Genomic DNA, 144,179 nt, shown 5'->3' with positions numbered 1-144,179 from the left:
TTTATCTGAAACATGCACTAAAGCAAAGACTCTAGAATACACAAGACATGTCACTCGTATCTGTTTGAACGGGGAAGAGTGTAACTGTTAACATGGTGAATAAAGCTCCGCCTACTAGTACAGGAGCCAATCATCGATCGCTCTATAGTGAAAAAAGCCCACCTTCTAGTACAGGAGCCAATCATCGATCGCTATATGGTGATAAAAGCCCGCCTCCAGTACAGGAGCCAATCATCGATCACTATAGACTGACTATACTCTGAGAGAGGGGCTTGGACCTGATGGGAGCTTCTGCAGATTTTGTGTGATTCGAACCTTTAGAAATGAGACTAAAGAGACAGCTGTTGTTTTATTTTATTATTGATTCCTCATTTGAAATTTAATCATAAGCTTGGCAAGCAAGTTTGGAAAATGTGATGTTTCCCCATTCAAACATAATACCCGAGCAAACTGCCTGAGAGGTGTTTCAAAGATGGCCGCCAAATGACTTCCCTCAAAGGGACTTTGACTAAAGTTAGCAGTAGCATCTCATGTTATAACCTGTCAGAAGCGTAAACTCCTTGTACAACTCAGGTGTCAACCTAGATTTGACAAACGTTTTACTGCTCAAGATAATAAGTACAGATAAATAGACAGACAGCAGGTGTCCGAGCTGTGAGGGACAGACAGAGAGATAACATGCAGATCTCTTATCTTGGATAAGATTCCAATGTGTTTTTAGGTGAAAGTCAGTGTATTTCCCCAAGTATACCAGATGCATGAACGGTCTTTCATGCCTGGATCAAGGAAATTCACAAATTCTCCTACTCAAACTGTTACAGGTGCCTTAACCCATGCAAATGTAGATTAGTTGTTCAAAGCTAAGTCTTTAAGCAATGCAGTATTCCCATTCCTAGAATATTCAGATATGAATGCCAAAGGAGAAAAGTGCAGCCATGAAAAGGAGATCTTACATTGAGAATTTGAATGTGCAGAGAGCGCTTGTTCATGTATGTCTAATATTTACTATTATGAAGGTCATTCACCTGACCGAGACCCCCTAAACCCACCAGCATTGTTTTCAAATGATACCGCCCTTCATGCACCCAATTGGTTTAGTTTTTTTCTTCAACTTTAAAGACAACATTAGGATGCTGATACATAAAATAGACAGTTTCCTATATAATAAAGTAAGTACGTACATATTTTAATATGTTAAATGTATATTGACATTATAATGATACTGTTATTATGATTATTGTTGACATTACTGTATGGTAAATTTTACCCAGTAAGTTGTATCTCTGCACTGATATCTTATTAAAGCATATCAATCTTCTTTTGCTCTTCATTGTATTTATTTGAGCTCTTTTGATTCTCTGTTCCATGAATTTTTCTGCTTTAAATGTTTTTTGTCTTGTTTCCAGTTCAAATATCTAAAAAAATTTAAAACAAGAAGCATTTTCTAGACCAGGGGTCACCAAACTTGTTCCTGGAGGTCTGGTGTCCTGCAGATTTTAGCTCCAACTTTAATCAAACACACCTGAACAAGCTAATCAAAGTCGTATGCTTGAAACACCCAGGCAGGTGTGCTGAGGCAAGTTGGAGCTAAACCCTGCAGGGTGAAGGACCTCCAGGAATAAGATTGGTGACCCCTGTTCTAGATAATTGAAACATATTGTCTTATTTTAGGAAATAATATGTCAAAATTAATTGAGTGTTTCTTTAAAATAAGCTAAATATTCTGCCAATGAGGTAAGTAAATTTGCCTCATGTCAAAATGAAAAACAAGATTACTTAATTGACTTCGTGTTTATTTCTATAGCGCTTTTACAATGTAGATTGTGTCAAATCAGCTTAACATAGAAGTTGTAGTAAATTGAAACAGTGCCAGTTCAGTTTTCAGAGTTGTACTTCAGTTAAGTGTGGTTTAAATTTCATTCCTGAAAGTCCAAACTGAAGAGCAAATCCATCAATGCGCAGCTCCATAAGTCCCAAACCAAGCAAGCCAGTGGCGACAGTGTCGAGGAACAAACTTTACCAATTGACAAAAGTGAAGGAAAAAACCTTGAGAGTACCTGGCTCAGTTGGGCATGACCATCTCTTATCTGGCCAAACTTCTTGTGCAGAGCTGCAGTCTAGGTGCCGAGAAAGCTGGATGTTTATCGTGGAGAAGCTGTAGGTGTGAGTAGGTCACTGACGGGTGTTCAGGCTGGCCCACGGGATCAATGTGAAGAGTCGTCTGTCACAGAGTCTTTCAGGAATCAGTCTGATGCCCTCCACTCCTCCTTGACCGCCACAACATCTGCTTAGGATACGGCCTGGTCCAGGATTATAGATACCTTGGCATCATCTCTTCACAAGTCTTGGAAAAACATTAACGGCACAGCACAATCTATAGGGGCCTCGGGATGAGTATCCCTAGGTGGAAATAGAGAATAAAGAAAATAATTAAAAACAACAAAGCTGTTGTTCAAAGTGCATTTAAACAAGAAATACTAAATATCAATGCAAAAATAAAAGTATTGAACACATGAAGAAAGGAAGGTGTAAAAAGGCAGTGAAATCTCTCCGTCGTTATTCAGCAACACTCTGCACTTCGTCACTGTAAATTAATATTAGCTGCTCCAGTCCAACTTCTACATTAACAGAATGATGAAAATGAAACCAGATGGACATTTCGGCGAGACAATGATCCAAAACACAGCCAATGAAACGCTCAAATGCTTTCAGAGAAAGAAAATCAAGCTGTGGAATGGCCCAGCCAATCACCTGAATTTGAATCCAATAGACAATACAAAATAAAGAAAAGATTTGATAGACGAGAATCAAGATTCACACTCTGTTGAAGTCTGTGAAAAATCACGCATGTGACTTTTTTAAATGAGAACTGTCCTCAAGCTACCATCACCAAAAAAGCTTTTGATATAAAATATTAAATACATTTCAGTAGTTCAGCATTTTCTCCATTAAAAATGTTGTTTTGTTTGATTTTTAGGTTTGTTTTGTTTGGGTTTTTACAAGAATCTGGTTCAATTCCAATTCAATTCAACAGATCCGTTAGAAATATTTCTCTCAAGAAAAAAAAGATTTTCCCCACTGTATATGCATGTTGTTTTGTTTTTCCTTTTTGTGTACATGTATACAAAATGTATACAGTTGAAGTCAGAAATATTAGCCCCCTTTGAATTTTTTTTTTTATATTTGCCAAATTTTTTTTTTCAGAGGAAGGAAATCTTCACAGTATGTCTGATCATATTTTTTCTTCTAGGGCAGGGGTGCTCAATCTTGTTCCTGGAGATCTACCTTCCTGTACAGTTTAGCTCCTACCCTGATCAAACCCACCTGAACCAATTAATTAGGACCTGAAATCCACTTGATAATTACAGACAGGTGTGTTTGATAAGGGTAACAACTGAAATCTGCAGGAAGGTAGATCTCCAGGAACAGGATTGGCCACCCCTGTTCTAGAGAAAGTCTTATTTGTTTTATTTCGGCATGAATAAAAGCAATTTTTATTTTAATTTTAAACATTTTAAAGTCAAAATTATTAGCCCCTTTAAGCTCAATTTTATTTCAACAGTCTAGAAACAATAGTTAAACAACAACTTGCCTAATTACCTCAACCAAATTAACCTAGTTTAGCCATTAAATGCCACTTTAAGCTGTATAGAAATGTCTTGAAAAATATACAGTCAAATATTATTTACTGTCTGTCATCGTGGCAAAGATAAAATAAATCAGTTATTCGAAATGAATTATTAAAACTATGTTTAGAAATTTGTTGAGAAAATCTCTTCGTTAAACAGAAAATGGGGACAAAATTAAACAGGGAGGCTAATAATTTAGGGGGCTAATAATTCAGGAGGGCTAATAATTCTGACTTTATCTTTAGATGTTGATGTTTAATTTCTGTATAATACTTTTCAATCAATTTAATAAGCGGCCTTCAGCCTTAAACTGAAGCTCAGCTATTCTAGAACATATACAGCAAAGCTCCAGTATGTTATTTCTGTCATCTCAATGGTATGTCAAGGCTCTTGATTTCTGAAATAATGGCAGAAGGACACTCCTCCACTCCTCTCAGAAACATACCTCTATTAAAGTAACTGATAGAGGATGACAGACACATTTCACTAATGTGCTGAATGGACGAATATAATGTGCTTCAAATTGCTTCGGGCAACTAGGTAAACTACGTAACTGGAATCAGGGGGGCGACGGACAACCCCCCCTCAATGTCCCCACAAGCCATGCAGGAAAATGTCCTAACAGCTTTGCCAGTTCAGACATGCTAATTAAACTTTCCATTACCAAACATTGTCCTACGACATCGTCACTACCACAAAGAAGCCTTTTTGATGCCAAAGGGCATCGTGGAGGCCACAGACAGTTAGAGCGCAGATTAAAATGGAAAAAATGCACAAGTTTTGTAACAGCTGCTGTCAGTAATGATCCTGTCAACCATTACAGTATGCCAAAATGGGTCTAAAGACCAGCGCCAAACCAATCGGTGTCCCTGACTAACCCACAACTTCTCAAACATGCCAAAATGTCCTCCTCCCGTGGAGTTACTTCTGCACTGAGATGTTCCCCTAGCCATTATTTGTTATTGTCCTTGTTATTTCTGTTTGGAATATGACGCACATCCCTTCCTCGCTCTCCATCTTCCACAGACAAATGGGGGTTGATGCACACAGCTTCCCGTCTGTGGACAGGTACTGTCTGAGGCGTTTTATTAGCAAACACAAAGTGTGTCAGAAACAAGTCAACCTGAAACTCTTATTATGGCAAACCATTAACAACTCCTGCCTTTATGTCCATTGATCCATGACGCACGTGCTGAAGGCTGCCCGATTCTAAACACAGTGCTGCTTGTTTATTTTTCTAAGATTTCAAAACAAGTGTCAAACATTTACATGTTGTGGCACTTTATATTACTGTTAAAAGAAAATAAATGGCTACAGTTGAAGTCAGAATTATTAGCCCCCCGGTTTAAAGGCTTAACTAGGTTAATTAGATTAACAAGGCACGTTAGGATTATTAGGTTAGTTATTATATAATGATGAATTGCTCTGTTGACTATAGCTTAAACCAGGGGAAACCCAAGTGAGCACGGGGAGAATGTGTAAACTCCTCACAGAAACGTCGGCTGGCTTGGTAAGGACTAGAACCAGTGGCGTTCTTGGTGTGAGGCAACAGTGCTAACCACTGGGCCACCGGAAAGGAGGAGGAGTAGGGGTTAAAGGGGGGATTCTTCAAATTAAAATGACTGTCACTTAGCGTATTTATAGTGGCTCAAGATCGTCTGATTGACCAATCATAAATTGAATAATGCGGAACCAGTCACAAACAATCACAAGCATGTGATCCTCTCGAAATTAGTTTATAAATGAACTTCATAAAACAGCTTGCGTAACTCATAAAATTAAGTTAGAACATGCTTAACTTAGTTTAATAAGTTACAATGACCCAAAACATATGCTGTCAAAAATAATTGATCATATGATTTTTTACAGTGTAGGACTTCTGTTTCATTATTGTCTTTTGATCATTAACATGTAAGTTATTTCTAATGGATGGGTATTTGGCCATCATAGACATTAAAACATCCTTAAAATGTATTAATTGATTAAAATTGATTAAAATGTAATAAAATTGAAAACATTTATTTTAAATTGTGATTTTGTTTTCATTGATTTTCTTTTCAGTTTTGTCCCTTTTTTAATCAGGGGTCGCCACAGCGGAATGAACCGCCAACTCATCCAGCACATACTTTACACAGCGGATGCCCTTCCAGCTACAACCCATCACTGGTAAACATCCATACACACTCATTTACACACAAACAATTTTTTCAGCTAACCCAGTCCACCTGTACCGCATGTCTTTGGACTTGTCAGGGAAACCGGAGCACCCGGAGGAAACCCGCACAAACATGGGGAGAACATGCAAACTCTACACAGAATTACCAACTGACCCAGCCGGGGCTCGAACCAGCAATCTTCTTGATGTGAGGCAATTGTGCTACCCACTGCGCCACCGTGCAGCCCTTGATTTAATTTTAATAATCAAAAAAAATTATATATAAAAAACAAAAAAAACAACCATTTTGTGCATAAAAAACATGATTAATGAAAAAAGCATTACATAAAAAATACTGCAAACCTTTGACCACTAGTGCATTTTTAGGAAATACATTGTCAATACTATGTTAGGCGGTGTAATCTGTAGTAATTCGCTAGTTCTCTGCCATACTCTGTGATACTTGTTACCACAATTGTACATCCTTTAAGGTACACGTACATCTGGTATTACTTTGGAACAGTAAATATTAAAAGACACACATTGTAAACATATAGTTTGATGCAGTTTTGAAACAAATTGTGCATGTCAGGCTTTTGGTAAATCAGCTGAAGCTCTTGGACATTGGCTTCAATAAGACACAAACACTTGATAATAAAATAAAGCCATGCTTAATCAGTGTTTATACTGGGAGTAATTGAAAAGGAAAAACATTGGATTAAATTATAGAAAATAATCAATTTAGCGAAGAGAAACTATGATCTTCCTCTTGCATTTTCCCCCAGGCTCATGTTTTTCAGCAGTGCCACTGTTTAGAGGTCCAACGCAAGTCCAAACTTCACCCTCCTCCGGGGCAAACGCAAGCATCTCAACCATAACAATCCCCTCCTTGAGGCTTTGTGTCTCTTCCTTCCCATGGACACAGGACCAGACTCCTTACGAAAGCCAGACTTCCACTCTTTCCCCAACTACAAAGATTTCATTTTTAGATCAGTTGATACAGAGATTTCTGATCCTTCTAGTGTACAAGAAAACAAAGTGCAGGAAAATAGGAGGGTCTGCCAAATCAGGCCATGGGACTTCCTCTTTCTTTAACAGTCCAAAACAGCGGCTACCAATAGTATCGCACAATTGGCTGAGAAATAAGCCTTTTAAAAATAATGAAGATTTCCACATGCACACTCCCAACTGCACACACATTTCCAGTTACTGAGCCTCGGCTCAGTTGGCGTTTCTGTGTGGAGTTTGCATGTGCTCCCTGAGTTTGCATGGGTTTCCTCCGGGTGGTCCGGTTTCCTCCACGGTCTAAATACATGCGGTACAGGTGAATTGGGTAGGCTAAATTGTCCGTAGTGTATGAATGTGTGTGTATGTGTGTGTGGATGTTTTCCAGAGTTGGATTGCTTCTGGAAGGGCATCCGCTGCGTAAAAACTTGTTGGCGGTTCATTCCGCTGTGGCGACCTCGGATTAATAAAGGGACTAAGCCGACAAGAAAATGAATAAATAAATCTACATAATTGTAGAAGGTAAACATATCATATATATCAGATATCACAATATATGTAATGGAAATGTGTTCAACATGTCACCATTTTTCTCAGAAAACATATTTATGAAGCTGCTGTTGACTTACATCTTCACTTAAATTTTCACCAGGGCCCGGTTTTTCAAAAGTAATCCACTAGGATTTTGGATAAGGGATTGGATCAAATCTTGAAAATGGGTTTTTCAAAAGAAAAAACGGATTACCTAATCGGATTAGATCACGTAATCTAATCTTGGTTTTGATCCGGATCAAATCTTTACTTTGGGTTTTTCAGACCTTTTTTGTAGGATTTGGATCACTTTGATCCAAAAACATGGATTAAACTGATCTCATCAGAAGGGTGGATTTAGTGTGGATTCCATGCCCAAAATTTAATGAAAACTTAAAAAATGTATTAAATAATTGTATTTTTGGATCTTACGAGATAGACTATTTATTCATAAAGTTTTAATTTTATTTGTTCATCTGTCAGGCTATAGTGATTATTGGCTTTAACGTATTCAGCGTTTCAGTATAGGCCTTCAGCAAAGTAGAAATAGCTTGGCCTCATAAAACAATCCCCCAAACAGCTGTCAAAATTGACCAAAAACAATACATTTTATTCTGTCAATAATTGATATATACTGTATATATATATATATAAATATATAAATATATATATATATATATATATATATATATATATATATATATATATATATATATATATATATATATATATATATATATATATATATATTCATCACAATGGAAAATATTTTTGTTTTTAGAATATTTATTAGTGATGCATGCAATTACAGAATAACCAAAAAGAAAATGCAAAGAATGGCAATCACTGATTTTTGAAATCTCTTTCAACAATTGCAAAAAGAGACTGAAAGAGCAGAAGCACAGCTTCATCTGGTAGAGGAACAACTGACTCTGACCAAACTGCAGCAAACCAAGGCCAGACTTGAGATCTGCCTCCTAAAGGCTTTGCTCAGCAAGCTGGTCTCTCCACACCAGATGAGGAAGTCTGAACTTATTGTGGAGTTTTTGACATTAAGTCTTTTTTTATTTACATCTATATTTGAAACTTATTATAAAGATCCTCAATGTACAGTGTTTGTGTTGTAGGTCTCAGATGAGCGGACTGCTGGAAGAGGATGGGGTGGGGTTTTTATTGTTTTTAGTTTTTATTTTTATTTATTTTTTTAAATGTGCGTGTGTTTTCATCTCAAATAAAAATAAAGTTATAAAGAATTACATATTTGAAAAGAAAACAAACCGAATCTAATTAGTTTACAAATTAAATTGTGTAATAAAATAAAAAATGACACAAGAAAAAAGTATTGAACCCATGAAGAAAGGGAGGTGTAAAAAGGCAGTGAAAGCCCAGACAGCAGCTGAAATCTCTAAGTAGCTCTTCAGCAATCCTCTGCCTTTCATTCATTCATTTTCTTGTCGGCTTAGTCCCTTTATTAATCCGGGGTCGCCACAGCGGAATGAACCGCCAACTTATCCAGCAAGTTTTTACGCAGCGGATGCCCATCCAGCCGCAACCCATCTCTGGGAAACATACACATTCACACACACACACACACACACACACACACTCATACACTACGGACAATTTAGCCTACCTGATTCACCTGTACCGCGTGTCTTTGGACTGTGGGGGAAACCAGAGCACCCAGAGGAAACCCACACGAAGGCAGGGAGAACATGCAAACTCCACACAGAAACGCCAACTGAGACGAAGTTCAAACCAGCGACCTTCTTGCTGTGAGGCGACAGCACTACCTACTGCGCCACTGCTTCACCTCTCTGCCTTTCGTCATTGTAAATTAATATTAGCTGCTTCAGTCCAACATCAACATTAGGGAAACCAGGGTGGACATTTCAGAAAGACAATGATCCAAAACACAGCCAAAGAAACTCTGAAAATGGTTTCAGGAAATAAAATCAAGCTGTGGAATGGCCCAGCCAATCACCTGACATAGATCCAATAGAAAATACAAAATAAAGAAAAGATTTGGTAGACGAAACCCACAGAACCATCAAGATTTGTACACTCTGTTGAAGTCTGTGACAAAAATCACACCTGAGCAATGCGTGACTTCATTCTCCATATGAGAGGCGTCTTTAAGCTGCCACTGCTTCCCCCACTGTATATTCTATCATAGTACACATATCATATATAAATGCACATAAACATACATACATATACTGCATGAATTACTGTCTTTCTGTGGAACACAACATTAATTTTCAAAAACAATCCATTTTCTTGTTTATTTTTTTTGCAACTGAATAAAACTACATCATAAATGAGCATCTTAACAGATCAACAGACCACACTACACTGTTATTCACTAAAAATCAACTTGAGGTAGTTTACTGATTCATGACTGATGCAACTTTATTTTAAAGGAGTCATATAGTGCATTGATCTCATCTCATGTTTGTCCGCTTTTCTGGGGCTGGTCGTGGGGGCAGCAGTCTTGGGAGAGATCCCCAGACTTCCCTCTCCCCAGACACTTTCTCAAGCTCCTCCGGGGGGGATGCTGAGGCGTTCCTAGCCGAGAGACATAGTCCCTCCAGCCTGTCCTGGGTCTTCCCCCAGGCCTTCTCTCGGTGGAAAACGCCTGGAACACCTCCCTAGGTAGGCGTCCAAGAGGCATCCGAAACAGATGGCCGAGCAACATCAGCTGACTTTTCTTGATGTGGAGGAGCAGCGGCTCTACACGGAGCTCCTCCCAGGTGACAGAGCTCCTCACCTATAATGGTGCACACTGCCACCGTGCGAAGGAAACTCATTTCGGCTGCTTGAATTCGGGATCTTGTTTTTTTGGTCATGACCAAAACCTCATGACCATAGGTGAGAGTAGGAACGTAGATTGACCGGTACATCAAGAGTTTTGCCTTTCGAATTAGCTCCCTCTTTACACAACAGACCAATGCATCTACCGCATTACTGCTGCTGCTGCAAAAATCCACCTGTCAATCACCCGTTCCATCCTTCCCTCACTCATGAACAAAACCCCAAGATACTTGAACTCCACCTGGGATAAGGACTTTACTCCAACGTGGAGATGGCAAACGACCTTTTTTTGGTGGAGCACCATAGCCTCGGACTTGGAGGTGCTGATTTCCATCCCAACTGTGTCATAATAGGCAGCAAACTGCCCCATTGAGGTCCATGGTAGACAAAACAAAACAAAATCGATTTTGAACAGAACAAAACTGTGTGCGAATAACAGAGATGAAATCTTGTGGTTGCCGAACCGAACCCCCTACAGCCCAAGGCTATGCTTTAAAAAGTCTCTTCATAAAAGTTAGCTTTAAAAGTTTGAGAGGGGTCTGGCTGCAGACCTCGTGCAGTGCAATCTAGGCTGCATCCAATGCTTTTTAATGGGCTTACCTAACCCATTGTATCTGACATTGCATCGCTGAGTGATGCAGTCTTAGCTTGTATCATAAAGGCTGCATCCAGATACTATTGAAAAGTTCAGTTCATAACAGAATTGGTGACAAAGGGCTGCCCAAAAATACAAAAATAGAATTGGGCTTGGGTCTAAATGTACATGCTAATGTAACGTAGGCCACTTTTTGGTAGAAGGTTTTAATCCACCTAAAAAAATAATCCTCTTAGTTAGAAATACAGGCTAAATTATCATCATACTTAACAATAGGCAGAGATGTATTTAAAGTTGTATTTGAAGCCTAAACACATGAAAACACAGCTAGGAATTAAAGTGTAATTAATCATATAATCATTTATAGATTCACAACACACAAACTAATTTATTACGAGTGTTTTTTTCTTTTAATTGTGTTGATTATAGCTTACAGCTAATGAAAACAACATTTACAATCTCGGAAAATCAGAATATTCATTTTTAGAATATTCATATTAAGACCAATGAAAAAAAGGATTTGTAACACAGAAATGATGTGCTACTGAATATCCCATTGTAATTTTTGATTCTATTGAAAAAACAATTCTTGACTTTATTGCGTTTTACAAAAACAATCCCAAACTTTTTCAGAATTTTGGTTGTAAGTGATTAAAAATTGCTTGATTGTTTGATTGAATAAAATTGCATAGTATAATACGAATATTGTTATTAGCTGTCAAACAGTTAACAATTATTCACATTAAAATAAAATATTGTTTTGCATATTTTATGTTGGTACACGGTATATTTGTTAACTGTATACTATATAAATAATGAAAAAACTATACAAAACCAAAAATATTTATTTTAATATAATTTCTGTTACATAAAAATAAACAAGGCGAAGCAGTGGCGCAGTAGGTAGAGCTGTCGCCTCACAGCAAGAAGGTCGCTGGGTCGATGGTTTGAGCCTCGGCTCAGTTGCCGTTTCTGTGTGGAGTTTGCATGTTCTCCCTGCATTTGCATGGGTTTCCTCCGGGTGCTCCGGTTTCCCCTACAGTCCAAAGACATGCAGTACAGGTGAATTGGATAGGCTAAATTGACCTTAGTGTATGAGTTATTCCCAGAGATAGGTTGCGACTGGAAGGGCATCCGCTGCATAAATACTTGCTGGATAAGTTGGCGATTCATTCCGCTGTGGCAACCCCAGATTAATAAAGGGACTAAGCCGACAAGAAAATGAATGAATGAATGAAATATAAACAAATATAATGTGTGCATTTATAGACACATAATAAATATAAACAGAACACATATGTATGTTATTTTGAATGCAATAATAAGTAATCGTAATACAGTTTGAATTTGGAGTGGGTGTTTGTCAGGAAACCAATCTCAAAACTTAATTTTGCAATTGTGAAGTTAAGAATACCTTAAAATATTCAAAAATATCAAATGACACACAAAAAGTTCTCTAAATTCGCTGAACTCAAAATGCTTCATTTTTGTGAACTCAACAACCTTTTCACTATGGGACGGAGCTTTTTCTAAGCTGTCTGTCTTGTTGTAATTGGACCATTACAAATAGTGCAGTCAGTTGGAGCGACGTTTTAGGTGATTGCCAGCATGTTGGGACAATGATAATTAGCTTAAGCAAGACGGTGAATTCCCTGTGCTCATTTGTAATGCGGTATAATGGGTTGGATTTATATAGACCATTGTACTTAGTTCCACTTATTCCACCATCTGCCTATTTCGGCAGTGTTCAGAACACACTGTTGGATGATCAAATATGCCAGAGAAAGAACTGCTAAAATAACATATTTATTTTGTACCTTTGTACTTTTTTCAGGGCTCTATGCAGTGAACAAATTTAGATGATTTAGATTAGATTCAACTTTATTGTCATTACACATGTACAAGTACAATGCAACGAAATGCAGTTTAGTGGGTATGTACAGTTCAATAAGTAAACAGTGGTGCAGTGAATGTGCAAATTTTAAATGTGCAAATGTTAAACAGTGCAGTTATTGCGAGGAGTTTAAGTTAGAGAAGAGTGGGGGGTGTATTGGGGGGCAAAAGAGTCAGTGTGGGGCAGAGTTCAGGTAGGAGACAGCTCTGGGGAAAAAGCTGTTCCTCAGTCTGCTGGTTTTTGTCCGGGGGAGCCTGAAGCGCCTGCCGGAGGGCAGGAGAGAAAACAGTCTGTGAGCAGGGTGAAAGGTGTACTTCAGAATACTGCGTGCTCGGCGCAAACAGTGTTTCTTCTGGATGTCCTCTATTGCTGGCAGTGTGGTCCCTGTGATGCGTTGGGCAGTTTTCACCACCCGCTGCAGTGCCTTACACTCAGCAACAGAGCAGCTTCCATACCAGACTGTGACACAGTTTGTCAGGATGCTCTCTATTGTCCAGCGGTAGAAGTTCACCAAGACGGCTGATGAAAGCTGGTTCTTCTTCAGTTGCCTTAAGAAGAATAGGCGCTGGTGAGCCTTCTTGATCAGGCTGGAGGTGTTGGTGGTCCAGGAAAGGTCCTTTGAGATGTGGGTCCCCAGGAACTTAAAGGATGAGACAGGCTTAACGGCCATCCCATTGATGTGGATGGGATCATGTAAGCCTGTTCGTCCCTTTCTGAAGTCCACAATGAGCTCCTTGGTCTTGTTATGTACTTGCAAATGTGTTATATACTATGTATGTTATGTGTTATGTACTTGTTATGTACTTAAATGTACTTGCAAATGTGAAACCTTTTGATAACGTGAGGTAAAATTTCACAAGACCCCCGTACCCCCAACACTTGGTAGAAGGTAAACGTACAGGTCGTTTTTTAAATTGCTCGTTTTTTTAATTGTTGTCTAAGTCAGTAATTCTCAACTAGTGGGCCTCAGCAATCCTGCAGGTGGGCTGCGAGATTTACTCCAAATTAACTTAATTATTGTACTATAATTATTTGATTTCATTATTAAATATGTTTTAGATAAAAAAAGATTAGGCATTTCCCGTTTTCAGTCATTGATTCGAACTCGGTGCAAAAAGAGCCTCACTGTAAAATACGGACCTACCCGTGGCTGCACTTCCAAACGCTGCACGTCAACAAGAACTACTCAGCTGTATTAAACAAACCATTACGCAAATGTAAATGTAACGGTGATTAGAGTTACAACCAGTTCGCTCATGCCTCACGTCTGTGACTTGTATCAGAGTTGCACATCTACGTTGATTCACAAACTATGCGTGCCCTCTTTGTGTGAACTTTTTTAAACTTCAGCACAGTCCAAATTAGTGTTTTATAATGCGAGTGCTAGTGTTTTATAAAAGACACGCGCCCATACTGGAGGATCAAGCGAGACTTGGTGTTTTAGTGAACAGCATCGATCCCAGTTGTAAGAGCAACAAATAATAACATGACTTCTAGTTGCTCATTTGGAAAAGTGGCAGAAGGTAGACGAATCATCTGTTGAACTGCATGCCAATCATCACACAATACTGCAGAAGACATCAAAGTTCCTGAAAGCAAAGAAGATCAAGGTGCTCCAGTATTGGCAAGATCAGTCACCAGACAAGGTGAAAAGGGGGGCATTGAAGATGAATCCAAAAAATTCTGATGAACTCTGGGAGTCCTCAAGAACGCTTTCTTTGCCATTACAGATGACTTAATTGGTAGATTATTTGAGCCATTGCAGATATGGATGGATGCAGTCCTCCACGCTCATGGGAGTCATACACATTATTCATTCTGTTTCCACTGCAGCATGACTTTATATTCTATACTGTACATTATTTCTGTTAAGTGACAAGATTTTTTCTAAGCAAAGTCAGACCTTACTGTCCTAATTAAATCATTAAAAATCAAGGCATGATCATATTTTATTTAGGTAAAATAAACATAGCCTGTAGGCCTTTGCCTTTCATATAAGCCTGTTCTGATATCAAATGATCAACTAGAAGTCAAGTAATTATTTGTTGTTCCTAAAACTTGGATAGGGGACAAAATCTGGTCATACGAGTTTACATATTTTCTACACACTTTTTAGAGAATAAAAATTCTTCTTTAAAAAGCTTAAAGATAAATGGGATACAGTCAGCTTTCTCCATATATCACCTTAATGTCAACATCATGTCTGTATAGACAATTTCAATGTGGTCATGTCATCGGCCCATGAACATTTCCTGCTAGTTATCAAACTATTTCATAGCTTTAACAAGAGGAAATTTTAACTTAATGTTAAAAGAGCTATCAAAACAGATAATAATATAACACATAATATCAGTATGTGGCTCTTTTTGGTTTCTCAGAAGCTACAGAAATTAAAAATATAAAACAGGAAATACAGTGTAATGTAATGTGTATTTATATAGCGCATTTATTGTGTATGGCCATAAACCCAAAGCGCTTCACAATCATGAGAGGGGGGGGGGGGGGGGGTGATGCGACGGCTGCCACAGGACAACGGCGCCAGTGCGCTCACCACACACTAGCTATTGGTGGAATGAAGTGACAGTGATAGAGCCAATTCAATGGATGGGGATGATTGGGAGGCCATGATCGTAAGGACCGATAGAGGGACTTTGGCCAGGACACCGGGGTTACACCCCTGCTCTTTTACGAGAAGTGCCATGGGATTTTTAATGACCACAGAGAGTCAGGACCTCGGTTTTACGTCTCATCCGAAAGACGGCGCCCACTGACAGTGTAGTGTCCCCTTCACTTTTACTGGGGTATTAGGACTCATGCAGACCACAGGTTGAGCGCCCCCTGCTGGCCTCACTAACACCACTTCCAACTGCAACCTAGTGTTCCCTAGTGGTCTCCCATCCAGGTATTGACCAGGTTCAGCCCTGCTTAGCTTCAGTGAGTAACCGGTCTTGGGCTGCAGGGTGATATGGCTGTGGGGAGATCATTGAGATCATTGTTTTTGTTTACATCCCTCAAAATAGTCTACTGCAAAAAAAAGTGGCCATTAAAGTGTAGCAAATAATTTATTATGGTTGATTATAATGATATTTTACAGCTTTAAACAGGGTTCATACGGTCATTGAAAATCTGGAAAAGTCATTGAGTAAAATTGGAACATTTATTTATGTTCCAATTGCCAATTTAAACAAGCGTGACCTTGTTTTTATCAACCGAATGGGTTTAAATTAGCAGGACTTTGACATGGGCAAGAGTTGCTCTTGTCATAGTCAACAACTCTCCACTGTGTGACCACATGGCAACAGCCAATCAGAATGGCTGGCCTTGATCCTTTTCAGTCAAAATGAAGTTTAACTCTTGATGCTGTAAAATCTAGTAGTGCTATAGTATATCCACCTGCTGTGTTTGACAGGAATTGTGAGATTGCCTTATGTCCCCCAACATCACCTCGTCTCCTCTGAGGCCGTCCTGTCCCAGACCCACAGTGCTCATTGTCCCAGAAAACCCGGCAGCCTGTGGGCGACTCTGTCCTTACCCTCAATGAGAGCCAGTGTATCCAAGTGAGAGTTTTCCAGTTCAAAACAAGCGGGGCATCACTAATTTAATTGCTACTTATAATGATGGTGTGGAGGGGTGAAGCGTAGATGGAACATAGGGCTTTTGATTAATGTCAGCCTACAATGATGTCACAATTGATTTCCTCTCTGTGTTACAGGGGTGCGTCAGATAGGTCTTTCTTCCCATCTTCATTCAGATACAGCAGCTTCTTCCTCTGAAGATAACATACACTTGAGCGTGTGCTCTCCAAGAATCAGTTATTTGATCAAAAATACAGTAAACAACAACATTGTTTAAAATATTTGTGCAATTGTAAATAATATTTTAATATTTGGATGCATTATAAAATAATAATAATAATAATAATAATAATAATATTTCTCTGATGACAAAGATGAATTTTGAGCAGCTATTTCAGTCTTCAGTCTGATTTGGTGTTTAAGAATTATTGTTGTTAATTGCTAACACATTTGTGCCTAGGTTTTTAAAAATGGGTTCATGCATATGTCTTTGTTAATAGTGTCCTATATGAAAATGCATTTTTTTTCTCCAGGTTTTTTATTTTCTATTTTTTAAGAAAATCACATCTGAATATGCACCAATTATAGTTGCTGATGGGCAAATATGTTGTAAGCACCGTTCAATGTAAGATTGAATAGAAGGATATAACATTTGGCATCCTAACTTAAAACAACCGCTTTCAATTCATATTCATAAACACATTTATTATAAAAAAAAAAATACTGAAATAAACCCCCCAAAATTATCTGTTTTATTCATGAAAATACAAAGAAATAATCAGTTTGTCTTACAGCGTTAAAACGCATTAGTTTCCCCAGCAGACTATTGTGTGTCAAAAAAGCAAAATGTAAAAAGTCAATAATTATAATTTTTATTTTATAATTAATTTATAATTTGTAATAACTCTCTGCACATATATATATATATATATATATATATATATATATATATATAGTTAAAGACAGTTATTGCAGTATTGAAATGTATTTTTGTAAAGGGAAATGTTTTTTTCTTCATTTTCTATAAAACAGACCCTGGTGGTTTTGAACAACTTCACTCTGAAAAAAGTTTTCAAAATATTGGGTTTCAGTGTCCCGATACTTTGTTTGTGTGTGGACGAACAGCCAAACCATGTAGAAAAAGCAGCGATTTAGACAATACCCAAGTCTGTGTGGCCAGCTGGGCTTAAGGCCGAATTTGGTTGTAGTTGTGTGTTTTTCTTCAATGATTCTGCTTTTTAACAGCAGGTTATTTTAAAAATAGCTGTGTTATTTTAAATCTTTGAGAGAGAGAGAGAGACCAGTAGAAGAAGTTAATTTTTTTTCTCTGACGGTTTTGATGTATTAAAATGTGTATAAAAAAGTTTTCTTTAAAGTAAATATATAATTAAATGGGTAATTTTAAACGGGGCATTATAAAAGCAAAAAAAAAAAAAAAACATTAAACAGGGCCAATAACCTTAATTTATTAACTTATTAACACATTATTCCCTAATTCACTATTATTTATTTGCCCTCCGACAACACTGTAAAACCCTGCAGTCAGCTTTATCAAATGAAATGAGTGTAGTTAACTCAAAATAGACTGAAAGTTAATTCTACTCATTTGAAAAGAGTTTTGAACTCCGTGTTGAAGGTAATGAGTTAATTAAATATTTTATTACTTCAACTTAAATGGAGTAGGTTCACAGTACTCATATAGATAAGTTTTTTTTTACTCAAATGGTTTGAGTTGCCTTAACTTATTGGATTTTACAGTACTCAGTTGGTTTAAGTTCTCTTCATTTATTATGTTTCACTGTGCTCAAATTTATTGGTTTACTCAAATCAAGTTCACAATACTCATTAGGATTAGTTTTTGAACTTAAATTGTTTGCTGCAATCGGTTTCCTCAAACAGTTTGAGTTACCTTAACTTTTTGGGTTTAGTCTGACAGTTATAGTTGCTGCTTGAACATTTGACAAACTATACACAAAACTATAGTTCCTTGGAAAGGTTTGTTTTGTGTGGATGAATCTAGAGACCTTCGTGATTATGTTGATATGTTTTTGTAAATAAAAGTATTTTTATTAACATGAAAATTGCCTTTAATTGGGAGGGTTTGCCTCCATTTTGTATCCTGAAATTAGGGGTGGGAAATCACGTGACAAGAAATAAATCAATTTCTTTTTTTCTTTCTTGAAATCTTTTATTTGGTTGTTTGCTTGCATTTCATTAAGAAATAAACTTGGATGACATGTAAAAAAAATTAACTATAAAAGGAAAATGACAACTATGAACTTCTGGCTTAAATGGGTTAATAATTGCTGCAGCTTAATTTGAAATATATAAAAATATAATACATTATTTCTGTGATTCTCTGATAAATACATCATTCAAAATAAGACAGTGTCATTCTCTGTTAATTTCTCTCTAACTTTAGTTACTTAATTCTCTGTAACTTTAGATCAATTACTGAAAACATATAACACCACGCTTTTAATATTATTCCACACTTCAGGTCCACATTTTGCTGAAATACATCAGTCATAATTATGTGTATCCACTAATTGTTTTCACTAAGCAGCACAAAGAAATTACATAAGGTCGTCTACGCCCTTTGCCTTTTCTACAGGAAGAGTCAGGAAGAGGCCAAATAAAGTGACGAAAGCCCAAAGGTTACGGACTATCATTATAAAAACAGAACAACGCTTCGAGAGAGGATATCCGCAAGGGATGAAAACGAAATAGATAGCTCGAAATAAGGACTTGCAGATAGAAAAGAAAGACCTACAAAGATAAAATAAACTACGTTATTGGTTTAAATGTATGAGAAAATGGCTCCCTTCCCATTTTTTTTTTCTAGAGGCTGTTACATAAGCAGTTGTTCAGTTTATAGAACAGGCAGTGATACAATATCCTCTCTCTTTTACCGTATTTGTCCCCATTCACCACCCCCTCTTCCCCACACTTTAGCAGAATGTTCCGGATGCTAGTAAATTCATAATATTCAAAGTTCTCATCACATATAGTTCAATTCCACTGATTTCTCTAGTAAACAGATGCCATCGTGAACATCCCTTGTTCTGATTTAAATGCGCTATGTCTCTTTCACTACAGAGAAAAATAAATAAACAATGTTTACTATGAAGAAAATGGATGACATTAAAAACACTGAAGGCCTTTGGACATTCCACATACGTTTTCTGTTACTTTTCTGACGTACACAAAATCAATCACGACTTCCGTTCCAGAATCAGCACTTCCATGACCTGTACTTTTGACCTTGTCTCTTGACCCCAACTCACCACTACAGTTATCCTCACTGTTAAGTGGTCGTCATTCACAATACATGAACTTCCACACAGTTCTGACTCAACATGGCTATCTGTCATGTTTAAATACGTTTGGAATCACACATTTGTATGAATACAATTGCAATGTAGTACAGATTTAATGCATTAACTTTATTATGATATCAATTTATGTGCTACTGTCATAATTATAGTCGAATATTTAGATGTGCTTCGGGAGCACTCCTTGAAAATATTTTTTTTGGCACATGCTTGCATTGAATAATATACTGACACAACTCTGATAAATAGTAATAAGCAATTAAAATAATTATGATAGCCTATGGATAAAACGTCGACCAGGTGGTTATGATGCCTCCTAAATTTTATTAAAAAAAAACATATAATAAATAAAATTATACAAATATATACATAAAAATGCTGACTATACAAACTATTAGAATAAACAATGCTAATATTTGGTTACACTTTATTTTAAGGTGTCCTTGATTCAATGTAAATGAAGTTAAGTATGTCCCTTTTCCCCCCTAAGTTTGTCCTTTATTTCATGACATACTGTACATCCAATTGAAATGAATTGAATTGAAATTGATTGGTTTCTGAAATGAGACAAAAAATGCATATGGTGCTTCAATTTATTCTTTGGGAACTGATTGGATTTTTGGAAGACTGAATTAGCCCTGCCTTAAAGGTGTTCCATGTGTCAAGAAGCGAAGAAAAGTCTCTTCGAGGAGGGAAGGAAGGTTATGGTATTTGATTAAAGATTATGAGGGCAAATTAACTTGTACAAATTAATATGACAGATGCATAATAATTTATGACAAACATACATATAAAAATAAGCTATTTAGTTTTTTTTATTTCATGTTAACTTTAAATGTGTATTTGTGTTCAAAAGTACACAGAAAAGCCTTTTATTTCAGCAATATAATATAATATAATATAATTCAGGTGAGGCAGTGGTGCAGTAGGTAGTGCTGTCGCCACACAGCAAGAAGTTCGCTGGTTCGAACCTCATTTTTTGCATGTTCTCCCTGCATTCGCGTGGGTTTCCTCCGGGTGCTCCGGTTCCCCCCACGGTCCAAAGACATGCGGTACAGGTGAATTGGGTAGGTAGGCTAAATTGTCTGTAGTGTATGAGTGTGTGTGTTAATGTGCGTGTGGATGTTTCCCAGAGATGGGTTGCGGCTGGAAGGGCATCTGCTGCGTAAAAACTTCCTGGATAAATTGGCAGTTCATTCCGCTGTGGCGACCCCGGATTAATAAAGGGACTAAGCCGACAAGAAAATGAATGAATGAATGAATAAATTCATTCATTTTCTTTTCAGCTTAGTCCCCTTATTAATCCGGGGTCGCCACAGTGGAATGAACCACCAACTTATCCAGAACGTTTTTTTACGCAGCGGATGCCCTTCCAGCCACAACCCATCCCTGGGAAACATCCACATTCACACTCAAACACTATATGGACAATTTAGCCTTACTAATTTACCTGTACCACATGTCCTTGGACTGTGGGGGATACCGGAGCATCTGGAGAAAACCCACACAAACGCAGGGAGAACATGCAAACTCCAAACAGAAATGCCAACTTAGCCAGCCGAGGCTCAAACCAGCGATCTTCTTGCTGTGAGGCGACATATAATATAATATAATATAATATAATATAATATAATATAATATAATATAATATAATATAATATAATATAATATAATATAATATAATATAATATAATATAATATAATATAATTAATACAATATAATATAATATAATATAATATAATATAATATAATATAATATAATATAATATAATTAATACAATATAATATAATATAATATAATAAAATATAATATAATATAATATAATATAATATAATATAATATAATAAAATATAATATAATATAATATAATATAATATAATATAATATAATATAATATAATATAATATAATAAAATATAATATAATATAATATAATATAATATAATATAATATAATATAATATAATATAATATAATATAATATAATATAATATAATATAATATAATAGACCATAGTAATGGCTGCTAAAAAATGTTGGTAACACCAGTTTAAGTATCAAGTCTCACTATTAACTGGTGGCATAATACAAGCCTATTATTAAGATACAAGTTGTTTATTTATACTTAAAAACTGCATATTCTGCACGATTATATTCTACATCCCAATACCAAAACATAAACTTAACTACTCCCTTAAATTGGCTAAATTGGAGTTTGAATTAAAAGTTAGAGGTAATGATTTGGAAATGGCAAGAACTACACCTCAGATTAAATGACCAAAATTGAACTTCACCACATCACATGAATTGTAATCTACTAAGTCACAATACAGCATACAAAAGCATGTTTCCCTCCCACAATAATTATTTCCATGTGTCCCAAATAGCAGAATGACCTCTCTTAATGTACCACCAAAATAAGACTTTTAGCCTTTAAAACAAATATATATATATATATATATATATATATATATATATATATATATATATATATATATATATATATATATATATATATATATATATATATATATATATATATATATATATATACCTAATTAACCTAGTTAAGCATTTAAATGTCACTTTAAGCTGTATAGAAGTGTCTTGAAAAATATCTAGTGAAATATTATTTACTGTCATCATGGCGAAGATAAATTAAATCAGTTATTAGAAATGAGTTATTAAACTATTATGTTTAGAAATGTGTTTAAAAAAAAAATCTCTCTGTTGAACAGAAATTGAAGAAGAAGAAAAATAAACAGAGGGGCAAATAATTCAGGGGGGCTAATAATTCTGACTTCATCTATGTAGTGCTGTTAGTTCATCTGGTCTGGCATCAGTCAGCCAACCTCTTCTGGTTAACTAGCTCCCCCATCTGTCGACATGAAGGTTGTTCAAGTCTAAAACTGCTACCATCAAGCACCTGCAGACCATTATGATCAGTAAACTCAGAGTAAACATGAATTTAGTCATGTTATAGTTTCATATTTGATCTAAAACACACATTTTGCATTAGACTTGGGTCTGATGTACCTTGTTAGGCTATAAATGTGATCAGATTCAAAGTTCATAATATGGGAGAACTATTTAATATCAAAATTTGAGTCAAAATTACTGACGGTTTTGTATAATGTTTATATTAAGAAATTCAGAACATTTACACAACAGCAGAAGTCGTTCTGTAATGTAATAAACCTTTAAAGAAGTAATTTAAAGCTGTGAGCGTAGAAAATGAGCAGAGATTAAAAGACCCAGAATACTCAGAAATGACAAATGACTCACAAATAATTTGCTGGACTGAAAAGACTTGATTCTGTGAACTCAGCAACCTCTGAGAGAGCTTTTACTAAAGCTGTCTATCTAATGTAATTGGACCATTACGAATAGTGGAGTGCAGTGAGCTAGAGCAGTGCTAGCAGTGTTTGGCAGCATGTTGAGACACTAGGAAGAAAAAAAAACAGCTTTTATGCAAGACACTGAATTCCTTGCTCATATGTAACATGATGACACTTTTCTAGACGGCTGAACCTATATATTTTTAATGTTGTGAGTCCTCTATGATTGGGCTGTGCAATACAATACAGGCTATACATTTTACAGATGCAATTCAAAACTGCAGGACATTTTATTTGGGGCACTTAGTTATCCAAAAGGCCAGTGGTGGACGAAGCAACAATGTGCTTTTATGTTTTAAAGCATAATGATAATTCCTTACGCCAGACCCCACACCAGCTGATTGGTGGAGAGAAGACAGTCTAAGTGCTAAAGCCAATTATGATATGGGGAGGGTTAGGAGGCCATGATGGAGAGAGGCCAGTGGGCAGATTTGGCCAGGATGCCAGGGTGAAACCCCAACTCTTTTCAAAGGACATCCTGGGATTTTTAACGACCACAGAGAGTCGGGACCTCAGTTTAAAGTCTCATCCGAAAGACAGCGCTCACTGAGCAGTTTAGAGTCCCCGTCACTATACTGGGGCATTAGGACCCACACAGAGCAGGTTGAGCGCCCACTGCTGGCTTCACTAACCCTACTTCCAGCTGCAACCTAGCTTTCCCATGTGGTCTCCTATCCAGGTACTGACCAGGCGCAGACCTGCTTAGCTTCAGCGGGCGATCATGTGAGAGTTGCAGAGAGCTATAGCTGCCAGCAAGTATTACTTATTGATGTTCTTTTTTAGCAAGCTAATGATAATTCAAGAGTGGAAGTGACAAAATAGACTATTAAAAGAGTAGAAACGAAATAAATGTAGAGATAAATGTGTGATGCAAATATAACCAGAATATACAAATTGATCTTATAGTACGCTATATGCCTTAATTTATGACCAAATGCAATAGCCGCGAGGAAGCTGAATGACCTTTATGGCTATTTTTAAATACAACCCACCTAGTTCAGGTTCAGTCATTTCACATACAGCTCAACTTAACTGCTTAACATTGTATAGTCATGGCCTAAAAATAAGATTTACACTTAACTGTAAAAAAAAAAAAAAAAAAAAGTAAAACTATGGTAATGTAGAGGGTATAAGCTGGATGAAAATAGAGAAAACTCTGACTTTCCCATTCAGTGTTATTGATGCTCTATCTCAGAAATCTTTACAATTTATTATGGATGGGGAAGTTAACCCTATATTGGAACACTCACAGCAGGTCTGGAAAAAAGAACATAAGATATTTTATTTGTTCCATTAAAAACAAGGCTATTCTTCAATATAAAATAACCCTGCTATGAAGATAGGAAAGAAAACACTAGTATTTTCACATATATATATATGTGTGTGTAAATGATGTAATTTACATTAAAGATCCTGAGGTGTGGAATCTTTGAGTAAAGACTGTCATAAACATCTGACCATAATGCATCCACAAACATACATTGAAAAAACAAAAACAAATGATTTGTTGTGTAACATACATTAATAGACTCAAATTTAAATCTAATTCTTTTATTTTCACTTGACGGCAATATCCTTTTAATTTGAACTTCTTTAGTTTTTGAAGACAGAGGAAACTTTATATAGTTCTAAGTATGTGAATGGTATCTTTAGAGAATTTATGTGAAATTTCGGTTATTCATTTCAAAATACAGCAGCGAAGATAATTCAAAGACTTAAAGCTTTTATTTTGTAACAAAACACCTTTATTTTGAAAACGAAGCATGTTTCCTGTTGAAGCACTCCACTTGCTGCAAAATTCCACCTTTCATTTTCACAATCATACCAAAGTAGCTGTAACTGTACAGCAAGAGATTCGTGTATAACTTCAATTTGTTTTGTGAGTTGGGTTTCATTGTCAATTACCATTATAAGTTGAACTGCTGTTGTACTTGTAACGTTAGTCTGCCGGTAATGTACTAACGTGACCGTTTAAACGTCATCATAACTCATAACACGTTGAGTCACTGTGTTTTCACGTTTGAACATTTGTTTATGCTTGCAATCTTCATCAACATAAAATCAAGGCAGATAAGAAATTCAAATGAGAAACATATTCTTAATTGTTAAAAAGCTGCTTTTGTACATAATGTTTTTCAGGAAGTGCTTCAAAGCACTTGATTTATGTGATTCATGGATGCTCTAAAAGGTAGCTGAAGTCATGAGTGGAAGGAGAAGGAGCAAACCCAATCGGGGTGGAGGTCGGTTTAATAAACCCAGGGGAGGTAGAGGAGGAGGTGGTGGAGGTGGAGGCAAGAAATTTGCCAGTGGAGGCTGGGATGATGGAGATGATTTCAGCCTGGATTTTGGTCCCAGTCGCTCATTCAAGCCTCCCTCCTCTAGAGGTTCGAGAGGTGGAGGTGTCCGCGGGGCTCAGGGTGGAAGAGGCAGAGGAAGATCTCTGGGACTACCTAGAAAACACGATGATGACGAGGAGAAGAGATCCAGGTTTAGATCAGAACAAGTGCCTCTTCCCTTGCAGAAGATTCACATGACGTCAGAGAACAAACTACAGGTCAAAGAACTTCTTCGGGAACTTCAGAATCAGGAGTATCAAACCCCTAACAGGTGAACTTGTGTTTGCTTCTATAGAAACAGCAGTCACCATTTATTTAGTAGTTTTATGTTCATATAATTCATTCATTTTAAAACACAATGCGAACAACTAATTTCAAGATCTATCAAAACATTACAAAATTTGGTTTGAATAGAATCTATGATTGGCTATTACATTTTTGGTTTCGTCTATTTAGCCAACAAAGCATTCAAAATGTTCTAATCAAATTAAAAAAAACAATAGCAACATGTATTATTATCTAGTTACACTCAACTCCTCAAACAGACATTTATATTGGTTTACATAGTTTTTAATGCTGAATAATGTGTTCTTGTCATGTAGTGGCTCTGATTATGAAGGTGGAGAGGAGGAAGAGGATGAGGAGTATGATGAGCTGGACCATCGAGAGGAAGGTCAGTACTGGATAACCCATGATGATGGAGTAGAATATGCGGAGACTGATGACTGGATGGAAGACCCTGTTGAGGAAAAGCACAAAAAACCCGAACCGGTGATCTCCCTGTTTGCTCTTGGAACTCTGTGCAGGTATACTATTGCTAGAAGATTACCCTGTATAATTAGGTTCAGTATTATGTTTTTGAAAAGCAGCTATGCTTACTATTAATTCTACATTAAAATTAAGTGGCAGTGTTTTAGGGTTTAAAACTTAAAACTGTGTTTCATTGTGGGATATAACAATTATACAATACATCAGTATGCTTAAATGACCAACATCTGCTCTATTTAGACTACTTTAAAGTATTCTTGAAAGACACATGATAAAAAAAAGTTTCTGGTCAGTGTCCTTTTAATAAAACTTAATAAACTTAATAAAACCAATTTAAATATCATATACCATCAAATTATGTTAACAAATTATTAATATTGAGAATCATCAAGTGTATTTTAAGAATGATATTTTTCTTTTCGTAAATTACATGTTATTACATATTATAGTTTACTTTTAATATACAGTATGAGTAAACAATATACAAAATATATAGTATTGTACAGTAGAATTTTAACATGCATGTTAAATAATTTTTGAAGTATATTAAGGTAACTATTAATTAATTAATTATTTAGTTAATTAATTAATTTATTTATATATTTATTTATTTATTTATTAAAACATTAAGTCTTTCCCAAAGATGGGTTGCAGCTGGAAGGGCATCCGCTGCCTAAAACATGTGCTGGATAAGTTGGTAGTTCATTCCACTGCGACGACCCCGGATTAATTAAGAGACTAAGCCAAAAAGAAAATGAATGAACATTAAGCCTAATAAAAATGTTAATGACGGATTTATTGTATAATTATTATCATTAACAGAATTATGTGTGCAGATACTTTGTCTAGATTGTAAGATTTTAAATCAGTGGTTCTCAAGCTTTTTTCATCAAGTACCACTTCAGAAAAATAGTCTCTCCAAGTACCACCATAATGACGAGGCAGATTTTTCCTATTATTAGGAATATTTATAGTGTCAGCCATGGTTATTCACTGTATATATTAAGGAAACATACTGTTAACCAGGTCACAGATTTTTACTGTAGCATTTTTACAGTTTTTTACCGTTGAAATCACGGCCATTTTTTACAGTGTAACTTTAATTAAGCTATGCTTTAATTAAGCTATATTCTAGCTCCTATTCTTAGCATCTGATACCACGATGAACTAAAGTATACATTCTAAGCACACTGATGTGAGCACACGGGTCAGCCGGTGCTGATCACATCAGTGTAATTGTTTGTGTCAGAGGCTTAAAACTGTATTCATTTTTTTTCTTTCATTATTCAGTATTCCTCCGCGTACCACTGGAAGGAAGCCTACGTACCACTAGTGGTATGCGTACCACAGTTTGAGAACCACTGTTATAGATGATCAATGTTTTATAAATTACTAAAATAGTTTCAGTGTTGTAGGTTTACAGTTGATTTTTTTGGGAGGGGGTATTGGGGTTGTGGCGCGGCTGGTAAGACTGACACTGACACAAACACAAGGAGTCATGGTTAATTTGTGTTGATTTGTTAATTTTAAGGTTTTATTTGGTCATTGAATAGACTTACAATAATCACAATTTCCAGGATTAATTTTCTGCTATGCAAAAACTTACAAAAACAAACAAACAAAAACAAAACAAAGTCAAACATCCCAACCCCAACCTGTAAGTATACAATACAGTGATAATCAAAACAACCTTTTAGTTGTTATTTTATTTCTTTTAATGATTACAGTAAATAACTGAACAATTATTTGAACTGTACAACCATACAAGCTAAAAATGAACATTGAGGGCTCTATTTTGACGGTCCATGCGCAGAGCGCAAAACGCAGGCAGCAAACGCTTTCAGGGCATCTCAGAACGCGTTTTTGCTAATTTAAGGACGGGAAAACCTGCTTTGCGCCATGGCGCATGATCTAAAAGGGTTGAGTTTATTTTCTTAATGAGTTATGGGTGTGTTTTGAGAATAAACCAATTAGAGTCTCATCTCCCATTCCCTTTAAGAGTCAGCTGCGTCGCGCCAAGAGCGCATTCGCTATTTACAGGACGCAAAGTAAGTCTAAGTGGAAAAAAAATGAGCATTTCACTAGCAAACAGTTAACAGTTTTTTAACAGAAAACTGTTAAACAGAGCATCTACTGCGTGAGAATGAGAGATAATGGATCACTTTCACATTCGCTCTTGGATAGGGAAACCTTTACGCACAGACATCAATTAGTCTATAAATAAATACGTTTGTTAAGCGCAAATATTAGTTTCAAAACTATTTCTAAATTCAGTTCTAATTTCCAGCAAACGAATAAATGAACAATAATAACAAAATGAGCTCAAAAACCTGAGTTATACCCTAAAACACATGCTGTGCCCCATATGGTCTAAAACCTGACAGGTGGGCAAATCTAAGTTTGTTTTTAATAAAACAAATATAAATATGGATATAATAAATAATACTGCTAATAATAATAACATTATACAAAAGCAAATTGTTATGAATTAACTGAAAAAGCCTCCTGTGATGAAGAAGACATAAAAGCAGTGATTTTTCATATTTATGTAGAATAGAAAATAGTATGTTTTGTAATATTTTAATTCTTTATATTTATATTCTATATCTATTCTTATTATATCCTATATATATCCTTAATATTTAAACTTTTTCATATGTAAAGATATTTGGCTATTGCTCTCTTGTGCGTATTAAGCAGTGCATAAGCGAGGCGCAACTCTGCGCCGGAGTTTAGACCGGGTTAGTTTTGGTCTAATGAAAAATCTATTATAGTTTCTCAAAATAGCAACGCGCCAGCAGTGCGCCTCAGAACGCCTCCCTTTTTAAACCAGAACGCCTATGGGCGCAAAAATGAGCGCTAATGCATTTGCTATTTAAACAGCGTAGCGCAAAGCCGCAAAATGACTCTTGCGCCAAGCTGAAACTACCAAAAGACTATTGGGCCGCGACTTGCGCCACACTGCGCCGGGTGTATGATAGGGCCCTTATTGTTACATCATTTTAAAACAAAATGTAGCTTAAAGCAGCAAATGCTGTTATAAAAAGTATTAATTACCCTGTTCATGGTTGAGAAGTCCCTCTCACAGTTTACCCTGCTGACTGGGACTGTCAGGGCAATAGAAGTTATTTTAAACGTAAAATAGAAAACTATCCTTTTAAAAACTAGAGAGTGGGCCAGTTTGTCTCAAGCGCTATTAGTACACAAGTACACAACTAGAACATTGATATTTGTATACTTACTAAATAAATATACTTGCTTGTACCCTCCATATATTAGCAACTCAGTATTACCCATGTTGCAGGTATGGGTTTGACCGTGAGCGCAGCAGACAAGCTTTGGAAGCCGGAGAAGGAAGTGGATGCGGTGAGGTTGGAGCAACATTAGAGCTTCTTCTATCACAGATGTTCAAAGAACGATTTGGCTCTAGCGCCCTCAGCCCGCAAACATCTGATCCCCCTTCACAGGGGGAATGTGTAGCTTTGCGACAGGAAGAGGCCTTTGCTTTGACGGCAATCTACGGCGAAAGGTTCTGCGAGCGCATCAGTAATCGGGTTTGGACTATTCAGCTTGATTTGCTGTGGTTGGATGAAAGACGGATCAAACTTTCTGACTCTAAGCATTCTAAAAAGCAGTCAGAGTCCAATCAGATTTGCAAGTTTTACTTAAGGGGGGCAGGTTGTAAGTTTGGGAATCGCTGCAAGTTCAAGCACCAAGTTCACGAATCAAGCACTTCAAGAGATTTTTGTAAGGCAAGTCAACCGGGGTTTAGCAACGCAGATGCTCCAATTTACCAGCTGGAGATCCGTTTCCAACCAGGCAGTTTATATCCTTTTCAACCTCCACTTGTGGCCTTCAGTAGTACAGATGAATCACTCTCAGGGGCTGGACGTCTCAGTGTCACGGAGTATCTGTTCGGTCAGTCACTCAGTGCTGCAGAGGAAGGTGAGCCAGTGGTCTACACCCTTATTTCCAGCCTGGAAGAGGATGGTCCTGTCAGGGAGCTGCTGTCAGCTGCTCATCACAAGTATAGTGCCCCGCCTCCTGTGCTGGCTCCTCCCACTGTCACACCGGCAAAGAGTCGAAGCAATAAAAACAATGTAGACAATAGGACTTCAGCAACTAGAGATCAGTCAACCTCAACTAGCATCACCGAGATCACGAACCACAGAGTGAAACAAAAAGAAGGTAAGGAGCCGAACATCCTAAAGCCTCCATGATTTAATCATACTTGATATAATATTTCACTGTATAATGAAAGTTTTGTGTTTAATTAGTTGCACAAATCCTAAGTGAGGATATTGATGATGTACAAGATGAAGAGGATGATGAAGATGAAGAGGAATGTATCCCAGTAGAAAACGAGAGCTATGTTAACTTGAGGAAGAGGATGGTGAAGAAGACTGAAATCAGAACTGAGCAAATGCAGGAAGAGAACAAGAAGCTGTGCAGAGAGTTCAAAAGGAAACGGGTAACACAATTCTACACCCTACGAATGAATTATTGTTGTCTAAAACCAGGCATTTCAGTTTCATTGTCCAACACCTGCACGACCAGAGCTTTTACTTCATAATGTCAGCAAGTGCGCTGTTTTTTTCTTTTTGATTGGCCAACATGATTGGGTTCATACCAATGGTGAAAGATTCGAATGAGGCAAATTCTGCACCTTTGTGGCAAACGCATTGCAAATTCTGCATCGTTCGCACTGCACAATGCCCTGACTCAAATCCAAAAATACTTAATTCCCTGTTTGGTGTAAGTAATTTATTAATAATAGTTAATAAAAATTCCTTACATTTATATAGCGCTTTTCTGGGCACTCAAAGCGCTTTTACACAATGGGGGGGAATCTCCTCATCCACCACCAGTGTGCAGCATCCACCTGGATGACGCGATGGCAGCCATTTTGCGCCAGACCGCACACCACACACCAGCTGATTGGTGGAGAGGAGACAGCGATGAAGCCAATTGAAATATGGGGATGGTTAGGAGGCCATGATGGACAGAGACCAGTGGGCAGATTTGGCCAGGATGCCAGGGTTAAACCCCTCTTTTCGAAGGACATCCTGGGATTTTTTTAACGACCACAGAGAGTCGGGACCCCGGTTTAATGTCTCATCCGAAAGACGGCGCTCACTGAGCAGTATATCGTCCCCGTCACTATACTGGGGCATTAGGACCCATACAGACTGCAGGTTGGGCGCCCCCTGCTGGCCTCACTAACACCACTTCCGGCAGCAACCTAGCTTTCCCATGTGGTCTCCCATCCTGGTACTGACCGGGCGCAGCCCTGCTTAGCTTCAGTTAGCTTCATGTGAGAGTTGCAGAGAGCTAGCTGCCGGCAAGTAAGTAAGTAAGTAAAGGTTTATTTATATAGCACCTTTCCCAGACATTGAGTCACAAAGTGCTTAACAATAAGAAATAACAACTAAAAGAACACATGGCAATAAAAGAAGACATGTTAAAACATTAAAACTAATTAAAAGTCCAAATACAGAAACACTAATACTGTTAATTAAAAGCGTGACCCAAAAAGGTGTGTCTTTAAATGCTTTTTAAATAGTTCAACTGATCCCAGAGTTCTCAGTGCTAAAGGGAGAGAGTTCCAGAGCCATCGGGCCACCACACAGAAAGCACCTTGAGTCTTAAGATGAGTTCTGGGAAAGGCTAACAGGTCTTTGCCAGAAGACCTCAGAGACCGGCTACATGAGTGACTGCTTAAAAGATCTTGTATATACAGGGGTGCTTGACCATGCAGAGCTCTATATGTAATGGCCAAAATCTTAAAATTTACACTAAAACTAATAGGAAGCCAGTGAAGTGCCTTAAGCACAGGTGTAATGTGTGACCTCCTACTGGTGTTAGTTAAAAGCCTCGCTGCTGCATTCTGCACAACTTGCAATCGCTCCATAGAGGATTTGTTTAGACAAGTGAACAGAACATTACAAAAATCCAATCGAGAAGAGATGAAGGCATGGACAAGCCTCTCCATCTCTTCCTTTGACACAATGGGCTCTATTTTGACGGTCCATGCGCAAAGTGCAAAACGCAGGGCGCAAATGCTTTCAGGGCGTGTCAGGACGCGTTTTTGCTAATTTAAGGACGGGAAATATGCCTTGCGCTTCGTCGCATGGTCTAAAAGGGTTAAGTTTATTTTCTTAATGAGTTATGGGTGTGTTTTAAGAATAAACCAATTAGAGTCTCATCTCCCATTGCCTTTAAGAGTCAGCTGCGTCGTGCCAAGAGCGCATTCGCTATTTACAGGATGCAAAGTAAGTCTAAGTGGAAAAAATGAGCATTTCACTAGCAAACAGTTAACAGTTTTTTAACAGAAAACTGTTAAACAGAGCATCTACTGCGTGAGAATGAGAGTTAATGGATCACTTTCACATTCGCTCTTGGACAGGGAAACCTTTACGCACAGACATCAATTAGTCTATAAAAAAAATAAGTTTGTTTGTTAAGCGCAAATATTAGTTTCAAAACTATTTCTAATTTCAGTTCTAATTTCCAGCAAACGAATAAATGAACAATAATAACAAAATGAGCTCAAAAACCTGAATTATATCCTAAAACACATGCTGTGCCCCATATGGTCTAAAACCTGACAGGTGGGCAAATCTAAGCTTGTTTTTAATAAAAACAAATATACATATGGATATAATAAATAATACTGCTAATAATAATAACATTATACAAAAGCAAATTGTTATGAATGAACTGAAAAAGCCTCCCGAGATGAAGAAGACATAAAAGCAGTGATTTTTCATATTTATGTAGGCTAGAAAATAATATTTTTTGTAATATTTTAATCCTTTATATTTATATTCTATATCTATTCTTATTATATCCTATATATATCCTAAATATTTAAATTTTTTCATAAGTAAAGATATTTGTCTATTGTGTGTATTAAGCAATAAGTAAGCGAGGCGCAACTCTGTGCCGGAGTTTAGACCGGGTTAGTTTTGGTCTAATGAAAAATCTATTATAGCTTCTCAAAATAGCAATGCGCCAGCGGTCCACCTCAGAACGCCTCCCTTTTTAGACCAGAACGCCTATTGGCGCACAAATGAGCGCTAATGCATTTGCTATTTAAACAGCGTAGCACAACGCCTCAAAACGTCTCTTGCGCCAAGCTGAAACTACCAAAAGACTATTGGGCCGCGACTTGCGCCACACTGCGCCGGGTGTATGATAGGGCCCAATATCTCAGATTTTTCCTAAATGGTGTGAACCCATCATAAATGCATAAAAGCCCCCTTAACATGCAGCACACAGTTTTTTGCCTTTTCGCGTGGACAGACATTTATTTTTGTAAATGAATGCGGAAAATAAAAATAAAAAAAAACTCCTTTTGTAGAGTTTTCACAACTTTCAAAAAAAGGAAAAATCATTTTGGTTTGGCTTAACTGATCTTTATGTGTTTTTTCTTTCAGTCATCGAGGCGATACATATCAATGCAAGAGCAGAGGCAGAAACTCCCAGCATGGCAGAAGAGAGAGGCCATATTGGAGTGTTTGGTTAAGAACCAGGTTCTGGTTATCAGTGGAATGACCGGGTAGGTCTGTGATCCGCATAATTTAAAATCTATTAACCTGTCTTGTTTGCATATCATATATTATTTATATTAATGTAACTTCAGGTGTGGGAAAACTACTCAGATTCCTCAGTTTATCTTGGATAATTTCCTCCAGACTGGACGGCCGGATAGAGTAGCCAACATTATTTGCACTCAGCCACGCAGAATCTCTGCCATTGCTGTTGCAACTCGAGTGGCTCAGGAGCGGGCAGAGGCCCTGGGGCACTCCACAGGCTACCAGATCCGCCTGGAGACCGTCAGGGTAACACCACTTTACATACCAACTGCATGTCATAAGATTTTCATCATCTTTTATCATTCGTTGTTTTATTGTTAATATAAATAATAGTATAAATTTGATTTGTAGATGAATTTATTTATTGAAATTTGTCATTTTTGTGTTTTCATTCTTTTGTTCTGAAATGAATTGTTTTCAAGTCAGTTTTTTTTAAATAAAATAATTATTTTTAATAATAGTGATTTTTTTTTTCATGAAAACCATTTAAGGAAAATATATTCATAACAGATCCTCAAAAATCTTATTTAAAAGCTGGGGTTGGTACGATTTTTGTACTAGTTTAAGAGTCTTTTACTGTTTTTAAGAATGTTAAGTCTTGTAAGTCTTGCAAAAATGTAAAATATTTTTATTATCATAATTCAGTTCAATTCTTCTTTATTTCTGTACTGCTTTTTTACAATTTAGATTGTGTCAATGCGGCTTCACATAGATGAAGAAAAAATAATACAAATACATAAATATTTCTAACTGTGGAACATTCCAGCAGTTCAGGCAGGCAGGAGAGTAATAGTAGATTTCTGGTTTAGTTCTAGTAAATTAAAACTGATTCAGCAGGGCTCAACAATAAGGACTGCCCGGTGGCCCGGGGCCAGCGTGCGAGGCGCTCTGGACAGTAGACAGAATTGTTACTAGCCGGATTTGTAGTGCCTTGTCACAAGAGTTCAATTTGTCTGCGACTATTTGTCAATTGCATATAAATACAGTCTTAGAATCGAGAAACAGGTTGTGCTTTTAAGCCTTTAAATGCTGCCTTCTCAGTGATGTCGTAAACACCATGTTGCTTTTCGGTTCCTTCGATCTGATTGGATGTTGTGAGCATGACGTTTTTTTTGTAACCTGGTAAAAACCAGTATAGCGAAATGAATTTATGAGGCTAAAAGAATGTCTTGGAAGCAGACATTTACGTGGGTACAATGCGAAGATATGCTCATTATACATTTTTTAACATTTAAAAAAAATAAAAATTCTAGATTCAAAACACATTTTTGACACAATATTAAAAACATGTGGCTAAGGAATTTCAATTAACTTAACTTTTTTTTGGTGGGGTCAGTGAAAATATTCGCAGGGCAAGTAAAAATCTGAACCGCTGGCCCAATCGGGCCAGTAGAAAAAATCCTTAGCGTTGAACCCTATTCAGTTTAGTGTAGTATAAATGACAATCCCGAAGTTGGTTTTATTTTAATTCAGGCTAAAAAGCAACTCAACAGATTACTTCACTGTTTTCTTGCCGTTAAAAACAAATAGTATTCTAGAATTTAGTTTATTCATGTGATGGTGATTTTTTTCACCAGCCATCACCAACTGAATTATCATAGTTGAAATTAGTTCCTGTTATGAATGTTTTGTGTAAACCATGGACTTAAAAAAATTCAATTGAATGCAAGTTGAAAAAGTTTGTAAAACATTGTAATGTCTTTTTTCCTGTTCAGTTTAAAACATTATCGCTGAATAAAATATTTATTTTCTTTCCATTTAAAAAAATATATTTATTTTGTTGTATTATTTTTTTTCTCTCTGTCTGATTTTTGCATGGTAGTGTTATGCGGTAATACCTAGCCTTCTAATAGAAGTTTTTGTGTTTTGTTGCATCCAGTCCTCCATCACCAGGCTGATGTTCTGCACAACTGGTGTTCTTTTGAGGAGGTTAGAAGGTGATCCTGAGCTCAGCGGTGTCACACATGTGATCGTGGATGAGGTCCATGAACGAACAGAAGAGAGGTTTGTGGAAAGCTCAAATGCACATAAATAAACCGTCACATGAAGTGAATCTGACAGTAGCACAATACTTGTCTTGCAGTGACTTCCTGTTGCTGGTTTTGAAGGATCTGATTGTAAAAAGGACAGATCTGAAAGTAATTATGATGAGTGCAACCTTGAATGCTGAACTGTTCTCACAGTATTTCAACAACTGCCCCTGCATCCATATACCAGGTGAACCCCACATCATTTATCTTTCATTACACATTTATTTTTATGTACAGCTCTTGAAAAAAACAACATTTTGAAGTTATTAAAACTTGATTCTCTGGGATTTGCCATTAATGGGTGCTTGCCATTACTAAGAGTTATCATTTACATAATTTATTTGAATAGGATGATAGCAGAGTAAATAATAAATATACAAAAACATACTTATTATTATTTACTCTCCTAATGTCCTTTCAAAATAAACTAACAATAAAAAAAATACAATTTATATATACGTTATATTTATTATACATTATATATGAGCAATATCACACAAATAGAAGTGTTTATGGGCACTGGTGGGAGCCGTGCATTGGCTCGAGGCCACAGGCCGAGTGCCTTGGCATCCCCATATATGCAGACATATAAACAACAGTTTGACCGCATAATAACATCTATAAGTTGTTGCAAAACAGGTAATTTTTGCTCACATTTTAAGATTAAAAGGCTGAACGTCATGAAGTGCCATCAGTCTACAGAGATTTCCCCTAGTTGCAATGTAAACAACTACATTCTTGACTAAAAAAGCCACAAAAGTACAGTATGTTGTCCAACAGCAGCAATATTTGTCTGTAGAGTGTCCTCTGCTTGTTGCGCATGTGGGCGTAGCAAAAAAAAAAAAAAAAACTTGTGGGTGAAGAGGCTGTACCAGTGCTGTTATTTGCAGACTATCACAGCTATCAGCCAATCAGATTCAAGAACATACATACATACATACATACATACATACTTTTGTAATTATACAGTTGAAGTCAGAATTATTAGCCCCCTTGTTTATTTTTTTCCCAATTTCTGTTTAATGGAGAATAACTCATTTCTAATAACTGATTTATTTTATCTTTGCCATGATAACTAAATATTATTTTACTAGATCTTTTTCAATACACTTCTATTGACCTTATTCTTCAATGCGGAAGTGCGCTCGTTTTTGCGATTGTTTTAGAACTTCCGATTCAGCTCCCTATGGGAGAAATGACTAGAAATAATAGACGGCAGAAAACGGTCAAACTACTTGCTCAACAAACAAGTGCATCCATAACTATACAGACAAAACAGAATAATATAATAAGAAAATATCAGTTTGCAACATTAAGCAGCAAAACAAGCTGTTTTTAACTAAATGAATGGAAGTGAATGAGACTGGAAGTCTTGAGCCAAAAAAATTAAAATGTCTGCGCCCACTTGTGCGCAGAGAATAAGATAAATACAGCTTAAATCAAGTTAAATCACTTTTATTGTCACATCATCATCAGCAGCATGTGTGCTATGATGAGTGAAAAGCTTAGGTGCTGGCTCCAGACAGTACAAAATACAGTGCAAATAAAATGACAGTGTAAATACAGACAGTGCAAAATACAGACAGTGCAAATAAAATGACAGTGCAAATACAACAGCATACTACTCAAAAAAAAAAAAAAAAAAAAAGAAAGAAACAGGACAATGTAAAATTGACAGCGATATGTACAATGAATAGGTGCCCACATAGTTGTAGGCAGTATTGTTTCAAGTATGGATTGGTTAAAGTGCAGTGCATGCTACATATTGATGGTGTGCAGTGAGGGGTATGGAAGAGTCTGTGTGGGGTGTGTTAAGTGTTCATCAGCCTGATAATTTGAGGGAAGAAACTTTTCTTCAGCCGGCGAGTGCGTGACCGGATGCTGCGGAACCGTCTGCCTGAGGGTAGCAGAGAGAAAAGTCTACGGCTTGGGTGGCTAGAGTAGCTGATTATTCTCTTGGCTTCCCTCATGCACCGCCTGGTGTAGATGTCCTGGAGGGAGGGAGTGTAGATGTCCTTAAAGTCCTTAAAGTGACATATAAAGGCTTAACTAGGGTAATTAGGTTAATGAGGCAGGTTAGGGTAATTAGCTAAGTTATTGTATAACAGTGGTTTGTACTGTAGACTATCAAAAAAAATAAATAATAATAATGTTGACCTTAAAATGTTTATTAAAAAATTAATAACAGCTTTTATTCTAGCCTAAATAAAACAAATAACACTTTCTCCTGAAGTAAAAATATTATCAGACATACTGTGAAAATTTAATGTTAAAAAATTTCTGTTAAACATTATTTGGGAAATATTAAATAAATAAATCAAATAAAATCAAAGGGGGGCTAATAAATCTGACTTCAACTGTATATACATTTAATAAATATATAATTACCTATGTATGTAGCAAGAGAGATTGCCTCAATATTTAAGTTATTCTATGTTCTATTTATATCAGCATTTTGTCATTTTTGATGAATTAGCTCTAAATCACATCCTTTGTTGACAAATCCAGAGAAACAGTAATTATTAAGTTTCTCTTATTTTTTTCCAAAGCTGTAAAGCTTTTGCAATAATAAAAATAGATTTTAGTGCCTTAAAATAATGTAAACACTGTGTTTGATAATGGTGTAATGTACCACACATTTCTTACCTTATTATTACTTTAAGTTTTTTACACACATTTTAAAATTCCTTCCATCTTTAGGGCGTACTTTCCCAGTAGAGCAGTTCTTCCTTGAAGATGCCATTGCCAAGACCAGGTATTCACATCAAATGCATTTTATTTTAAACACAATTGTTTATTTTTTTACATGGATTCTTTTCAAAATGATACAAATCCGAAAATTTTTAAACTCAAGGTTTTTATTCTTTTGCAATAAAGGTATGTAATTGAAGATGGAAGTCCATACCGGCGCTCCACAAAGCTAAATCGTTCCTCCGGTCCGGGTGGTACAACTGGAAAGGGACGAGCTCTAGTTGAAGACTTTGATGATGATGGTGGCTGGTCCTTCACCTCCTTCAGAAATAAGGAGTCCGTCAAAGACTCAGTTCCTGATCAGCAGCTCAGTCAACAAGATCTCACTGTCCGATATTCCAGTAAGATTATTTTGAGTCACCAGTTGTTTGCTTGTGCTTGTTTTGTGGGGAGTTTTCTATGGATTGGTCTGTTATCACTGCTTACCTGTTTGGGCAATTTGTTAAGCTTTTTCTGTAAATAGTGTTTACAAAAAACTACTGCCTTCCTGTTTAATCGTTCCTATTATACTTTATACACTGTCAGCTTCCTTTAGTGTGTAATGTTACTGTTCATACAAGATCGGTAACATTTAAAGGTAATGCATTCTTTAGCATGAACTAACAATGATCAACAGTTAAGCATTACTTAATTTTTGTTAATTTTAACTAAACATGTAGTAACATGTTAGGTAAGGCATTAGTTAACATCAACTAATGATGAACAGTGACTGTAACTAATATTAATTGACACACATTCTATTCTAATCTCTTTACATCAACAGCTTAATAAGTTTGTTTACTTGCATACACTGAAGTATTTGTTCATGGATTACAAAACATGACCTAACAATAAACAACACATTTATTCAGCAATACTAAACCATAATTTTAACTAAACTTGTATTCATAAGTTAATTAATACATTAGTTAACACATTTGTTAAGTCATTAGCATGACTTTATGTTAGTAAAACAGTAGATAATGCAGGAATAATGTACACTAATAAGGTTGGTAATTCTCTCAATGATCTGAGCACCATTTTAACATCTAAACAATGATTGATCCCACTTTATATTACTTAGCCTAAATCATCAAAAAAATACAGTGTACTTGCTGTGTATTTAGAATTCTAGGACAACACAAAGGCTAATGAATGCTTTGTTAATGATAAATCATGTTAGTATACAAACATTAATAACACGCACATTGAAGCTAAGGTTTCTACATTTAGGCCCAATCCCAATTCTATTTTAGTACCCCTACCCCTTAAGTTAAGGGGTTCTTTAAAAAGAATATATTTTAGAGCAGTAATCACAATACCGTAATACCGTGAAACCATGATATTTTTATCCAATGTTATCATACGTGCAGAATCCTATACCAGCCCATGCCTAATGCTTTGTCATCCCTAACCATTTACATTCAAACTTTTTTGACATAACCTGAGTGTATTTGACAGCTTAATACTCAGTTGTCTCTTTTGTATTCAAAGAAAGTCGGTAACACTTTATAATAACTACACACTATGAATCATTTACTTAGCATTAGCATCTAGTCAATTCATTATCTGTTAAGCATTAACTCTACATTAATAAGCGTTAGTAAGCAGTTTATAACTGCAGCTACAAATGCTCTATTCTTGACTTATAAGCACCTATATAATGTGCTTAATAATTGTATTTTCATGCTTTGTTAATGGTTTATTTTTCATTACTAAACTAAGTATCACATTATTTAAAAACCAGTTGTATTAAAGAGTAGTTGATGGTTTTTATGATAATTCAGAATGAGTTAGTAAATGATTAATAAACTATTGAAATCAACATTTATATATCTTATTATTCAGGCATTTATTAATAGTTAAGTAATATGTTAATAAATGCTTTATTAACTCAACTTCATGCAGTTTTGTGACCTAATCTAAAGTGAGGACTATTTATGCTTTATAAATCACTTATAAATGACTATTAAAAGCTCAGAATCAAGTGAATAATAATCTTTGCAATCTTATCTAAAAAGTGAAATTAATGTAAAGTTTAAACATTGCCAAATAACAGGAGTGTCAAAATACAACAAAAACTGGATAAAACAGTTTAACTACAACTATAACTACAATATAACAATTTAACAATATAATAAGATGCAATGTTTAAACTCTACAGTGATGTTATTTTAGATCAGGTTGCAAAGATTTATTTTTCATTTGAAGTACAGTTTCATTTGTGTATCTTTAAATGAATAGGAATGAATAATGTCATTTTTCCTGTTTAGAATTTAACTGAGCCTTTATTTGTCATTTATAAAGGATTTATAAAGCATGAATAGTCCTCACTTTAGATTAGGTCACAAAACTGGAGTTGAGTTAATAAAGCATTTATTAACACACATAGTAACCATTAATATATGCCTGAATACTAAGACATTTAAATGTTGATTTCAATAATTTATTAATAATTTACTAACTCATTCTGAATGATCCTAAAAACCCTTAACTACTCTTAAATACAACTGGTTTGTAAATAATGCAATACTTAATTTAGTAATGAAAAATAAGTCATTAACAAAGTATGAAAATACAATTATTAAGCACACTAAATATGTTTGTAAGTCAAGAATAGAGCATTTGTTGCTGCAGTTATAAACTGCTTACTAACACTTATTAATGTAGAGTTAATGCTTAACAGATAATGAGTTCACTATTTGCTAATGCTTAATAAAGGATTTATAGTGTGTAGTTATTAGAAAATGTTACTAGAAAGGGTAATAAAAAATAGGTTTGACCCTAAAGGGGCATTTGTGATGTGGTGTAATAAATTATCTGTGGTGTAATTTTAAACTAAATCTTTATAAATGCATTGTGTGGACACCTGAGATTTATATCGTAACTTGCACTGTGGCATACCTATAAAGTCAGTCTTTATATTAGATCTGTGTGTGTTTGTATTTTGTTTGTACTCTGAACTCTAATAAATGACTAATCTTTGTTCATGTCTTGTTAAGATTATTCAAAGTCTGTGGTGAAAACATTGGCTGCTATGGATCTTGACAAAATCAACATGGACCTGGTGGAGAGTCTGTTGGAGTGGATTGTTGATGGAGATCACAGCTACCCTCCAGGTAAAAATGCATCATAAAACACAGCATTTTCTTTCCCAAATAATTACAGCTTTCTTGATGATCAATTGTTTTTTTCTATGTGTACAGGGGCTGTTTTGGTCTTTCTACCAGGCCTGGCTGAAATAAAGCAATTATATGAGCAGCTGCAGTCTAACAGGATGTTCAATAATAGAAGAACAAACAGGTACGTCAATCTAGTGGGGCCAGTAGATATTGTTACTTACAAATTTGCAGTTTTGAAAGCATAAAGCAAGTCAATACGGCAAAAAGCAAAACACATTTTATCTGAATTTAACTAAAGAAAGACGGTATTAGAAACTATTTGTTTCTAATCTAAACGCTTTTGTTTATCAATATTTTATCTTTATTTTAATAAGAAACCTCGTCCTCTTTCTCATTAGCATACATAAAAAATCTTTGTACTATGTCCCCAAAAAAGATTCTTTCAAGTATATGTCCAGAATGGGTGTACTGCTATGAACATATGGTAATAGTAAATGCTTAGTGGCAAAAGCTATTGGGAGTAATAGAAATTTAGCAGTGTACTATTTCATATCGGAAAGGAAATTAAATAATAAAAAAGGAATGTAGCAAAAGTAAAGCGCAATATATATAATACCTTTGTGTATCAAGTGCACAAACATTTTAAAGATCTTAAAACTCATCTTGATTTTCTATAAGTGATTATGTTGTACCTGATTTTCTAGAATCAAATTATGTTGTATCTATGTAATACTATGCCATACCATTCAAATGTTTGTACTAATTGTAGTATGTATTGAATGGTTCATAAAATCACCCGTTCCGTTTGATCATGGTTCTGTGGTCCCGGTTTTCAGATTAATTTGGTATGCATTGTAAGGCTGGGTGATAAAATCGGTATCGATATTTATTGACCAACACCACTGTCAATATCGATATAAAACATTCGGTATGTACAATAGTTTCCGTATAAAGTGCTAGAGGTTTATTAAAATGTGCCTTGGAAGCAGTGCCAATAAGCTTAGGGGGTAAGTTTGTCATTTCCAATGGAGGTGCATTGCTCCTATAAGCGCGCCGTGCAAGTTGTGCGCCTCAATTGGAACTGACAAACTTACACCCACCACAATATCATAGGTATGACCTAGTTATCTGGACTGTATATCAGCAGATCCTGAACTTTTTTTTATTTATTTTTTTTAGATTTTGTAAGATATTTTTTGCTCGCAATTTATAGTCTTTGCTTTTTTGCAGTGCTTTATATTTAGCAGATTGTTAGCCTATTTATCATAGTAAGTACGACAGTAAAACAAAGGCAGAATGTCATAACTCCAGGCTGCTCACAGTAGCCTCATATTGATGTGCATCTGAACAAAGGCAGAGAACCATAACTTAATTGAATCATATCAAAACCAATACAAGATGTGCAGCACCTGAAGTAGGGGTGTCAAAATTAATCGTTTCTTCGGTGCACCGCGATGCAGACGCGGACAATTCGGTATCGGTTCAGTAATAATCATAACCGGTTATTACTGACGTCATTTACCTCATATGCCCTCTGTCGCGAGGGAGGCGATCGCGAGTATTTACAACGCTCTAACTACTTAACTCAAAAACTGTGCACAATTTCACTGTGTGTGTTTGCTGGATCAGTCTTTCACTGACATATACAACAAAACCCCCTATTTCACTGAGATCGAGAGAATGAAAGTACTTAATTTCTCTCTCTCTCTCTTTCTCTGTCTCGCTCTCTCACTCTCTCTCTCTCACACACACACACACACACACACACACACACACACACAGTGGCCCATTGGACCTGCTGGCATGGCATTTCTTCTCCTCTTGGCTGTTTTACAGCATTACTTCTGGATAAAGAAACGAGCGCGTGTCTGCAGAGTATTCTCCACCGTGTCTATCATACATCAGCTGTGAGATCGCCGCTGCAGCCTGCTGCTTATCAGTGTCACTCATCTGTGAAGAGCGCAGCGCGCAAGAGCCAATCGCAACCGTTTTTGTTGAGGGTGTGACCAATCAAAGAGGTGTGAGAGAACTAGACAAGGATGAGAAATTGAGCTGGATATTTATATTTGTTTATATTATTTGCTTGATGCTCGTTTTGTTTAAAGTTACAGTTTATATATCTGATTGTTTGTATTAAATGACAAAATTGTATTACAAATAATATATAAATATAAATATATCCATACATTTTAATACAAAAACTGCTGCTGTGAAGAAAATATAAAACTGTGTATGAAAAGCACCGTCAATGCACCGAAATATCGAATTGAACCAAATCGATGGCATGATAATCGTAACCGAACCGAATTGTGAGACTAGTGTAGGTTCACAGCTCAAACCTGAAGCTTAGGATACTGGAAACCTGTGCTGGCACTTCTCCTGTGGTGTTGCTATCAGTGTGTGAAGAGTGGGAGAAGAGGGTTGCATTGACAATCCAACACAATGGGCGGCACATTGAACACATTTTATAAGTGGTCAGAAGCTTGTAAATAACTCACAAAAGAATAAAGTTACGTTAAAACCATCGTTTTTCTTGTGGAATTCCCAATAAGTTTTTATGTGTCAAATGACCCTCTTCCTATTAAGAAAACAAAAGTTGGATCCAAGATGGCCGACTTCAAAATGGCCACCATGGTCACCACCCATCTTGAAAAGTTTGCCCCCTCACATATACTAATGTGCCACAAACAGGACGTTAATATCACCAACCATTCGCATTTTATTAAGGTGTATCCATATAATTGGCCCACCCTGTATATATCAGGGGTTCTCTTCTCTATTGGTCCTGGATACATAACTGATTCAGATTCTCATTAGCAGAGAGCTCAATAAACAGTAACTTTAGAGAACTTTTTTTAGTTTTTAGAACGGTGTCACTGCAGAGAGACGAATGTGAGACAAGTGCACAGTGAAGCTGACAATCACTAGTACACCATACAAATAATATTCATAATAAAACAAAAAGTAACCAGACATATTTTTGTCAAATTCTCCTGTTAAAAGTTGATGGTGACGTCATGTTGGTGTGTAACATCTCCAGGTGTGTAGTTTATCCTCTCCACTCGTCCCTGTCCAATGAGGAGCAGCAGGCTGTGTTTACCCGCCCACAGAATGGTGTTACCAAAATCATCATTTCCACAAACATTGCTGAAACTTCTGTCACCATTGATGATGTGGTGTATGTCATAGACTCTGGACGGATGAAAGAGAAAAGGTTTGATAAACTTCATTTTGAGGCTTATGCTGATATTTCATGAGCCATGCAAAAGCATTTTGCTGAAATACACTACATTTTTAGGGTTTAATTTGTGCATGTTTGTGCTAGGTATGATGCCAGTCGCAGTATGGAGAGTCTAGAAGATGTGTGGGTGTCTCGTGCCAATGCTCTTCAGAGAAAAGGCCGTGCTGGTCGTGTGGCATCAGGGGTTTGCTTTCATCTGTTTACAAGCCATCGCTTTGAACACCATCTGAGCCAACAGCAGCTGCCGGAGATCCAGAGAGTTCCTCTGGAGCAGCTCTGTCTACGGTAAGCATCTTTAAAGGAAAACCTTCAATGCTAAACCTAAGTAAATCTATTGTAAGATCTTAAATAATACCTCTTTAAATTTGCATGGCTTTTAATACATTTTTACTTGATTAACTGGGGTTTAAGACGATTTGTATTCAGTGAAACTGTATTCAATAATTTCATTGAAATAACTGTATTTGGAGAAGAAAAACTTCAATGTCTTTTTAGTTGATTAATTATTGCAAAATTTTACATCTACACAGTTATAGTAAGGAATTATTGGCTTCAGGTTGATAAATTATTCGAATTTGCTATGAAGATGTTCTGATAATTCAGTGGCCCGAAGTCAATTATTCCACTTATTAAATCTTCTTGTGCATCTTTATTTATCTCATTCAGTGCAGACTCTGAGCCCGATCATACACCCGGTACAATAAGGCACAAGATGTGTATAGCGCGATTTGCTGCTATTTTTAGACCAGCGCAACCCTAATTGACCCTTCACTAAACCCCGCCCTCCTTAGTTACTGTTGCTACGCCTGTCAAGCTTTCGTGCCTGGCACGTCTATCACAATATGTATCCGCCGGTGTCAGACATTCCCAGGAATATAATTAGTTATTTTTGGCGAACAGGAAAGAGAACTGTGATTTCTCTTTATAAGCCAAAAACCAGATCAACTAATTGTTGTGCAATGAAATATAGTTACTCTCCGACAAGGAAACACGCATGGACAGTGCTTCTACATAATTCAGTCATAGAAAGAGCAACCAGAAAGGGGAAATTGATGCATTTGTGCCAAATATTAGCATCATTGACCCATAACAATGTACAGCACCTTTGACTGTCAGTATGTTTATACAGTTTCTATTCTAATTTGCAGTTAAGTGGAATAAATCAATCAATTGAAATGTAAATCAAAGTATAAATAGCAGAAGTGAACAAATAGATTTTCCCTACCAGCAAATATTAATCTGACACCAAATATAAAAGCAAACACTAACCCGCTTTAACGCCATCACCAATGACTAAATGTCCAAAAGAAAGATGAAAACATCAGTGAATAGCTCTGACATGGCCACAAGGGTTATGATGACTGAAAAGCAGCTGCTGGTAAAGTAAATTGATCGCAAGTGCTCAATTTGTGATCACATCTCGGTTTTGTTCTGTTGACACGTAATTTAAAATATTCGTAGCCTGAAATGAAAATATGACTGCTATTAGTATGACTTCTATGGCGAAGGCAAAATGGAGTAGTGGTCATAATAACGAGCCAAAAGAGAAAAAGACAGCTTGGAAACATAACCTGCTTTGTATTTTTGTAGGAAACACAGTTTAGGTCTTTCTGAATGTGTCAGGAATATATTTCCATCCTTAAAATAGCAAAAGTGGATTCGGACATGGCTTTAATGCTTTTGCAACCTTCGCTTTATACTTTGTGCCTAGATCGTTAAAATAGAGTCTGAAATCTCAAAAAAAGTTGGAGTTTGGCATTTTTTACCAGTTTGTAGATTGAGATATTATTAAAATTTTTTGTCTCATACTTATTAACTATGTCAAAGTTTATAATTAACTATAAAGAGCCCCTGCAGATCAGCTACTGGCATTTGAAATAGCCTATGAAGTTTTGTAGGTATCGCCACAGTAGGACTTTATGTTGTGTCTTATATTCCTCTCTTACGTTGACTTGCTCTTGAATCTACCCCTGCTGTTTGTCTGTTAGTTTCTTTATATGTAATGCATAATCTCCATCCATACTTTAAGCATTAATCAACTTCTTCAATATCAATCAACTTTGTAGTTTGATCTCAAGCCTTGGCCAAGAACTTAGAAAGCACCAATCAGAGGCCACATTTTTATTATGATATCATGTGGACCTCTTATAAAGTATTTTACAGTATTTTAAAAATACAAGACACTAGCGTATTTTGATACAAAATATTACCGCATTTTCATAAACCCTATCAAATACAACTGACTATGTTGTATTTAAAATATGTATTTGAAATACATGTATCATAAATGGTAATGTGGTAATGTGACTTTTCAATTTATTGCTGTTCCTTTTACAGAATGGATGTAATGTAATTAATATATATTCAGTTTAATAGACTTAAGCTTTCATTTATTTGTTCATTGTTTGTATAACGAGATGAAAACTGTTTAAACGCCATCAGGAGCAGCAGACGAGCACAGAAACTTCATTGAATATAGTGTGGTGTAATAAATTTCCATATTTTAAAGACATGGCATGAGACAATGGGATTTAATGCAGTCCTTCTTTTACAGTCTGAGACCCACTTTATATTGTGTATTAATTAAGCAGTGAAGATCATAGATTTTTAAAGAAAGCAGAAGTTAAACGTGGTGATATTGTAACTGCATACAGTTTACCGGAAGCGCTTAATCTGGGATACTGACCTGGCCTATACCCTATTACACTATGGCCCAGTTTCACAAACAGGGCTTAGATTAAGCCAGGACTAGGCCTTCGTTAAATTAGGCTATTTAAGCCCAATTTATAAAAATGGCCTTGGGAAAATATATTATTGGTGTGCACCTGGTGAAAAAAATGACACTGGTGTATGTTAAGACATCTCACCGCAAGTTATTTTGACTTGAGAAAGCTCAAACATGCAATTTAATATTGACTAGCCTTAAACCTTGTTTGTGAAACCGGAGGTATAAGTGTTATCTGGCTTTGCATGTTGATCAAGAGTTACTGAGAGTGCCAAGAGTGCCACTTTAAGTTGTAAACAGTTTTATTAAATGTGTCTCATATTTGAATATAACTATTGATAGCTTTATTCATGTTATTGTTGTTTTCCTGTTCATTTTAGTACTTATTTAAAAGGAATTGAACCCTCTCTCCCCCAGGGTTAAGGTGCTGGAGGTGTTTGCTGAGCGTCCTCTGGACTCTGTTTTCTCTCAGCTGATTGAGCCGCCCACAGAAGGCAGTCTGGAAGCAGCTAAACAGCGCCTGTGTGCCCTTGGTGCCCTGACAGATGAGGAGTCTTTAACTCCACTGGGCTGGCATTTGGCCTGTCTGCCAGTGGACGTGCGAATTGGTAAACTCATGCTGCTGGGAGCCATCTTCCGCTGCCTCGACCCTGCCCTCACCATTGCTGCCAGCCTGGCCTTCAAGAGTCCATTCGTAAGTCAATCAATATCTGATAAAAATCATCAGTCTAATGCAGTATTGTTTCCTGAGATGACTGTTTTCTTGATGACTCTACTCGAAGGTGTCTCCATGGGATAAACGAGAAGAAGCTAATGAGAAGAAGTTGGCTTTCTCTCTTGCGAACAGTGACCATCTAGCTTTGATGCAGGCGTACAAGGTCAGTATTTTCAATTTATGAAATAATTCTGATAAAAATGTTCCATTGTTTTACTTCAGAAATATTTAGCAGCATTACTGCTATCAAGATGAATGATTTGTGAAGGTTCTTGTGACATTAGCTGGTTTTCAATCCTAACATGAAGCAAATCTTTTCAAAATTCAGATTTTTCTTTTTAAAAGATCCCAATTGAGAATTAGGTGCAATTTTATCAAGCTGTCAGAGCGGCTGACTGCATTAACCTAGCAACAAACAGTAAACAAGGCAAACATAATAAGTCGCTTCGTCAGAGTTTATTTGGCAAATGCGTTTTCATCTCCCATTATTTGCATGAACCCCTTTCTCACAAATCAAAAATACCACCTCAAGTGAACGTGAAAACAGTTAAATTTGCTGTTTTTATCAGTAGTTTCTCATGGGATACTTCAAAATGCGCATTGACACAGGATGATGGAAACCCTAGTTACTGAAGGCTGAAGCAATGGCTGCTGCAAATACACATTAATCAATAGGCATGTATTTAATTGTGAATTCAAAAGGAAAATGAGTTAATTTAACCTGTAATCATTTTTCTCAGTTTTACTCCTTTTTTGTATTTTATGATAAAATAATTGCAATATCATAGCTTTATAATATATTTTATTAACTCATATTGCAGTTTAATAATAATAAATTCTATACATTGCTATGAAATTAAGTTATTTTACTCAATATTTATTCATAGACCACATGTGTATAGTATATTCTCTTTAAATATTGCTCATTTTCCATAAACCTGCTGTTGGTAGATAAGGGTTCATCTATTAGTCCAATGACAGAACTAACAACATGGGTGAAGGTTAAATTCACGTAAGCCTTGTTAGCACATGTGTAAAGAAATATTTTCATTTGTTAAAATTTATTTTAATTTGTTTCCAACTCCGAATTTAATCTGACTGCTTTTTTATAATAATTTAAATTTAGATTTATCCAATTCAAGCTGATTACCTTATACTGTAGGTTGTCATTTGGTGTAATTTAAATCGATTAACCTAATAAATCCTTATTTTTGTCGCTTAGAGTCAGTAAACTGGCCAGTTACATCTGCTTATGGACACAACTTCACCAGTTCTAGTTTTTAAATAGAGGATATAACCGTAAACTAATTTCCTTTAATTAATATTAGGCCGCCCCATGCTTGCTCATACATAAAGAAAGTTTGATTTAGCCACTAGATTATATCATACTAAGTCAGTGATTGTCAGAAATCAACAGGTCTCTAATGCTGTGCCTATGCTCCATCCATTATTCCTAGGCATATGAGCAATCCTGCGCAAACATCAGCATAAACAATCTACTAATTACAAAGATTTGAGGAGATATTTGAGTTAGACAAGAATTTGACATTTATTTGTCAGGCAAAGACTTTCCATTCCAATTCACATCATTAAACAAAATAAGCCAATTCAGAAATGCACAACATCTAGTACCCAAAGATACATTTAAGAGTTAGAGATTAATACCTAACCGTGTAGAATACATTGCACCTTGATGCAGAGTTTAGAGTCTCACACACTGCAACTTGGTATCCTGATCTCCCAGACGCTTTTGCACCTTTCCTTTAAAGGGCCACGAAACCCCCCTGTTTCAGCAGGGTGTTTTCACACCTCTAGTTTGGAAAAAGTCAGGAAAGTGGGAGTGTCCAGCTCTGTTTTGGGGGTAGTGTCGGAGGAGGGAAAGTGCATAAAAATTTGCATAAAAATGGGAGTTCCGGTTAAGGCACACACTGATTTTCACAGAGGCAAAATAAACACAGACACAGGGCAGAAGACCGTGAATGTGTTTACATGGATAACAGTAATCGAATTATTTGACAAAGTATTAAATGGTGGACTTTAACTGCAGTTTGGCACTTTCATTCAGGAATTTAATTTCTGCCCCTCTTGACAAACGGGATATTTGATCAGAGGAATTGCTGGAAGCGTGTATTTTTAAAGCAATGTTTGATACCGCATGGCGAATGAGAGAAAAAAACCTCTGCATTTCTCGAAAACTTATAAGCACTCAATAGGTAGCGTCAAAAGCTGTGTGTGTTATTCCTGTCACAAAATGTGGTGAAAATCCTACACGACGATAATAGTTTGATTGTGGTGCTTACACGTTTACACTCGGAGAGCAGCGTCTACAGCGGATCTTTCAATCTATGATATTATAGTGAAATTAACGTACGGTAAACTTTAGTAACTTAGAAATCAGTTGACTAACGTCCATCTTTCAACACTGAAAGAGTACTGATGACGATACAAACTACCACTGATCGCTTACCAAATCTGTAGAGACAGGACAATCAACACTGGAGCTGCGTCTTTATTAAAAGGAGACGAGCAGCAAATCCAGATTTCACCATTTCCAGATGAGAAAAGCTCTCGGGTTAACAATGTTCCTTACAAACGGGTTTTTGTCAAGCGTCGCGTGCACTGTAATCCACACGTGAGTCCAGCTGCCCTCTCATAGCTGGAAAATGAAAACAAAACCTTCGATACAGCAAATTATAAAAGCAACTCTGATGACTCGTATCTCCAAACTAATCTTCTTCTCCCACTTATTTTGGCAACACGACGTGGTGTCTCTCTCTGCCATCTGAACACTGTAACAGGTAAAACTTGTCTTCCAAGCTATCATGCATATTAATGAAGTTGCACTGCATACACAATGGAGCACGTTGATTGGTTTAAGCCAAGTCTTTCTCATGAATTAATACTGCACACTCAGAGACATCACAAAGTACTCCCAGGTACAGAAAGTCAGTCTACACGCTGGATTACACACAAGTACCTAATCGGCGTGACGCAGCTTCCAAAATTCGTTTTAAACCGGAAGAATGAATTTGCTCGAAATAACGCAAAAGCAACCAATTTTCACTTTTTTGTGAAATATATGTGTCCTAATAGTGTTTTTAGCAGCGTGGGACACAAATATGACTGTCAACAGCTCAAAAAAATGTGTTTCAGTGTTTCGTGACCCTTTAAATACTGAAATCACAACAAACCATCATAAATTCAAGTCAATAAAAGCTTCACAAGGACATTTGTCTGGTTATGAGTTGATGTGATGACCATTTTCCCTGGAGTGGGGCATTTGGCAAAGATCTTATCAAAGCCGAAACTCAAATCAACAGATATAAGAAAAATTGTAAAATATTAGAGAAATTAAGATCACTTTACCAATCACACAGAGACCTTTAAAATGACACCAAATATGAAGGTAGAGCCACAAGATACACCATATTAAAAACTTGGACATTCTATGTGGAATGTGTGTGATCTGCTCTGGTGGAGAAGGTAAAGTCAGGGGGCAGAGAGTGGGGCTCAGGATGCATGATCTTCTTCTTGGATTGGAAAGTTTATTGTTTTAGTGCCTGACAATTCTCGTGGTCTTGCCTCCTGGAATTTCATAACAATTCTCAGGGTTTATTATTATGGAGAGACTTAGCCATCCTTAAAATTTGGAAGATGAAACCAGAAACACTTCTGTTAATTAGATTGATAGACACTTTATCATCTGATTTTAACAATTATAAATGATCAGTCTTCCAAAATACATTGAATAAATAAATGGGTTCATATTGTTTTGGGGGTATATAATTTGAACCTAATCAGATGTAGTTTAGTGCATGTTTTTATTTATTAATTTTTGCAGTTCTCTCAATAGATTTTCATGAAATGTGCTGTTTTAGGTATGTTTTATACATCATGAAGTCTTGTACTGGTTTGTGTTTGTTCAGGGTTGGTGTAACGCAGCTCAGAGCGGCTTTAAGGCTGGATATCAGTATTGCAGAGAAAACTTCCTTTCAATCCGAGGATTACAGGTAATACTGTTCTCTGATTGGCTCAGCGTAGATGTCAGTCATACCAATATAACTTTTTTTGTTGTGCGTGTGCTTGTGTATTCTCTCTCAGGAAATAGCATGTCTTAAAAGGCAGTTTGCTGAGCTCCTGTCTGACATTGGCTTTGTGAAGGATGGACTAAAGGCCAGGGTCATTGAAAAAATGAGCTCAAAGGGAAGTGATGGGGTGCTGGAGGCTACAGGCTATGAGGTAATCGTGATTCTCGAGGGCTGGGGCAAAAAACAGACTTGAGAACTGGGATAAGTGTATGCACTAACATCATCGAAATATTAAAACAAGGTTTTCTATATAGTGTTTCTGAGTTATTTTGCCTCATTTAAATGTTTTCCTATATTTTGTGATGTGTTCAGTGTAAAATGACCATGTCATTAGATTTGATTTCTTAATTTATGATACCTTTAAATTGAAACCTATTTGAAGAAATGCATTTTTAATAGAGTTTGTCTTAAATGTTTATTTTAGTGGAATTCATCATATGATAAATAGCATAATTCTGTTAAATTAACAGAAAATGAAATGCTGCATTAGTGTCATTGTAATGATTCTAGTCTATACTGATTAGTTACGTTTACATTAAAAATCAAGCTATTTTTAAAATTAACAACAGACAAATTGTGCAAGATGATTTATATAAACTCAGATAATGAGAGCTTGTTGATAGTGGTAATATGTGCGTCTTGTGATGTCTATACATTCCAGACTTCAGACTGTAATTGATTGCAAAGGATTTGCAGCCAGGTATTCAAACGTTAAAGTTAAATTTATGATTATTATTCTGTCCAATTACTTTTGGACCCTTAACAAGTGGGAGACACATATGCAAACGTAAATGCAATTTCTACACCGTTCACCCGATTTGGATGCAAATTAAATTAAATGATTTTAGCATATGGCTGTAATATAACAAAGAGTGAAAATGTAAAGGAGTCTGAATACTTTCCATACCCACTGTATATAAACACAATGGCAAAAGCATATATTCAGTAAAAGATAATATGACATAAGTAACATGTCCACAAAATGTGACCTGTTAATATTCTGTTCTACTGTAGGCCAACCTGAACTCCGACAACACAAAGCTGATGTCAGCCATGCTGTGTGCAGCCCTCTACCCTAATGTAGTCCAGGTCAGTGTCACACATTTCTCTGGTAAATGTGAAAGATGTGAATGTTTGTTTAACAGGGCTCGAAATTGCGACCATTTTGGTCACATATGCGACCGAAATTTTACCTATGCGACTTCAAAATATATTTGGGAGCATTTGTGCGAGTGCAAAAAATTGTTGTGTGCGACCACCTTTTACTGCAAAATGGTCACCACATGCGCGGATTCGGAAGACATTCACGCAGAATGCATCTCTGCATTTGAAACGCCGCGCTCGGGAATGGTTTTAAACAGCTGCCATGTCAACCCGCCTTCGCGCTCTTCTTATTGGCTCACATCTCTAGCACTGAAACATCAGCTGTCAATCACTCAGTCAATGCCTTCTGGCTTGGGATGACAGAGAGAGCTACTCCCGCGAAAAATTGTAAATCGCTGAAGATGAGAATGAAGATAACACTGACAGATTTTGTTTTAGAAATCATGGCATCTAAAGTTACAAATAATGACACATCTTACTAGTGATCATGTGCTAAATGTTAATCCACCATCTACACTTTTCCAAGAGTGGATAAAAGACTTCCGTTGGCTTCAAGTCCGCTATGAAAAGTCTGTGGGATGAAATTTTCAGGTAACTGCGTGCCACATCTAGCACGAGAGCTTCTGTTTATTCCGTCATTTAATCGTCAGATGCTGTCCGCTGTGCAAGTGCCAGCTATATGTCAAATTTAACACCAAGTACACCATCGCAAACGGGCTTACACTGAGTAAACTAATATCGCTACTCATGAAAAGTATTGCTATTAACATGACGTATGCATATAATAAGGTACAGTATGTCAAAAACATCAGTGCAATATTAGACACCACCCGTGAGAACAGCACAGTTATATCGTTAACAGATTCATTCATGTCAAAGTAGTGCGTGCAGGGCCAGTGAGCGCTCCGTGTATCTTTTGGTCACTCAGTTATGTTAAAAAATGTATTTTCTTGTGATAACGGGATTTCGTTGAGACATATTTTCCTCACGCTTGCATATATATTTTTTTGCTTGTTAGTTTGATTAGTGTTGATTTCAAGTGCAATAAATATGTTTGTATAAAACTTGTAGTAACGGTGCTTATAAGTGCGACAAAATTTTGGCTGATGCGCCTAAATTTTTAAAGTTAGGAGCACCAGTGCTACCAAGCAAAAAGGTTAATTTCGAGCCCAGTTTAATAAAATGTATGTTTAGGTGAGATCTCCCCAGATGAAGTATAAGCTCACTAGCAAAGGAGCTATGAAGATGCAGCCCAAAGCAGAGGAGCAGCGCTTCATGACCAAGAGCGATGGAGCTGTCCACATTCATCCCTCATCTGTCAACTTCTCGGTAACTATTTCAGATTAATTATATTTGAGCTAAATGTAGCACCTACAAATGTTTTGATTAATCAGAAATGTTTAGGGCCGGACTTTCTACGGAGTTCTACCAGTCAAGTGCAGTTTCTGTAGTGTGTTTTTACAACTGAGATCTTACTCTTTGTAGGTGCGCCACTATGACAGTCCGTACCTTGTGTACCATGAAAAAGTGAAGACCAGTCGAGTGTTTATCCGTGACTGTAGCATGGTCTGTGTGTATCCCATGGTGCTGTTCGGTGGGGGACAAGTGAATGTGGAACTGCAGCGTGGACAGTTCATCATCTCTCTGGATGATGGCTGGATCAAATTTGCTGCTGCATCTCATGAGGTAAATAAATCATGTGTACACTAGGGACAGGGAAGTTGTTCAGAGTTGATGAATGGAGCCAAATACAGGGCAATCTTAGATGAATACCTGTTAATCCAGGGATACACCGAGCCAACGTCAAAGAACTAGCGGCAAAAATAACAAACTGTGTTGTCGCCCTATTTGGTCCTCTCTGGACCAAAAAGCTGCATGTGAACACAACAAACAGATGACAGCCAACTGAATGAGAGTGTACATTCTGAACCTGTGTGAGAGGATGCATTTTTCAATACACGCAGGCAGCAGTAGTCTGTATTGTCATTCCACAAAGGGAAACAGGAACTAATGCTGCACACATACAACTAAAGCAAACAGCATTCATTAAAAAAATCGATGCATTATGATTCTTTCTCTAATGATTCTGGATCAATTCTCAAAAGTTTCCAACCATAGATCATGTTAATGTGGGCCGGCTCAGGCACGAGATCTAATTTTGGACAGATTGATAATTATAGTTGTGGTGCTTCTAATGCGTTGTGCAGCCAGCTTCTGGTCACTGTTCGAATTCCTCACACACCCGAAAGTGAAATCAAAACCTTGAGTTGTCATTGATGTGGTGCCGCTCTGTACTACTCATCTGGTGTCCCAGCGGTTTTAGAATCACTAAAGGACATTACAGCACCTTTTGTGACAGACATTTCACAAGACATTTCATTACAGCACACTCCATTATGAGTGAAGACACGCAGCTTGTGTTTTGCAAACGTGGGTTGTGAATGAATGTAATCTTAGCCTACTGTACAGTGTTGCAAAACATAATGAAGCATTACTATGTTTTAAAGCTTGCTTGTTTAGGAAAGTAAATATTTATTGAATATTTAAACTTTTTAATTTTGAGACTTAAAGAGCACCTATGGTGAATAATCTACTTTTCAAGCTGTTTGGACAGTCGTGTGTAGTTATAGTTTATAGACTGTCATATTGGGGCGATATAAACACAACCAGTCCTTTTTTTTTTCAATTTACCAACAAAAAAACGGTGGACCAGTTGGAGCGGTTTTGTGACCAACCGCAACCTGACGTAGGAGTGCGGCCCCACCGCTCACCAATATTGGTTGACAGATGCGCATAACCACATTTTCAGTTTGTTGTTTTACGTCTGCCATTTTCAGCGTGATGTCACCAAAGAAAGACCCCTTGCATTGTTTTTGTATGTAAGGCTCATTGGGCCCAACACAAGAGCCTTCATCGTCTTCCCACGAATGAGCAACTGACATTGTACATTTAGCTGCCATTTGCGCTGAACATGCAGAGTGAATGCAATGTATCGAGATTCGGGCCATTAAAAACCACTGATCCACCGAGTCTTTCAGAGCTCTCTCTTAAAACATTTGATTGATCTCAGCTGGCGGATCAACATTCACCACATGATCGCTCTCATTGGTGCCATTGTTTGTAACTTTAGGCGGGTTTGCAAACGTGCACTTTTCATTGCGTCTTCCTTAAACTTCAGCCGTTTGTATTTCTCGCGGTCACTAAAGCTCCCTGTCATCTTAACTAGGTGCGGCTGAAAAGTGTGAGCGCGTTGCCTTGCGTGAGCTTCCCTCCATTGGAAATAACGAACTTGCCTTAGTTACAGCCTCAGTCAGTGTTGAGAAGCCTTTATGATTAATTAACTGTGACGAATTAAAGCATGGCTATTAGTGAAACCGGTTACATCCCTATAAGGAAGACGCATGCATCGTTACGTAGTGGCTGTCAAACTACAAAGACACAAATGATTTGGTAACTACCATTCTGACACATTTGGAATATTGATTCATCAACAGTGGCTTGTGTCTGAGTTGTACATGTACGGCTGAATGCTGGTCCTCTCACTCATGTTGCTCCTCTGTCTGCCTGTCTGTTGCCATACACAAAGCGGGGGAGCTCTTGGCTCCGCCCCCTTGTTAAGTTAGGCGGGAAGTCCAGTATTAAGACGTATAAGTGTAAACGGGTCCTTAGTGAGTATTTTTCGCGAGCGGGTTGCTTCTGCGTAGGGGGCAGGGTGGAGGCTTAGCATCGTGATGTCTATCGGCGATGGACGATGGCATTGTCTGTCGACCCAACTCTAACACACACTGACTACTCGACGCTGCTCAAAGGCTGGTGTATCAGCTTGGTGTATCCCTGCATTTAGAATAATAGAAGAAAAACTGGTAGTGTCTGCAAAAGACTTGATATTAGAGCACCTTCCAGCATGACAATGTCCCTAAACATACAACCAGAGCTGAAAATATTAATGTGTTAAAATTGCCCTGACCTAAAGTCCAGACCTAAACCAAATGGGGTATACTTACGACTTTATTTTTTAGCAAATGTTCAACGGATATGAATTGTTTTACAAGGCACTGTAGTATAGTCTGCTAAGGTGGTGTAACAGTGGTTTGATCGCTCTAAACATGAATATACTGTAGCCATAGATGCTGGAATGATGGTCAGAAGAAAACAATACAGTGTAAGCTTTTATTAATTTCAACCTGTTTATGCAGGTGGCTGAGCTGGTGAAAGAGCTGCGATGGGAGCTGGATCAGCTTTTAGAAGAGAAGATCAAAAATCCCAGTATGGATCTGATCAGCTGTCCTAGAGGATCTCGCATCATACACACGATTGTGTCACTTATTTCAACACAGTAACGGTTTGTCAACCAAATACAGACGGGATGTTCACCTGAATACCTTATAACACGAGTTCAAGATTTTGTTGACGTTCATTTTAGGTTCATTTTCTTTCACAGACTAGTTTGTAGAGTTTTGATATTGTGTGATTCCACACAAACAGTATTTGAATCAGAGTCCACATTGGACTGCTTTCAATAAATATCTATATTGAAAAAAATTCTAACAGAAAGCATGTGCATGAATCTTGAATGTATGGCTGAGAGGAATATGAACGCACTCATTGTTAAACATTATAAAAGGCAATGGTGTTTTGAATTCGTAACTTCTATGATGATGATGTGGGACTACTACTATAGCTTTGATAATGCATTATCAAAGGTATTGAACATAAAATGTCAAAATTTGTGTAATTATTTAAAAATAAACCATTTTACTCCAGTTTACTTAGTTTTTCTCGATTGCTAATAGTTTAGGTGCGTCCCAGATCGCATACTTATGCACTATTGTACACCATTTTGTAGTATAAATAGTGTAAGTGGTCCGTTAACACTGCACTTTAATTACCTGGATGATGCACTTATTCAACCACTAAAATAAAGTGTGGAATGTTGGACACCTCACACACTCACCTACCGCAGATTTGCTCATGTAGCGGAAGGGGCGGAGCTTTCGGGGGCTCATGTTGGATTATGGCAAAGAGCTTAAAATGACCAAGAGGCGATATTCAAAAGAACGTTCCATTGCAACAGCAACGATCGGCCATCCATTCGATCTTATTGCTGTCAATATGGCAAGCAGCTGCTTTATTTCTCATTCATTCATTCATTTTCTTGTCGGCTTAGTCCCTTTATTAATCCGGGGTCACCACAGCGGAGTGAACCGCCAACTTATCAAGCAAGTTTTTATGCAGCAGATGCCCTTCCAGCCGCAACCCATCTCTGGGAAACATCCACACACATTCACACACACACATTACGGACAATTTAGCCTACCCAATTCACCTGTACCACATGTCTTTGGACTGTGGGGGAAACCGGAGCACCCGGAGGAAACGCTGGGAGAACATGCAAACTCCTCACAGAAATGCCACAGAAAAGGCTCGAACCAACAACCAAGCAACCTTCTTGCTGTTAGGTGACAGCACTACCTACTGCGCCACTGCTTTGTCCTGCTTTGTTTTTAATTTATTTATTTAAAAAGCGCATTAAAGCTGAGATGCAACCTAAAAGACGACAATACAACACTTACTATCACAATCATCGGCACTTTTAATAGTTTATTTTACACACTTATAATATGCTGTTGTTCTATTGGAATTTTCATTCCAAAATGGCCTCTGCAAGACACCATTTTGGTGTCAGACATCTAGTGTCTGTTTCCCAAATCGCACTAGAGCACAGGTGTCAAACTCAGTTCCAAAAGGGCCGCAGCTCTGCACAGTTTAGTTCCAACCCTAATTAAACACACCTGATCAAACTAATTGAGTCCTTCAGGCTTGTTTGAAACCTACAGGTAAGTGTGTTGGAGCAGGGTTGGAGCTAAACTGTGCAGGGCTTTGGCCCTCCAGGGATTGAGTTTGACACCCATGCACTAGAGTGTCACCTCTTGGCGATTTTATGCTCTTTGATTACAGTAAAGTCAAGATCGGATACGTGGCAGGCCGGAAGTGCGATATGCACATTAATATAGCAGCATTTTTTATGACACTGTTAAAAGTATTTAATATTTTACATTAATGTGACCGTTAGGTTTAAGGTTGGGGTGGAGGTAGGAGTTAAAAATACAACTTATTGGGTAATTTAATAAAAAAATAATAATAATACTTGGTACAACTACTGTTTTTTACATTACTGTGATGGTTGGGTTTAGGGTTGGAGTGGGCGTAGATGTTAACAAAATACAATAAATGAGAAATTTATTAAATAAAATAAATAATTCTTGTTAACTTCCAGCCGTTATCTTATGCGATCTAGCAACAACCTTGGATTACTTTATTTATTTTGGATTCTGAAAGCAAAATTCTCCTTCGAGAGTGATTATAGCACCTCCTGATGGTGAAGGCCTCAAGGTCGCTGGTATGTGCCTCGGCTGAGTCAGTTGGCATTTCTGTGTGGAGTGTGCATGTTCTCCCCATGTTGGTGTGGGTTTCCTCTGGGTGCTCCGGTTTCCCTCATGGTCCAAAGATGTGGTATTGGTGAATTGGGTAAGCTACATTGGTCGTAGTGTATGTGTGTGAATGAGTGTGGATGGATGTTTCCCAGTGATGGGTTGCAGCTGGAAGGGCATCCGCTGCGTAAAACATGCTGAATAAGTTGGCGGTTCATTCCGCTCTGGCGATCTCAGATTAATATAGGGACAAATCCCAAAAGAAAATGAATGAATGATTAAGAATGTGTTAAGAGTTTTGCTGAAAAGTCCAAGTAAGATCTGCACATTGTGTTTAACCATGTCAACTGGTATTGACAACAGACTGCACAATTAGCTAAATGGGGTCAGGCAACTGAGAACTTAGTTCAGCCTATGGGTTTTTAGTGTTTTAGCAATTGAGGAAAAACTGCAAGTCACAAAACATTTATTAGATTCTATTATGGTGGTATAATTTGTGCAAATGTGTATTTAAATGTCTGCATGTTCGAGTAATTCCACAACAAATTCACCCAAATACTTCAAAAGTATTTTGTAATCAAATGACAGGATTTTAATATTGCACTAAAATCAATACAGAGTCATTACTGGAAACAGATTTTCTTGTTAAATCCATTTAGTTCCTATCAAACCATTTTAGAGTAGCAATCATGTTAGTGTAGAATATCTATGGTAGGAGGAACATACATGCCCTACTGAAACACAAATATTATGGGCAGTTATAGAAATACAATATCAAGTAGCAGTACACAATGGTCATGTAACGTTCTGCTTATTGCTGTATTAAGTTTGACCAATTTTATTTCACATCTTTCTGTAATTTCACACCACAGAGAATGTGAAGCGTGTTGTATGCGAGTATGTCTCTCCTGGCCTCAGCAGAGCATCTGGAAAATGGGGCTGAGGAAAGAAAGAGAACAACTATTCATTCCTTTTTTTCATGGACTAAAGCAAAATTACATACCGATAAACATGTACACAAATATGGTCTGTATACAATATATAGTGCACTATACAGAACAGTTCAAAATTGTGGAAGGAATCATTTTCCCAAAACTAAATAATGTTATTTACTCACCCTAACCCTTGTCACAAACCTGTTTGGGTTTCTTTTGACTATAATTTGAAAAATCTTAGGCAAGTGATAACCACTGACTTCCATCAAACTGACTACCAATATTAAGTTAAACCAAAGAGCATAGATTCACCAAGAGGCGACACTCTAGTGCGATTTGGGAAACAGCCACTAGATGACAGCCATTTTGGAATAATAATTCCAATAGAACAGAAGCATATTATAAGTGTGTAAAATAAACTATTACAAGTGCTGATGATTGTGATAGTGAGTGTTGTATTGGCGTCTTTCAGGTTGTATATCAGCTTTAATGCACTTTTTAAAATAAATAAATAAAAAAACAAAGCAGCTGCTTGCCATCGCGACAGCAATAAGATCCACTGGATGGCCGATTGCTTTCACCCCAAAATGGCGGAATTTGACGATGTTGCTGGGCGCTGCTGTTGCAATGGAACGTTCTATTGAGTGTCGCCTCTTGGTCATTCTAAGCTCTTAGTTAAACTCATAGATATATATACACTAGATGTCGCCTGGCCTATTGGACGGAATGCGTCAATAGCGCTGCCATCTTGCTACAGGGTAGCGCTCCTTTGAAATGAATGCGGGACCAAGGTACAGTGGAGGACTATGGCCATCCAAAGTCAGAGATATACACATATACACATATATCTATGATCGGGAGTTTTCCTGGATGTTAGTATGTAATTTTTTTTTTCTAATTACGAAAATTATAATTTTACATCACTTTTCTACATTGATGGATCAGTGACCGCACGGGCATTCCTGACAAAAAGCTTGTGTTTGTGTGTACAGAAATGTACTATCCACCCTCCCTGTTACATTTGATCCAATCATGTCCTGAAACACACCTCCTCTCCTGCTTTCACTTCTCATACTGACGGAGGGAGCGATTCGTTTGTGAATGAATCCCCCGAACGACTCTTTCACTAGCCGACAATAATGCAAGTTTCTGGCAGCGCAGCATCTTGTTGTCATATTTCTTTTGCATTGTTTGCTGATTTTATTCAACAAAACTAGCATAAGCCGAGTGTTTAGTGTGAGTTGGAGCTGCTTTGACATATGATAAATGCAGTAAGTGACTGTTATCATCAATAACGTTACCTGATTAGCACAAAAGTTCAGAACATACAAAAACAGAAAAAAATCTTAATATTATCTATGAAATGTTCTGCCTTTGTGCTTTGTTTTCTTTGTTTTCTCATTACTACACTCATAGACAGCGCTAAAAGCCAGCATCTTCACGTAATAACACTGTCTTGACTAGTGCGGTTGAATGACATTTGTCCTGGGAGCACTGTACCAATGTGGCAGCGCTATTGAAGCATGCTCAGGGTCCCTATGCGATATCTAGTGTATATATCTATGAGTTAAACCAAAGACTATAGAATACACAAGACATGTCACTCGTATACTTTTGAATAGGGAAAAGTGTAACTGTCAATATGGCAAATAAAGCTCCGCCTTCTAGTACAGGAGCCAATCAGCAATCACTATATGGCGAATAAAGCCCGCATTCTAGTACAGGAGCCAATCAGCAACCTCTATAGACCAGGGATCACCTAACTTGCTCCTGGAGGTCCGGTGTCCTGCAGATTTTAGTTTCAACCCTAATCAAACACACCTGAACAAGCTAATCAAGGACTCACTAGGTATACTTGTGTTAGGTGTGTTGAGGCAAGTTGGAGCTAAACCCTGCAGGGTCCGGACCTCCAGGAACGAGATTGGTGACCCAATCAGTTCAGACTGACATTTCTCCGGGGCAGGGGCTTGGACTAGATGTTGATTTCTGCATTTTTAGTGTGACTCAAACATTTAGAAATTAAACTATGGAGACAGTTGTTGCCTAATGTAATTGTTGTTTCATGATATGAAATTTAATCGTAAGCTTGGCAAGCAATTTTGGAGAATTTGATGTTTTCCCATTCAAACAGAATGCCCGAGAGGCATATCAAAGATGGCCGCCGCGTGAAATGACTCGCCTTAAAGGGACTTTGGTTAAACTTTGTATAACAAAAAAAAAAAAGTTGAAACATGATTAACGCATTAACATTATTTACAGTAACCAAAACGTTTATTTTCATGACTTTTCGTCATGTTTAGTGTAACTGTAATCATTTCTTTCAGGATAATTTGATCAATCTTTTCTTTTGTGACATTATAAATGTACTGTTGATACATATATTGCTTTGTTGCTGAATAAAAGTATTTTTAATATATAGTAATAGTAAACTATAAAACCTTATTAACCCCACACTTATCCAGTAATGCCACTTATAATGTATTTTTAATTAGATTACCTGGTTGACAGCATTAGGCCAGTTTTGGGTCTCCAAACAGAAGGCACTGTGCTTGGAGTAAGCAGCTCCACCTTTGCCTTTCACCGACCCATCCAGAAAGTTGGAGGTGTAGAACTGAACCCCAGGCTGGGTAGTGCTCACCTCCAGAACACGACCAGTCCCAGGATGCACCACTCTTCAGAGACCAACATGTGCAGTAAGAAACATACCAGAAGATTTACAAAACATGTGACTGCTGTCCCATAAATACATGCTTTGAGTGGAAAGTTATGTGGGTGACACAGCTGGTCACTTTCATAAATGACCAAGACAGTCAACTACAGCTGACAGCTACAGCTAACAGCACTGGTTTAAAATGGATTGCATAATGGTGCAAATACAAGTAGCTGACTACCACAAACAACAATAGTAAGTTAACCCACTAAATCAGGTGCTCGGCCCAACACCAGATAAGAACAATTTGTTTTTTTCTGAAGATGAACCAAGGCCTCAGGGTATTGAAACAATATGAGGGTGAATATTAATAACAGAATTTTCATTTTTAGGTGAACTAAACTTTTTAAGGGCCATGAAACCCCCCACTTTCGGTTCAGGTCAGAATTTTTTTCAAAAGATGCATCATAGTGGGCGTGGAGCTCCGATCAGAGGCAGGAGTGGGCGTGGCCAGCAGAGCAGGAGAGAAGGAGGGGAAGCGAACAACTGTTGTCAGTTAGCTCACAAAATGACACAAACTGTGAGGAGACGCATGACTTTATAGTTTACCAAGTTAAAATGCAAAGAAATAAACAGTGATTTAATGCCCTGCTTAGTTTGTTATTCGTTATTTAATATACAGACAACCACAATTTATATCATGATAAAGATAATCTTGTTCATATAAACATTATAAATGAGGACTCTTCCCTCAATCCCCGGGTATGAATGCAGACTCAGTGCTGCAGGTCTCCTGCCCAGCCTATTTCAACCATTAGCCCTACTGGTAATCTGGAGGATTTAGGCAAACACAGCAGCACGGCGATGTGTCTTAATGTGAACGAACTCCTGATAAAAGACAAGTCCGCCATTCTCCAATTCTCGTATTGCTCTCCCGACAAAAAAATGCTTGCTGCACACAAACAGCTTTGCTGTATCAACCCTGACAGCATCACAGGGAAAAACATGCAACAAACCCTGTGGATCATGGAAACAAACACATATGACCCTTCATGAACAGCTAAATACTATGTGCCATGGGTCCATGGACGCGGTTTCACCCAGTCATCAATGTAGGGTCTCACAGCTTGGCACTGGCAGGTCTGCCTTGCCTTCAGAAAGCTCGCGCAGTCATGAATAATTAAGAAGCCGGCTCTTCTCATAGGATAAGAAAACTCCGCTATGAATAATAATGAGAAACCGACAAGTCATCTTTGCACTTGCAGTTTTGCGCTACGTCACCGATTTTGATCCCGCCCCCAAAATCATTTTAAACCCGGAAGATGAAATTAGCTTACAAAAGCTCCAAATTATCCGGTTTACCCCTCAATTAAAGCTGACAGGTGCTAACATTGTCTTAACTGATGCTCAACACACAAATCTGTTAAAATCTCAAAAAAAGTACTCAAGGGTTTCTTGAACCTTTAAGAGCCATGAAGAGTAATCACATGACATGAGTTCAATTTTGCTAATCCAAGTAACATTACCGTGCACATTTTCGCTCCAGTGGAGGTTCACCAGGTAAATACAAACAGAAGTTGTGATCAAAGCCTGGACCAGACAGTTCTTTTAGTCTAGAGCCAAGAATGACAGGCTTTCTCAGGTCAAACGGAGTCTTCTCCACAGGTTTAACCTCCCCTGTACATAATAATGCAAACTTGTTCAGTTTCTGACATGGAGTGATTAAAGGGTATAAATAAAGTGATGGAAATACCTGTGGGTATCACTGTATCATCAACAGGCAGGTAGGACTCGGCTGAGATAGTCACCTCGTGATCATAAATATCTGGCGTCCCCTGTAGAAAGATGTAGTAAAAACATTTGATGACAGATATTCAAGTTGATTTATTTAAAGGGGTGGTCTACAACGATATCATATTTTAAACTTTAGTTGATGTGTATTGTAGCTATGTAAACATAAACAACATCTCGGAATGTAAGGGTGCTTTCACACCTGTGAATCGATTCAGTTGTTCCGAAACAGAGATTACAATTGTTACATTGTTGCTCTTTGCTCTTGGAGCGGTTCGCTTTCACACTGCAAAGTTTCTAAACGGACCAAAAGAGCTAAAACAAGTCACGTGCGAGTAAACTCTCCTTACATTGGTCAGAGTGTCAGGGTTTATTTTGCAGCGTCCCGCTCAGCTGTCAGGAGAAGTGGTGGTTTGATGGTGATTGACAGGGTGCGCGCGCGCGATGTGTCTGAGGAGAGATGCGGTGGGGAGGGGTGAGAAGGTGCGCGACGTAGCCTATTTGAGGACCGGGAGGGAGACGCGAGTTTACCGGGAGATCATCACTCGTTTGCGGGCATGTGGAGACTCGCGAAACTTCCCGCCCTACTCATAATTCTCTCTTCATATAGCCGTATGCCTATTACATATCCCTAAAACACTGTGATATAACCGCGCTCGGATCAGATCGCTTTCTCACTGTAATCAAACCACTCCAGGGTTCGTTTCAATCGAGCCGAGACCACCTCATTCAAGCGATCTCGGAGCGATTACTTTGGCGCGGAACAGAGCGCGATTGCCCTGTTCACATATGCCAAACGAACCGCGCTAACTGGGCCATCGAGACACGTTCCGAAACAAAAGTGTAGGTGTGAAAGCACTCTAAGATACAAGGAGAGAAATTGGCTTTTACAGAGTTAGCAAAGTCCACAGTGAGCGAATTTTGGGGACTACAAAAAAAATACATCCGTGGTAGTGAGATCACAAGGAATTCAGGTTACAAACATTACAAAGGTGAATTGAATTGAAAAAGAAGATGGAAAATCTACTTTTTAGCAAACATTTGCCATCTTGTTTCAAACTATTTGCCAGCTAACCTCCAGAAACATAATTTAACTCCTGTAAACTCGGTATGAAATCAAACTTTACCCTATTTATTTTGGTAGCATATTTTGCTAATTTTAGACTTAGCTTTTAGTATGAACAAATTCTGTTTGTCTGCACAATCTTTTGTCATCATCTGATGAGTTTACAACAAACCCTGTGTTGGCACCAGTAGCCTAGTGGTTAAGTGTGCTGACATTTAGCGCTGAGGTGCTCACGGTGACCTAAGATTGATTTACGACTCTAGATCCTACATTCCTGTTTCAATTCTACTGTTTTATACAGCAATGGTAAAAAACCCTAAAAAAATAGTAGTTTCTGAAGTCTGGAAAATTGGAAAACTGTTTAAACTACCTGAATCAATCAGTTATGCATTTACACAAGTTAGTAACTGTGTGTAATTGTGACTCAATGCAACGGCGTAAAATTGGCATGGACGGAGAGGACATGTCTCCACCAATTACTAAAAAGTCACTACCAATAATTTAATCGACTTCGAGATAAAATAATACTCCGTCAACCTTAAGGAGAGTGGAAGATCATTCCATAGTCTTGGAGCTGCTACTGAAAAAGCTCTATCACCTCGACATTTTAAGTGTGATCGTGGAACTGTCAAATAGAGACGATTCTCAGAGCGAAGAGATCTCACAGGTTGGTGTATGATAATTAGCTCAGAAATATACTCAGGGGCCAGGCCATGGAGGCATTTAAAAACATACAACAGAACTTTGTACTGAATTCTAAACTAAATTGGCAGCCAGTGTAGAGAAACCAGTACAAGTGTATTGTGTTCTCATTTTTTTTGGCAGCTGCGTTCTGGACTAGCTGTGCATAGAGCCCATTCTGTGGAGGAAATCTTTGTATCGGATATGAAAAAAGTTGTTTGTTCAAGACTAATTCCTTACAAAAAATTAGGGATGCTTTTGCTTTAAATAAAATAAAAAAAAAAAAGGTTTGTAGATAAAGGTTTTGGTTCACTAATCCTAGTTCAGTCCTAGTTCAGTCTTTTCAAGTTTGCTATGAGTTCACCATAATACTAATAACCAAGGCTGTGCAATCAATTGAAATTCGGTTTAGATTTTGTGATTACAAGAAACAATAATCGGGATTAAATTGCATCAAACACCTCTATAAATTTCTCTGTCTCTGCCTGACTGCAGTAAAATCATGTTCACTGACTTTTGCAGCATGGGACGTGATTGTTATATGTATTATTAAGTGTTTATTTTATATTATTAAGTACTTTATTCATCTTTTTAAAAGCGCAAAACAGTTTGTGCTTTTCAAATCTCTGCCCTTAACTCAATGTAAGTATTTCTGAGCAGGGCTTTACATTACATTTTTTTATCACCGGCCACTGTGGCTAGTAGTTTTCCAATGTTACTAGCCACTCTGCATTTTCACTAGCCACAATTTTGTTGTTGGTAAAATATATTTTATATGCTTAAATTTGACGTTGACATGCTAAAATTACTTGATTTAAATTTTGTGCTGTGTCCACATGCGTCGTCATTCATTTCACTTTTTGTGTGTCGAGTATGAGCTTGCTCAATGAACGTCCTCTCATTCGGTATTCATTTGCTTTCTTCTCCTCGCGTGATTACAAATTCACAATTATTTTACTTCTCGATTCTAAGATCACATTTGCACGCATATTGGGCCATCCTTATATTGTCGAACTCTGCCTTTAGGAAAACTACAATTTAAAAATTATTTTCAACCAGCCAAAGTGGCCAGTGGAGGTGTCTGTCTAACCCGCCAAAGTTGAAATCTACCTACATTTGGCGGGTGTTAATGTAAAGCCCTGTTTCTGAGGCCCCGTTTACACTAATGCGTTTTCGTTTTAAAACGCATAAGTTTTGCTACGGTTACGCCATCCGTCCACACTACGCCGGAGTTCTCGCGCGTCGAAAACGGAGCGTTTTGGAAACGCTGGAGAGGCCGTTTTCATTCTAAAACACTGCTGCTCTGTCTCAGTGTGGATGGGGAAAGACGGAGACATCTGAAAACGGAGGCGGGGTTGCCGACGTTCGCCTATCTGATTGGGGCTTTTCCTCAATATTAAGTAGCCCATAAACACAGCTCAGTCTCGAATCCTCTTCTTGTAAGTTCAGACTTCGCACAAAGATGACCCAATTTAAAGTCAATGAGAGTCTATTGCAGTGGAAGTCTATGGGACAGTTTCTAGGGTCCCAAAAGTGGTTGCTAGGGTGTGGCCAGAAAGTTAAAAGCTCATCAGTTATTGGCAGTTAGGTAGTCTGAGTTAAATGAGCCCAGCTAGAAGTCTGTTGGACAGTCTGATGCAGAGTTATGAGGTCAAAAAGTTTGGTGCAATGTTAAGTCAATGGGATTTTTCCGACGGTCCCAGGACGTTTTTCGGAAAAACGAAAGTCGGATCAGACCAAAAAGATATAGCAACCCGAGTCAGACCAGTTTGGAGGTCTGGTGTGAGTTTGGTGGTCATAGCTCGAAAGCTCTAGGAGGAGATAGAGTTTAATTTTTAGTCTCAGAAGAAAAATAGTATAACAATAGTCTGGCTTGCTACACAAGCCAGCCTAATTACTTAAGCTTATGATAAATTCAAGTGTCTACTCTTGCTGCTTGTCTATGATTAAAGTAAAATTTATAGCAGTAGTATGAAACACAAGGACAAAGACAAACCAACTGTCTTCTGATTTATGTATTTTTTAAAAAAAATTTGATGTATTATGTTGTTTTGTGACTTTCCGACCTGAATAGTTATAAAACTAAGCAGTGCAGATGAATTTTTTAAACTTTTTTATGAGCATGGGTTTAAAGAAAATGTTACCAAAACGTTTTAAAAACTTTTTCACTTTACCTCTCCAGCCAGGTTGAAGTATGAATGGTTGGTGAGGTTGATTGGTGTGGTATGGTCAGTCTGTGCATGGTACAGCACGCTCAGTGTGCTCTTCTCTAGCGTGTAGGTGACAGAAACCTTTAAGTTTCCAGGATAGCCTTCATCACCATCTGGACTACTGTGACTCAGTTTCACTCCATTATCCACTGCCTCTGTGCTCCACACAGCCTACAACACACACATTCACTTAATCTGCAAGAAAATGCATAAGCAACATTTTACCACATACGTACATTTTCACTAATAAAAATGTGACAGGGCCTGACCTAAGCTTGTCGTCCTAAAAAAATCATACAAAACAAGCATTATACAATTCAATGATAGAACGTATCCTTCATTGCCAGCTTCCTCTCAGTCAAATGATGTCACTTCCGAATCGTGTATTGCACACATTTTATGATAAATTTAATGCAAATGTGACAGGACTGACAGAAACACAAAGAAAATTGTAAATTTATTTGTATTATATAATTATTCATTCATTCATTTGCTTTTTGGCTTAGTCCGGGTCGCCACAGCCGAATTAACCGCCAATTTATCCAGCACATGTTTTTTTTTACGCAGCGGATGCCCTTCCAGCTGCAACCGTGTAAGTCGCATACACACTTACTCACACTCATACACTACGGACAATTTAGCTACCCCATTTTACCTGTACCGAATGTCTTTGGACTGTGGGGGAAACCGGAGCACCCGGAGGAAACCCACAAGAATAAAGGGAGAACATGCAAACTCCACACAGAAACGCTAACTGACCCAGCCGAGGCTCGAACCAGCGACCTTCTTGCTGTGAGGCGACAGCCCTACCTACTGCGTCACCACGTATTATGTATTTGTAGTATTAATTTGTAGAATTTATTTATAATTTCATGTTTTTATCATCAGTTGATGTGAATGATAACAACTTAAACTTGCTATTTTTTATTTTTTTGCTAGCTTGTTTTTTTCTAAATAACAGTTAATATTAAACTATTTTTACTATTCAAGCTGTAGGTTCAATTGGAACCTACAATTGGAACAATGGCAGGGTTTGTAAATTTGTAAAGTGTTTTTAATAAAGAAAGAACAATTGAGATGCAAATGAATGACATATTCCTTTACAACTCACAGAAATCAACCATCAGTCCATTTTAGAAATTTTTGGGATGAAATACTTTTTACTCACTGTATTTTTGTTTTTATTTCAGGGACAGATAATGTACGTTTGTGGTAGAACGTCTTATACATTATTTTGAAAAATGGTTTCATAGCATGCTTTGTTTGTTTACCTTGTCAAAGCCCTTCAGTCCTCCATGGAGAGCATTGGGTCCATTGTTTATAGCTAGTTTATATTCCTTCTCATCGATCACAAAACAGCCCTTGGATATGCGGTTTGCAACCCGGCCTACAACAGCTCCAAAGTAGCGAGGATTAGAGAAATAACCTAGCTTAGGGGAAAAAAGGAAACTAATAAATATTTTATTTCAATAAAGTTAGATTTAGAAATACATCAGCCAGGCAAATCATCTCTTTAGTTGAACACTGCAGTGATGTTTTTACTTAAAGCCCCTCATTGTCCACAAAACAAATTCAAAGGCCCAAACTCTCCGGTAAATTAACTTTGACGTTTCCATTATTTTAAAGAACTGCACTTTCTTTAGGTTTTTCGAATTTTAAGCAATAATTTACCTGATTTTTCTTGATTGATTTGTTTGTTTACTTGGTGAGGAATTTTACAAATATTTTAACTTTGAATTTCCACCCAATCTTTTGAGATGTATACAAGAATTTCCTAATTTCAATGTTTTTTTTCAGAATATTTAAAAATTATATTTTAAAACAAACTGAACTGTTTTATCTTAAGTTTATGCATTTAAATAATTGTAAGCTTGCTTTGTTTTCTTTCAAATTGCTTTAGGTGATTCCGAGACCCAACCGGATGTTTTCTGCTGTCCCAATGGTTAGCATCCCACATCCCACTGGTTTATAAAATACACTGGATTACAGGAATCTTAATTCCCCTAATATCCCAAAACAAAGATTTTAATAGTGTTCAGGTAATTCAATCAATTTTGTAGACATTTTTTTTAAATGTCTCATTTGCTATATGTTATTTTATATAATTTTATAAATATTTTGTTAATTGTGATGATAATAATACACATCAAACCATGCTGAGTAACTTGGAGTTGTTGTTTTTTTAAATCAACATTATGATAACAATGTTTGTAAAAATATATTTACATAGTATAATTGAAGTAACACAAATAAGATGTTTTTAGGTTTGTTTTACATATTTTAACATTTTATTACTTACAGGTTTTCTTTAAAAACTAAATAATAAATTTGTTCTCCAATAAAACTCATTAATGTTTTAGAGAACCAGCTGAGATAATAATTAGAGAAACATTTTTTAATACTTCAATTTTTTCAGTGCATCTAAAAAAATCCAATCATAAAATCAGGTCTTTATTTTTAGACCTTGTTATTTCAAATCCTTCTTCTATTTCTTATTGGAACAACCTCTTTGATGATATTAAATGGTTGTATGTCTGGTCACTCCCCAAGACATTTTTTTTTTACAAATAAAATTGAAGAAAAATCTTTTACATTTATTCACAGGTTTTATCCAGTTAAACAATTTTTACAAGAATTAAAAAATGACACCAACATCTCTTGCTCTTACTGTGAAACTTCTGAATCTGTTGCTCACTTGTTTTGGGAGTGTCCCTTTGTTAAACCGTTCTGGTCTGATGTAAACTCTCTAATTGTCCAAAAGGTTAGTGGTGATTTTTCTTTAAGCTATAGACATGTTATTTTGGGGTTTTATATTAAAGGCAAACAATTCCTTAATTAAACTTTTTGCATAAACCTCATTTTATTTATTGGAATGTTTTTATACACAAATGCAAATACACTTAATGTAAGCCATTTTTTATTTTTTAAACGAGAACTAGATCTTTATTTAAAAACCATCACAGACTCTCACAACAAGAAAGCTTTTAAAACTTATAAAACATGTGCTTTATTTAAATATTCTGCAATAATTTGTTTTATTTTTATCATACCTGATTTCTTTCTTTCTCTCTATCGTTGTCTTTCTTTTGTTTTACCTATATTATATTTGTTTTAAAATTGCTACATTTCTCTTGTTTCAAAAAAGTAATATTTCTATTGATTGTACTATAACGTTCCTCCTTTCAGTTTTGTATCAGTATTTGTTGTAATGTACTGTTGTTATTGCAATAAAAAAATCCTGTACAGACATGTGACAGGAAGCAGAAGAGAGAAACTAGTCCAAAAATCATTTGAACGGTCAAAAATACCTGCCATTCACAGTAAACAAACGCTTCTCATCTGTTATTTCGATGCATTGAACTGTAGAACTTGCCTTCTATATCATCGAATCCTAACACTATATCCGCACTTTGACCGCTGCGGTCTGCTGTTTTGATGGACTTTATCACGCAGCCCAGAGAAATGATCTCCACACTGACACTCGCTGACCGCAGGATCCATCTCTCCACTGGACCCAGAGCAGTGCCGAACTCCTCTTTATGCACTTCGGTCATTATAAACCAAGCCGTTGGCTCTAAACAGGAGTTACAGGTCCACTGTTGCAAGAGAAGTTCCAACACTACTGACTACACTTGGTTAATAAACTACAAAGTACCGCCCACTCTTTCAAAATCTCTTCTGCAACAGAGGAAGAGTTCGAGGATGTCGTACTGCCACCGTCTGGATTTGGAGAGCACTTCGCGTGTATAAATAGCCATGGTATTTTGTGGTGCTTCTTTAATTTTGAAATGCGACTGCAATTTTTCAACCCTAAACTGTTGAAGTAAATCATAAAACTCTGCACATGGCTAAAAACAAACATTGGAAAACAGCGCTACACACAGACATATTTAAAAACTAATGTGATTCAATTACTTTAAGATAAGTTCAAGTTCAAATTGACAACACACAAAAACAACAAAGCAATTCCAAGTGTCTAGACCAGTGATTCTCAAACTGTGGTACGTGTAGCACTAGTGGTACGCGGGCTTCCTTCCAGTGGTACACGGAGGAATGAAATATGTTGTGCACATGCTACATATATTTTAAAATTTATTTAAAATTATGTATATAATATGCCATATATGACATATAGCCTATATTTCTGAGGTAATCTGCCACGTTTATTTAAAATGTGCAGAGTTGTAGCTGCTTTACTGGGCCTACTACGCTACTGTCTTTCAATACTGCTCATTTTGGTGGTACTTGGAGAGACAATTTTTTTCCGAGGTGGTACTTGATGAAAAAAGTTTAAGAACCACTGGTCTAGACAAATATTTGCATTAATGACACATATTTTGTGACATTCTGACCTGGATAGTTCTAAAAATAATTGCAGATAGACTTTAAATGTGTCAGTCTAAAAGTAGAAAAGTCCTAGATATGCTGTGCCTCTAGTGACTTTGAATCTTTACTCCTCTTTTACTCCTCTTCACTGAGACAAATTGCTATATTTGATGACTAATGAAAATGCTTATATATTTATATATGCTGAGCACTACACACACACACGTGTATGTATATATATATATATATATATATATATATATATATATATATATATATATATATATATATATATATATTAATTCATTCATTCATTTTCTTGTCGGCTTAGTCCCTTTATTAATCCGGGGTCGCCACAGCGGAATGAACCGCCAACTGATCCAGCAAGTTTTTACGCAGCGGATGCCCTTCCAGCCACAACCCATCTCTGGGAAACATCCACACTCACATTCACACACACACACACACACACACACACTCATACACTACATTTTCATCTGTACCGCATGTTTTTTGGACTGTGGGGGGAAACTGGAGCACCCGGAGGAAACCTATGCGAACGCAGGGAGAACATGCAAACTCCACACAGAAACGCCAACTAAGCCGAGGATCGAACCAGCGACCTTCTTGCTGTGGGGAGACAGCACTAACTACTGCGCCACTGCTTCACCTATATATATATATATATATATATATATATATATATATATATATATATATATATATATATATATATTTTTTTTTTTTTTTTTTTCAATAGGATGATAAACAATATTATATTTGTGCATATACATTAGATAAGTCAGTACTGAAGCCAAATCTGGCTTTCTTTTTGTTTTCTTTTTAAATATTTCCCAAATGATGTTTAACAGAGCAAGGAAATTTTCACAGGATGTCTGATCATTTTTTTCATCTGGTGAAAGTCTTATTTGTTTTATTTCGGCTACAATAAAATCAGTTTTTATAAAAAAGAAAAAAACATAAGCCGCTTTAAGCTAATTTTATTTTCAATAGTCTACAGAACAAACCATCAAAGTAAAGCCTTTAAATGTTACTTTGGGCTGTATAGAATTGTCTTGAATCTAGTAAAATATTATGTTCTGTCATCATGGCAAAGATAAAATAAATCAGTTATTAAAAATGAGTTATTAAAACTATTATGTTTAGAAATGTGTGGGAGAAATCTTCTCTCTGTTAAACTGAATAAACAGTGGAGCTAATAACTCAAGGGGGCTAATAATTCTGACTTCACCCTTATATATATATATATATATATATATATATATATATATATATATATATATATATATATATATATATATATATATTTTTTTTTTTTTTTATGGTAAAAAAACAGCATGTTAACCAGCATATTTTTTAAAAGCTTGATTTGAGGAAATCACACCATTTTTAAGTCGCATGGTCAGTGTTACAAAAATAATTTCATTTATTATTGATGCAGACATTACAGAGAGTCTATTTTTGTTTTATTAAAGAAACATATATATCATAAACAATTATTGGAACAAATTTCTCTTTGCCAAACACAGTAATAGAACCACCTTCCTTTGTGTACAAAACATTTTTGAATGAGTGCATGACGTTGATATGTACAGTATGTGAGAAACTGGGGCTGTGCGACGTCACGCAACAAAGTTTCAAGAGAACCAAGATGGCGGAAGACAGCGGACCGAGGAATCGGCAGTTCTCTGCGACGAAACATAAATTAAACAACTTTGATGAAGGTGACAACCTTATTTCATACACGTATACTTGTAACGTCGGTTTTTCACCATGCCATATTTGCTTTTACCGGTAACTCTTTGCTAGTTTGCGCTTTGTTGACACGTTGAAAGTTGAAAACGGCACTTGAACTCGTGTTATTTCTGTTCACGTTGCTTTTCAACCAGTTGTGGATCAATCCGGAGCACAAAGCGCATGGCCTCGTGCACTTAAAGCTGAAATTGATGGTTTATAAAACGTTTAACGTTAGTCCTTGTTTACTTGCGGTAACATCGAGCCTCGTGAGACGCGCTTCAGCGAGTTCAGATACCTGTCATTGACACCACAACGTTAACGGTTTTAAGCGTGATACAAACAGTCTCAACACATGTTTTTTGTTTGACGCAAGCGATCCCGGTGACTTCTTAAGTTATTTTTGTGCTTGCTATTATTAGATTGCTTAATTGGCAACCTTGCAAACTTTGAAGCGAGTCTTTCCTAATGTTTTGATTTGTCCTACATTATGGGTTTGTATTTGAGCCCAACAATGTGAATATTTCATTTTAAATGTGTACATTAACCACATTAAGTTATTTTACTGTATCGCTGAATTCAGCTGCTGCTTTATGGTCGTGCGCGCGCAATGATTTTACACGCGGCCACAGATCTTCAAAGATCTCGCGCGCCACAGAACACTCACGCGCATTTAATGAATGCATGTACAAGTTTCTCACTTCAATATCACTGTTTCTTTGAACTTGAGTATTTGAGTTTGTGTTTCATGAGTTCTTCATGCTTTTTGTTTGTTCTCGTAAGCTTTAGGGTGGTGGATGTCCTGTATCCCTGTGTATTTAGTCTTGAATTAACCAGGGTAATTTGCCATGTAAATTTACTTTGACTTAGGGTTTGGCTGTTGTGTCCAGAAGATCAACACGTACTGATGTTGAAGTGTGCAGACCAATTATTCTAAGTTACTTTTTATCTGTGCAAACATATCAGTCGTTTATGAACTGATAAGACATAAGCAGATGGTTGTTGTGTTTGATGTGTTGTCTGTCTCAAGTTAGTGGTCTAATAATATTTGTCCTTTAAACGGCTGGGTTCTACTGTATCTGTTATTGGTTATAATTTAAAGCAAACATAAAGAAACATTTGTGTCTTGTGTCATTTTACAACGAGGTTTCATTTGTTACTTATAAAAAGGTTTAAATGATTTCTTAGCAACTTTGAATTGCATTTAGAGAATGTATTGCTAGAAATAGTAGGGCTGGACGATATCGCAAAAAAACAAAACAAAAAAAACTTGACAATATCATGTTTCATATCATTCAATATCGATGAATATTTTTTAAAAATACATTTAGGAATATTAGGATTTTTGTTATTTAACCACTTTATTTTAATTTACCCACATAACTAAAGCAAATAGTTTTAATAGTCAAAAACCAAAATATTTAAACAAAATATCTGATCTCTTAATAATAAATAAACAAAAGTGTTCAAGAGACTCCTAAAATTGATTAATAAAATGTTACAAAGTTTGTGTCAATGGTAAAAGTAGATCGACATCTGTAAGGTGTCAATAATAATGATACAGTAAACCTAAAACTCTGTAAACAAAACAAATTATAATCAAATCTGAGCTTTCAAGTAAAGGAACTAATCATCATTATTCAAATACATGCTGCAACATTACAAATTGTGAAGTTAAATGACTAAATCTTTCAGTTGGGGAGCTAGTGGCTGTGATGCACATTAAAAGAAACCAAAAAGCCACTCTGGCCACATCCTTTTTCATTTACAATCTCCTCACTGCTGCTATACTGCACTCATTTTTGCGTGTGTTGTTATTCTGACCTGAATTGACCAGTGCAAGTGCGTCTTTTCTTCACCATTTTTCTACAGCATCTCTCATAACTAGGTGACCGTTTCCTCAGAGGATAACAAACAGACAGATTATTGCTGCAGCTCCGACGCAAGTTTATGGACAAAAAGTAAAAAGCACTGCTGTGTTTGGATGCAGTTTGTCTCAGGTCAGGGGCGTAGTGGACATTTTAAAAGTGGGGGCACCGCTGTATGAAATCCAAAAGTTTACTTTCTTAATTACCTGTTTCTAATTGGTCTCTCTCTATAAGTGAAGGGGATGGATCCCTGCTCGCGGCATTCATAAAAGTTCAGGGGTCTCATGTTCAAAGACTTGCATTGAATTCATACTAAAACATTGTATACGGACAAAGCTGTAAATGTGCGTACGCAGTAAAAAATTCAGATGTATGAAACACTACGTGAAATCCCATGCATATTCTCTTTGTACATCCGAATTAACGTGAAACTGAGCGCATGTGCGCAAGCTCAAAACCCCTCCCTGCCTCCTCCCCCTATGAATATGGTAATGAATCCACTTCGGCAAACCCAAATGAAAAAGCAATGGCAAAAGCAAGCAAGAAGAGAAACTTCACAGAATTTGATTTGGAGGTGCTCCTATCGGAGGTAGACCGGAGAAAAACTTTGTTATTTGCAAGTTTGTCCTCCGCAATTAATAACAAAAGAAACAAAATAGAGTGGGAGAGATTAGCTGAAGCGGTTAACGCAGTTGGGTATAAACAGAAAAGAAATGGTCCGATGTAAAGGTGTAAAATTTTGGTGTGTCTATTTAGGCTAAGTGCAAATAGCGCACCTCATTGGAATGTGCTAGTTGAGTGATGCCCGCCGATCACCGTTTGACTGACAGAGACAACATAACTAAAGAGAGCGGCGTTCGAGCGTAGCTCGTAAAGCACATGGCAACATGTTTTGACGCGATCAATCATGAACCTGGTTCGAATCCAGCGTCTGATGAACTCATTCTTCTTCTTTCCCCCACTACATATCAGATTTTGCCTACTCTTCATCACGAGGAAGACAAGTAGGAATCATTAATATGTGTTTGTGTTATGTTAAGCGCATTTGAGCATCATGTATTATTTGCACACTTATTGAATGGAAATGTTTTCGATTCACGTAAGCAAACTCATCTTCAGATGACGTCTTTAAAGCAATGTGCGTGCAGTCGATCGCTCCTATCAGATTGGAAAAACCGGCGATCGCTGCAAATTGCGCTTTAATGTTTGGCTGGTCATCTGCATGATATGGAAACCTTATATACCTGCTAGACATGCGGATGATCCCATCCCATACAGCTGCCATTGCTCAGCTCAAAGATACTTTGTAGTGTGCAATTTAACACAACTGCCTCTAGGAGTCGCCAATGGAAATAAAACAAACGCACAAGAAATGCATGAGTTGGCGTGGACCAACACACATACTCACGTTCATTTCATCGTTTGTAAATCCAATTGTGCGCGTGAAATCTGGCGTACGCTAAGTTTTTGTGCAAACACAGCGTTGATACATGAGGCCCCAGATGTTTTTTAACTAGCAGTACCTAAAAAAATGCCTGCGTCATGTGTCCGCTGCTTGCACACCATGTGCACGTCACTCCCAACTGTGTCGCTTCTCGTGCCTCATTTGGAAATGACAAACTTACACCCTAAGCTTATTGCCATTGCTTCCACGACACATTCTCAGCAGCCACATTTTAATAAAACTAGTCTTGATATTGAAACTTCGTTGCAAACTTTTTTTTATTATCGGTCAATAAATACTGAAATCAATTTTATTATTAAGAAATTGTTTTTTTTTTGAATATTTGAAAGATTTATGGAAGTATTATTTTAAACATTATAGTGTTCACTGGTTTCCAAAACTTGTTGTCTTTTTTGTTTAGAAACTGAAATAGGTTTTGAACGAGTGGATGATGAGCAGGCCCATATGATTTCTGGCTGATATATAATTATATTGCAGTACTAGAAGTGTGATATTGCATTTACACAAATGTTTGATGACACGTGTGTAAATAAAAACAACCATAATGCGACTTTTTTGCATGAGGAACTACTTCTTTCATTCATTTTCTTTCGGCTTAGTTCCTTTATTCATCAGGCGTCACCACAGTGGAATGAACCACTATATGTTTTATGCAGCTGCAACCCGTTACTGGGAAACATCCATAAACACTCATTCACACACATACACTACAGCCAGTTTAGTTTATTCACTTTGCATGTCTTTGCTGTGAGGCAACAGTGCTAACCACTGGGCCATTGTGTTCCCCATGGAACTACTTTCTTCTCATCTGAATATCTGAAGGCTGCAATAAACAGCTTTTGAAAGATGTTGCTAATTCAAAAATGTAACATTATACAAACAATATTTGAAATAGTTAAATGTTTTATTTTATAATGTAAAGTTCTGCCTGTTACTCTATTACACCAAATAACTTAATGCTGTAATTACATATACAATATACAAAAGTAAGAGAGTAAATTTCTGCATTGGTTGAGCATCGCTTAAAAATATACACCGAGGAAAGTGTGTTCCCGTTCAACAAATGAGGGGAATTCCCAGGTTTGTCCCATTTCAAAATGAAAGGCTCTATGGCCAGATTTGTCATTTAACCTTTTTCCTAAATTGTTTTTTGATCAGTCAGAATTAATTAATGATTATTAATGAACAACGCAGCCAGCGGAGTGATACAATGATGATGAAGAGGCTGAAACAGTGCTGTTTTCACTGGAATATTGCACTGCTCTGTAATAATGTAAATTGTTATTGAATAAAGCAATTATTGACTTTACTTTTACCGCTTGGTTACCTTTTTTTTTCTCTAAAGTAAGTGTAACCCAAAATTCCAAAGGTTAAAGCAGTTTTGACTGAAGTGTCCTGTCCACTGTGTCCTTCACACCAGTTGACTGTGTTTCAGGGGCTCTGTTCAGCTGGCCATGAGCCTGAGGAGACTGGTGCGAAGGGGAGAGGGTGTTTGTTTTGTTACACGTGTCTTAACTTGAGGACAAAAATTACCAAATTTAGCCCTGTGGCCAAAGAGATCCAGGCTTATCGCAGCTCATGGGTAAAGTGCATGGGGTTAGAACAGAGACCCACACTCCTGGAATAGAAAGTGAGCACAGTAATGAGCTGCTAGTGAAGTGCTGAAAAATCAAAGCTGTAAACAGTAAAAAAAGTCATGATGAGTTGCTTCTTAGTAAATGGATTTATCTTGATTAGTTTTTTTACCCAGTGTTACCCACAAGCCTTTGCACCTGCAAAAATAGCATGTATGATAATGTATGACCTTTTGAATAGTCATGCCTTTATCACCAAATCTGCTATAAAATGCATATTGTTGTGTAGAAAGGATATTTTAAGTAACCTTTATGTACTCTTTAAGTATTTATTGATGCTTGGAATTAGCTTTTGACTATTTTGTTTTTGTTACTTTAAATACAGTTCTGTCTTTTTATCTTTTTAAAAACACTACTCTCAAAAACTTAAGTATATTTGGATTTTGGGTGAAATTTATGGAAAATGTGAAACTCATGCTACAGTGATATTATATCAAGAAAGTAGAGCATTTACAGGGCTTGAAATTAACTTTTTTACTTGGTAGCACCAGTGCTCCCAACTTCAAAAATTTAGAAGCACCAGAAGTAATTTAGGATCACCAGAAATAATTTAGGAGCACCAGAAATAATTTAGGAGCACCAGGAATAATTTAGGAGCACCCACCAAAAATGAATGAACACCGCTGCAAATTGAATTTTAAGGGATTTATTGTATTTTAAAACAACATCAATTAGGACTAACAAAAACCAGAAACAACTATCTAACTAATGCTGAGATGACATTGATATTTGTGTGCTATAATTCCAAAATGAATGTCGAATAAGTATAAAATATTAATGATGATGAAAACAACAATAATAGTATGAATTATATTTCTCATCATCATGCTGCCTTAAATGTGCTTGAATGTAGGTTATCTGCTATAAAAAGTCTGTTATTTATGAAAAATAAATGTATAGTTTGCATCAAACAAAAATGAAGCGCTGCAGTAATAAATATTTATTTTGTACTGCTGTTTATATATGCATGTCAGTTTAATAAATAATATTTCTGCTACAAAACAAACAAAAGATTGTAATAAATAATTTAATTCAATGATGAAAGCTGCAAAACAGTCAGTAAATAAATAAAAAAATAATACACACCTCAAGAAAGAATAGACAAAAGAAAGTAAAGTCTCACTTCTATCACTCTTTAAAAATTTTGGTTTCAGTTTGTGTCAATTTAAATGTTCAGTCTGAGCTGATCTTCATTTTTCTGTGTTAGTGGAACAGCAGGGCGAGTCAGCCGACCCAATTTATGAGCAGGTTGAGCAGGATTCTTGCGATGACCACCAGCGCAAAACCGCTGTTTGTTATGAGCTGCAGTTTCAGTGTAAACTTAGTAAAGGTGAGCTTCTTTGGCGATGATATATACAGTATTAGATTTGTCTTTTAGCAGACATTTGTGCTGAACACGCAGTGAACGCAACGCATCGAGATTCAGGCGACTTCTCCGAAAAGCACGTGCTCGATTGATCTCAGCTGGCGGATCAATATTCACCACATGTCATGATTGCTCTCATCTGCGCCTCAACTTTAGATGAGATTTGCAAACCTGTGTGCTTTAAGTTTTCACTTTTCAGCCGTTTGCATATCCCGTGGTCATAAAAGCTCCTTCCCTGTCATCTGACAGCGGAATACCTTGAGTGATTGACAGCTAATATGAACCAATATAGCGGCAGGGAAGAGCGATTCAGCACGTTTTTAGAAAAAAATCAAAACAGGTCGCACTACAACTATTATCTGCAGTCGCACTAATGCTCCCATATATATTATGAGGTCACATAAATTAATTTTCGGGCGCATATGCGACCAAAACGGTCGCAATTTCGAGCCCTGATTTAGGTAGAAGCACGAAAAATCGGTGGGTATACCACAATGAAAAATGTCAATGTCTCAATAATTTGTGATGTGGCCTTCATCATCAATTGCATCTTGTGAACAGCATGAGATGTCATTGTCAAGTCTGCTGAGGCATGGTATTGTATCCATTGGGCCATTGAGGTTCTGTGGTTCAGGATTACGAGTCTCAACATGATGACACCATGGCTGATTCCATAGATTCTCTGTGGGATTCAAGTCTGGGGAAAGTGGGTTGTTGTGATTTCAAGTAGGACATGTTCCTGGATCAACTTCTATGCTGATCCTGGAATAACATTCCATTCAGAATTAAGGGATAAGTTTACAGTTTATGTTAGTTTACTGTTAAGCAGGTCGCACACCAGAAGTGCCGCTCGGCGGCGCGCCGCGCAGCGCCATGTATTTTAGAATTCTGAACATAGATTTCTATCAGGATACACACACCGGCGCCGCAAGTCGGCGGCGCCCGGGGACGGCTCAGGACGCAGTTCATTTTTCAGCCGCGCCACAGAGCGCCATCTGATTAGTTTCATGTTAAATATCATTCGAATGTGCGCGTCTGGTGTGCGATACTTTAAACTGTCATGTACGCGCCGTGTCGCGGCGCCGAGCAGCGCTTCTGGTGTGCGACCTGCTTTAGGGTTATGTACTTGTACATGATTGCTGTCGTTTATTATTTATTACCTCTTATTTTGGGAATAACTCATAGTAGGGTGATTAACATGGGTGCCCGAGAAGGTGCAGGCAACTCCATTTGAAGTACCCATGCCTCCAGCAATCTTTCTCTAATGATGCGACCTTGATAAGCTGGAGCATTGTTTTACATGAAAATGAAATTAGGCCTGTGTTGTTTATTGTCGTCTGGGCCTCATGATGTCAAAATGTGATTATGATGAAGAGGGCTGTTTTAATACCAATTCTGTTTTATTAGAGAACAGCATTTAATGCAAATCTACTGAAACACTGAACAGTTCGACATGTGCATTCAAAAGTGAAGCTCACTTTTTAAGGGAAATGAAGTGGACCGGTAAAGTTTATAGTGCATTTTAGGTGGATCATTTCATTTGAAAGCCAAATATTCGTAACTATTTTGTGCGTAGTTTACGTGTCATTTTTTGATTTTTTTTTTCCACTACAGATATGACTGGTGTGCAAGATGTTTCAATCTGGAGCCCAGCTGAGGCGTTGAGTACATTGGAGGAGTTTAGCTCTGATACTAACGGTGTGGCCCCATGTGCTGTAGCTGAAGAGCTCGAGTTAGAGGAGGACCCGGTTCCAGAAGGAGCTCGACCCATCCAAATTGTTATTACTAATGAAAACGATCATAAGTTTGAGTTGGATGCTGCTGCGTTGGAAAAAATCCTGTTGCAGGAACATGTTAAGGATCTCAACGTGGTTGTGGTGTCTGTTGCTGGCGCCTTCCGCAAGGGCAAATCTTTTCTGCTGGACTTCATGCTGCGTTACATGCATGATCAGGTTCGAATGAATCTCCTTTTATTAATTTAAGAGTATGGCTTGTTGACAAATGAGCATAATTTAATGAGATGATTCACCCTAAAATAAATGTTCTGTTTTCATTTACTCTTCCCTAAAGCCAGTTTGAGTTTCCTCTGTCGAGCACAAAAACAAATATTTCAAAACATTTTTGGAAACCGATCATTTAATTTATTTTTATGTCTTATTTTGTGGATGTTACTGGCTACCATTTTTCAACATTGTTAAAAATATCTTATTTTGTCCTAAAGAAACCCATAAAGACATGGAGCCATTTGAAGGGCAGTACACTTTTCATTTTTCTGTTTATTATACATGTATGTGTTTTTACATTTTTCCACTTCAAGGTTTATTTTGTTTTGTACTACAACCACACACAAAACACAGAGAATTTAGTTTTCATTTTATAACGTTAGTGCGTTTCTTTTATGCTAAAGCTTTACTACACACTGCTACAAAAACAGTAAAGGTCTACATACTGTGTACTTAAATTCAATTTTAAAAGTTAAAACGTCACTTTCTTATATTTGTCCTTTTTTATAAGCTAAACTATGTCTTCAGATTATTTATCAAGGGACCTCAAATCTCTTCTGTTGTTTTTTAAAGTGTAAATTTACTCCCTAATTAGATCATTTGTCAATCCACATCTAGTGATTTGGTTCATAATTCATGATAATTAGAACTTTTCGTAATTATTTGCCACTTTCTTATAAATCCCTTGTGTCCCTCATTTGTAAGTCACTCTGGATTAAAGCATCTGCGAAATGAATAAGTATAAAGTCCCTCAAACCTCTTTTATTAGATTGAACGTTTAACTCTAAAATAATGGTCCATTAGTTAATACTAGTTAATAGGGATGTCCCAATCAGATATTTTTGCCCTCGAGTCAGAGTCCGAGTCATTTGATTTTTTTAGTATCTACAGCTACCGAAACCTCATCCAATTAATCTATAATACATAAAAGAAAAGAGCGAAGAAATATTTTTTTTAATTCACCTTATTTTAACATTCAACAACTCTGTTAACAAACAGAGCACTTCTGTGAGGTAGCTTGAACAATCAAGTTATCAATAACATCAATTATTCACTTTACTACAACAGTAAATATAAAAAAAATCTAATAAAAAAACCAAACAGCACCTCAACTTAAAATACCCAAGTTTACATATCTCACAGTTTGCTATGGCAATGTTGTCGTCATCAACTTCATAATACCTTCAGACCACAGACATACTCACGCTTTCCGCTTTAAGCTGCTTCCGTGTTCTACTTTCCCGCCATTTAACCAATAGTGTCTCTGCAACAAAGTGATGTCATGCCGCACACGTTGCTGTTTTCGTGTGAAGTTAAGAAAGGGGTCAAACTTTGTGCCACTGCATAACCTATAGACGTGTTAAAAAATAATAAGAATATAGATATATATTCCGATATAGATTCCGATCAACTCTTAAAACATATGATCAGGCCCGATTTCCGATCATGTGAATGGATATGAACATCCCTACTAGTTAATATATTTACTAACACGAACAAACAACAAACAATACGTTGATTATAGTGTTTATTCATCTTTGCTAATGTTAGTTCATGGGAATAAGGTTGTTTATTATTAGTTTATGTTAACTTTCTGTGCAATAACTAATGCTGACAACCTTTAGGTTTTAATAATTTGCATTAGTAAATTATAAACTGATTATTAATTGCTGTAAAAGGTTGTTCATACTTAGTTCATGTTAGTAAATGCAATAACTAATGAACCATTATTTAAAATGTTATCCATTTATTGTTAATGTTATTCACGCATTTGTATCGTAATAATCACTAGAAGGAGAAAAAACATGTATTGGCCTTTTTGTGAGGACTGTAAAATCACTTGTCGGCTACCATTTTCCATTATGATGTTTCCTCCAACACATCAGTTAAGAATAAGTCTATCTGATTTACCATTCCTGAGAACAGGTTTCTGATGACTCCAATCTTTCACATGCCTTAACTTGCGGGTTGCATCCTGCATCTTGAAAACCAGCTAGGTCACATGAATGTGAGCATACATGTTTTATTACATTCATTTAGAGCAATCACATGAACTGTCTCTTTTGTCCCTTTGTAGTCAGCTGAGTCATGGATAGGAGGAGATGATGAGCCATTGACCGGTTTCTCCTGGAGGGGAGGCTGTGAGAGAGAGACCACAGGAATCCAGGCTTGGAGCGAAGTATTTGTTGTGGAAAAGAAAGATGGAACTAAGGTGGATGGGCATTCATTTAAAGTATTATGTTGCCGTGAGGTTATGTTGACTGTGTGATTACACAGATCTCTGTGATGTTAGGTGGCTGTGCTGCTGGTGGACACTCAGGGAGCCTTTGACAGTCAGTCCACTATCAAAGACTGTGCCACTGTTTTTGCTTTAAGCACCATGACCAGCTCTGTGCAGGTGCGTTAAAACATATCAGGGATGTTCAAGGACATAATAATTTATGGCATTCAAATGACTTCTTGATCTTGTTTGTTTTAGGTTTATAATCTTTCTCAGAATATCCAAGAAGATGATTTGCAGCATCTCCAGGTAGCAACTTTATTAGTGTACATTTTTAGTTAGTAGTGTGTTAGTATTGTGTGTATATAGGACTGTAATATCATGTCTTTTATAGCTTTTCACAGAATATGGTCGACTTGCAATGGAGGAGATCTACGAGAAGCCATTTCAGGTAGAAAAGCTGATCATTTCCATTTTGAGTACCTGTTGAGGGCCACATATTAACATGTGCTCAGGACAAAAAATGACACGCATACTCCAGTGTTTCGCAATTGTAGCAATGTTTGAATAATCTAATCATTTGTTTTAAAGGATTAAATGGGTATTTGAATGTATTTGTGTCTTAAAGGGCCATGAAACCCCCTTTGTCTCTGCAAGGTGTTTGGTCACACTTTATTTTTGTCTGTTAGTTGAATTTAAGTTGCATCGCATCTACATGCCAACTAATTTTCATTAGATTATAAGTAGACTAATTAAAGATAAGTTAGGTTGGGGTTTGGGTTAAGGTTAGTGTAAGTTGACATGTACTTGCATAATTTCTTATAGTCAGTTAAATGTCTGTTAAAGGAGCATATCAACAGATGTTAAGCAGAAAGTCTACTAATACTCAAATGGACCATACAAATAAAGTGTTACCGGGTGTTCTCACACCTCTAGTATCTCCAGCTTTGTTTAGGTGGGAGTGTCGAATGGCAAAAGAGGGAAAGGTTTGCATGAGAAGATTTCAGATTTCAAGATTTCAGTATGTGCATACGCTAATTTGTCAACTTTTCATGACCCTGTAAATGGTTAAAAAAAGAAGCTATCCCCGTGAGGGAGAAAGGAAATAAAGGGAAATCATATTCATATTTCTTTTCAGTACCAGAACTATTTCCAAGCAAGCAATTTTTTGTGTGTGTTTAAAATTAGTCTGAGTCTAAACATAGGTAGACTTAAACAAGGCTAAATTTGGGCTGTCATTGAAAATCTAATAGACGTCTAAGAATAGTCCAAAACAAGACTAGTCACCAGGAATGAATGATGGCCCTTGAAGTCTTTCTAATCTGTTTATTTAATGACTAGTTTTAGTAAATTCTTAGATGTATGGTTGTTATTGTTGTTGTTGTTGTTGTTTTTCTCTTTAACAACTTCGTTTTAGCCAAGTCAATGTTGATGTCTTTTAAACACAAAATTTCTCGGTGGGTTACTACAGAATCTGATAGGATAGTTGGTTGAATAATTAGACTAATTCTTTGTAATAGTAACTTTCTTTTTTATCAGATTCATTTTAATTTATCTGATTTAACTGGGCATATCATCTTCTCACTAATAGACCTTTAGTTTCTTATACATCTTTAATTCCCTGTGTTCCAGAAACTGTTGTTTCTGATCAGAGACTGGTGTTACCCCTATGAACATGACTATGGGCTCAAAGGAGGGAATAGTTTTTTGGAGAGAAGACTGCAGGTAAGATGAAGCTAAGAATAGATGAGCACTGCAGCTGCATGTTCAGCAGAGTTTGAATTGTTTTATTTGTATTCTGAAGGTGAAGCAGAACCAACACGAAGAGCTGCAGAATGTGAGGAAGCACATCCACAGCTGTTTCTCCAGCATAGGCTGCTTTCTTCTGCCACATCCAGGTCTGAAGGTGGCCACCAACCCTCACTTTGATGGCAGACTGAGAGGTACAAAATACATTTCTTTTAGACACCGATTTGACCATGGATATCTCAACTCTGGGCTGATTTTATTTTTCTATTTACAGGCTTCGCAAAAGGTGCTTAAAATGCTTAGTGCTTGGATTTGGCTTTTAGAAATTAAAGTCCTACATGGAAAATAGCACTGCTTTGACAAAAAACACATTTTAAATACCTCAAGTAAACTGAAGTCATTTGTTTTATTATTGTATGACTGACAGCATACTTGTCTTTTTTGTCATTTCAGTTTAATATCAAGTGTAAAATAAAATGTCCCTGTGCTTTAAAGCTATTTAAGCAACAAGTTTGCCATTTTGTAAAGACAGACAGGCTAAATTTCAACCTTTTCATCATATACTTTAATTAAACCTTTCAAAGCGTGGAAATATAGTTTAAAATATGGACAAAAAGTGTCTCTATGTATGTGGTAGTTATGCCAGTGGTCTTATCATACAGTGCATCCGAAAAGTATTCAAAGCGCTTCAATTTTTCCACATTTTTAAAATGTTTTTTTTATGCCGTATTCTAAAATGGATTAAATTCTTTTATTTTCTCAAATTTCTACACACAATACCCCATAATGACAATGTGTAAAAAGATTTCTTGAAATTATTGCAAATTTATTAATTAATTAATAAAAAAAAAAACTTAAAAATCACTTGTTCAGAAGTATTCACAGCATTTGCTCAAAACTTTGTTGAGACACCTTTGGCAGCAAATACAGCCTCAAGTCCTTTTGAATTTGATTGGACAAGCTTGGCACACCTGTCTTTGGGAATTTTTGCCAATTTCTCTTTGCAATACATCTCAAGCTCTATCAGGTTGGATGGGAAGCGATGATGTACAGCCATTTTCAGATCTCTCCAGAGACTATTAATAGGATTTTGGTCTGGGCACTCTGAAGCAGGTTTTCATTCAGGATATATCTGTACATTGCTGCATTCATCTTTTCCTCTATCCTGACTAGTCTTCCAGTTTCTGCTGCTGAAAAACATCCCAATGGGATGATGCTACCACCACTGTGCTTCACTGTAGGGATGGTATTAGCCTGGTGATGAACGGTGCCTGATTTTCTCCAAACGTAACACCTGACATTCACTTTAAAGAGCTAAATTTTAGTCTCATCAGATCAGAGAATTTTATTTCTTATGATCTGAGAGTTCTTCAGACGCCTTTTGGCAAATTCCAGACAGGGAGTGGCTTTCGTCTGGCCACTCTACCATACAGGCCTGATTGGTGAATTGCTGCACAGATGGTTGTCCTTCTGTAAGTTTCTCCAATGAGGAATGCTGGAGCTCCAAAAGAGTGACCATCGGGTTATTGATCACCTTCCTGACTAAGGCCCTTCTCTCCAGATCACTCAGCTTAGATGGCCGGCCAGCTCTAGGAAGAGTCTTGGTGGTTCCAAACATCTTCCACTTATGGTTGATGGAGGCCACTGTGCTCATTGGAACTTTCAGAGCAGCAGAACATTTTCTGTAACCTTCCCTAGCCTTGTGCCTCGAGACAATCCTGTTTGGAGGTCTACGGACAATTCCTTTGTCTTCATGCTTGGTTTGTGCTTTGACATGCTTAACCCTGAGATATAGACAGGTGTATGCCTTTTTAAATGATTCATCAACTGAATTGACCACAGGTGAACTCCAATTAAGCAGCAGAAACATCTCAAGAATGATCAGTGGAAACATAATGTACCTGATCTCAATTTAGAGCTTCATGGCAAAGGCTGTAAATACTTATGTGCATGTGATTTTTCAGTTTGTTTGTTTTTTTTAAATAAAATTGCAACAATTAAAAAAAACAACTTTTTTTCACATTGTCATTGTGGGGTGTTGAGTGTAGAATGTTGAGGAAATAAATTAATTTAATCCAGTTAAGGCTGTAACAAAAAAACAAAAAAAAAAAAATGGAAAAAGTGAAGCGCTATGAATACTTTCCAGATGCACTGTACTTTCTTTGTCAGTGCGAATATTTATATATGTAGCCTTGTAATTTAAACAATTAAACCATTCAAACAAGTTTACACTTAAAAAAAAGGGCCGTAATAAAAATTAGTATTTTTTTAAAACTATTTACTTAATATTGGTATTATTTTACTTACTTTACTTACTATTATTTAGTTTTATTTTAGCAATATAATAGTATATATAATAGTATTTTTACTTAAGTACAAATATTCAGTTCTCTTTCCATCTGTAAGAGAACATCAACAATAAAAAAAAGAAAAACATTTCAAGAGCACATTTAATGCAGGTTTATTATATTACTAATTATTAATATTGTATTAATTATTATGTCATTATTATTAGTAATGTTTTTTTTTTTTTTTTTTTTGCATAAATAGCACTTCCTCAGCAATGGTTTCATGGATTGTTGAGAATGCATTTTAGGTGTTCAATATGTTGCGTGTCAGTCATGAAATAATAATAGGGGCTGAAAAAAAAGTGCTTTAAATTCCTTGATTTTCATTAAGTTGTGCCTGTATTAATCCTGGATTTACATTATTATGCTTTTTTTTTGTTAATTTTATTCATTTATTTTTGCAGAGATTGATGATGAGTTCAAGAGGGAGCTGCAGAATCTAGTTCCTTTACTGCTGGCACCAGAGAACTTGGTAGAGAAAGAAATCGGTGGAGCTAAAGTCACATGCAGAGATCTGGTGGAGTACTTCAAGGTCAGATTTCATTACTTTAGCCGCAGCAGCTGTAAACACAAACCAGATTAGCTGTTAATTGTGTTAAGCTTTAAACAGAAGAGACTCTGTTCAGGTGTTTTTGTAGAGTTTATGATGTGATGAACGTCTTTTGGTGATAATAAATGAAATTAACATTCATTTAGTTATTAATCATAGACAATTCTTAAGGCAAAATATATGGTGCATGTAGAAACTGACAGTGGCCTATTAACTGATACCAAGCTGCATGAAATGTTCTCGACACTACCTGTTTTAGCTCTGGTTTGTTATCGCAACAGTTTATTAAAAATTATTCTGCCAAAGCAGGCCTGTTAAAGCTGAATAGTGGCTGAGGGAAAGCTGGATATCTTCAGATTAAGACATTTTAATTTTTCTCTCATTGAGATAAAACACCACCAAAGCTTTCTACAAAGGCATGCTACAAATCAGTTACACACAGCAAAATAGATGCATAATCTACGTGGATTTGTCAGTGCACCATACACATACATCCTTTGATTGCTACTGTATAATGGAATGCACATAAATCCAGCTTATAAAATGCTTTGTTGCATCTTAAATACACGTTGCAAAATAAGATTTAAAGTAAGCTTTAAAGTTTAAACAAGCTTGTTGATGCAATGCAAATTTTAAATGTAAAATAACAAAAAACAAAGCTAAGAATGGTTAAATCCTAACATTTCTTTATGTTGTGTGCAAGAGTGCAATGTTAAAATGTCAGAAAATGTAATTTTGTGTTTTATTTTATTTTAAGCTTTTATAGAGTTGTTGTGAGGTCAGACATTTGCTTTTTGCAGTGCCTCAGAACATTCAGTAAGGACCCATGTTTATTCCAGTATTTATTCCTTTTTTTGTAGGCATATATCAAAATCTACCAAGGGGAGGAGCTTCCACATCCTAAATCCATGTTGCAGGTATGCTGCTCTGCATCATGAAGTGTATATATAAATGCTTATAATTTATTACTATATAATAAAGATGGATTTTCAACAACCATCACTTAAGCCTTCAGTGTCAAATTAAATCTCAACTATTTAGTCTCCACTTCACTTCCTAATCTGCAATTGCCTCTCTGAATATCACACTAACTGTACCCAAAAAAAAAAAAGTACTAATACTTTCCTTCTTAGACTTTACAGACCTGAAACTTGCCTATAGCACTTATTCATTGTTGCTCTTATAGTTGTGTAAGTTGCTTCCTTGTCCTCATTTGTAAGTCGCTTTGGATAAAAGCGTCTGCTAAATGACTAAATGTAAATGTCAAATGATCCATCAGAGATTGTTTGATAATGTACTGATTTAGTGCTCAAGAAATGTTGAAAACAGTTGTTTAAGTGCTGTTTAATATACAGTTGAAGTCAGAATTATTAGCCCCCCGTTTATATTTTTCCCCAATTTCTGTTTTTCAACACAGTTCTAAACATAATAGTTTTCTAATAACTGATTTATTTTATCTTTGCCATGATGACAGCACATAATATTTGACTAGATATTTTTCAAGACACTTCTATAGAGCTAAAAGTGACATTTAAAGGCTTAACTTGGTTAATTAGGTTAACTAGGCAGGTTAGGGTAATTAGGCAATTTATTGTATAACGATGGTTTGTTCTGTAGACTATCGAAAAAGTATAGCTTAAAGTAGCTACTAATTTTGACCTTTAAAATGTTTTTTAAAAAATATAAATAATATGTTTTATTCTTGTCGAAATAAAACAAATAAAACTTTCTCTAGAAGAAAAAAATATTATCAGACATACTGTGAAAATTTCCTTGCTCTGTTAAACATCATTTGGAAAATATTTTAAAAAGAAAAAAAAAATCAAAGGGGGGCTAATAATTCCGACTTTAACTGTATACATTAATGGTATGCATGTTTCTTTTAAAAATATTACTAATAATAGTGATATTAAATATTATCTAATAATATTACTATAAATTCTTATGATAAATTCCAACTGTCTTTGTATAATGTTTATATGTTCTAATTGAAAATGTATTTATTTGAATGAATCTTGCTGTGTCTGTATGTTTGAACTGTTTGAACTCTATTACTCAGGCAACTGCTGAAGCGAACAATCTGACAGCTGTCGCTGGAGCAAAAGACACTTATAACAGAACCATGGAGCAGGTAGAGTTACTGCTGCTGCTGTTTCTTCTAATTGTTTCTTCTCAGAAGCATGAATGTAAACAAAGGAAATATGAGAAAATACATCACTGTATCAAGGATATGCCTTGAGTCAAGGTTATTCAGTTTAAAGGATTGTCGATGCAGAGGGACCTCATTTCTATTTAAATATAGCAGACGCCTGACGTGAGATGAGCTAGCCTATATAACTGAAAATAACTTGAGGCCAATGCACTAAAATAGTAGGTTTGGCCTGGATAACTTAAAATAAGCAGTGTGCCTGTTTTGGTTAATTATATCTGCAATATATGTTTTATTTAATCAGGAAATAAACTTGTTGTTTGTATGTCACAGGTGTGTGGAGGAAACAAACCATACATTGCCCCAGTTGACCTTCAGCGCTATCATGATGAGTTTAAGAAAACCTCAGTCGATCAGTTTCGCGGGGTGAAGAAAATGGGCGGTGTAGAGTTCTGTCATCGCTATCAGGAGCAGTTAGAGACAGAGCTCGATGAAGTGTACACAAATTTCGTGAAACACAATGAAAGCAAGAACATTTTCTATGCAGCAAGAACTCCGGCCACCCTGTTTGCAGTCATGTTTGTCACCTACATGGTCTCCACCGTAACTGGATTTATTGGCTTATCATTCATCGCTGCTCTGGCCAGTGTGGTGATGGGGGTAACTCTGCTGTCGCTGTGTGCCTGGTCATATGTCAGATACTCAGGAGAGTATCGAGAAGTGGGAGTGACTATAGACCTAATAGCAGAGGCCCTGTGGGTACAGGTGAGTTATAGCTCTTGGTTGTGTTTCCACATGTTGGTTGGGCCATCCCATGTTCTCTCCTTTTCCCCACACGTTGTTGTTTCAGTTGTTTTCTGTCTTTTATGTCCATTTCTTTCCATAAACCAGTGGTTCCAATCCTTGCCCTGGATTTCCCTGGGGTTTTTATAAGTTAGCAAGGGTAACAACCCAAACTCAAATATGTGTAAATAAATTTGGGTGAATGATTAATGTCTGGCTCCAGGTTTCTGTGCCCGACGATCGGGTTTTCTTGGGCCTAACCTTCGACCACCACTTGTTCCACAGTGTACCGGCCCCTTACAACTCACCCCTGTAGGTGGAGTTCAAGTATCTTTGTTCACGAGTGAGGGAAGGATGGAGCGTAAGATTGAGCAGCGGCAGCAGTAATGTGGTCGATGTACCAGTCCGTTGTGGTAAAGAAGGAGCTGAGCTGAAAGGCAAAGCTCTCGATTTACCGGTCAATCTATGTTCCTAATCTCACCTATAGTCATGAGATTTGGGTCATTATGGAAAGGACAAAGTTTCAGATACAAGGGGCTGAAATGAGTTTCCTTCGCAGGGTGGCAGGGCGCACCCTTATAGACAGAGTGAGCTCTGTCACCCGGGAGGAGCTCGGAGGAGAGCCGCTGCTCCTCCACATCGAGAGAAGTCAGCTGAGGTGGCTCGGGCATCTGTATCGGATGCCTCCTGGATGCCTCTCTAGGGAGGTGTTTCAGCCATGTCCCACTGGGAGGAGGCCCAGGACACGCTGAAGAGACTATGTCACTCGGCTTGCTTAGGAACACCTCGGGAGTGTGTATACACTCACTTTTTATTAGGTATTTTAGTAGGCCATTTTACTAGCTACACCTGTCCAACTGTTTGTTAATGCAAATTTCTAACTAGCCAATCAAATGGCTGCAACTCGATGCATTTAGGCATGTAGACATGGTCAAGACAATCTGCTGCAGTCCAGACTGAGCATCAGAATAGGGAAGAAATGCGATTTAAGTGACTTTGAACGCGGTATGGTTGTTGGTGCCAGACGGGCTGGTCAGAGTATTTCAGAAACTGCTGATCCACTGGGATTTTCTTGCACAACCATCTCTAGGGTTTACAGAGAATGGTCTGAAAAAGAGAAAATATTAAGCGAGCGGCAGATCTGAAGGCACAAAAGTCTTGTTGATGCCAGAAGTCAGAGGAGAATGGCCAGACTGGTTCAAGCTTATAGAAAGGCAACAGTAACTCAAATAACCACTTGTTATAATCGAGATATGCAGAAGAGCATCTCTGAACACACAACACAACCAACCTTGAGGCGGATGGGCTACAGCAGCAGAAGACCACACCGGTTGCGGTTGAGGCTACAGTTCAAATAGGCTCACTAAAATTGAGCAATAGAAGACTGGGGAAAAAGTTGCCTGGTCTGATGAGTCTCGATTTCTGCTGCGACATTCGGATGGTGGGGTCAGAATTTGACGTCAACAACTTGAAAGCATGGATCCATCCTGCTTTATATCAACGGTTCAGGCTAGTGGAGGTGGTGTAATGGGGTGTGGGGGATATTTTCTTGGCACCCTTTAGGCTCATTACCATTTGAGCAACAAGTCAACACCACAGCCTACCTGAGTATTGTTGCTGACCATGTCCATCCCTTTATGACCACAGTGTACCCCTCTTCTGATGACTACTTCCAGCAGGATAACGCACTATGTCATAAAGCGGGAATCATCTCATACTGGTTGCTTGAACATGACAATGAGTTCACTGTACTCAAATGGCCTCCACAGTCACCAGATCTCAATCCAATAGAGGATCTTTGGGATGCCTTGGAACGGGAGATTTGCATCATGGATGTGCATCTGAAAAATCTGCAGCAATTGCATGATGCTATCATATCAATATGGACCAAAATCTGTGAGGAATATCCAGTACCTTGTTGAATCTATGCCACGAAGGATTAAGGCAGTTCTGAAGGCAAAAGCGGGTACAACCCAGTACTAGTAAGGTGTACATAATAAAGTGCATATGTGTGTGTCTGTGTGTATATGTATATATTTATCAAGTTCAAGTTGTACCAATGTAGTTGCTATCAACAAAAATTTTCATGACACCATTATAATGGCCTCGTGACAGTCATGTTTATGACAGATATTTGATGATAAGTAATATTGTCTTGGTAATGTCAAGCTGTCATGACAAATACAGGTTGAGATTGTATTTGTTTATGTACAGTTGTCATAGGAAATACACCTCATACAATGTCATGTTTGAGTTATAAAAATAACAAAATTGAGCTAATGGCACTTCATGATGGTTGTCATAAACATTTATTGTCATGTCACAATTATAAATGTTTCTTAAAAGTCTTATGGACAACATGTTCAGGTAAAGTATTACCCTGAAAGGCTTTAATTCATTTAAAGGATGAATTTATGATGGGTCTTATGCAACACAATCTCACGGCAATTCGTAACTTTTTCATTTAGTGGCTAATTCGTACGAATTCGTACAATCTAATTCGTACATTTTAGAAAGATTTGCTTATCCCCCAATGACGGTTGGGTTTAGGGGTGGGGTTAGGTTAAAATCGTACAATTTCTTACGTCTGAACTCGTACGAATTTGTACGAATTAGCCACTAAACTGCCAAAACGTAAAATACTTACGTTTTCTCGTGAGATCAGGCTGGTCTTATGGGTTTGGAATGACAGTGTTTAAGCAAAATCCTAACTTTTGAGTTCTCCTGTTTGCTGAAAACTTAGAAATTATGTCATGGACTGTTTGTTTGTTTATTATAAAATCCACTGCACTTTAACAGGTGTAACAAGGGCCAAGGGGAGTATTTAAAAGACTTTTTTATATTTTTAACCTGTTAACATCCACCCAAAATGTCTAACAACCCCTCGAAAACAGATTAAAATGGTTCAGAAAAAAAGCGTCATTCAAATTTGAAGCGTTTATTCATTCATAAATAATGAACTATTTGTTTTCTTTGATCGTTCTAGGTGCTGAAGCCACTTACTGAGCAATACATGGAAGAAAATGTCCGACAGACTGTTGTGAACTCGATAAGAGCCTCGCTAACAGATCAGGTGACACAAGCTACAAAGTTGAAGACCAACTGACAGTTTGCTCTGCCTTATCTGCCCAGTGTTTGAACAATCACTGCTTTTATATTGTGTAGTTTTTGTGATGTTTGGTCATGTAGACTCTAACCAAAGTTTACAGCGTTATTTACCCTGACCAATACACACAACAACAAACAGACTTGCATTATAATCTCAACGGACATCATTACAAATGTTTCTAAATTCAGGTTTAAGTGATCAGGTATATGTGCAGCTTTGAATTTCCCTTGGCTAGAGGGATTATTCAGGACAGCACCGCAAATGTTTTACAATCTGTAAGTTAATTCGGACACTGTATTTCCTTTTGTTGAACAGTTGAATTCCAGTTCTCTGTTGATAATTTGGTTAGCATTTTCCATTTAGACTTCTACCGCATAGTTACTTGGTGTAAAAACCTAATAGCCTATTTGCTGGATTTCTTGTGAGGTATTTTTAGAGCCTTTAAGGAATGCTGAAGTTGTAAATCCATCCAAGACACCCCTCTGCTGGGCCTCTTTCTGTACAGTGTTGTTGTAGACTGTATAATAGCCTCATGCATGTAAATGAGTGTACAAATATCAGCTGTAGATCATACGAGGATTTCATTTACAGACAATGTTTGGAGATGATTATGAATGTGTCTCCCCAGTTGCCTTTTGTTGTGCTTCTCCAAGTTCAGAGCACCTTCCACTGAGCAGTTTTCTGACGCAGGAAGAGTGCTCATGAGATGACTTGATTGTCAATCTTTTAAAGGTTATGCCATTTAATTTATTTTTTAAACAATTAAAATATGTCAAATGTGTTTCTGGCTAGTTTGGAATTTTTGTGGGATTGCTTGATTTTGGTGTTTTTTTTTTATATTTTATTTTATTTGATTTTTTTATAGTAGCAATAAATACAGTACAATGATTCGAATTAAGAGAGTGTACATTTCCCATTGCTAAACATTTTTCAGTAACAAATAACAGTAACAATAAAATGGTAACAAATAATATCAATACTAAATATACAGTTGAAATATACAGAATTATTAGCCCCCCTGTTTATTATTTCCCCAATTTCTTTTTACGAAGAAAAGATTTTTATCAGCATATTTCTAATCATAATAGTTTTAATAACTCATTTCTAATAACTGATTAATTTTATCTTTGTCATGATGACAGTAAATAATATTTGACTAGATATTTTTCAAGACACTTTTATACAGCTTAAAGTGACATTTAAAGGCTTAACTGGGTTAATTAGGTTAACTAGGCAGGTAAGGGTAATTAGGCAAGTTATTTTATAAAGATGATTTGTTCTGTAGACAGTCGGAAATAAAATAGCTTAAAGGGGCTAATCATTTTGACCTTAAAATGGTGTTTAAAAAATTAAAAACTGCTTTTATTCTGGCAGAAAAAAAAAAACAAAAGACTTTCTCCAGAAGAAAAAATATTGTCAGCCATACTATGAAAATTTTCTTGCTCTGTTAATCATCATTTAGGAAATAAATCAAAGGAGGGCTAATAATTTTGACTTCAACTGTACATAGGTCAGAGAGGGTCAAATCTTTTTTTATTAACTTAACTTTAGGTTATCATCATCTGTTAATTCCTAATCTAAAGAGATTATTAAGATGGGGAAGTGCAATGGGTTGTAAATTGAAAAATGTTTGTTCTGTGGATGGGAATTAGATAGATAGTAATATTTTTATATTTCCATGTAGAACAGATGGAGCAATCTAATGTAATCAGTCCACTTGGACCAGATTTTTCAAAATGCATTGATTTGAAGTCGAAGGGAGAATGTAATTTTTTCCATCACATAAATATTATATACTATTTCTAGCCATTCTTGAGTTTTGGGGATTCAGGAAGTAACCAGTGTCTTGTAATCGCTTTTTTGTGTTTTATTTAAAGATAGAAAAAAAATTATTCTTATATCAACTGGGCTTGAAAATTAAATCAACTATTTAATTTAAGTTCTGTTGGCCCAGAGAATATCAGTCTATATATCAGTTAAAAATTATTATTATTTTTCAATCATAAATGAGAAATTGAAAAAAATACAATTGAAGTCATTTCTAAACATAATAGTTTTAATAACTCATTTCTAATAACTGATTTATTTTATCTCTGCCATGATGCCAGTACATTATATTTGACTAGATATTTTTAAGACACTTCTATACAGCTTAAATCGGCATTTAAAGGCTTAACTAGGTTAATTAGGTTAACTAGGCAGGTTAGGATAATTAGGCAAGTTATTTTATAGTGATGGTTTGTTCTGTAGACAGTCGAGAAAAATAGCTTAAAGGGGCTAATAATTTAACCATAAAATGGTTTTAAAAAATTTTTAAACTGCTTTTATTCTAGCCGAAATAAAACAAATAAGGCTTTCTCCAGAAGAAAAAACATTTTCAGAAATACTGTGAAAGATGCCTTGCTCTGTTAAACATCATTTGGGAAATATTTAAAAAAGAAACAAGTTAGAGTATTGCAAATACTTTGTCTCATAATCCAAAGAAATGCTGAACTAAAGTATTCAGTGAGATGATGGATGCTTTTGTTCATTTGACACTAACCAGGCGGAACTGGTTTAGTTCAAAACCATTTTTATAACGTCTTTTTCCAAGTGCTTAGCGTTGCCAGCATTAGTCCTGTTGCCATGGTGACAGACATTTTAAAACATTTTAAACAATGAAGACTGAGTTGCACAGTAGGCTTCTGTTGCAGTCCGTTTGGAGAGACGTAATGCAAGTAAGGTAAGAACTCTGGAAGAAAGTTTCATTTTATCTTATTTAAAGTGCCTGTTGTTTCAAGTAAATCTCGGACGGCATTGTTTGAATGTTTGGCTAACTGACTTGCCTGAATACCTTACAGTACAAAGAAATTGACTTAAAATGGACTCTGATGTCAAGAAGATGAGAAAGTCTGTGCACAAGTGTAAACTTGATGGCATTCAAGACACCCAGCAGGACATAAACGGAGCAATTCCTGATCATTTGGACTCCCTTCAGCCAGAAACCACCAACAGTGAAATGCAGTCAGATGATAAAGAGCTTTTTAGACAGTGGAAGAAAGGACGACAGCTCCCATCTACTAAATCACAGCGTGCTGCAGGGGACGCTAGTCTTGAAAACAGGGTTTTCAAAATCCGCCAGGGTTTACTTCAAAAATCGAATGGAAATGTCACTCAAGATTTAAATGAGCAGGCAATTGAGTCCTTGCACAGAATTCTAGCAGGAGCAGATCTGATGAAGAAGGAAGAGGCTACGATGAGCATCCTTAAGTCGAAATATGATTTTCAGATGGATCATAAATCTGTACATCTGCCCTTTGGTTACCTGGTTAGGTCCAATTCAACAAGGTCTGTTGAATGCTCCTCAAATCCACCCAAAGTTATTTTAAAAGAAATGTCAAAGGGCAGAGAAAAAGGGAGAGCAGACAAAAGTTCATCATTCAAGGGTAAACATTTCGACTTCTTCGAAGTTGTGAAGGAACAACTCCAACAGAAGGATTTGGAAAATCAACAAGTTGTCCGTATGTTTTTGGTGAAGCAACAAGAACTTAAAGATATGAAAGAAATGTTAAAGCGCAATGACAAAGAAACCCAACTTCTAGCTGAAAAGCTGAAATGCGAAGAGCAGAAAAACACAGAGGTCACCACCAGGTTCGACCACATTTGTGAAGACATGAAGAAGGAACTTGATGAAGCTAAGAGTAACAACAAAACCTCAATGAAGCAGCTGAAGGCACTGATGGAAAAATACGAGCGCCTCAAAACACGTGCCAAGACATTGAAGGACCAACTCAGCGAGGAGCTCGTCGAGAAAAAGAACTGTCAGAAATCCTTAAAGAAGCTTCAGCAGATGTCTCAAGAGCTGCTAACCAAGCAGAAACTTCTAGAGGAGCAAAGGGATGTAGCAGGACGAGATCTTGCCTTGTGTAATGAGACCCTGCAGATGATGGACGCCGAGCACAAGAAGAACATCAGCGTCATTCAGAGACTTGAGGAGGAGGTGTCAGCCTTGAGAAGAGAATCTGCAAACTTCAGAGATCATTTACGCAAAGCTCAGGAGAAGAACAAGGAGCTCATTCAGTCAAGCCGCTCTAGAGAGTCTGACCACGAGAAGAATGTTAAACAGCTTCAGGACAGGATTGAAAATCTGAACGTTGAATTGGAGAAGTGCCAAACTGAACGAGACGTGACGCATCAGCAGATGGAGACTATGAAATATGAATCGAAGTTGATTCACAACAAGCAGAGAGTCGAGATACTTCAACTGCACGAGCAGCAAAAAGCCTATCTGCAGCAAAATGAAGCTTTGAGAAGAGAGGCTGAGAGTTTGATGGAGATGGTCAACAAACTCAAGACAGACAAGCAAGTCCTGGCGGAGAATATGGAGGCGATTCATAAAGATAAGATGGTGTCGGAGATGGCAAGCACCAAGGAAGGTGAACGACTCAAAGAGGCCATTGGTTTGCTGGAGCGAGAGAGAGAAGTGCTGTTAGCAGAGATGGAAGACTTGCGTAAGGATTACCTTGGGATCAGTGACAGGATCACGCAGAAAATGGGCCACATTGATGCAGCTGATCCTCCGATGACCATGACTGACATCACTACAAGTCGTCAAAGAAATGCACTTAAGTTCTCTCCAACTGATGATGGTATGTTTCTGTTTCCTAAAATATGCGTAGGTTAATCTCACACCTTGGGGCTGTTTCAGTAAGGAGGTTCAACCGACTCAGAGTTTAAACTTGATTTATCGCGAGATTAAAAACTCAGAGTTAGCATCCGAGTTAGGTCAATCAATTTTGAGAAGGCCAACTCGGAGTTAAGCGCACACACCGCGACTATAAAAATCTATCGAGCGCATATATTCTGAGTTAACATGGCAATATTTTAAAAACAGTGGTGTAAAGTACTTAAGTAAATGGACTTCGTTACTGTACTTAAGTATTTTTGGCCTACTTTGTACTTGTACTGAGTATTAAAAATATAAGCAATTTTTACTCTACTTGACTACATTTTTGATTGAATATATGTACTCTTTACTCCACTTCATTTGAACGGACGCTTACCGTTACTCGTGCTATTTATGGATGCTATTCATGAGCTACATCTTATGAACATGAATTAGCAGCTTGCCTAATACCAGGTGTTTAATTAGCGACATGGCTGCAGCCAGTGATGAAGCCGAAGCCGGCACATCAAGCAGTGCCTGCACTGATGACCATCCATGGCTGTATCTGAAAGATTTGAGTTTGAGACTTTTTTTTTTTTATCTATTTTGAAACATTGAGGTGTTCTTCAATTTAATGTCTATATTCGGAGATAAAACCTTTCTTGGTGTTCTTTGAGCCTACATTCACTATGAGTAAAATACTCAAGTACTTGTAAAATCGGATACTTTAATACTTTTACTCAAGTCTTATTAGAATTGGTGACTTGTAACGTGTAATGGACTAATTTTTACAGTAAGGTATCTGTACTTTTACTCAAGTATGGATTTCAGGTACTCTTTACACCTCTGCTTAAAAAAGAGATCAGCATTTCTTTCTCCAGATGAACTTGATGTGCTCATGCACAGTAGAGCTGCTCGATTCTGTCTAAAAGGAGAATTAAAAAAAAAAAAATTATTTTGCCTAAAATAAAGATCACGATTTTTTCAGGATTCTGTAGATGTGAAATAAAGGTTAATATCAAGCGGCAACCTCCCGCTCTCTCTCAGGAAGCCAATACGGAAGTAACTAAAACTGCAATTCATCCGAAATTCCGCTAGTCTTGGCCGCTCCTGGCTCCAAAACAGAGCAATTCAATCAATTGAGCTCACTGTTAGAATGGCCAACTTTACAGCAGAAAAAAAGGTGTTTACAGCCTGGTACAAAAAAAGATTTTGGTTAATACAGCTAATATTACCCTTCATGACAACTGTGAGGGGGGTGAATTTTTTTAGAACTCATCCGATTCGTTTATATTAAGTTTGCATAATTAAGGGAGTGGCCACTTGATTGACAGCTAGGTCTCGTTGGTCGCCGTCACGTCACCTCAGCTGAATCCTGCAGATTAGCCACTGAACTCGGCATATTTATCGTATTTCTGTGTTGTTTTATGTGGCTTTACACAGTCAACTGCCTTTTGGACTTGTTTCCTACAATTATTAGATGGCATGGCATGCTGAGTGAACTTAATTGTGCTCACAAACCATTCACGTGGCCTCCGTTTCCCATGTGAGTAAAGTTATATGCTTATATACCATCTCTATACATGTTTTTGTTTTATTTAAGATCATTTATCATTTATATTTAGAGCTGTAATGCACTCCAGAATATGTCAGATTGATTAGCTGTAGGCTCTAGAACAGTCATCTGAAGCGTTGTCATACAGTATTATGCTGGATTTCATCAATAGTCTTACATTAACTAACACAGACTATATCTGAAGTGTTTGGAAGTAATTCGCGTTTTCCTCCTGTTGAAAAACGTCATAAAATTCTAAACACTTTATTGATATAGTGTACAACCAAGCACAAGTGGTCAGAACACAAACGAGTCACAGGTGATAAAGTATTAAGCATTTCTCCCAAAGTAAAGTGTGTCTGAACCAGCTCCAAGCTAAATGCCAGCAGGTGTCTGTAGCTCCGCTCACTCTCCGCCTCTTTGCCCTTGTTTGGTATCCCGCCGTGGGTGTGATGACGCGCGAACAAAATGGCGACGGTTGGCCGCGCTTACTTGTGGCTTCTTTTGCGTTTTTTAGAAACCTATGGGTGACGTCATGGATACTACGTCCATATATTTTACAGTCTATGGTTAATATGAGTGGGCTATTATTATCGTTAGTCTCAAACATGTGGTAAAACAGCATTAGGCTTTGTGTAGCTGTACTGTTGGTTAAAATGCTAAATTTTGTATAGACTTGGTGGACTTGAACAGACTTTACATTTGTCCTGGTCATTAATGCTGATGTTAATTCTGATGTTGAATTATTGTGTTTGAGACATTTGCTCACAATCTGTGATTTTCTGCTTAAAATCTCACTGACGTGATTTTCGTGAATACAGAAGACTAGGTGGGTATTTTTTTTATTTTTTATATTTCGACGTGTTTTGGATACCTTTTGGGCTGGAATCAGTCGGCTACATCTGGCAACACTGTGCGCTTTCAGTTTCATTTGCACTGCTAAGAGCGGTTCACTTCCCGCTCGCCTCCCAAACGATCACTCTGTGCCACAAACTGAATGTTATTTACATTTTTATTACCTGTTATTCACAGCCCATGCAGGTTCTGTTCACTAAAGTAAACTTCATTTAGAGGTGCCCGCCCTCCCTGTGGTAAAAGCTCACGGTCAGCTCACATCACGTGTGATTTTTGTGGTCGCAAATACATTACGTGAAGACAGAAATGACATTTTTGGGGTGAATTATATCTTATAAATACAGCATGTGACTCTTTTAACACTTTTTGGAGGTGTCCACATTGCTGAATAACGTATGTAAAACAATGTGAAGGCTTGTGGGGCCACCATTGCTTCTCTCCTGAACTTGAAAATATGATTGACAGAATCGTAGAAATGCTGGATTAAGATCGTCTAGGGGGTTGCAATCTTTTTACGATTAATTGTTCAGCTCTAATGCACAGTTATAGCAAATATGACCATTTATTTTAAAAAATATAACCACTGCATCAGTGAAACTGACAGTTAGCGTGGGAAAACAGCTGCTCAAGTTAATGAATAATTTAATTTTACATCTAAAGTATTTAACTAAGTATAATAAAAAAGTAATGTAATGTGACGTTTTTTTTTTACATTTTAACTTGGAAAAAGTGGGGAATTGGCCGTAGTTTTGAAGTTATTTCAGATGTAATTGCATTAAATGACAAAATAGGCTACTGCATAGTTTCTACTACAAAATTGATAAAACAAAAATGCAAATAACCTTAACTCAACATTCAGTGGAAATGTTTAACTGAAGGTTCCCACTTTTACACACGTTTATCAGTTTTAATAGATTATAAAAGGGCACTAGTGTGTAGCTGCGTCCCAAATCACATACTTATGCACTATTCTACGCCTTTTTGTAGTATAAATAGTGTAAGTAGTGTGTTCACACTGAAAACTTTAAAAATAATAAGTGCACTTTAATTACCCGGATGATGCACTCATTCAGCTGCTAAAGTGAAGTGTGGAATGATGGACACTTCACGCACTCAACGAACGCAGGTTTGCTTACGTAGCGGAAGGGGCGGAACTATCGGACGCACATGTTGGATAACTTTATTTATTTTGGATGGTAAAAGTAAAATTGTCCTACGAGATTGATTATAGCGCCTCCCGATGGTGAATGCGGCAATACTCACGGCAGGTATTATTTAATAATTCGGTCGTTTATTTCACTGATTTGGCAACCGTCATCAGGGAAACAGTTTGAATTTCCGCTTAGTAAAAAATAATTAGTGTGCCATTTGGGACGACAATACATACATATACTATCCTGTTGAGTGTGTAAGTGCATAAGTACATAGTGCATAGTGTATAGTGTGCCATTTGGGACGCAGCTATAGTTTTTACAACGAGTAATAATCCTATTAATCTAGTTACAGCACATGTCTCTGTCGAAGGTCAGTGAATTTAAGATAATTATTAAAAAGGACCAGCCATTCTCCTACTGGCTTTGTTCTTTGTGTGACTAAAATGTAGGTAATAGCTGTTTCCATCCAAAAATGCGAATTAAAATTGTGCAAAACTGGAATATCACATGCAAGACGTGCAAATAAAGCAGCGTTTCCATTCAATAAATCAAAGAGAACACAATCATCTCTTCCTGATTAACTGGCGCCAAATATCAACAGTAAAATCAGAATTTACGGCAGTAGAAGAAGCTGCGTCAATCTTATTCTTTATTTAATAAATGACAATGAGAAGAATGCTGACACACATTGAATGCGTGATGGCGTTTGAAGCTTTAGACGCAAAGAACAGACGCTCTTAACACGCTCCAGACGCACTGGAGGTCTAATAAAGGGTGGGCCATTTATATGGATACACCTTAATAAACCTTTTGGGAACTTCACAAGGAAACAATGGGGTGCTTGGTTTTAAACGTAACTTTACTCTTTCATGAGTCATTTACAAGCCCCCTCACACATACTAATGATTTTATTAAGGTGTATCCATATAAATGGCCCACCCTGTATAATAACACTAATACTGAAACGGTTCAGGCGTTTTAAAATGACCAAAACAACATTTCAGATGTGCTACAGTGTGCTCAGCCTGCTGGTTTATCCATTCACACACATTGTCATCATCAACTTATGATGATCTTATGACGAACCTTTTTTAATTCACATACTGGGATTTGTTCAGTAAAACTGTTTTCATCGCAGTTTATGTGCATCATTTCTTATTGAATAAAAAAAGTTAACCTACTCGGTTATGCGCATGTTTTTTTATAGCCTATTTTCAAAAGTTCTGTGCATCATGACATTTCCATCAATTGTTTTTATGCGCGTATCCAACATGCACAATAAAAATAGGTGGGTGGAAATGTAAGGCTAATGCGAGAAATACCGCTTCGTCTTTAAAAAAGGGGAGGAGACTGACAGAAACTTCGAGTTTAGAGAGTAAAACCTGCTCCTGACCAGGTTAGGTTCACGGAGTAAGTTACCACGGAGTTAAAGTTACCTCTCTTTCAGAAACAGGCTTGACTTACCCTGCTTTCTCAAGTTTAACAAACCTGCCATTTTGAAATGGAAAACCCAGAGTTTCTCTCATTTCAGGGTTAAAATACTCTGAGTTTTCACTTAACCTCCTTTCTGAAACGGGGCCCTTGTCTGATATAGTTTTTATTTCTACTTTAATGCCAAATTTGTTCCAGCAGAACTCAAATCTAATAAAGTCTGACCCCGTATCACTTAATTTCAGCTATGTTCTTTGGTTTTGGGTGTCGAGGTGAGGAGATTTTTCAAATGTGGGAGATAAATCATCCCAGATGAATACTTGCATTCTAACATTTGCGGTACAAATGATGAATACATTAAATGGATCCAAAGTAACACTGACAATGCTTAAAATTTTACAAAAGATTTGATTTTTAGGTGCAAATCCTGAAACGTATCAGTTTCCACACATAAGCAGCAGAATGCTTCTGAAATTAAGCTAGAGCTGGAGTTAAATCAGGAATAATAGGGACTAAATGTTCAGTCAGCTTTTACATCACAGTAACGTTTAGTTATTTATATATTTATTCAGCCCAGTTTTGCACACAGCAATATCTACAGTAGTTAACATCTGAAATGTATCAAAAACTATTAAACACTTCAAATATTTACTTCTGTATTTTGTATATGGCAACTTTTCTTTATATGTAAAACTAGTAAAAGCTTTCAGTAAAGATATTGATGAAACCATCTGTATTTAAATGAAAATGGTCATACAAAGTTTGGTAACTTTGACATTTCTAAAGTTGCTTATTTTTCCCAACAGTGATTCAAGATATAAGAAGAAAACTGGAAGAGGAGATTCAGCAAAAATGATTTTTTTTTTTAAGAACATTTCAGGCACTTGTCATTTGTTAAGACAAAGTCCCTTCCTAAGGCACTCAATGAAATACCCATAATACACAAACAAACAATAAAAAAAGACTTGTGGTTCATTCTTAGTAGTTCCTACATGGAATAGGTAATCTGGTTGGTTTGGTTATTGATGATTTGACATGATCCAGGATCGTTTCGTTCTTCAAAACTCCTTTGAGAGTTGTTGTCATAACCTGCTTGGGAGCAGGTTTATTTCATATAAATAGGACTGGATTGGACCATTTCAAGCAAAGGTGATACTGAAAGTGTGTAGCAAATGCTGATTTGCTTACAGTACTAACCTACAGGTTCTAAACACTGGGAAAAATATTAATATAGTTAAAACATATAAATATATTCTTATAAATAAAGCTGTTATGCAATCTACACTCTCAAATAAAAGTACAAAAACTATTATGGAGTGTTCTTACCCCAAGTACTTCAAAGAGAACATTAACTTTTTAGATACAAAAGTGTACTATTTTAAGGTTGTAGCTGTTTGTGTAATAATAGACATGGCCAATATATATATATATATATACACACACACACACACACATATACATTTTATTTTTTTAAAGTAATAATTCATGCAGTCACACACATGTTTTGACAGCTAACATGTCGGTGAATTGATGCTTCGCAAAAGTTTTTACCAATATCAAAATGCTTTTTTTGATGCAAAATTATATAAACTGCCATTTATTAAGATACTTGAATGGGCCTACTATAATAAAGAAAATCTGCTCTTAACTGTAAAAGTAAATAAATTGCTAAATACTCTCACCACATGAAAGTGTAAAGCCTGCAGCCCACAACAAACGTGGAAAGTTATTGCGTATCTTACTCTAGCTATTTAACACCATTTATGACAAATGTTATGTGTCATAAATGGTGTTAAATATGATTGAATATTAATCAGATGATGTCATCATGCTGCTGTGCTGATCATAATTTCAAGGATCGATAGATCTGTCCTTCAGAAGACCCGCAGCAATCTCAGATCAGTTCCTTAAAATATTTTAATCTGATTCATGAACTTGTTTGAAGAACCAGTTTAGCCAGAGATCAGTAACCAAGATTAAAAGAGCCAGAATCTGTTTAATCATCTTAGATCATTTAAGCAAAGTATGAAGAGCAGACCCCTAGGGGTCCTATTGGGGATTATTAAAGCCTTTTGAACTAATCAGTGTTAATGAAGTAACCATATGAGTTCCATTGTCCAATTAAGGATTACCAACTGATGTTAGTTAATTAAGCTGCAGCCTTCACCTGCCCTATAAAATCAGACTATTATCTATAATTGGAAATGTTTTTTTTCTTTCTACATGTTATACAGCACATCAATTCCTGTAACATTCAACAGTAAACGCAAAAAGAAATACAAAAAAAGGCAGAATACAAAAAAAACCCCAAAATGGCAGAATACAAAATATTTATTTTGAAAACATGAAAAACAAAACGATATATTTGCTCTACAGTATTCTAGGTCAAGGTGCTTAGAAGCAGTTTACATGTGTGAATCCTGTCCAGTCAACTACACATGACATATACAACAGTATTTACAAAGAGGCCAAAGTGTGGGAATGTGTTTTAGTGCTAATTCCTCCCAGAAAAGTTGGCATGAGAAATATTAAAACTGCTAAAAAAATAAACTCAAACCAAGGATGAACTGACTAAAAGCAGCAGTGCTTGACAATTGTCTAAAATGGAGAAGGTCTTAATCTTTCAGTATTCAGGCAGTGGACTTTGCCAAAACTGATCAAGCAGTGTTAACCCTTCTTCAGTGGTAATAACTCAACTTTGACCTAAAGGCAAGCGTTAACGCTTTCAGGACAGACTGATCTCACCATTGTCATCCTTGGCCTCAATAACTTTAAACACCCCATCTTTCTCCTGTTTACCACGCTTCTTGGCTTGATCTGAAAAAGGAGATTACAACATTAAACACTATGCAGTGCATAATACACACGGATATTGCTATCTTAATGACATCGATACACTTACCCATTAAATCACTGCGGTCCAGCAAGATCTGCAGATCTTTGTCGCTGATGACCTTTCCTTTAGTGCCTTTCACTGCCCTGCAATAATTTACAGTTGCGTCAGGACCGTCTGTACAGTGACACAATTTACAGTGCAGAAAAACACCATACTCTGGATTACAACACTGCAGAAATATATCAAAGAATAAATAACTGTACCCGTCGTAGTCTCTGGACTTCAGTAGTTCTACAAGCTCATCAACATCCAAGCAGCTCTTGCTTTGTTTTAGTTCTGCTTTAGAGCCTTTAAACTTGTCTAAAAAGACAAACATAAGATGCAAAACATCAACAGATAATAAAAACACAACAACAACAAATGGAGCTCTTACATTTCCAGGTTTCAAGATAGGCAAGTTTACTTATGAGTAGGGCCAAACGGAATCTGCGGACGTTTTTTGCTATATCTGCTGAGGATTTTGTTAAAAATCTGTGGATTTCAGCAGAATTATTTTGAGTATCATAACTAAAACCTTAATATGTGAAAAATAAAAATTATTTTAACTTTTAATGTTTAAAATGCAAATCCAATTAGATTCACTTTATTTGGTAAACAAAGCAAGTCTCTCATATAATAGATCTAAGAAAATATTACTGTACAAACTGCATTGTACATAAATCAGATGAACATTTTCACATTAGACAATATTACTGTAATTAATTGAAATAAATAAACTGTAAATAAAGAAGTAAACTGTAAATAAACTGAATAAATATAGATTTACACACATTGTGAATAAGCAGATTTAACGATGGGCTAAAAATCTGCAGAATTCTGCACGCACAGTTTCCTGTGTGGGCCTACTTATGAGCAGAGAATGGGAGAGTACCACAAATATTTTTCTTAAATGGCAAAAATCTGAGTTTATTAAGTTTTCAAAAATAATGAGAAGAGAATGATGTCAGAAAGTGCATTAGAAACATCCCTGCATTAGCATTAACTAGCTTTTTGTAATGTGTTGCAAAGCTGAAATATTAGTGATGTAACAGATCACAAATCTCACGGTTCGAATCACACTACAGTTTGAGTCACGGATCTGATTATTTTTTTGAACAGCAAAAGAAAAAGACGAAAAATGTCAATTGCTTTCTATTTATGCAAAAATATTACTGCAAAAACCATTGGTTTTAACAAACAGAACTTAGAACCTGTCATTTTAATGAAAAAAAGAAACAGCTGAAAAAAAAAAAAGAGAAAAATATTCAACACCAAAAATGATCTCTGCCACTGTTGCTGATAATGCTAAATATAGAAATCTAACATGTTGTACAACATATCATATTTATTTTCAATTAATGATTCAACTATTCAGACTTAAAACGTCACGTTTCATCATAGGTGGATCATTTTTGAAATTCTATTCAGTGACATCATTTTAATGGTTGTTTGTCGCCACCTATTGGTTAATGTAATTGCTACAACACCAGCGTCAAGTTCCATTAAATGGTAATTTTTAATCTTTACCATAAACATCAGTGTTTATATCTGAACTATAAACTATTTTCCTGTACTTCTGTTATTTATTTGTTTGTTAGTAACTAACTGAAAAAGTGTAAAACTGAATCCCTCTCGATCAAACATATATTTGGATGCAGCGCTTCGAAGGATTAATATATGCACATCGTTATCATTTCTTGTTTATGTTGTGTGGGTTTGAATTGAGATCACGACCTTTTAAATGTTTAATTGTGCAGCTTTACACTGAATGCATTAATGTAGGCTAAACAAACAGTGACAGAAAACACCTTTAATTAATAACCTAAGGAAGCATTTAGGTCCCACTGCAACTTTCCGTCATCATTATATTTTACAGGGAAGCCAAAATGCTTTCATACACTTTATTTGAATGTTGCGGGAGGCGATCTCTCTGCAACTGTTATAAATGTTGGATTAACCTACAAGTTCAAAAAAAGAAATTAATCTGTGCATCACGTGCGTTCCGAACTGTGGGTTGTGATCCGTACAAATCAGATAAACCGTGATTAGTTACAACCCTAGTTAGTTCGAATGCAACTTTCATTCATTCATCTTCAGCCTAGTTCTTTATTTATCAGGGGTCACAGGGATCCGTTACATCCTTATGAAAAAGAGTAGTTTAATAAATGTTGAAAATATATTGTATTTCGTTATAATACTTAAGATGCTGATAACTGCTGAAATCAGTTTTTTTAAAGGGTGCAGTAAATGCTTTTTTTTAGCAGTTGCTGCATACTTTTGTGAATGACCATCTTTTCTAGCTTTCTCTTGGCAGAAGCTCTCTCCAGAATCTTCTCATCAATGGTGTTGGCCGTAATGAGACGGTAGACCACCACAGGCTTTGTTTGCCCAATACGGTGACAGCGATCCTGTGCCTGCAAATCTGCCTGAGGATTCTGAAGATAAAAGAGAGAGAGAAAAAAAAAAAGCTAGTTAGAGGCTTTCCACTCACAAAAAAATAAATCTATCTATATATATATATATATATATATATATATATATATATATATATATATATATATATATATATATATATATATATATATATATATATATATATATATATATATATATATATATATAAATCAAGAAAGTGCTTGTGAACATCTACAATTACCCAATCACTGTCAAATATGATGACCGTGTCAGCAGATGTCAGGTTGATTCCAAGGCCACCAGCTCGAGTGCTCAGGAGAAAAAGAAACACCTCTGGATCTGAAGAAAACTTCTTCATCTGCAAAGAAAAAGGAAAAAAAGGTAAAAATAACACATTTAAAATAACTGACACTAACTATACTGTAATTGCAACTTCTGTTAAACAACAAAACACTACTTACATTCTCATCACGGTCAGCGTAACTCATTGACCCATCCAGTCTGCTGTATTCGTAACCCCTGAGATAACAGTAATCCATCAGAATATCCAATATGGAGGTCATCTGGCTAAAAATCAGCACCTATTTTCAAAAACATGTATGCTATTAAACAAATCAAGTTTGTACATCACTTTTCACAATAATTGTTCTAAAGTAGCTTTATAAAACATGCACGTTATTGCATTTAAGCATGCTCAAAATAACCGTTTTAACTGAAAGGGTGCGTTTTTAACTGAATATTATTAGTTAAATGGCTTAAAAAAAAAAGATTATTCTATATATTTTTAATATTTGGCTGCATAAGGTGTGGATCATAGTAAACATGCTCTTTGCATTAAGAAGAGCATTTTTTGAATGGTTTACTAACGTCCGCAAGTTTTGTTTTGCATGCTGCTAATGCACCCTGCACACCTTGCATTTTTGCCATTGCGCGCTGTGCTCACAGTTGAAAAAAAAAATAAAAAATCAACCCCGAGCAGAAAAAGTGTGTTACGTTAGTACACTAGTCTCTCCTCCAAGTTATCCAGAGCTGTGACTTTACAAATCTTGAATATCACAATATTATTAAATATTACAATTATAGCAAAATCGACAGCAACACTCGCACACAATACGCAGCTGAATCAGTAATTTCGTAATGACTTGTGCGTGCGTGTGTGTGTTTGTATATGTGTATGTGTATGTGTATATATATATATATATATATATATATATATATATATATATATATATATATATATATATATATATATATATATATATATATATATATATATATAAATAAATAAATAAATAAAGAAAGAGGCAGTGCGGTGCGCCTTGTGTTTTTGGAACGGAAAGACATGTTCTGTGTGAACGGACCCTACATGTGCAACATCTTAACTCGCAGGACAGTAACATGTGCAACCACACACTCATACAGATGTATTTTTTCAAAGAATTAAAATGGAAAAAGGATATCGCTGGTCACTGTTTGACAGACGAGTTGATGCTAAACAACAAAATTATATGTTATAGTAGCCTATATTTTACAAAAAAAAAAAAAAAAAAAAAAAACAAACATAAGAGCCTCGTCATAGTCTTTTATCACATGCAGCGCGCACACAATTGAGTGAGAGGAAATAAAATCAAAGAAGCTCGAAGGTAAAATCTGATGCTCAAGACAATCTTTAATGACTAATATTAAAAATGTTGACAGAGGCTCGTGATATAAGAATTAGAGCGGTGCACTAATTAAATGCATAGGCCTGCAGAAGAAAAAAAAATACATACAGGACAAACACTATATGCTGGTTCTTAAAAAGGATTCAGTGTTTTTGTTTTCTAATCTAAATTTGTCCTTTAAGTGAAAAATATCTAGAATAGGCCTATTTATTTTATTCTTTTTATTGGTTTTTTTCTATGCTGTAGGAAACACTGCAGTTGCGTGAAGATGTTAAAATAAATCAGTATTTTAAAATGCAGTATTTAATGTGAATAGACATCCATTTATTTATTTTTATTAAATAATATTTCAATATTTATGAGTATCTGATGAATTAACCATTAACATTCGGTTAACAAGCTGTGGTTGTTGGCTGGCAAAATTAACCCAAATGAGCATCCCTAATTACATTCAAAATCTGAAAAAAGTTAAAAAAGTGGACAACACAGCTGTCGAGCACATGCATAGTTAATCAGCAGTTGTTTATTGAAGCATACTTTTTTAAAAAGTGTTATTTGTGTATTAAACAAGGCAAAAATTACCATGACTTGAATAACTAGCACATTTAATCAGCAAGTATGGATTAAAAATGAAATCTGTCTTTTGATCAGCATATTAGAATGATTTCTGAAGGAATTTGACACTTTTGTAAACAATAATATAAAGCCTACAATTTTTGTTAACTTCAGAAACAAAACATGCTGCATTGAGTGGATCATTGAGTATGCAATGTATCATTCAGAAAAAAACTTTATAAAAGGCAATTAAATGTGCACATGATTAGCTTACAACCACAATGGAGTTTGACACTAACTGATACAGTTGTTAATCATTAAAATGCATGCATGTATGTATGAGGAATTGTTGTGACCTTTACCTTGTGTCCTCTTTTTTTCAGTTCAGGAAGCATTCTGTCCAGAATAAGAAATTTCCCTGAGGCTTCCACTAACTGTTCATCAATCTGTAACAGAAGATTACTGCCAGTGTTATCATTTCAATGTAGATGTGATCATTTCAAATGTAAAAAAAAGTATGTAAAATTCTCTGCAAGATACCTTAAAGTCTCCAGTTGTGGGGTCCAGAGGATACTCTATGAGGTACGCATGATTGCAACATCTCTTCAGCAGCATCAGGATGTTCTGCAGTTTCAAGTTGACTTGAGCATCAACTGGCATAAACACATTCACCACAGGAGTAGAGCTAAAGAGAAAGTAACCATCATGTCAAGAACTTTAATGCAGAGTTAAAACTTGCAATTGCCATATAATTGACTATTCATGACAAAAACAGAATTTCTGAAGAAAAAAAATAAATGAATCGCAATAGCATACAGTGATAACTGAATAAAAACCCTGCCAGAGGTAAAACAAAAACAGGAGGCAGACCTTGCCTGACTGTCCAACTCCTGCTGAACCTTCTCTAGGTAGTTCTCAAGGTCTTTCATAGAGTCAGTGTTTGGCTCAGTATAGTTCACCACCTTCCTGCTCCTGCGTTTTGGTCGGCCACTGGGTGTTAGGGGAGCAGGCGCCGATTCATCCTTGTAGTTATATAAGGCATTATGAATCAAACAAACAATAATTACTTGTTATGGCATGTAGAGTAAATCGTCGTCTAGCAATACCTTTATTGTGCATTATCCTCTTAACATTACTCTTAACACCCATTGACACTCACCTTCTCCTGACCCAGCAGTTTGGCAATAGTCTTGTTAACAATGGCCATGTAAAAAGCCTCTTGTTTGTTGGTTAGGGGTGCATACACAACAATCTCTTTCTTAGGTGGAACCTCCAGTGTGACATCTGATTTTAATCTTCTCAGAAGGAAGGGCGTGAGGATCTGAAAACATTAACAAATGGCATTATTTTAATAAGCAATGATTATAATTGTAAGTACACTTAAATATAGATTTTATCCAATAGTGACAATTTGCTCCGTCTCAAGTGCTTCCAAACCTTTACAAGTTTAATTTTGTTGGTGGGAATGAGGAGCCACTGACATCCATAGTAGGGCTGCAACAACGAATCGATTAAATTGCTAAAAATCGATTATTAAAAACGTTGGCAACGAATTTCATTATTGATTTTTTGTGTCGCGTGACATGGGGACGAGATCGGTGCGGAGCGAACACGGTCTCTCTCGTGCACTGATACAGAGTTCGGCGCCTCACAGACAGGGATGAGGAAAGAAGTTTAACAGCAGGGTCCTACTTTGGTTCCAATTGAAGTGAGGACCGTAAAGTAACTGGTGCTGATGTTTTACTCGTTATCCAGCTTGACAAGCATGACAAGTTAGTGTTAGCTCATTTACCTTTAGAGTGGCAAATAAATAAAAATTTCAAACTGAGCTTTGGCGCGGTATCTGGTGCGGAGCCAGAGAAAGCTCGCACTGATCAGAGATCTCAGTAAGGAACCACCGGAAAAGTGCTTCTTTTTTCGTTTTATTATTTTTTTTTTCCCCCAAAAAAAAAAACCAACTTAACCTCGCTGAGAAAGATGTGTCATATCACAATTATGCAGCGTTTTAACTGCCTAATGCCAAATGTATGGTTTTTAACATTTTAAACATTTAGAGTTTGTAAAACACACAAGAAAGTCTAACAATCCATTCAAATAAAAATTTTCGATGTGTTTTATTGATATTAGATACACATTACACATAGTGAAAGTAACTATAAAGTTGAATCTACTCTTCTCTAAGTTCACCAGCCACTTACTTGAATCCTGTGTGCAGTGTTTCCTCTGAGATTTTTTTCCAGCTGTGGCGGCATGTCTTACACAAATCTACCAAATACCTATGGCGTTATTTAAATGACATTTGGAGAAATGTGGCGAGCGCCGCATTACACGGGATCGCATTTATGTAATGTTAATACGAGCATGCCAATCTCTGCTTGCGCGCTGATTTCCTCTGTTCGTGCACAAAACTTCTTGCATGCCCTCAAACATGCTGCTCAATCGCAGATTTACCAGTGCTCTCATATAAATACTGCTGATTGGCGATTTAGTGCGTTTTTGTTGCGAGTATGTCTCCAACATTTATTAGATTTGCTAGGAATATTTATGAATGTTTCCAATAGATCTACAAATCAGTATTAATGCGTCCTGGAGAAAAGTGAAACAGCAATAAACTCAAGCAAGATACCAGTAAAGTCATTGTATGCAGAATCACAGACCTTTATTCATAAATAAAGTATAATTATGAAACTGTGTTCATCTTAACTGAAAGTTATGTCGTGTTTGCTGGCCTCACGCATTGCGCACCTGTCAATAAGTCAGTCAGTCAGTTAGTCAGCACATCACCTTAAAGTGTTAAACGAATAGCGCACAGCCCTACTAACTTACGGTAACAGAAAAGTTCATGCTGTTATAATTCACTTACCTTTTAATGCATTGTGGTGCGATTATAACCCGCTATTAAAAACAACAACAATGAATAAATGTTTTGAATTAATAAGAAGCTGTAGCCGTGTCGGGATAAATTTTGGTGTGCGTTTAAGTGAACTGGTAAAACTTTTGTTTAAGATTATATTTCATTATAAATATTTTTCTTACCCAATTTGCAAATAATTTAACTTGTTTTAAGCAAACAATCACTTAATTTTAAGATGTTTTTTTTTTCAGAAAACAAGACAATTTCTTATGCTATTTCATGTGTCTAGGATATATCTTAATTTAAAAATATTTCGATATTAGAATTAAAAACAGGACAAAACTACTTAGTTTTTAATTTTATTATTATTATTATTATTATTATTATTATAACAGCTCAGGGATGAGCTTTTTTGAATAAACGGTTGGAAATTAATGTTTTTTTTTAGCCGATTCATTGATTATTCAAAAAAAATTATCGAAAGTTTAATCAATTATTAAAAAAATTGTTAGTTGCAGCCGTAATCCATAGTAGGATATTTTTATAAAAGTCAATTTTTAACACTTTAAAAAATATGTTCTTTTGTGTTCAGGAGAAAAAACAAAACTCAAAAAGGTTTAGAAAAAAGGGAGAATGTGTAAACGATGTTAAATTGTTGGTACATTCAATAATACTAAATACTCTAGCTGTAAACTATAAGGTTTAGAGGAAATTATAGAGAATTAAAAAAAAAAAAAATCTTAACGTGAAGATACCTGATGAAGCATGTGAAGAATATTCTGCTCTCGCTCGTTAGCCACAATATTTTCAGCATCTGAAGTGATGGTGCTGATGTCAAACCAGGATTCAAAACTGAGGGGAAATAATTATCAAATGTTTAATCTGGTGTATTAAAACTCTCAATCTTAAATCAAGAAAATGTTTCACTCCTAAAAAGAATCAGAATGGTGGACAACAATATCCCGAGTTCCCTTTGCATTTCTCTTCTTAGTTCGTACCTCTTCAGGTCATCAAACACATCAGGAAGGAGGAAATTGAGGAGTGACCACAGCTCAGACAGGTTATTCTGGAGGGGGGTTCCTGTCAGGAGGAGTTTGTTGTCAGTCGGCAGCATCTTCAGTTCTTGCACCAGACGACAGTTCAAGTTTTTAATCCTGTGACCCTCATCCACAATCAGATAGTTCCAGTGGAAACGCTGAGAAGACAAACATGAGAACAATAAAACCTAGTCTGCCAAAAAAAAGGAGTTGGTAAAAGGATAATCGTACTTTTTCAATTAAAAAATAAACCTATGTTTTTATTTAGGAGACCTTAAAATTAATAACCATCCAACCATGACCAATACAAGTAGTCTATGAAACCAGTTGACAATTAATAACAGATTAGTTTCTGTACCAGATAAAAGGCTGTCTCCGTTTACCTGAAGAAACTTCCGGTCTCTCATGGCTATTTCAAAGGACGTAACAACAACAGGGCACATTCTGAGGGATCCCTGGTGCTGACGGATCTTTTTTACCAGGTCCAACCTCTCTTTTTGAGGTCCATGATACAGCAGGACAGACACCTTAAAAAAAAAAAAAAAAAAAAAAAAAAGAACAAACGTGAGATAGATGAAACCTTTCAAACTGTTAGCTGTTGACATCTTAAAGCATCGATTTAAATGAGAAGAGCTACAGTTACTGTTCAATACCTCTGGAGTGAAACGCTTGAATTCTGAAATCCAGTTTGGAAGAGTGGACAAAGGAGCCACCACTAGGAAAGGCCCAAGGACCTTTTTCTCAACCATCATTGCAATATGTGCGATGCACTGGATGGTTTTTCCAAGACCCATCTCATCAGCCAGGATGCCGTTGATGCCATTCTCCCACAGCATCTAACAGACAAGAGTAGTGAATAAGGAAACTAGAACATCTTTTTCGTGTGACTTGCAAGTATGAGTGAAGTTAAAGGAGTTTAGTTAGAAATAAACATGAAGCAGAGGTATTCAAACCTGCTCCTGGGAACCCACTGTATTGCAAAGTTTATTTCCAATCTGCTTCAGCACCTGTGTATTTTCAAATTGACCTCAAGAGCTTGTACAGCTGCTTTTGGTGCGTGCGCCATTAGGGTTGGAGCTAAAATCTATTGTATAGTGGGTCTCTAGAAGCAGAGTTGAAGACTTCCAAATCATTCATATAATAAAAATGCACATTAAACTTCAATGGAGACACTAAAAAAACAACTCTACTGCCCTCTGCAGGTCATCTACTCAATCAAAACTGTTTTGAGTTTTCAGAGAGCATGCACTTACCCTGAGCCACTCTATGCCTTCCACCTGGTACCACCTCATCACACCCCCAGTAAACAGTTGGGGCTGCTGTGCTGGCACAGGTTGACCATTCACCGTTCTTTCTGGATCCAGCATCTGCTTGCTGTTCTCCCTTAAAGTCTCAGAGAGTCGACCTTTAATATCAGAGTTTGTGTCACTTAGCTTCTCTATATCCTCAGCCTCTAGTTTTACTGATGCTTGAGCCTCCTTCAGGAGAAGAAAAACAACACTTGAGAACAATGACACCAATGTACAGCAAACATTGCATTACCGAGTCATGTAGTGTAACGGCTAGACAGCTGGTAAGATAGGCAAGCTCCTTGTCATCAATACAGAATGCGCACACAAGGGTGTTTAAACAGTTTACAACAAGTTCAAATGATGCTCATCCAATTAAAATTCTCTCAAAATATAAATTTTAAATGTATGAAAAGGCAAAAAATAAATCAAACTTTACCTCTTCCATTTTGGGCTTTTTGGCTTTTGACATAATTTCCTTAAAATAAAAGTATACACATTAGTAATATAGCAATGACACGTCAATTTAAAGCAAGCTAAAAATAGATGCTCACCTCTTTTGTCATCACATCTGCAATTTTGTAATCTTCCCTTCCACGCTTCTTTCTCTCAACTTAACATGTAAGAAATAGATCAGTATTATTGACTACTTTTTAAACATCGCATCCATACATATACAGAATCATAATTTACACCCCATACTGAAATGCGTCTTCTGAAGCTTACCTTTTACAGTCTTTTTATCACTGCCCTGTGGGAGAGAAAATTAAAATTCAATCAGTCACTTTATCTACCCTTTTAATACGAGCAACAATGTGTGACAAACCATGATAGAACATTACCTTTTGCTTCAGAACAGCAGCTTTCTTTTCCAGTCTCTCCTTTTTAAGTTTTTCCTATTGTTGGAAATATGATGTTAGTTTAGTTTCTTAGTCAAACACAAACATGCACAAATACTAGGGATGCTCCGATTGATCGGCATTGGCCGATAATCACATTTCATGACTAGATCAATACTCGACAATCTCATGAACTGATCACAAATGTTTGTTTACAAGTTTACAAGCAGAGGACACATACGAACTGAATTCTTTTGAAAAATCACAATTGAAAGTTCTGTATTTTCAACAATATTGCAAGTTCATGAAAACCTGGCTGGAAGTATTAGGGAATAAAAAAAAACTAAATTATTTTCAACTTGAATATTTAATAATATAACTTTTAGTAATATATTTATTGCAATAAGCCGTAGGTTCTGGACCTATTTCCTTTTAGTAAAGAAGTAATTGATTTATAGGTGTGCATCAAATATGCATTTCAAACTTGATTGAGACATGTTGAATTATTTTTCCATCATTTGCAATGTTTCTAAATTACCAATTATTTTTTGTTTCTGTTTTATCTATTATTTTCTAAAAAAAACTGCTTCTGACCACACTAAATGGTAATAAGATATGCAACATTTTAAATTTATTATCTTAGGTAAGGCAAGATCTCCACTTAAGTATCATACTTGGAGGGAAAATGTGCTTTATTCATTATAAAGCTTGAAGCATCAGAATTGGTACTAGGTAACGGTTGATCACCATGACAAGAAATTGGTACTTGGTATCAGCTGCAAAAATCCTGATCAGAGCATTCCTAACAAACGCATGTACAATTATTATAACAGAGCAATTCCAACGTTGCAGATGTGACATTTGCAGTAAAAATTCAAAACATAAATTCACATAAAGAGTATACATTAACATTATATTGAAACATCCGTTTATATTCTCTAAAACAACTAAACCACAGAATTATGAGTTTAGAAAAATATAATCTTTAAACATGTTTTAGATTTTAAATGAGGAAAATAAACATGCGTCATAGATGTGACCAAAAAAGTTAGCAGGTTTACATTGTACAACATACTAGGGCTGGGCGATTTAGCCTAAAATCAAAAACTCGATTTATTCAACATTTTAACTTGATTGCGATTAATAAACGATTATTTTATCTATTTTTTTTCCTCATAGTTCACTGATAAGTTTTGTAAAGTAAATATACTCATATTTTACAAGAGAGTGATTTTTGACTAAAGGGTGCATTAGTTGATTCTAAAACAATAGAAGGAAACACACCCTACAGCATCTACTATTTATGACTATTTACTTCAACTTTGAACAACTAAAATTAAAACAAATTGCTTAAAACAGTCACTCTTTAGTATAAAAAAGTGAAAAACTAAATTATTATTGTTATTGTTTTTCATATTAAAAGTAGAAAATAAGCAACATCTCTTCTAAATAAAATACCTGTATTTTAAAAATAATATTTAACAGTGCATTTATTGAATGTTCTGTCAACAAATATTTTAATGTAAATTATTTTATTGTAATGGAAAATATGCCGTCTAATGTAATGTAATGCAAACGTGCAATGTGTAGTTAAATTTTTTGAGAGATGCTCAGGTATAAGACCACGCGAAGGCTGCGCCGGACCATACCCGTACACTCGACACAGAAGTATAAATCAGTCTTAACAGAGTGTGGTCACATTTTCCCAACTCAAGGAAAGTAATTGGAAAAATTGAGTTGGAAAGACTAGATCGATTATAGGTTCTGAATGTCGATTTAGATTATTTTTCAATGAATTGCCCAGCCCTACAACACACTTTGTAGAAATTCTGTGAATTAAACTGCACAAATAGATGAAAGTTGCCTCTATAGAACAAAAATTATTGACTTTATTTGACATTTTTGCATTTATGAGGAAAAAAATCTCTGTTTTGAGGAAGAAATCTCTTTGTAATGGACAGATTTCACTTGTGCAACTTTGGTAAATTAAATATAATAGTTTGAAAACATTAACAGACATTTTTAAGTGTTTTTAAAAGTACTGCAAAATGCTTGCTTACACAAAATGTAGAAACGGTTTTATCCTTTTTTACATGGCATGGTTGACATTTGCATGGAATTGCTCGGCAATAACACGGTTGACATGAGCATGTTGCATCTCTCTGCTTATTATAAACTTAAAAATACTTGACAATCATAAGTGTTCTAGTGCAGTGGATTTCTCAGATGTTTTCATTATCAGTGTAAAATTAAAAATAAACAAAGGCTTTATTCTGATCCTAACGGGCCTGTGATTAAAAGACACTGTACACTCTGTAATGCGACACAATAGGGCAGGTGGTGCAGAGCAACGGTTGCATTTGATTGGCTCCTTCACAGCTCCCTTTATCGCAAACATCTGCATCTGTGCCCCTTCACCAGTTTACAATGCATTTCAGTTAAACACTCAAGCAAGATTTATTTGCGGAAATGGTAAACCTGCCAGTTTCAGCTCTTTCCTGTGTACTGAACACAATACATACCTCTTGCTGCTGCTGCTCCATCTTTGTAAGAAGAAACTTTGAGTAAATGTTGCTTTTCTCCAAAAGGTGCTGAAGTCTTTTGAACCGCATTTCTTGAGAATCGTTCCCCCTGGATTGTCTGGCCTGTTAAAACAACATGCAGCATAATATAGACTTTTATTATACAGTGAATAATAGTGTCTGATACATTTATTTATACTGAATAACCTAAATAATGAAAATACTGAATAGTGGAACAAACATGAGGGTTTCACAGTTATGCAGAAGAAGATATTATTGAGGTAAAGTTGGTTTTATATTCACACATTCCTTCAGTGACATCTTGTGATTTGCTCCAAAAACCTTTAATAGAGGTAAAGATGATTTTATATTCAGATATTCAGACATTTTCCTTAATAAAATAATTTCAGAAAAGTATTCTTTGCAAACTCTAAATAGGAAAATCATACAAGCAGCCAGTGATCATCAAAGCACAACATTGTTCACAGTCAATAAGATAGTGTTAATGTTGTTTTGAAGACATTCTTGCATGCTAATTTCGATCGAATATTCAAAGTAACATGGTAAACAATATAAAGACTTCTAAATGAGCAAATGTGCAAATATAAAATCAACTTTACCCCTATCATTGTTTACCATGCTACTTTGAATATTTGGTCTGAAATCATATGCAAGTGTGACTTCAAAACAACATTAGCACAATTTATTTGACTTTACTTTGATAGTCATTGGCTGCTAATATGATTTTACTATTTAGAATTAACAAAGGAAACTTTCCTGAAATTATATTAAGGAGAAAGTCCATATGTGTAAATATAAAACCAACTTTACCTCAATGAAGATATTTATCATGTTATTTTAAATATGGGAATGTAGAACAGCAACCACATTAATATTTAAAAAAAAAACTATTGTTGAACAATTTACCTCCTCCATCATTTCTCTTTCTTTTTTCTCTCCCTCCTCTTCTAGATTCTTTTCTTCTTCCTCCATCTCTTTGGTAATGACCATCTCTTCATGCTTGCTTTTTTCTGTAATATGTAGGATAAAGTTAAATGCAGCACAGACACGTTTGACACTATCTTATAAAGATTTACCATGTGTTTTACCCACCCATTGTGGTCTCCTCAATTGTAGTGCCTTCAGGCTCTTCAGATTCGTTAGGTTTGGGGCAGTGGGGAGAAATACTACGAGTCTCTTCTTTGACAATCCTGCAACATGAATGTTAAACCATCAGAAACACATCTCTGTCAACGCATCATACTGATAGGTGGTAAAGTTGGTTTTAAATTCAGATATTCTCCTTCCTTCTAAATAAGATATTCTCTTTCCTTCTAAATAAGGAAATGATATAAGCAGCCAATGACTATCAAAGTACAGCATTGTTTACAGTCAGTTAGATAGTGCTAATGTTTGAAGTCATAACTTGCATGCTAATTCTGACCATATAGAGACAGCTAAATGAACGAAAGTGCGAATATAAAACCAACTTTACCTCAAAATCATACTGTATGCACAGTAAATGCACTTACCCACTCATTTCAGCTGCTATAAGGGTAGCTGGGTGCTGAATTAAATCTCTCGAACCTTACCAAATATGTGCAATGCAGTCCAGTGTGTAAAGCAAGAATGTCTCACTAATGACCCGATTAGCTAACATACAACAAAGCCTTACACAACAAAAGCGCGGGACCGTTTCGTAACAGCAGAACGCAATGCAAATTAATGCATTAATGTACTTTAACTTCACCCGGTTTTGCAAAATATAGATTTATAAAAGCACTCTATTAAAAGCAGCTGAATTTCCGTCACACAGCCGGTAGATACACCACCTCGCGTGTGTAACGTGAAACGTGCAAAGACGTTTCGCGCCACTGTGGACTAAACCATCACAGCTTATATTTGTAGGGGTGCATGTCCAACAGAAGTCGTTTAAAGAGTCGCTATTTTCAATGCTATTGAAAAATGTGATTTCGTACAACATATTTATCACTTATAAGATCGCTAAGTGATTTTAATCGTAAAATACGCAAGCGAATAAATCTAAGATTTAAAGACTTAGTAATTTCAATCCCCTAACTGCTGTACGTATGCAAACAATCTAGTTGATATTTCCCGCGAAAGTAGAGTTCATTCAGTGCAATATGAGGAGGGCTACAAGATCTTTTCTTTCATCTGTCCCTCGCACACGCCCAAACACCCTCAAAGACACGTTTTATTCTTTTATGCATTAAATAACTAAACGTATACCTTATTTATGCCAATTAAATGTGGTTATAGTGGTAATCACTCAGGAGATTCAATATTTTCCCGAGAAAAGTGAGTATATTTTAGAATGTGTTTATCTCTTACAGTCTAACGTTATTTTACACTGACGGTATTTTCCTATAGGCCTACCCATAACCTTACACACAATTAATCTTAACAGAACTTTCTGCGTTTTACCATATTTGTCAGAAACAAAATGTATTATTGCTATTTTATATATATATATATATATATATATATATATATATATATATATATATATATAAATATATATATATATATATATATATATATATATATATATATATATATATATATATATATATATATATATATTCTCCAATATGAGGTAAGTATGCCACTACCTTTTCTATCGCTGTGGCTTTTGTAACCGTGAAATTACAATTTTCAATCAGTTAGTCTGGTCTATATTTTAAAGAACTTAATATGATACATAAGAAGCATAGTGACTTCAATTGAACGATTAACTGTAGCTAAGTTAATTCTAGTTTCTGATAACGTTACACAAAATGTTGGGTTGGAAAATTAACTCAACTGAAAGTGGAAAACTCAAACCTGTTTGTCGAACTGAGAAGATATGCAGAATAGTTGGCCACGTGCTGTCAGGTCTCACATTGCTCTCATCAGTTTTATTATTATGTAAAATTATCTTAACATAAATCTGGATGTTATAAAATAGCCAATGCTTCGGTTCATACGGGTAAAAACAAAACCTTGAGTAGCGGCGGAAAACACAATGTCAAATAGCTGCAACGTTTTGTCATTTATGCCCTATGTATTATTTTACCAACCGATATGATAATAACGGTTGCCAAGAAACGCAGCTGATAATCCAATCAAAATTTAGAGTAGAAACGTTTAACGAAAAATGTTCAGTATATTGAATATATGATATATTGAATAATATGATATATTTATAAAATAATAATAATAATAATTATATATATATATATATATATATATATATATATATATATATTTTTTTTTTTTTTTTTCCCCAGAGATGGGTTGCGGCTGGAAGGGCATCTGCTGCGTAAAAAACCTGCTGGATAAGTTGACGGTTCATTCTGCTGTGGCGACCCCGGACTAATAAAGGGATTAAGCCGACAGGAAAATTTATTTATATATATATATATATATATATATATATATATATATATATATATATATATATATATATATATATATATATATATATATATATATATATTTATATATATATATATATATATATATATATAGTGATTATTTTTTTATTGCTAATACTATTTACTGTGTTTTTTATTATTGTGAATGTTCTATTTAATGGAAACTTTATAACTGCTTTGGCAATACATTTGCAACATTTCTCATGCCAATAAAGCAATTATTGAATTGTGTTTGAATTGAATTGACTGTTCAGTAATACAAGATGATCTTCAATATATCATTCAATATATCATATTATTATTCAATATATCATATCATTCATATATTATTCATTTTTAACAATAAAAATAATAGATCAGAATAAAATGTAGATTTAACAATCAATACGCTCTATCTCTCTCTCTCTCACACACACACACACACACACACACACACACACACACACACTCACACACTCACACATTTCATATTTCACATTTTAGGTGCTTTATGACATTACAAATAACTTTACATTCATATTGCCAAAGCAGTGCAGTGTCACTGTATACAAACAAGACAGTGCAAAAAGGGCAGTAGTGCAAACAAATATGAATATAAAATATAATACAGAGAAAACACAAAAAATAGATGAATAAAAATCTCTCTCTCTCTCTCTCTCTCTCTCTCTCTCTCTCTCTCTCTCTCTCTCTCAGTTCAATGCAATAATTGCATTATCGTGATGACAAATTTTACAAATGTATTGCCAAAACATTTATAAAGTTTACATGAAAAACATACATATATAGTGAACACAGTAAATAGTATTAGCAGTAAAAAAAAAAAAAAAAAAAAAAAAAAAAAAAAAAAAATATATATATATATATATATATATATATATATATATATATAATTAAATAAAAACGAAATAATATATCTTATTATTTAATATATCTTATTATTCAATACTCACAATATTCATATATTAATAAAATAGATCAGAATAAAATGTACATTTAACAATCAAAATTTTAGGATAAAACAGCAATAAAACCATAATAACCAGTATATTTACAACAATTTATTTATAATCTAGATATGTGTTTATCTCGCTCTCACTCAACTTCAGTAATAAATTCAGTTTACCACAAGGTGTCAGCAGAGAGTTGCTTTCATTTTGTCCCTTTCGAGTTCAAATTAGGTGAGCCAGACTCTCACTATTGGCTCTTTACAGCAGTGGCTTAATTTAAAATAAAAATCTCTAACATAATATACTTTATAGTCTTGATTTGTTTCACACACAATTGTCTAAACTACTGATCTGTATTTATAGCAGGATTAATTCTTGACTCTGCTTTCCCTAACAGGAATATTAATAAAATAAAATAAAATAAAAAATCCTTTGCCCTTTGCAAAGTGTTTATATATATATATATATATATATATATATATATATATATATATATATATATATATATATATATATATATATAAATATATAAATATATATATATATATATATATATATATAAATATATATATATATATATATATATATATATATATATATATATATATATATATATATATATATATATATATATATATATATCATAATGGCTTTAGTTATTCAATGTCTGGTTCATTAAAAAGGTAAATAAATAGAGACCCTTTTACAATCTTAGTTATGCATGCTCAGTGACTATAATTAAGCTTTGCTGAAAAACATCAGCTCATGCTTTATGGCTTTTAATTTGATTTTGAGTGCACACTCAGTGGACTCTGAACATAAGCCAACAGTAGTGAAACAAAGGTGGCTCTGAAATTCTTCACGCTTGATAAGAGCAGATCCATTTACAAAACAGCTTTTCGTCAAAAGACAGGACTCCCTCCTGCGCACTTTCCAAGAGCAGTCTTATCTTTCTTTGGTAGAGATTGTGCTCTGCGTCACGTGTCTGTTCAGTGATTCTTCGGCCTTCCTTCCTTTCTTCTATCTTGAAGAATGAAACGCTGTAGATGCCGCAGAAGCCTGAGGCCAAATCTTCCCAAATTATGCTTGAAATCCAATAGCCTCACATCCAACAATGGAAAAGAAAGTCTCAGGGGTTTGCATTCATTCAGGTAATCATAAACTCCAGTAGACATTTTATCAATGAAAATGTAATGAAATAAAATCACCTTAAGCCAGTGTCTTCTGATGAATTAGCATTTATCTTGAAGTTACAGTCTATAATCATGAATCTACAAGTTAAGATCAGCTGACAGCATTTTTTACAATAAATGATCACATAAAAATAATAATAGCATGACATTTTTTTTAAATTTAAATGTACTTTTACACTTTTTCTTTAAGGAGAAACACATTGCTAAAGGTCTGTTAACGTGTACATTAGCATTTCATTAGCAACCAAAGAGTAACAAAAAGCTATTTTCTGTTTTATTCTTTATTAGTTGTTTTTTATATACAGTTGAAGTCAGAATTATTAGCCCCCCTGAATTATTAGCGCCCCTGATTATTTTTTCCCCAATTTCTGTTTAATAGAGGGAAGATTGTTTCAGCACATTTCTAAGCATAATAGTTTTAAAAATCTATTTCCAATAACTGATTTATTTTATCTTTGCCATGATGACAGTTAATAATATTTTACTTGATATTCTTCAAGACACTTCTATACAGCTTAAAGTGACATTTAAAGGCTTAACTAGGTTAACAAGGTGAATTAGGCAGGTTAGGGTAATTAGGCAAGTTATTCCATATTGATGGTTTTTTCTGTAGACTATCGAAAAAAAATAGCTTAAAGGGGCTAATAATTTTGTCCCAAAAATAGTTTTTAAAAAATTCAAAACTGCTTATATTCTAGCCGAAATAAAACAAATAAGACTTTTTCTAGAAGAAAAAATATTATCAGACATTACTGTGAAAATTTCCATAAATTGGGAAATATTTAAACAAGAAAAAAAAAATCAAAAGAGGGCTAATAATTCTGACTTCAACTGTATATTGGTTAAATAAATCAACCACTTTATTAGGTACACATTACTAGTACCGTGTTGGACTCTCTTTTGTCCTTAGAACTGCCTTAATCCTTCGTGGCCTAGATTTAACAAAGTACTGGAAATATTCTTCAGTGATTTTGGTTCATATTGACATGATAGCATCACGCAGTTGCTTCAGATTTGTCGGCTGCACATCCATGATACAAATCTCATGTTCCTCCACATCCCAAAGTTGCTCTATTGGATTGAGTTACTGTGGAGGCCATTTGTAATGTAATGTAATGTGTATTTATATAGCACATTTATCGTGTATGGCCATACACCCATAGCGCTTTACAATCATGAGGGGGGTCTCTCCACACCACCACCAGTGTGCAGCATCCACTTGGATGATGCGACGGCAGCCACAGGACAACGGCGCCAGTGCACTCACCACACACACCAGCTATTGGTGGAGTGGAGAGACAGTGATCGAGCCAATTCGCCGGAAGGGAATGATTGGGAGGCCATGATCGTAAGGGCCGATAGAGGGACTTTGGCCAGGACACCGGGGTTACACCCCTGCTCTTTCACGAGAAGTGCCATGGGATTTTTAATGACCACAGAGAGTCAGGACCTCGGTTTAACGTCTCATCCGAAAGTTTTCACTTTTACTTCACTTTTACTGGGGCATTAGGACTCATACAGACCACAGGTTGAGCGCCCCCTGCTGGCCTCACTAACATCACTTCCAACAGCAACCTAGTGTTCCCTAGTGGTCTCCCATCCAGGTACTGACCAGGCTCAGCCCTGCTTAGCTTCAGTGATTAACTGGTCTTGGGCTGCAGGGTGACATGGCTGTGGCCTAGACTGTACATTTGAGTACAGTGAACTCATTGTCATGTTCAAGAAACCAGTCTGAGATGATTTGTGCTTTATAACATGGTGTGTTATCTTGCTGGAAGTAGCCATCAGAAGATAGAAGTTGACATGATGCTTAATTGGTACTAATGAGCCTAAAGTGTGCCAAGAAAATATCCCCCACACTAATACACCACCACGACCAGCCTGAACCGTTGAAGCCAGGACAGATCTATGCTTTTATTTTGTTGATGCCAAATTCTGACCCTACCATCTGAATGTGGCAGCAGAAATCGTGACTCATCAGACCAGGCAACGTTTTTCTTATCTTCTATTATCTAATTTTGGTGAGCCTGTGTGAATTTTAGCCTCAGTTTCCTGTTTTTAGCAGACAGTAGTTGAGTAGCTCATCCGCCTCAAGGTTGGACATGTTGTGTGTTCAGAGATGCTCTTCTGCATATCTTGGTTGTAACAAGTGGTTATTTGAGTTACTGTTGCCTTTTTATCAGATGGAAAGAGTCTTGCCATTCTCCTTTGACCTCTGGCATCATACCCAAAGGCATTTATACCCACAGAACTGTCGCTCACTGGATATTTTCTCTATTTCAGACCTTTCTCTGTAAACCCTAGAGATGGTTTTGCGTGAAAATCCCAGTAGATCATCAGTTTATGAAATACTCAAACCAGCCCGTCTGGCACCAAAAACCATGCCACGTTTAAAGTCACTTAAATCCCCTTTCCTCTTCATTCTGATACTCGGCTTGAACTTCAGCAGATCATCTTGACCATGTCTGCATGCCTAAATGCAATGAGTTGCCTCCATGTAATTGGCTGATTAGAAATTTGCATTAACGAGCAGTTGGAAAGTACTTAATTAAGTGGCCGGTGATTGTATTTGCCTATCATATTAGATAATATATTGTTTTAACACTCAAAAAACGAACAAACAAAGTCACACAGCTACACAAATAATAAGATTAGAAAAAGGTTTTTAGTCATTATTTTGCACATTTATTGTGTTTTTCAATCAACATTGACACATAAGACATGTTCTTCAAATAAAAACGTAGTACTGAGTAAATATTTCAATACCTCAGTATTTAAAATTGGTGACAAAAAAACAATAATGATTTAAAATAATGGTCCATAATGTGTATATTAAAGCATTTACTATTGTTCAGTGTTTACTAATGCATTATTAAAATCCAAAGTGGTGCTTGTTATGATTACTGTAATGTTCACTGGGAGTTCACATAAAACTAACAATGAATGATTTAATTTTCCTTAACAAGGATGATATTTACTGTAAGAAATTAATTGTTTAATGTTTGTTCATATTAGTAAACACAATAATCAATATTAACTAAAGGACTAAAAAAATGTTATCTGGACATTGAGTCTGCTAATTGAACAAAGTAAACATTGCGAGGTTTACATATTTTGATTTAACAGAAAGAACGTGTTATTAAGGTCAGCACAGTAATATGTCACTTAAGTTCACTTTAGCAAATGATTGACTGAAATATCTAGGAGGGGCCCTAACCAAACAATGGAGTGTAAAAGGAAACTTTCAACTATGAATTCTTTCAGATAGTAACATTTATTGGTTGAAATGCGGTGGTCATACATGTGCAGGGCGTGTTAAGTTGGAGTAGTGGGGGACACATCCGGGTTATCAGGAAGGTTATCATGGACAGCTGCTGCCTGTAAACACATGGAAATGACCTATTAACCAATTTCCTCCATTGCAGCAGTCTGTCTGTTATTTTAGATTTTAAAGTCTTTTTTTTAAACTCTTTTCTCACTGATAGTTTCCCGTCTTGTTTACTTGGGTAAGTATGACCTATCATGTAACATCTCTTTTAAAAGAAGTAAAAATGATCAAACTTATCATGGACACAACATGCTTTAATATACTAAAATGGATAGTCAAAATTAATTCCCTCTACTTCTTCCTTTTTAGTAAGTTTTCTCCCTTTTGTTTAAGAGAAAATAACATTTTTTGAAAACTTGGAAACCAGTAGCCCATACCTTTTTCCTTTTACAAATGTCAGTATCTACCAGTTTCCAGTATTCTTTAAAATATCTTATTTTGTCTTCAACAGAGTCAGAGATTTTACCTTTAAGGGTGAGTAAAGGGTGAGAATATATATATATATATATATATATATATATATATATATATATATATATATATATATATATATATATATATATATATATATATATATATAAATAAATATATATATATGTACAGTTAAAGTCAGAATTATTATTAGAATTATTTGACTTTTTCTTCTTTTTTAAAAATATTTCCCAAATGATGTTTAACTGAGCAAGGAAATTTTCACAATATGTCTGAAATTATTATTATTATTATTTTATTGGTTATTGTTATTTATTTTTATGTGTACTTATATGTTTTATTTCGGCTTGAATAAAAGCAGCTTTTAATTTTTTAAAAATCATTTTTTGGACAAAATTATTACCGTAGTCCCTTTAAGCTTTTTTTTTGATAGTCTACAGAACAAACTATTAGGTTTAGAAATGTGAAATTAATTAAAATGTGAAAAATAAACAGGGGGGATGCTAATAATTCTGACTTTAACTGTAAATATAATTTTTCTAGTAAACCCTCTCTTTAAGCGAGAACCTAATGTAATATTTTAGAAACGTTGCCTCTGTTTTAAATAATTAAAAATCAATTAGCAAATTTATATTACAGTACAATTAGTTTACTACCTGTTTAAATGTACAGTTCTGTTAGAACATACCTATGACTTTTTAAGACACATCTGTAAAACCAATTCTCCTATTACACCAAATTAAAAAAATATATATATTTAAAAGTTACTTTTTTGGAAAAAAAAACTTTAAAAGGTGACGTATTATGCAAAAATGTCTTTCATGAGAGTTTAAACACAGTTGAGTGGCAACAGTGTGTGAATAGAGCCAGCCTGTAATGGTAAAAATGTATTAATTCTATTTTTACTCAAAAAAATAAAAATAAATAAAAAAATCAACCCAGTTTTGCGTGTAATAATACTAACTTGGATGGACAAAACTAACTGCTGGGTTATTTTTTAAATTAAATTAAAAAGACCAAATTTAACCCAATGTTTGGGTTGGTCCATATTTTATTGGGAAAGCCCCACCCATTATTGACAATCTCATTGAGGCACAGGCGTTTGTAGCTCCACCCTCTGACCGAGACTACGATCTCATTTGAATTTAAAGCGACGTTCACCAACTGGCACAATTTGGATCAAAACCTAAAAGGTTTAGTTTCCTAGAATTCTAAAACATTATTTGTGTGATTCTTTGGCTGAAACTTCACATACACGCTCTAGGGACATCAGAAATATATTTTACCACTTGTAAAATGGGGCAAAATAGATCCCTTTTAAACCAATTCAAATGTGTTTAATTCACACATTCAAAACAAGGAATTCAATCAATTAGTTTATTCAATTAAAGGGCTAAAACATTGACCTTTTTACAAGATGTAATGAGTATTTTGTTTATTCATAATGCATCTATACCTTATTGAAAATAGGGCGTCACGGTGGTGCAGCGGGTAGCATGATCGCCTCACAGCAAGAAAGTCACTTGTTCAAGCCCCGGCTGGGTTAGTAGGCATTTCTGTGTGGAGATTCCATGTTCTCCCAGTGTTGGCGTGGGTTTCCTCCAGGTGCTCCGGTTTCCCCCACAGTTCAATAACATATTGTATGGGTGAATTGTTTTAGCTAAATTGTCCATAGTGTATGTGTGTAAATGCATCCACTGCATAAATAATTTGCTGGATAAGTTGGTGGTTCATTCTGCTGTGGCGACCACAGATTATTAAAGGGGCTAAGCTAAAAAGAAAATGAATGAATAAAAATGTTAGATCTTGCGTCAGAGGAAATTGTAGTGCCTATAAAAGAAGAAAATGGTTTTCTTGCCCATTTAAAGTAGCTTTTCCCAGCCCACTCATCGAACATTTAGCCTCCGAGAAGGATAACCATGGTCAGATATCAAGATAAGCTCAACAAAATGACAGACAACAACTTAGACATGACAAATCAGAGACCCATGGGCTGTTTTTGCCAATCCTGTCTTGTGGACATGATTATATACGTTAATACTGAAACATGTTAATATGCTCCTGTCAATCGAAAAAACACACTGCTACATCTTAATGCAGTGGGCCTCAAATTCAGAAAGGATTTGGATGCTATTTTATTGTCAAGAAATTTTCAAAAAGAGACTTGTTATATCACCAATAAGACACTACACATTTCTGTCCAAACAGCTTCCAAAAGTTAGTTGTGCATGATAGGTACCCTTTAAAGACAGACTGAGGGTCTCCTAAATAAAGAAAACTGACAAATTCAAAGCATTTCTGTTTTTTGGACATCAAATAGATTTTACCTTTTCCTTATTGGATTGATTCTAGTTTAAAGACATGGTGTTGCCAGTTCATCAAAGCTTGCTTCCTGTCTTCATCTTTCTACTAGAGCGTAAAGTGTTCATTGTCCTCTGCCCACATTGTTCTTCATCTTGTGGCAACAATCAAGGAGTTCACATGAGGGAACTTGTCTAAGTCTTTGTCTCAAACTTTTCAAGATTTCCTGTACTCATCATACATCATCCTGCTGAAAGACCTGCTTTATTGTCCTCTTGTTCAAGATAAATATAGGTTTATTCACTGTTTAAGAGATCAAATGACGATGTGTGAAACACGTGTTGACGCCTGAGGAAAACTTGAGAATAAACACAACACAGGTGTAGCCAATGATGTCAGGAGTTTAAATGTGCAAAGACAGCAGGGACATTTTCTTATCAGAGATATTTTTAATTCTCCTTTGTCTTTGTTTTATGAATGAGTGATGGGAGAAACAGATGGTCTAATCTTATTTTCCATGCTGGGCTGTTGCCAAAATGGCTTAGCTTGTTACCTGATAAAGGATTAATGTCTTGACAAACAGATGTTAATAGTAATAACAGTTTTCCATCATATTAAGTCATGAAAATTGGAGTTTTGTAACTCCTCGTATGGAAATTTAGACTAAAGCATTGTTATGCACTATTGCTTTCACACCTCTAGTTTGAAAAAAGGAAAAGTGGGTGAGTCCAGCTTTGTTCAGGTGGGAGTGTCGAGTGGCATAAGAGGGAAGGGTTTGCATGAAGAGAGGAGTTTCAGTACGTTGCCGAGCAGATTTTCACAGAGGCAAAACAAACACAGACACAGGGGAGATAGACAGTGACTACGTTTACATGGACGTCAATAATTCAATTTTAATGCCATTAAGACAATACTCTGATTAAGAGTCGATCATGTGAACAGAGATTTTTAAATAATTAAATCCGATTAAGGTTATTGTCACCGACTCGGTCACAGTCATTGCCCTCGCTGGCCACCCTACTGAAAAATCCAGCTTAAACTTGCGTAGGCTGGTTGGCTGGTTTTAGCTGGTTGACCAGCCTGGTTTTAGAGGGGTTTTGGCCATTTCCAGGCTGGTTTCCAGCCATTTCCAGCCTGGTCTTAGCTGGTCAGGCTGGAAAATTACCAGCCAAATCCAGCTAAAACCAGCTTGACCAGCCTGGTTTAAGCTGGACATGGCTGGTTTTGGCTGGACTCCCAGCTTGGCTAGGCTGGTCAAGCTGGTTTTAGCTGGTCAAACTAAAGAGAAATCGGATTAAGACGTGTGGAGTATGCTAATTTTAGTTGCATTATTGAAGTGCAGTACAGACATGTAAACGCCTTAATTGAACTACTACCGTCATGTAGGTCTTTTCGCCGCGTTTTGCGACAGGATAGTCCACACACACACACACACACACACACACAAACACACACACGGCTGTTTGACACTCTTTCCATCTACAGAGTCAGTGCAGACCACAGACACCTGCATCGTGAAATGCGGAGCTTTTTTTTTTCTCTTCCATTCAGCATGCGGTATGAACTTCCATTAAAACAACTTATCCAGCAGTTCATAGTTGCATCCAATTTCAGTTTGTCACGGGGGGCATGCCTGAATGAAAGTGAAAGTGCCTAACCACAGTAAAAGTTGACAAATTAAGAATGTAACACTTGAAATTACATGAAACTCCAGAGGAAATTCGGATGGTGCAGTGACACGATGACGTTAATCTAAGTATATGCTATAATATGTTAAACGCGATCATGAAAGAAACATTCAAAAAGCAACTCAAGTAAACACCTTAATCTTATTATTGTCTTAATTGGATTAAGGCAAATCATTTGATTACTGATGTCCATGTAAACGTAGTCAGCGACTACGTTTACATGGACATCAGTAATTAAATGATTTGCCTTAATCTGAATAAGAAAATAATATCAATTAAGGTGTTTACATGAGCAACATCTTTGAAGCTGTCATGCATATTAATAAAAGTCACACTAGAGCGCGCTGATTGGTTTAAACCAAGTTTCTCTTGAATTAATGATGAAAACTCAAAGGCATCACAATGTACCCGCCAGTACAGACATCCAGTCTCCACGCTGGAATTTACATAAGGATCTAATCGCGGTGATGTAGCTTTTAAATTTCTTTTCAATCCGCAAGAATGAAATTGCACGAAATAATGCAAAAATTAACAATTAAAATTTTTTTGTGAAATAAATTTAGTGTCCAAATAGTGTTTTAGCAGCCTGGGACACATACAGTTGAAGTCAGAATTCAGAGCAAAGAAATTTTGACAGTATGTCTGATAATATTTTTTCTTCCGGAGAAAGTCTTATTTGTTTTATTTCGACTTGAATAAAGGCAGTTTTTAATTTTTGAATCATCATTTTAAGGACAAAATTATTAGCCCCTTTAAGCTATATACTTTTTCAATAGTCTACAGAACTAACCATCATTATAGAATAACTTGCCTAATTACCCTAACCTGCCTAGTTAACCTAATTAACCGTGTTAAGCCTTTAAATGTCACTTTAAGCTGCATAGAAGTGTCATGAAAAATGTCTAGTCAAATATTATTTACTGTCATCATGGCAAGGATAAAATAAATCAGTTATTTAAAATGAGTTATTAAAACAATTATGTTTAGAAATGTGTTGAAAAAAAAATCTCTCCGTTAAACAGAAATTGGGGAAAAAATAAACAGGGGAGCTAATAATTCAGGGGGGTTAATAATTCTGACTTCAACTGTACATGACTGTCAACATCTCAAAAAATGTGTTTGGGTGTTTCGTGACCCTTTAAGATTGAACCTTAAGATACCCCTAAAGAATCAAGTTTTGCGGTTTAAAAGTTAGAGCTATGAAGTCCACAAAGTGTAAAAAATGCTTAGTTTCAAATATATACTTGACACAGCCTTTGAAAGTTTTGAAAAAAGAATTAAACAATTTAGAAAGGTTTACAGGCAAACTAGCAGATAAAGAGACTTTTAGTTATTTATACACTCCAGTTTTAGTTTTGCTATCCTTTCGATACCTTAAAGATCTCAGTTTTGGAAGAGTCTGTTTTTCTAGTGATGCATCTTGGAATGTTGAAGTTCATGAAGTGTCAAAGTTTTTCGAAAATATAATATGTTTTTATTTAGTCAAACCCCATCAGAAAGGTATGCAGTCACGTTTATTAAAAGTGCTCGCTGTTACTTAAGAAAACACAAAGAATAATTTAATATGTTAGGTCAGAGATATCTACCAGAGTGTGAAGGACCCCAGCCTGACCCAGTTCCAGCTAAATTCATGTAAACACTGGCCTAAAGTAAAGTCAACACCTCTGAAATGGAGGAAAGGCCAAATGTAGTCAGATTAGGGATGGCTGAGAAATACTGATAGCTGACGTGTTTTTCTTAGAAACAAAACATCAAAACAACTCTATTCCTGATCACCCAAAGTGGCAAGTTTTCTGGAAGTAAACTTCCACTAATTCGGTTATTCTTGGTTTTGGCAACATCCTCTGCTCTTTAATGTCAAGCATTTATAAGTAATTAGAGTGATCTGAGCAGTTGATAAACACATGCAAAAGGATGACTACCCACAAAATAATAAAAAGAAAACTAAAAATCTGGTAAACAAATCTCCAAAGAGGAAAAATACATCCTCTCTTGCAATGTGTTGAAGGACATGTCACCAGATGTAGGAAAAATACACTTTCAACTGATGCCCACATTTCATTTGATGTCTTTGTTGCACGGTCCTCAGTTTGAGGAAATGAGATTAGGGAAAATGTTTGGGGTGTTTTGGGAAAATAGTGTTTAGGGTGTGACGGGGGGTCTGTCCGGCTTCAGTGCAGCTGTACAAGCTGAAAATATACAAATCTGTGTCCTCATCTGGGGAATTATGATTTAAAGCCATGTGACGGAATATCAAACAGTTAGTCTCGGTGCTGTGGGGTTTGGTGACTGTAGGTTGTGTGAATATGGAACATGTCTCTGGTTGTCATCATTCCACAGGGAACACCTCAAACCAAACCGTGAAAAACAAGGATAGTGGAATATGTGAGTGTGTCAAAAAGAGTAAAACATTTGACATCTAAACCAGATTTACCCTCACTATCAGCAAAGCATTAATTCAAAAGATCTTTATACATTTGGAGACCCATATGGATCCACTTACTCCGATTCTGACTGGGCTGTTATATTTATTAAATATGCCAAGATATACAGCCCGCAAGTCATTTATAAACATCTTTGCTTGTTTTGCTCCCTGAGATCTTAGTCTCATGAGAATGATGATCTTATATAGTATTAAACTGCTTTGTTGCTCCCACAAGGCAATATGTATGTTTTGAGAGAAAACTGAGATGATATGAATGAACTACATTTCTGCCTATGGGATTGTCAGCAAACATAAAACAGGCAAAATTACAATTTAATGAAAATATAACACTTCAAAGCAGTAGGATTATTGGAGAAAATCTCTCAAATTTCTCAGTTAATGGACTGATTTCTAAAGCTACAAATGATATTATTTTATAACTGTTAGAACTATGATCTCATATTAATTAGCAGGTCTCATCTGTACCTGAATGATTCACAAGCATTAGTTCATATATAAAAAAAAACACACAAAACAAAAACATTTGAAAAAGTTCTGTGAATTGAAAGTAAGGGTGCACACTAGGCTATCTGAACCATGCCCAGACTTATTTCCAGGGTCCTTTGACAAGTGTGAATGCTCTGAATCCGGCCCATGTGCGGTTCAGTTGGCCGACCCTGGCCTGTTTGAAAGTGGTGTGCCAGAGTTCAATACAATTAGGCTTTGCTGCGGTACTTTGTAGTAGAGTGCAAAGCGCACCTTAGTCCGAAACTAAAGGCGTGACGTCACTTGATTGCATTCAAATTCATTAGATTGGAATGACATAGTAAAAAAAATTGTGGCTAAAAGTAAACTGAATTTTAATTTTTTTTTTGTCAAATAATTAAATTGCAAAATGCTTAAATGTGCTGGGGAACATTTGGCTGTTTTAAACCACTAATAGAGTTGACATTTTTCATCATTTTCTGCTCAAGATTCTTACCTCGAAGCCACATGGCATGTCTAAAACAGAATTAGATGTATTTTAAACGTATTATTTTTTGCTAGTGAATGAGATATTCACTGAAATATCACAATACCTGAGTTGACATATAATTATTCTAAATCTAGTATATCCTAAACATTTTGCACAAATGAACAAGATAAGAATAAATTAAATGGCTTAATGCCTTTCAGTTTCCCACCAGATGAAGTGACATCCTTTGGAACAAGTCACATGGTTTTTATTTTTCCTATTAGTGCTTTACAGATTCATGTGCCTTTTATTAAATCAACGTGACAGAAATTACTGAAATTACAAATAGTAGAAGTTGCAATGGGAAAAAAAACAACAACGATAAGTTGAAAGTTCACTACACTCTCAGAAATAAAGGTACGAGAACTGTCACTGTGGTGGTACCTTTTCAAAAGGTACACATTTGTAGCTAAAGGGTCCATATTAATACCTCAAGTATACATATTAGTACCTACAAAGTACAAAATGGTACCTCTTAAATGTTTTAGGTACTAATATATACTTTTGAGGTACCAATATAGACCCTTTCAGTACAAATGTGTGTTCCTTTTGAAATGGTACCACCCCAGTGATAGCTCTTGTTAAATAGAGTTAATAAAGTAATATTACTATAAAACCCTAAGTAAGGTTACTAAATAATGACGAGTATGTTAGCTAAAATTTTCTAATAAACTTGCTTGATTTTTAACAGTTAGTTTACATTATAAGTTTTAGTTTTCTTACTTTAAGGCAATAATTAAACTTAACTTAAGATTTCCTTGTAAGTTTATATTGCAAAAATAAGGCAATCGGTTTCCAAACTTTTTTTAAGTAAACTGAACATGTTAGAATTTACAGTGTACCTTTATTTCTGAGAGTGTAAAGTAGAAGCATTGGAACTACAAATGCAGAATTTACATATAGGTTTAAAAAGAAAAAATATTTAAACTCTTTGGCCATTTTTTGAATGAGATGCTAATGTTCTAATCTGATTTAATGATCTATACTAAGCTAAGATAAAAATGCTCCCGCCAAACCCAGTGATCGGCCGAATGGATTCAAAAACGGCAACACTCAACTGGTTAACTCTAGGGAAGATGTAAAATGAGCCTTTTAATTGAAGTTGAGTGTTCCTTTAAGGGTTCTTAATGGCTTGTACAGGTTGAAACAAGAATTAAAGTTGACACTGAATTGTCCCTTGTAATTTGTAACTCACTCCTATCACAGACCCATTTTACATTTTCCCTCTGTTATTATTTTAACAATAATCATAATTCTCTTTTCCGAAATTTCACCTGTATCATTTATCATCATTTTATTTTTAATTAATGCTAGTTTATGACTTTTATTCATTTATCTGTCATAAAAGCAACAACTGAAGAAAATATCCAGCAAATCACAGGTCTCTTAGTCTCTTAGTTGTCAATTTTGAACATTCATATATCCACCTCTTTAGAAAATGAATGAAATATATACTAGAAATAAAGAACAAAGGCCTTTTTTAATGTGAGAATATTATATTTAACCTTATATTATAATTCATATTAAAACAAAACACAAGAGTTATTCAAACAGTTGATCACCTTTAGGGCCCTCCTTTTCACACCTTAATTTTCATTACAGGAAAGCTTACTCTTCTGCATATTTAGTCTTTAAATAGATGATGTAATAATATCACTGTCAAAACATTCCATTCATTTTTTCCGGTTCTCATTTAAAAGGCCCTCTCTTTTACCTCCTTGTGAGCCTTTGCGAAACTATGCGAGAGCTCCAAAGCAGCATGAAATGTTTCACTACAATGCTTTTCAAAGGCAAAGTTATATAACAATTCGAAATGCAGAGCTTCAAATCTGGAGAGACGGATATCTACAGAATCCAAGACCAACAAGACGGTGGAAAATCACATTGGAGGTTCCCAAGAAAACATACATATGGCCAACTTTTCCTCATTGTTGTACATCCTATCTATGTGTAGTTCCAAAAAAACAACCAGATGTGTTTGTGCACAGTCCACAGGGAACATCTCACTTGTGACTCTTCAGATATGCGTTCCCATCATAAACCTGTGTGAAGAATTGATTATGTTATTGGTGATGTTATTAGTTTGACTTATTTTAGTTTTGTTTTGACGTGTAAAATTGCAATTTAACTTAAAGTTAATACTTCAAATCCGGTAAAATGAAAACATAAAAATTATATAATTATTTTAAATGTATTTAGTAATTAGTCATGTGCCATATGTAAATGTCATTTAACAACATTTCATGTGAATAAAAAAAAAAAAAAAAAATTTATATATATATATATATATATATATATATATATATATATATATATATATATATATTTTTTTTTTTTTTTTTTTTTTTTTTTTCTCCAAGTGATGTTTAACAGAGCACAAACATGTTCACAGTATTTCCCATTACATTTTTCCTTCTGGAGAGATTCTTATTTACTTTATTTTGGCTGGAATATAAGCGGCTTTTACATTTAGAAATTATTTTAAGGTCAATTTTATTAGACTTCTTAAGAAATTGTTTTATTTTTGTACTGAAGGCCTAGATCAGGGGTGTTTAAACTCCCCCGATCTAGAACAGTGGTCACCAAACTTGTTCCTGGAGGGCTGGTGTCCTGCAGAGTTTATCTCCAACTTACTTTAACACACCTTCAAGGAAGTTTCTAGTACAGGGGTCACCAATCTCGGTCCTGGAGGGCCGGTGTCCCTGTAGGGTTTAGCTCCTACTTGCCTCAACACATCTGCCTGGATGTTTCAAGTATACCTAGTAAGACCTTGATTTGCTTGTTCAGGTGTGTTTGATTAGGGTTGGAGCTAAAATCTGCAGGACACCGGCCCTCCAGGAACAAGTTTGGGGACCACTGTTCTAGTATATCTAGAAAGAGCTTGATTAGCTGGTTCAGGTGTGTTTGATTAGGGTTGGAACTAAACTCTCGAGGACACCAGCTCTTAAGGACCGAGTTTGGACTCCCCTGGCCCTAGATGCTTTATGCTGAGCAACTTTCACCGGGAGAAAGGTGTCTACATGCTGCTTTATTGACAACTTTCCATGTTTGGAACATTGATTCAGTGTAAAACACATCAGTAAGTTATGTTGTTTCTTTCAACACAGTTTAATCTGCAATCTTCTTTTTTTACAGCAATAACAAGAAAATCACTGTCATGTCTGACTCATGGGGCTTCCATTTGGAAGGGTTCAACCCTATGCCTCAAAAAAGTTTACCCTCCGAAGTGACATCTTTGAAGCAATCAAGGCATTAGGATGAGCCTTTTCAAAAGGAATGATTATCTCCACACCAAACAACTTCCCTATATGCAAAAGATCATGGGGACTTGAAATGTCTAACAAGTTGTACTCTTCGAAATCCTCCATCATTCCATTTAAAGCACCTCAGTTTGAAATGACAATTCAATATGGTGACCTTGATTTTACTCTGAAATGCCCTTCGCAGGGCGAAATTTTCAACCCATTTTTACAAGAAAACATATTTACTTTACGTAGTTTTGTAAATTTGTACAATTTAATTCATATTGATACATATGACTTAAATGTAATAAGATCATTAAAATTAATATACAAATAAGCCACTAAATCAAAAAGTTACATATCAAGATCGTGTGAGATATATCCAATTTGGAAAAACCCATTGAGCTCCTCCAGGTAGCTAATCATTGGATGGTGATTTTACCTCCTTAAAATATATGACACCATTGGCTACCACTGATTAGACTATGTTTTACATAACAAGTCTCTTACTAACATTTAGAATTATATATATATATATATATATATATATATATATATATATATATATATATATATATATATATATATATATATATATATATATATATATATATTGCAGTTTTTCTTTTCGCGCATCCACCAGAGGCCACTGTGTACACTTTTTCAGATCTCAAATTTCTCTTGCAAGTGCTATTCATGCCTGCTCTTCTTGCATAAATCCACCAGAGGCTGCTGTCAACTGACTGACTGACTGACTGACTGACTGACTGACCGACCGACCCGCCCAACCCCTTTCCTTAAACCCTACAGACAATGTTTTCAAAAGCAATCCACAAAAAAAGAAAAGCTCTCGTGGCCGCCTGATACCACATATTACTACATTTTCAGATCTTACATTGTTATTTACTTGATTATTTAATTTGTTTGCTTTTTGTTTTACCTGTTTTCTGAACTGTTCTTCCTCAGACCTGAACTTTATTGTTGTCGTCCTCCGATGTATCAGACGAGCCACTGGGGAAACTGGTAACAGCGGAAAAGCTGTCCATGCAGAGGTAAGTCGTCAACCAGTAGCGCTTAAAGAAACAGAAGCCATCGGCGGTGTCATATCGCCCCATAGCATTAGTTTTAAAGATGAAATGCAGCCATAAATACCTCTGGTTACATAATTCTCTCTCTCCAGAAATGTGTACAGAGCTATAAATTTTCAATGAGTCTGTGTTGAGTTTATCATCTATGTTTTAGTTGTCAAGTAATATCAATGGAAATCACAAAGGGCTTGGTATACTTACAATTATATCAAAGAACAAACTTGTAGGTATAACAAAAAAATGATAATGGAATCAGGCAAATCGGTCAGTTAGTTTCACCAATTCGAACAATTTTAGGAGAATATCACTCCAAATGAGGCAGACACATTTCGTCAGTTTAAATCTAGACTAAAGACACTTCACTTGGCAATAATGCATACACATAAAACAAAATACATTGATTAAACACTCAAGAGTAGCTTCATGTTCACTAATAGTGTACCACTGCTTAGATACAGTATTTGAAATTCCTATTGCTCCTGAACAAAGACAATTAAAATTAACTTTGCTGAGAATTTACTGGGCCTATAATACATGTAGAAGAACAGTGTCATTTTCAAACACTTGTATTTTTAGAGAACCCAAAACTTTAAATGCCCAAAGCACATTCAAGCTGAAAACCGCTGGAAACACAAGAAACACAAGCACAATAATGAAAACACAGGGCCCAGAAATTTTGTGTCTCCTTATTCAAGAAGCTACTCTAAGTCATCAACTGCAGAAATGTTGATCACTTAAAAACTCAGATGATGGAAGAAGACATGCAAGTTGTTGTCTGAGTTTCGTTGCTACAGCTGTTTGGAAACTTTGTGTGGGGTCAGAAACCAAAAAAAAAAACAACACCTTTAGATCAGTCAAATTTTGTGTGATGGTTGACTGCATAAATAAGGATTCATGCAAGCTAAATGGCAACTAT

General features: G+C 36.1%; 5 protein-coding genes across 7 annotated transcripts; 3 read left to right on the top strand and 2 right to left on the bottom strand.

The window, feature by feature from the left end:
• Positions 1 to 24,702: 24,702 nt before the first annotated feature.
• dhx57 (DEAH (Asp-Glu-Ala-Asp/His) box polypeptide 57) lies at positions 24,703 to 58,155 on the top strand. Of its 2 annotated transcripts, XM_021480720.3 has the most exons (23): positions 24,703 to 24,809; positions 25,070 to 25,537; positions 25,869 to 26,072; positions 29,339 to 30,222; positions 30,312 to 30,505; positions 33,474 to 33,595; positions 33,680 to 33,878; positions 35,512 to 35,636; positions 35,716 to 35,849; positions 38,363 to 38,417; positions 38,540 to 38,754; positions 41,395 to 41,511; positions 41,599 to 41,695; positions 44,555 to 44,728; positions 44,840 to 45,040; positions 47,898 to 48,174; positions 48,263 to 48,358; positions 52,122 to 52,205; positions 52,297 to 52,434; positions 53,298 to 53,372; positions 54,582 to 54,716; positions 54,873 to 55,073; positions 57,584 to 58,155. In XM_021480720.3, exons 2-23 carry the CDS (start codon positions 25,131 to 25,133, stop codon positions 57,725 to 57,727), a joined length of 4,278 nt encoding a protein of 1,425 aa, XP_021336395.2. In that variant the 5' UTR covers positions 24,703 to 24,809; positions 25,070 to 25,130; the 3' UTR covers positions 57,728 to 58,155. The 2 variants fall into 2 exon arrangements, with proteins under 2 accessions (XP_021336395.2, XP_073776686.1); XM_073920585.1 differs by lacking the exons at positions 44,555 to 44,728; positions 44,840 to 45,040; positions 47,898 to 48,174; ... (5 more) ...; positions 54,873 to 55,073; positions 57,584 to 58,155 and adding an exon at positions 43,351 to 43,532.
• galm (galactose mutarotase) lies at positions 43,569 to 72,799 on the bottom strand. 2 transcript variants are annotated; one of them, XM_021480558.3, is made up of 7 exons: positions 72,525 to 72,799; positions 70,423 to 70,577; positions 69,116 to 69,322; positions 65,157 to 65,238; positions 64,930 to 65,080; positions 63,251 to 63,425; positions 43,569 to 44,706 (listed from the first exon to the last, which is right to left on the bottom strand). In XM_021480558.3, exons 1-7 carry the CDS (start codon positions 72,703 to 72,705, stop codon positions 44,698 to 44,700), a joined length of 960 nt encoding a protein of 319 aa, XP_021336233.2. In that variant the 5' UTR covers positions 72,706 to 72,799; the 3' UTR covers positions 43,569 to 44,697.
• A 2,330-nt stretch (positions 72,800 to 75,129) lies between these two features.
• On the top strand, positions 75,130 to 97,258 carry atl2 (atlastin GTPase 2). Its single transcript, NM_001110022.2, is given in 13 exon segments — positions 75,130 to 75,222; positions 83,180 to 83,517; positions 85,646 to 85,780; positions 85,862 to 85,966; positions 86,048 to 86,098; positions 86,184 to 86,240; positions 87,422 to 87,514; positions 87,594 to 87,732; positions 90,291 to 90,418; positions 91,297 to 91,353; positions 92,496 to 92,567; positions 92,919 to 93,350; positions 96,355 to 97,258. Coding segments are annotated over 13 exon segments (1,800 nt in total). The 5' UTR covers positions 75,130 to 75,149; the 3' UTR covers positions 96,475 to 97,258.
• A 1,905-nt stretch (positions 97,259 to 99,163) lies between these two features.
• On the top strand, positions 99,164 to 107,092 carry cccdc110 (coiled-coil domain 110 molecular ruler complex subunit). Its single transcript, XM_001340156.8, has 3 exons — positions 99,164 to 99,199; positions 99,318 to 101,105; positions 106,924 to 107,092. Exons 2-3 carry the CDS (start codon positions 99,338 to 99,340, stop codon positions 106,971 to 106,973), a joined length of 1,818 nt encoding a protein of 605 aa, XP_001340192.3. The 5' UTR covers positions 99,164 to 99,199; positions 99,318 to 99,337; the 3' UTR covers positions 106,974 to 107,092.
• A 1,339-nt stretch (positions 107,093 to 108,431) lies between these two features.
• hells (helicase, lymphoid specific) lies at positions 108,432 to 123,906 on the bottom strand. Its single transcript, NM_001037101.1, is given in 23 exon segments — positions 108,432 to 108,934; positions 109,020 to 109,096; positions 109,217 to 109,313; positions 111,268 to 111,427; positions 111,649 to 111,765; positions 111,869 to 111,988; positions 113,989 to 114,072; positions 114,167 to 114,311; positions 114,497 to 114,648; positions 114,786 to 114,947; positions 117,236 to 117,332; positions 117,479 to 117,675; positions 117,901 to 118,044; positions 118,171 to 118,353; positions 118,771 to 118,995; positions 119,246 to 119,284; positions 119,361 to 119,419; positions 119,533 to 119,557; positions 119,649 to 119,702; positions 122,168 to 122,290; positions 123,095 to 123,198; positions 123,281 to 123,378; positions 123,700 to 123,906. Coding segments are annotated over 23 exon segments (2,562 nt in total). The 5' UTR covers positions 123,708 to 123,906; the 3' UTR covers positions 108,432 to 108,842.
• Between the last annotated feature and the right edge of the window lie 20,273 nt (positions 123,907 to 144,179).

This window comes from Danio rerio, chromosome 13 (assembly GCF_049306965.1).
Source record: "Danio rerio strain Tuebingen ecotype United States chromosome 13, GRCz12tu, whole genome shotgun sequence".
NCBI classification, from domain to species: domain Eukaryota; kingdom Metazoa; phylum Chordata; class Actinopteri; order Cypriniformes; family Danionidae; genus Danio; species Danio rerio.
The sequence above is the reverse complement of the archived record's forward strand: the minus strand, read 5'-3'. Positions and strand labels throughout refer to the sequence as shown.

Excerpts from the sequence above, each read along its gene's own strand:
- cccdc110 (XM_001340156.8), top strand. The coding sequence starts at position 99,338 with ATGGACTCTGATGTCAAGAAGATGAGAAAGTCTGTGCACAAGTGTAAA. Across the intron at positions 101,106-106,923 it reads GTTCTCTCCAACTGATGATG|TGATTCAAGATATAAGAAGA; the intron begins GTATGTTTCTGT and ends TTTTCCCAACAG.
- dhx57 (XM_021480720.3), top strand. The coding sequence starts at position 25,131 with ATGAGTGGAAGGAGAAGGAGCAAACCCAATCGGGGTGGAGGTCGGTTT. Across the intron at positions 25,538-25,868 it reads GAGTATCAAACCCCTAACAG|TGGCTCTGATTATGAAGGTG; the intron begins GTGAACTTGTGT and ends CTTGTCATGTAG. Across the intron at positions 41,512-41,598 it reads AGATCACAGCTACCCTCCAG|GGGCTGTTTTGGTCTTTCTA; the intron begins GTAAAAATGCAT and ends CTATGTGTACAG.
- galm (XM_021480558.3), bottom strand. The coding sequence starts at position 72,705 with ATGACCGAAGTGCATAAAGAGGAGTTCGGCACTGCTCTGGGTCCAGTG. Across the intron at positions 70,578-72,524 it reads AGGATTCGATGATATAGAAG|GTTATTTCTCTAATCCTCGC; the intron begins GCAAGTTCTACA and ends CCCCTAAGCTAG. Across the intron at positions 69,323-70,422 it reads GACTGAAGGGCTTTGACAAG|GCTGTGTGGAGCACAGAGGC; the intron begins GTAAACAAACAA and ends TGTGTGTTGTAG.